Here is a 141,873-nt window from a genome sequence, read left to right on the forward strand (position 1 = left end):
AACGAAAACAATTAATTAAAGACTAATATGTACAAGACAAAATAAGATAATAGTGCAGTGCTGAGTATTGCAAAAGGACGATGAAGTAAACAAGAGGTTATTATCTTTCCAGTATTTACATAATAGAGTGTGTGTATGATCTTTTGAATTAAATAATGTACATATATGTACATTCACAGTTACAGTTTAGTTCCAGGGTTATTTTACAGCAGCAGGTCTGACACTTTGTGACTGTTTAGTGTTCATCAGAGTGACAGCCTGTTCTTATGACGGGTTGTTTGGCCTACAGTGATCTGTAACACCTGCCGGAGGGGAGGAGCTTGAACAGTTTGTGTCCAGGGTGTGAGGGGTCTGCTGTAAGTGACATGTGTGAATAATAACTGAACATTTCAGAGGCAGCCTGTCTATGCGTTCACACTATGCTCAACATATACTGTATGCATGTGCACACAGCCACATTTTTTCCTCAGAATTAGATTTTTTCCTGCCAGCCTCCTGATAAAATCCCTTGTGCAAGACAATAGCCTGTACATGTATGCATGCAACTGGTATCAAATATTGTGTTCACCAGTAGGGTCTTTTTCAGTCTTTTTCTAGAAATTCCAGGAGTCTATGACTGAAAACTGTTAGGAGGATGTAACATCAAGATGGCACTTGGAAGTTGTGATAAGTACTTTTCTCCTTCTTGACACATCCTGATAAACGATCTTGCAGTCAAAAACTACTTCTACGGCTGTTATTTTGATGTAGTTTTCATCTTTATCTAACTCTGTAAGAACTTTCTCATAACTAACTCTGAGGTTGTCTGAAGTGATTTGATTTTATAATCCAGTGTCAGAGGCTCAGCGAGCACACAGGCTGACAGCGACTCAAAGCCAGAGAAGAGTAACCTCCTCGTCTTCTTCCTCCTCCTGCCCGCAATACCTCTTCTAAAAACACTTGGCCATCAGCCAGGATTTCGCTGTAACTCATAAACTCAGTTTATGACCACACTTGACCCTCCTCTTCCTCATCCTCCTCCATGTGATTCCAGGGTAATGACTATACCAGTGCCCCCCAGCAGGGACACACTGTTTGGGTATGCCCTCCATGGAGACCTCCCTACTCTGATAGCAGACTTGTGGAGCCACAAGAGCTGATTTGACTCCCAGGAGGACGAAGGAGGAGCATGAGAGTAGGAATAGAGTTAATGGTGTGTTGGGGGGATGATTTCTTCTATAAATCTTTGCAGGCTTGCTGCATGTTGATTCATTAAGGGAACATCTGAACAAAATATTCAGTTTAGTCAATCACCCAATGAACTCAGTTTGAATGAGAGCAAAGGATGCATCAGAAACACTAAATGTGTTTCTGATGTGTTCAGTCTCATGTGTTGTCTGGGAACTAAGATCGTGAGGATGTTTTTGACAGACTCTGTCTTCACTCTTTCTGGGGTGAAAGAGACAGAGCAGACTAAAAACAACAAAAACACAGCTGTGACTGTGAGATCAGAAGAGGACATCTCATGTTTGATTTGTGAAAACTTCCTCTGTCTACTTTAAATTCGCACACACACACACACACCCTGCGAGGGCGACTAGGCTACAGTCAGATATTTCTTCATAGCATTAACAGCTGAGAAAGAAGATGTAAATGTGCCAAAAGCTGCAATTCATCTGGTGTTCAGTAGGCTGACTTCAGTCCCCATAGAGCCCCATGTTTTTTTTTAATCTCTGCCTCTTTTGAGAGCAGGATAAAAATATCCCACTAAGGATCCTTTTAATTTCCTCTTAAGCATGTTTGGTTTCTTGGACTATTATTCCACAGTTTCTGATCCTTACTGCAGCTAAAGCATGCGGACGTAGACAAACAGAGTTGACCGCTCAGAAGAAAAAAAAAAGTCCTGCAGAAAGACGAGAGCTGATTCACAAGAGTGCAGAAACATGCAGGCTTCAGTTTGGGCTGATTTAACCCCACAGCTTAATAGGATAGTAATTATTTGATGAATGATGATTAAAAAAAAAAAAGTCTTGGAGGAGAACAGAGTGGTCATGTGTCTGAACATGATGAGGAGGAGGTGGAGGAGGAGCAGCCGTGTGATTACAGAGCAGAGTGTGAGCTCAGCAGGATCCTCTTCAGATTATAGTTGAATTACATGAACATAAGAACAGTGTTTATCTGCAGCTCTGTCATTAAAGCGACCTGCAGCTCTGATGGTTTGTTATTATGTTGAACACTAACATACTCTCACGTGTTCGCATGTACGCACACACTGATGCTTCCACGTTTCCTTCACTGATGGTCTCTAAATATAAGTAAATGTAAGCACATTTCTTCTTCACTGACATGATTTGCTTATTCATGATATCTTAACATCTGAGGACTGACTCTGTTAGAGACTCTTGATCATATTTTATGGTGAACTGGAGTCCACGATGTAGTTTAAATGTGCTTTTCTCTGAATTATGGACCAGTTGTTTCACATGTGGACATTTACAAATGGACCAAAATGTGTGATATGTAAGGAAAATGCTCTCTAATTGTTACAGACAGACGACTACACAGACTGATTTTGGCTCTGGCTTTTATTTTGTTTGCATGTATCGATAACAATACAGTCTGAAAACGAGGCACAACTACAGCTGAACACGCAAAATAAAAAAGTAAGAAACATGTTAGTCAAGTTTAGATGTCCATGTTCTTGCATGTTGTTGAAAGTTGTGAGCTGATAAAGTCATCTGACCAGATCGATATGACCAACTGCTCCTCCTCACCAGTTCACCACATCAGGGGTTGATTAAAAGTTTTCACACACACACAAACGAAAGCCACTAACTTTGCAAACAAACTTACTTGTTTTTACTCAACTAAAAAGTGTATTGTGAAAAGGCCCTGAAATTATTTTTTACTTTTGGGGAGTATATGCTTTTCTGAATGGAGGCTATGATGACAGATGACTTTCAGGTACTTTCTTGCAATGCGTGATTTTGGGCTGTATTAGTAAAACTGGTATTCTCATCTCAATACACTGAGACTATAGTTTTGTGGTTCCACTTTCAACAGTGTCAAATTAATAAATTGCAAAAACTCACAAAAATCAGACCGAGCATCGCCCCTGTGTGGTCAGTCTTAGCACATAGTGAGCGAACACAGCCATGACTGAAACAGACTTGAATAGACTTATCTTTGAAGACCTCTCTGTATCACTCTGTCTCTGTCTGTCTTTCAGCTCAGCTCTTGTTTCACAGCTTCAAATCAGAAAAATTGACGTGGCCTTTAATAAGGGAGGTGTGTGTGTGGAGTTGCTGCACTGCCCTGTTTTCTTTAGATAGATCTCGGTGTTCTGGGAAAGAAACCGAGAGAAGAGGATTATCTCTAACCCAGAGGAAGGAAGAATCAGATACACTGGACACACAGAGAGCAGCTGACAGCGGGGCAGGGAGGTGTCATAGGATCTCCTCGTAGTTCAAAATCTAAAACACATTTTCCACATGTGGATCCTGGACCGGACTGTTTTCTTTTCATCTGACTGTGGGGTTTTCACCGTAAGCCCCCACTCCCCAGGAGGACTGTGCTGAGCTGATTATCAGTCAGGGCCCCCCTCAGGGAGAACAACATCTACTTAGTTCATAGCTCCATGACTAATGCTGTCCTCCTCAAACTGCAGCATCATTTGTCCTTATCTCTACATAGTCCTGTGTTAAAGTTTAGCATGGACAGTGAGTCAGTTGTTAGTTTATTAAATAAAAGGTCCCGGAGAAGAGACACTAAGGGGTCTTTTTTTTTTTTTTTTTTTAGCTTTTTTCTGTTTTGAAGTAAGTAAAGGTCTTTATATTTAAGGACATGATTTATGGATTTAATGTTTTAATTTTAAGGTTCTAAGGATGTCCAATGTTCAATGCTTGGATACTTTTTAACACTACTCATTTCAACATGACACAATCTCTGTTAATCACATCTTCAACAGTACTGAAATTACGCATGCTTAAAAAACGAGAGACAGCACCGTCAAAATTGCATAAACACATCTGCACCTTTTTGTTTAAACAGTGCATCTCTGGTTATTGAAAACATGACATGACCGAACATTTGGTGGCTAACTTCTACTTTTGTTAACCCAGCTTCTTTGTTATTGGATGTTATTTTCACCTGTCTCGATGTGTTTCTCTGGTCTTTTGCGATAAGTGCTTAAACTAAACATGATTTTGAAGCTGAAATACAACAAATTATTAGCTGTATTTTTCAAACTCAAAGCAGGAACTACCTTGCCATCACTATTGTATGCCTGCCAAACATATGTAACTATCAATGGCTCGTTAACTTGTCACTAATCATTAGTTAACCAGCCAAATGATGGATTAAAGTATGCTTATGAGGCGCCACACAGCTATCCTTCAAAGTAAAGTATGCTTGTTTTTCTCAAATGCAATTGATAAAGGGATTGATTATGTTGATTTTATTCTGCAACCGTTGCAAAAATATCTTTTACACTGTTTGAGTTATCTATGACACACATTGTACGAATGAATTACATTCAGATGAACTATTTTCATCAAAAAATAATAACAATAATGTCAAATAATTCAAACCTTTTTTTTTTTTCAAGAATTCATTTGACTGGCACCAAATCAAACGACAGAGGAGAAATAGTTAACCTCATCAGAGTCTGACAAGAACTTCATGTTTGAAAGATTTTAGCATGCAGCCTGTGTGAAGTGTAGTGAAGTGTAGTGAAGTGTAGTGAAGTGTGTGTGCAACCTTTACATAGGGTTAGTAAAGCTTATGATATAAGAGAGTCTCAGGCCTGATAAAGGGGAAGTGAAGTGTGGGTGTTTGAAGACCATTCTTTAACCTGCTGCAGAACGCTGAGAGCACAAAACCTCAACCGTGTAATGAGGGCTTTCCTTTCCCCCCTGCAGCTTCAAAATCTCCCCCAAAACACACTCTGTGGAGACAGTGGCGGCGGCAGCTCGCCTACGCTCTGCGTGGGGTCTATGACAGCGGTTGTTAGTGCTGTGACGTGCAGGGTAATCTCTATGCCAAAGGATTTCTCTCTTACACGTTAAAAATGAAACTTGATTTTTAAGAGGTCGCTGTTTGGTATTACATGATTATTTCTTGTCAAAAGAAAAAGAACTGACAAAAAATATCACTGATAGAATAATTACTAAAGACTCATCTCAACTTTTCTGCAGTAATTCACACAAAGATGTAATTTTACACTGATTTTAACCTGCAAACAGTTACTGGGGTTGTGTTCATTTATCACTAAGGCGTTGATTAAACTGTCTATGACTACTTATGTTCTTGCTCTTTCAAGCTAAAGCTGTGTGACTCATTCACAGGTGTAACCTAAACTTTGATGAAAAAGATGGTGTCCAAACATATTTTAAATTATGAATCACCACTTTGCTTCGTGTTCATTTAATAACCAGCTTGTCACTACATAAAGCATCACAATCTAACACTTATTGTAAAAAGTCAGTGGACAAACTAAGTTGTCTCTTCTTTAAGTTTCATTTCTGCATAAATTTGAAACTAAACAACGGTGTGTCTCTGCGTGTCTGAGTGTGTGTGTGAAGTTACTATGTAGACACCTCGGAGGTGCACTCAGTATTCTCATCACAGAGACCATAAAGATCAACTAACCACACCTTGTCTCCACGAAAATATCTCACTGAGTAATGAGCAGAGATGGGACAAACCTTAGTGTGGGAGGTGGAACCACAGGGGGGCTGACGGCAAGCAGGTGGGGGGGGCTAACCGTGAAGACGCTGGGAATCCCTCTGCCTGATCAGAAGAGGTGTGCAGAGTAACACATGAATGCTCGAGTTGATGTTCCAGCTGTTGCAGAGGAGGACAGAAAGTATAAACCCAAAGGTCAGAGGTTTGTGAATATGTTTCGACACCATCAGCAGAAAACTACAGAAAAACTCCAGAGACACAGAGTGAGAGAGAAAGACAGAGAGACGGAGGAGGAAAGTTTAAAAAAAAATTCTGTCAAGTAAAGTGATTCCTGTTTCTTCAGGTTAACCAGAAACTGTTACCACGATCAGGTTGTAAGAAAGACATACAGCTGATATTTAAGGCTGGGAAAGTTTTGAGCAACTGAATATAAACAAATTTACTGATTATTAATCACATTACTGTAAACAATGTGCTGCGCTGAGAAGATTTGGAAATTATAAATGTCTGTGATTCTAGAAACTCTAAACTAAAACATGACAATCCCAGAAAGCTTCAAACAGAAACTGCATGAAAATAGTACGTTTGAATTCTCTGCATGATATATTTCAGAGTGCATGTGCATCCTGCAGAGCTGGAGGTTTTCAGGTCTGCAGTAGGCAGTGTTGCAGTGTTGAAGGTTGTTAGTGGCGTGTCTGTGTTACAGCTTTGTGTTGTCCTCTGACCCTTTGAAATGACGTGAGGGTCTCTGGAGAAGCAAAGAGTGAGAGTGTTAATATGTGTGAGGCGATGAGAGGTAAACTGATAGATATCAGATATCTGAAACCTGCTCTCTGAAAACACATAGACGGTTTAAATGACGGACTCACAGACACCCTGACGTCTCCTGCTGGTTTGGGGACTTCCTCTGTGAAGACTCAAGTTTTCTGGACTTACATTTGGGAGAGAGGGGAGAGATAGATAGGAGCATAGGGTTAGTAAAGGTTATGATATCAAATCAAAACATGTGTTTAAAATTAAGTAATTTTCACAAGTTCAGAATTCGCTGAGGTGACTCCTAGCAGACAGCAAGCAGGTATACTACCTGTCACTCAAAGGGGCCAAGCACAGTGGCCTATAGGGCTTAACAGTGTGGTTCCAGAAGTTAAGATCCCATTAAAATTTCTCCATAGCCGACTTGATTATTATCCTTAACTTCACCACGAGTTACCTGAGCGTGACGTGATGGTATATGCTCCTGTAGGAGACACAATCTCATTTGACATTAACTTTGTTTAAAAAAAACAAGGTTTATTTGTGATATCTGTGCAAAGAATTACACTACATGATCATAGCGTGTTACAAGTGACTAGATTATCTAACATAAAATGTACTAATAACCTCATCATGCCGCAGTGAATGTGGTTTATATTTTCCACAACACACACTACAAGAAAGTACAACACTTGCATTAACAATTTATTACAACTTAGAAAGTTACTCTTAAACTATATCATTTGCATGGACTGTGGGATAGGTAGTTCCTTGACTCCGGATGAAAATTATGTACACAGTCTTGTACCTTTACCTTATGGCTGTTTTGGTGCCGAATTAAAATATACTGTCAGGAGTGTTCGGGGAAGCAGACTCCTTGTTTCAGGCACTTGATATTAGGATTTTAGAGAAAATTAATAGAGGATTTAAAAGGGAAAATTTAGAGCTGTCGTAAAAAACTGGGCAGTCACTGTTGAGCCATATTCAGCCCTTACAGTTGAATGATAAATGTCTTTTAGAGACCTAAACTGTTGTTGTTCAAGGCTGTAAACATGTTTATTTGTACTGTAAAGTTGGACATTTTAACATGCAGCTCACTGGAGAAGCTGTATGTTTTACACTGGGCTCCTTTGAGTTTCCAACTTTGTGAAAATTTGCAGCTTTAAGACACACGAACAAGGATAGTCTGAGGAGAATTAGCATGAGTCAAACAGGCTGTTTAATTTTCCATTAAGGACTGAGGTACACACCCCCTCCATCAGTCTTTCTGTGTGTTGTAAGTCTGTGGAGAAAACTTCTTCTCGTTGAAGATTGGCCAGACGTCTGGTTTCTGATGGAAAATCCTGAAACTTGCCTTGAACCACAGAGACGCTCTTTCTTCTATGTGAGCTCCACCTGACGAGTCCTCAGAGCTCAAACAGACCCGACAGGAGCGAGACTGCAGCACAAACACAGGAGGGAGGCTGACAGGTGTACAGAGAGACAGACCTGAAAGAGGAAAAAGAGGGAGGGAGGAGTGAGACAGGTAGAGAGAGACAGAGAGAGAGAGAGATGCTTTCTGTTGTGGGAAAAGAGCGAGGGAGACCCAGACAGAAACATAAACACTGGCTCTGACTTCAATAACTCTCTTTTCTGCCTCCACCCTCCTCCCCCTCTCTCTCCAAACATAAATAAGTCAAACATGGAGAGCATGAGAGAGTCTGAACATCTAACAGAAGTCTGAAGAGAGTGAGGAAGGGGAAAGTCTTTACTGTGAGTTTTCTTGTTTTGCATTCTATGAAGAGACGTTTGGACAGATTCTCTGCTGTAATTCTGACCCTCAGCACAATATCACCTACGTCATTCCTTCACTCATCTCCTTCCTTTTTATCCTCTGCATTAAAAACATGAAACCCCAAACATTAATACTCTCCATCTACTGTAAAAATCAATACTTATATGTGTTCTACACTGGCCCAGAAGGGCAAGTGAAAAAAATACATCAATGAACAAAAATATTTCATGAAATGAAAAAAAAAAAAAAGATTTTGTGAAACTCAAAATGATTCATTGCCTGTATAAATCTTTTCAGAAACAAGAAAGGGTAGGACAACACTAATTGTTTGTTTTTGTTTGTGACGGGACAAAACCCAGGTCCTTACAAATTTCCTGTTTACATTTTTCTATTTCAAAATGGGATTTCAGCCTTTCAGTTTTCTGAAATATTTTTTGTATTGCATTAAATATGTCTGTGTCTCATTAAACATTTTTATGTTTCAATCAAAGTTTATGACAGTTGACTTTTATGGCTACAATAGATTTCATGCTGATGTTTAAATAGAGAACAGGCTACAAAGTTGGTGTAAACATAACAGGGAAAAAGTTCAAAGTACTGGATACTTCTTACTCTCTTGTTGGCCTCTTGGTAAGAAGCCAACAAGAGCTCAGTTGATTTCATTCTTTTAAGAGAGCTACAACATCATTTTGTCTCAGTTGTTTTATGTTCAGAGGTCGGGTCCTCGTTGCAACAGCTGTTGGGTCGAAAACAGACTCAGGCATCCCACGCTCTCTTATCCCAACTGAATTCTAGCTGAACAAGCCAACTGATTTTTTGGTTGTTGAAGGTCAAGATGTTGGCGATGCTTCTCGCGTTTGGTTCTATGACAGGAAGCAGAAGGTTTAAATGGAGCTGAGTGCAAGTTCAGACAGGAAGACTGGTGTTATTCTTTCATTCATTCACCTCTTCATTCATTCTTAAACCATACCCCCTACTACTACCTCTATCTCTCTCTCTGGTGAGCAGCTGATCATGGGCGTGTATCATCCTGGAATTAACCAACCTGCCACGAACTTTCTCTACCAATCAATGGCTTGCCGTTTAAAAAACTCCCTCTCTTCCACAGTCAGCTCTGTTGTTTCGGGCATACGCCGCAAACCTCCTCCACCCCAGTCACCTCCATCCAGCTCAGCAGAGTCCAGGCCCAGGCTGAAACCCACTCCTCTTCTCAGCCTCCATCCTCTTCACCACCACCAGTGTCTACACTCCATAAGGGGGCATCTTATCCTGCGTCAGCCTCTTTACCCCTCAGAGCTCATGAAGTCGTCATGATGAAGTCTAGCCCCCAAAAGACTTTGCACATTTCATTCTACAATTGTTGCACATTTCATTGTTAATAAATAATTGTTCAATCTTAATTAAGTCTCTCCTGATTGAAACATTGTGATGTTATTTTCAATATTACTAACTCTGAGACAATGGTGTAAACGGTAAACTTCAAAGAAGCGCAGTGAATAATCTGAATTGAGAACGCAGAAAGACAGTCATAAACAGACTCTAAAAATCTGAGGGTTATCTTCTGATGTTTGCAGAAGGATGAGTGTGGCTGATGGAGACCAGACAAAGGTCTGAATATCCCCCCCACACTCTCTCTCTCTCTCTCTCTCTCTGGTCTGGATGGTCTGTTGGATGGTCTGTTGCCTGAGCTCCCTGCTGCTGGCTCACATCCAGGCCTACATCTGCAGTGACACCCCCCCCCACACACACACGCACACACACACACTCAACAGTTCTGCTATGTAAACACACATTGACTGGCCCTCTCTTTCTTCCTGTGAAGCAGATTTTTTAACTTTGTCTGAATCATAAGACGCAAATATGCAAACTGCGCCTTCTTAATATTATTCATGTAAAAGTCCCTACTTACAATCCATTGTCAAACTAAGTCCATTTAAAGCACATGCATTTTAAAAAGTCATTTCGTCCTGCCTGAATTCAGACTTTCTATCAGTCAATTTGAAGTTGTTTCAGCATCCTTTCATCCCTTTTTATTTCAAACATCTGGAGCTTGGTTGTTTATGAGTAAGAGGAATAAACACTGATGTTCCTGATGTTAAACTACGGTGAGATATGAAGGAAAAAATCTGTTTGATTTTGGTTTTATTTGTTTACATCTACAAGAAGACACATTGCAGGTGTATGAATAACACTGGAGTCAGCATGTCTGCTGCCCAAAACGCAGAAAAATTCCTATGTAGCGACTGTCCTGTACCTGTGCAAATGGAAATTAACATCTGATCTAATCTTTTTGGCTTTATTTGCTGCACTTGACATCTGAAAACACCTTAATGTGCTCATGTGAGTAACACAACACCACCTTTAGGACTAAGTTGTCAGATTTAAACATTTTAAGATTTGAGAATGACATCACAACATCTGAAGTCAGCGGCGAGCGTTGCATCAGAGGAAAATGGCCGCTGTCTGACCACAGTGAATGCCAAAGAGTCAAAGAGCTTTTTGTATGACTTTGAAGTTCTTCTTTAATAAGATGACTGATAATGTTGAAGCTAACAGGGTTTATTCATGCAGGTCAGTGTGTGTGCGTGTGCGTGTGTTATCCTGGTGTTGTGTTTCAGGTTCGGCTGTTATTGAAGTAAGGAAAGGAGGGGGAGTTGGCTCTATGTACAAGAGGAAAGAGGTGACAGATGAACAGAAGAAAAGAATGGGGCGGGGAACAAGCCAGCAACTGACACCCAAAGATCATCTTGTGTTCTCTGGCAGCGACCAATGTGGAATGTGAGAAATGCTTCTGATGGAATAGAGCGTTCAAGAGGAGATATTCTGAACCTCTATGAACTAAACAGAGAAAATGTGTGTGTGTGTGTGTGTGGGGGGGGGGGGGGGGGGGGGGGGGGGGGGTGCACAAAAACAGCAACAAGAGGAGGAGGCGGAAGAGAGGAGAGAGAAAGCAAAAAGAGGAGAAGGGAGAGAGGACAGTCTGAGCAACAAGAGGAGGGGGGAGGGAGGCTGGTTACCTGATGAACACGTTTCTACAAGGAGCAATTTGATCCGGAAGGGTTTGGAGGCTCTGCAAGGAGTGAATTCTCCTGATTATTTCCTGCTGCTTTCTCATATCACCTCATGCTGATTTCACGTGGACCTTTAATTCGGGTCTGACAGTAAAGTCTAAGTAACACAAAGAGTCAAATCAAAGAACATAAAATGAAGTTTTAGAGCTACAAGCTCAGACATGCTGCAGTTCAAATAAAATCAAAGAAAAAACAAATGTTGGTTTAAACTGCAGTTAACACATACAGTAGGTTCACTCCTTCATCAGGATCTTGTTTTCATACAAGATCCTGTGTTTTTACTGTTATTAGACTTCTGTTTTTACTATCGCTACTTAAAAAACATTAACAGATCTTAGTTTAGTTGGTTTATTTATCGACTGTTGGACAAGAGACGTGACTTTATAACATCTGTTAACCCCTTGTGTTTTTAATGTAAAAAAACAGTAAAACAAAATCAAATACTGTTCTCTTCAAAGTTTTAATGAATCAAAATGATAGTACTTTGCAAGAGTCCTGCTTGTTTAATGAAATGCTTTTTGTTGTGAACTACAAAGTTTTCAAAGTGCTCATTGTGCAGTAAGGGGTGATTTATGATATAAGATTATGAAAGCCTCTAAAGATCCGTACAGGATGTTTAATTGTTCTAGCTGATTAGACTTGGACAGGTGAAATAAGTTCTAAGCACAGTCAAGTATGATTAAAGGTCATCAAGTTCTCCATCTCAGATGTTACAGGGTAGTGGAGCTGTCAGTCCAACAGACTTGGCCACATATTCCAGAGAAGAGGTTTAATCATGGTCTCAATCATCAACACCTGTGTGGGTGTACAGGCGCCTTAAGACGGAGGCCTTCCTGTGTGATTATCTCCTCATCCAGACTCAGTCACTTAAAGTGACATCGACGTTGCATTTCTGAAATGTGAATCTGTGTATGCTGGAGGGGCACCGATGACCTTGTTGTTAGTTTAAACGCCCCATGTACAGAGGCGACAGTCCTCAAAGCAGACGAAACCCGGGTTCGAATTGGACTCGTGGCTCTTTACCTGCCTGTCATCTCCCTCTCTCTCTCTCTCTCTCCCTGATCTCTGACTCTCTCCACTGTCCTATCCATCTAATAAAATCATTAAAAACTTAAAACATAAGTCTAAAAACAAAAACATACGCATGCTGGCCTGATTGTCTGACCACTCCTTCACAAACTCCACAGCTGTTTCATTACACACTGACTTAGTTCTGTTAACCAGGTAAATACAGTATCATATTCTGTTTATTCACTCGAGGCTCTGACTGAAGGAGCGCTGCTGTATTCTCTATTTTTTTTTGTCTGTTTTCTTGGTATCAAAACATTAACACAGTTACTGAACCAACTTTGCAGTGAACCTAATTCTGTTTGGGAAGCTGCTTTAAAATACTTCTTAAACCTCATACAGTCAGTCATCACAGTCTGATGACTCCAAAAATAACCGTGTACCTCTTCCAATGGTAATAGATAAATCTGAGTAGTCCAGAAAAGTGAATGCAGGAGAAAATCAACCAACTTCTGTTTGATTGTCTTTTGATGTTCCTCTTTAAGTTTTCACAGAGCACATAGATTTGAAGATGACCTGTGAAAAGTTCCAACTTTGAGAGATTGAAGACATCCGTGTTTAAAATGCAGAAAGGGTGAGAAAAGTTTTCTGCGAATTTGAAATTCAAACAGATAATGAGTGATGTGTTTTCAATCAACAGAAATGTGGCTATAGTTGTTTCCTGTTTATGAGGAGCCACTCCCTCTCTGTTACAGAAGACACGATGGGTCAATCACTAAGCATACAATGACACCTATTGACAAAATACTGAACTGCAGGTAAAAAGTCATGCTGAGATGTTCGAAGTTTTATGGAGACATCTGGTGGTGGAGTCAGTCACTGCATTACACTTCCTCTACGATGATTCAAACAGTGAAAAAAGAGTCAGACGACTAAAATGTGAGAAAATGGATTTTATTAGAAGTGAAAGAAGGCACTGCACATGTCGATTCAGACTGTGGTCAGCTAACAGATAAGTGCTTTAGGTGAGTTCTGTGATTGTAAGCTTTACATGGTGTACAAGTCAGTTTTAAACTGGTCTACTCTTAATGTAGGGCTCAGAGTATGATCAGGGCTGCGTGTAGCGCAGGTATTTTTTACCAGAGGGCAGTTCTTTGGTGGTCACTCCGTTCGGGAAGAGAGAGGCAGCCTCAGCGTCAGAGAGAGAGGGAATCACCATTACTTTGTCACCAGCCTGAAACACAGGACAAACACAGAGGGAGGGAGTTAGTTCTGGTTTCACAGCAGAAGCATTGCAGAGTCTGAACACAAAAAGTCAATGTTACATACATTTTATTTTATCAGTTTTATATTAGTGACACAACAGCATACCAAACACTAACAGATTCGTTTGTCAAAATCCAGAGTCCTGACTCTAAATACAGGAAATCCCACTGACTCTCTCACCGTCAAACAAGACTTTAGAGGAGATCAACTGGGAGGATGAAGGGCAGGAGGAATTGGTGATAGTTCAATCTGAACACTCAAGAAGAAAAAAATAAAACTCTGACGAAAGACATGAACGCATGCTGTAAATGTGACATGAGCAGGAGGCGAGTAAAAACTGATTTGCTGGAGTTCTTCTTCTTTTGCAATCAGCTAGCTTAACAATGAGCTATCATTTCGTTCATGTAACAATCTGGAGAGTGACATAAGAGAGACATAACTTGTGTCCAAATGTGAACTCTGATTAACAGGTCAGCTACCCAGGTGTCAGCCTGCCTCTCACCCAATACCAGCTGGAATTGGCTACAGCACAACCCCCCCCCCCCCCCCGAAACAGCTGAAGCCCCTTCAAGATTTTAGTTAAATGTCTTGGATAAATCAGTCAATGAGTAAAAATAGACACACACACACACACACACACACACACACACACACACACACACACACACACACACACACACACACACACACACACACACACACACACACACACACACACACACACACACACACACACACACACACACACACACACACACACACACACACACACACACACACACACACACACACACACACACACACACACACACACACACACACACACACACACACACACACACACACACACACACACACACGTTTTTTTGGACTGAAGCTGATCTGATGAGAACATAAATGACACTAGTATGAACATAAAATAAGTTGAATCATATACAACAAGCGTTTATCTGCTGTCTTTGCTCAAATTTAAACGTGCTTTAGATTTCTTGTCTGACGTCTCTGTGAGATGTTTCTGCAGGTGTCACATTTACCTTCCAGTCGACCGGTGTGGCGACCTTCTTCTGGGCAGTGAGCTGCAGAGAGTCGATGACTCGGAGAAGCTCGTCGAAGTTCCTGCCGGTGGTGGCCGGGTAGAGGATGGACAGCTTCAGCTTCTTATCAGGACCGATGACGAACACCTGCAGGAGGAAACCAGGACAGACTCACTCCAGCAATACGTATAACTGAATACAAGAATATGTTCCTACAAAGGCATAGCTAGGGCTGATTTAATAACATGTTTCTAAGATTTCTACTAAAAGTTAGCACTAGATACTTGTAAAAATTTAAGTTTTTCACAAAGCATCTTAGTCCTCAAGACAGGAGAGAAACTGTTAGGAGGAGCGAGGAGGACTTTCAAGAGTCTTAAGTGTTTGTGAAGCTGAGGAGAAAATGGAGAAATGTTCTCCAAGGGCTAAATTAAAAAAATGTATTATTAAATTGTAGTTGACCCTAATAGACAATATGTATTTATGAAAATACTTCTATCTTGGACTTTCTTTAGTGCAAAGTGAGGCTGCACAAGTCCCCCTTAAAGTGGTTTACTCCACAGGTACCATCTAAACACTGATGTTTAAAAAAGTCACTATTTCTGTCCAGATTCGATGATGGGGCCCAATTATTGTCCTTCTATGTCCATTATCACCTAAGCTGGCCACACACGAGATGATTTTCAAATCTTTAGCGATTTTGAAAATGTGGGAGACCACAGACATAATGACACTTGATTTTTAACATTATAGTCCTACGTGCACTATAATCAGGTGTAATTTTATATTATCTGCATTATCTAAAAGTAGCAGCACAAACAGAGTTGTAATTGCTGATGTACGGATTCATTGGAGGTCAAAATAAATGAAATAACTGAACTCTTCCAAAGATCAGCTGGACTGTTTCTCAAAGTGAAAGTCTTGCTGTTCACCTTCTTCTCAGTTTGATAATGAATTGTGTGTGTGTGCATGTGTTCATATTTCTCACACAGCGGGCGGTGAGCGGCATGCCGTCTTTGTCCCTCTCATCTGGGTCGAGCATACCGAGCGAGACAGACAGCTCTCTCTTGTCATCAGCAATGATGGGGAAGGGCAGGGTGGTGTCAGCGTTGCTGTTAAATGCCAATACATCCTGCGCACACACACACACGCACACACTGTTAATGTTTGTGTGTTTACTCAAAGTTAATCATCTTCTGCGGCTTTTCAATTCACATTTAACGAGTGATCTTGGATCTTTAACCTCACACTCACATCGTCTAACTTTATGTTTCAGTTACTTTAACGAGCTAAATGTTCACTTGCAGTTATGAGTAAACGTTTTACAACATTTGAAGCTGCAGCCTTTTATTTTTTTATTTTTCTGCAAATTGTTCTTAGTATAAAAGTCCTGTTATGGTACTTCAAAATAAAGGCTGACTTTTCTTCCTGAGAAAGAAGCTGAATATTCAAATGTGCTATTTTTGCAAAACAAAAACTTTAATGTTGAATCCATTGATAAAATAGTTTTTAAATATAAAGTACATTATGTCTGCAGGCAGCAGGTTAAACTGTTATATAATGAAGCTGAACAGTCAACCTAATGATTGTTAGATAGTAATGTGTTGGACCAATCAGAGGCCCTTTTGAGAAGGTGGTGTGGTGACATGGAGCTCCGTGAATAGCCAATCACAGTGAGGTATCTCAAGGATCACTCTGAAATGTTTCACCCATTAGTTTTAGAACAAACTGTTCAGGAACACATTCAGAGTCCCAAGTTTCATCACAAAGATCTGAGGGTAGACAAAGTGTTTTTATATAGTCTGGTGCAGCAGCTCTCCAGCATTAAGCTGAGGCGACATCAGATCTGTGCATGCTACATAGAATAACCAGAGGTAGAAATTTTCCTTGAACTTTCCAAATAATAAATAAAAACAGTATAAGAACATTCACAGTTAACAAAGCAGCTCTATTTAAGCCGTAAAAATGGGTTTGTGTCATTGTGCAGATCTCATCGTTCATGTTACATTCCTTGCAGATAGGATGATAGAGTGAAACTGATGATCAAGGTGTATCATTATGCATTATTTATTTGTTATCATGAAAAGAAACAAATGTCCATTGTTTGTTGGTTATTTTTTTGTCCCTCTAGTTTGAAGGAAACATAACGAAGCATGAAAATAAAACTGTATTTCATATCTTCAGAAGAGATAATGAATAATAACAATACCACATTGACCTCAGTCATGAACACCCATATATCTCCACATTATGAACACTGTAAAGATGAGCTATAGTAACCTGCAGACTCAACCCACAGTGACCTTACATACAGTACACTACACCCTCTTACACAATACGGCCAATTAACAAACGCATACGCGTGTGTGTGTGCGTGTGTCCCTGACCTTGCTCCAGTTGCGGTGATCTTCAACACTGTCGATGGATAAGGCAATCATCTTCACCCCTCTTTTCTTAAACTCATCACTGACTCGAGCAGCACAGGCGAGCTCGGTGGTGCAGACAGGGGTGAAGTCCCTCGGATGGGAGAACAGGATCCCCCACCTGCAGGGGGGGGGGGCACATTCATCATTTTTGTGTGATTTTGTTGTCAGCACATTGAACTATGTAAAGAACAAAGTATTTAATAAGAATACTTGTTTAGATTTAGGATGTTTTATTTTAGTGTTCCCTTTATTGTTTTGAGCAGTGTATTTATACAAGGCAAGTAACTGTTTGTGTGCCTGTAAAGCACTTTGGTCAGCTGAAACTGTTTGTAAATGTGCTATATAAACTTGGTTTGACTTGGTTCAATGTTTGCTTGGATGATCTGTCTCCCCTCTTTTTGGTGTTGAAAGGCCGAAACACCCTCTGATTCAAAAGGTACACCACTGATGATATCCTAAGATTTACATCTTTCCCACGTCTGAGATACAGCTCTCATGCCACTCTCAACATCAAGGCAAACCTCATGTATTTTCCATCATGTCCCGTGTTTCATGATTCTGTTTACAAACCCCTGCCTCTCCAATAAAGACACAGAGCCCCCCAAAATATCTTTCCAAAAAAAAACAAAAAAAACATTTTAGTACAGATATGGATGGGATTTACAGCCTAAACTAGACAAGTAGGTGTCTGTTTTTTTTGTGTTGTTTTTTTGCGGAAAGATTTTCTTCATATAATTTCCCCTAATAATTTGTCCGAACAGTTCAGAAAGCTGACTTTAAGATACTTGAGAGGGTCAGTGAGGGAGAGGCGAGAAACAGAACAGAAAGTCTCTAAGGAGGACATTCCAGAGCATGAATGATTGAGAAAACAGATGAGGACCTAACAGACTGGAGAAGCACACAATGACTGTACAGACTGAAACACACACACACTGAGCTGTGCGTCGACTGAACATCACAGGATTACGCTAAGTGTAGCATTCCACCGGCTCAATAGATGGGTTTTACCTTCACTTCTGGTTATTTTTCCATTTCTAAGAAATGTTTTTCTCTTTACAATTTTTCAAATCATCATTTAGTATTGAATCACATGATTATCTTCCTCACATGGTATGGTGTGTGTGTGTGTGTGTGTGTGTGTGTGTGTGTGTGTGTGTGTGTGTGTGTGTGTGTGTGTGTGTGTCTCTGTTGTAACGAACAGTCATCACATGCAGCAGAAGCAGCTGCAGTTTCTGACCTCCTGACCACAAAGAGCAGATTAAACTGGGACTGAACCAGTTTGATCCTGCAGTAAAAACAATCTGAACGCTCAAACTGTGACTGGGTGGAAAGGGTTCAGAAGTTGGAGTAGAGTTTGACTTAGACAAGAAAAACAAAAAATGATGCCAACATATTTTCTGATAAATGAGACGCTGTGCAGCCTGTGGTTGTTACAATGAGCTGTGTAAGTATGTTGTGTGAACTTTAAGTAATTTAAGGTTTATTTAAAAATGTAAGTGAAAAACCATTGACAAGGATCTAAAATATGAAGAGGAGATAACTTTTACACCACAGGGTTTAAAACTATGTGTTTTTTAAATGATAACATCACAAAATGATCTGTTCTGTTTCTACGTCTGTTTCACAAGACAGTGGGGAGGGATGAGTCCATCAAACATTTCAAGAAAACCCTCAACTGTAAAAACACATTGGCAACATTTCAGTTTCCAAAGATGTTGTACAATTTAAACAGTGTGCAGGGGAACTTCCATTGTTGTTGCAATGGTACCAAACAGGTATCAACACATAAGTTTAATTCTGCATCCAAAGAACAGCTTCTAACTTTTTGCAACGCATCAATTCAATGCTCTGTATGAGCACTACCGGTTGGTTAACTTCTAGGTATCTTCACAAAGAGGTGATTCATCAGTATGATTTCCTCAGGTATAAAGGCTTTACATTATTTTGATTTTTTTGATTGTAGAAAGATCTTAAAACGTTATTTTAAAATTCGTCATGATCTGATGAATGGGAAAAGTTTGAATGGAGTTTTTGGAGCAGAACACACTGAGGTGTGTGTGTGTGTGTGTGTGTGTGTGTGTGTGTGTGTGTGTGTGTGTGTGTGTGTGTGTGTGTGTGTGTGTGTGTGTCTTTTGTTTCAGCTGTTACATAAACTGCACCGATCAAGTTCACACAATAAACACATTGTGCGCTGCAGCTCTCTGGACTAAATAAGAGTATGAAGATGGACACCTCTACAAAATGTCTCTACATCATTTTCCAAAATTAAACTTAGTTCAAATTAAACTATTAATAACAGTCCACTGTCTAACCGAGCTGAGGCACATTGTGTAACAGTGTGTGAATCAGCAGCTGTAGCATTTAAAAAACATTTTAAACTGTTAAAAATGCATCTTTGACCAAAAAAAAAAACAATCTCCCTCCCTGCAGCTTTCTGTGATGCCAATACGCCTCTAAAGCAGAGCTCTAAACCCACTATCATTATACTGTATGTTAGGGTGCATGAAGTGTAACGAGGATACGAGTGTTTCTGCGCACTCACGAGCTGCCCAGGAAATCGTGGAAGCGGATCCGGCCGATAGTTGTGTCGGCCTCGAAGTTTGGAAACTCATCTCCAAGCAGAAGTCCCGGCATGTCGGTTCCGTGTGTCGGTCAGAGAGAAGAAGAAGCAGCGTTGTTAACGTGAGGGGACCCGGAACTAGTTTTAATGACGCAACATGTCAACGACCAACCAGAGAAGAGGCCGTCAAGATACGCCTTTTATTATATTGTTTTAAAGATTGAAGTAACCTATATACATTTTATCTTATCAGAAATGTGATAAAATACGGCCTTTTTAAAACGTTTAGATACGTTTTTTTCTTGCAATATTAACCAAAGCAAAAACAATGCAATTATATAGCCTAATGATAAAGAAAAAAGAAAAAAACGTGTGCAATAATCCTCAGGTGCAATAGCAGATGTAAATAAATGTACAGAATCTGCAAGACAGAACAATAAAAAGACCTATTTATATTTAGATTAACAGTGTGTTCCTATATATTTTTTAGGCTAACATTTTGTATTTCTATTTCTTTAAAAGAGTGTACAGTATATCTCTATCTAACTATCTTATAGTCTAAAGTGTATCCATGTTGTGAAAATATATTGACAGTCTAAAGAAAATAATAACGATAGGTGAATCGAACTGTTGGTGTTCAAAATTAATCATATAAATACCAAGTGTATGAAAGCCCTCATTAATACTTTTATATTGTTTTATTGAGATCTAGACCTATTTAGCTCATGGTCTCTGGATAACTATAAACTATTGGGTTTATTATAAGAGATGTTGAGACAGAAGTGCTTAAACGAATGTGCTATCATAAAATTCAGTAAAATAAAATGTATTCACACCATATTCACACATGTCCAATTGGAACTTTCTTAAAAGAGTTAAAAAGCAATGTAGCAAATGAAATAGAATATCAATGTTGAGATTTCATTTTCCAAATACTTATGAAAGCAATTTTCAAAAAGTCCAAACATTGTTTTACTGCTTTCATTTATTATTGATTTATGTAGGTAACTGTCTGGGACAATTAATGTATACATAGATGTTATGACCTTTTAATGTAAAGTAAATGTAAAATATATCGAAGCTTTAGATGTATTTAACTTTTTTTATGAGTTTAGTTTTTTTATTATTCATTTAAAAGTATTTGATTTTTTTTTTATTTTTTTTTATCGCGGCAGTGTGTTGTCTTGGAAACCGGTCCTGTGACCAGAGAAACACAGTCTCCCAAGTGCCTTTGCGCGTAGAACAACAAAGATGGCGGATGTGCTGTGTGTTTTCGGACGTGATGTGAATGATGAGAACAGATGATCTGAAGGAGATACAGCACTGCAGAGAAACTACTTCACCTCCTCCACTTCTCCCCCGGTTGTCCCCCACATTCACCCCCTTACTCCCCCAAACATTATGCCGTCTCCCAAAGCGAAGGGCCCGGCGGGCCGCAGCGGAGGCAGCCCGGTGCTCGGAGGCTCCAACGGCCGCTACGACTTCATGTCCCTGATGAAGCCTCTGAGCCGCTCATCCCCTCCACCGCTCCTGCTCCAGAGACAGGGCTCCGATCCCACCACCGCCCGCCTCCGGGCCTCAGAGAGCCCCACTCGGCGCCGGGGCTCCAGCTCGTCGACGGGCTCCGGTCAGGGGCTGCCAGAGGAGGACGGTATCCGGCTGAACCCATCCTTCCTGCGGGTGGCTCTCAGCTCGCTTCTCGCCATCGACCTGTGGATGTCCAAGCGACTGGGTGTGTGCGCGTGCGAGGACTCGTCGTGGGGAAGCATAAGGCCCCTCATGAAGCTGATCGAGGTGTCGGGACACGGGATCCCGTGGCTGCTCGGGACCGGATACTGTCTGTATAAGAGCGACAGCGCCGCGGGACAGGAAGTCATGCTCAACCTGTTCATGGGTAAAATAAAATAAAAACACCTGCTGCACCTGTGAGGTAGGGGGGTGGGGGCTGACACCTGTCTGTCTTGGTACCACTAAGTATATGTTCTGCGCAGCTCTTCAAACAGAGCTCACAGGTGTCATCCTCTCTCCACCTGCCATCTCCTGATGATCTCCTCTGATCTTCTGTTTTACCTGCACGTTGTCTCCTGTAAAGGTTGTCATGATAATACAGTTTAACCTTGATATGATTCTTGTACAAACCAACAATCTGTTTGTTTCCACAACAACAAAATCAAATAATTAGAGCCAATATTGGATAATTAATTTTTTTAAGTACCTGTTGCAAGCAAACTCCTACTCATTGTCTAAATTGTATATTTGGCAATGCGTGCGTCCCATTAACCAATGCTTGTTTGGGATTTAAAAACAAAAAAATGCACGATGTTTATGTAACATTGATTATTAAAATTACAGAGACAGTAGTGTTTTAAACAATTTCAAAAGTTGTAGTAGAAAATATTGACAACCTTACTTGTCAGTCAGTATTTTTAACTTGAGGTGGAGCCTTCAGTAGAGGTGGGGGTTTAACTTAAAGGGCTGAAGAAGTGCTTGTTGAAGGAGCAACATGTTACTCTATCACATAGCGGTTAAAATTGGTTCCACAGTCCAAATTAAAAAATGGGGTCTCCCCCCGTCCTCTATGATGCCCATGTGGGTTGCCTGTTACCACACTGAAGCTTCAGTGTTTAGCCTGCCCTGCATTGGTCTTGAAACATTTCTGTGTTCTAACTTCCTCTATTTTTCAAAGTTATCTTCAATTTGTATCCTCTTCTACGTTTCGGGCTGTGGAGCTTATCTGCAAAATACTGAGTGTTTTTAGGTCGGTAGAGTTGGTTAAAACTAAACCAAGTTTAAAATGTGATGTTGTCAAGCAGCTGGTTTAGTAGTGAGGTTGCACCCTGTGTACAGAGGCTGTAGATTTCTCCAAGCAGGTGTTCTGAGTTCAAAGATGACCTGTGGATTCTTTCCTGCCTTTCATTTAAATGTTGATATTGTGACAACCCTGGAAAAGACCTACTCCCAAAATTCTGCACAGGAGATGTGTGCATCAGTCTGCATTTGCAGCTCTTATTCTAAGCCTCCTATTAAACTGCCTCTGAGTGGCTGTTTGGAAGACTCGATGCGCCTCTCTGTTTCATGTTGAGTTAAACTGCTTGTGATACTGTTAGACTGAAAAATGTATTTGAAGGAGGCCCTTAGGCTGCTGAAAAACTGTGCTGAATATATCCAACAGTCTGTCTCATCAGTACCGCTCTCCAGAGGCCAGAAACTGTATAGGAGAAACACAGTACCAGGAACAGAAATATAGCCAGAGAAACCCTCAATGTCTTTTCAATTATTAATAAGCGAGATGTAACTGAAGCTGTTGTTAGGAGTTGGGGTATACATTGAATATTAAAACAGTTGTATAAAGACTTGTTTTCCCACCAAACATCTGTCAGTGATCATTATACATTAATATGAATGAGTAAACCTCCCTGAGTGTCTGGTGGTAAAAACAGTCTCTGCTTCTCTCTCTCTGTAGAAAGAAAGTCTGGTTTAACCTGCCCAAGCTGTTTGTAACAATTAACAGTTGATCTTCAGGTAAACCAGTTGTCACACCCAAGAAAAAAAAAAAATCTGACAAACTTATATTTATGTGACATAGAAGCATAGTTATATAGAGTCTCTGTGGGGGTGAGGGGAGTTTGTCTGGAAGTTTGCTGCTGTAGGTCACCTCCACCGTATTGAAAGAGCTTCAGTCAGCTGTGGGCGTGACTTAATGCGAGTGGAGGGAGCACTTTGAGAAAGGCTCAGTATATCAGCACCATCCCTGTGCAATCTTTAACTGAAGTAAGACGGGGGTTCTTTACCTTTTGTTATCTGCAGTTGACATCACACTCCCCTGTAGGATCACACTTGAGTTGTTTGATGGTTTACCTGAAATCAATTCATTCATTATGGTATCAGATCTGTGAATGTGGTGGTAGACTCACTGAATCCCTAAACCTCTTTATTACTTCTACACTGGTTCTAAAGACGACCATGATCTATCTGCTCTGTGTGATGACTGTTCTGTTTCTCATGTCTCCCCTCTTACCTCTCCCTCTCACCTCTCTCTCCCTCCTTCTCTCTCAGGTCTCCTCCTCGACCTAGTCCTGGTGGGTGTGGTTAAAGCTGTGGTGCGTCGCCGTCGTCCAGCTCATAACCGCATGGACATGTTCGCCACCTTCTCCGTGGACAGGTACTCCTTCCCGTCTGGCCACGCCACGCGCGCCGCCATGTGTGGGCGCTTCCTGTTGGCTCACCTGGTGCTGGCAGCCCCCCTCAGGGTCCTGGTCCTGCTGTGGGCCGGCCTGGTGGGTCTGAGTCGGGTGCTGCTGGGTCGGCACAATGTGACGGACGTGATGTTCGGCTTCTGGATGGGATACTGTCAGTACAACCTGGTGGAGATGATGTGGCTGTCTCTTCAGACGCTGCAAGGCATGCTGGGAATGGAAGTTTAAGGTCAGAAGCAGTGAGAGGATACATGATGCCTGGTCAACATCTGTCTTTAGACTGGGACTCAGAGAATATAAATGTATTAAAAAATAGATGGAGCCATCTTCTGACCAAAGGCGGGAGAATTATTCACACTCTAGTTCAGCTGTTTCTCACATGTAGGTTTTAAAACAGGATATTTATATAAGAAAAAATCATTTTAAACCACCTGTCTCCCCTCAAAGAAGCTTTAAGTTTAGAGTTTGGTCATGAGTAAACTTGTTGCTGTAGGGAAGTGAATGTCTGAGATTTACCCAACAAAGTTTCCTCAAAGAGGAAGAAAACTAAAAAGAGAGCTTTATTAGAATCACTGGGAAGAGCCAGGTAATGGTTCATAAAGATGATTATATGTATACATAAATACTGTCTATCAAGCTGGTTATAGCTGAGCATAATAGTAACAGTAATCAGTTTGTGGCCAGGTCTCTTGTAACAGTCAGAACAGCCACCCCTTTACTTAATTCCTCATTCATGTTGCAGCTATTAAATTAGCATTAAGTTAAAGCTTGCTGCTGGATGATACAGTGGAGTTGATCATTTTACTCACAGTGCAGAATTAAACATTTACTATCAGAATGAAAATCATCACTCATCAAGAGGGAAAACTGAAGAGCGATACACATAAAAGGACTCTAGACTTAATGAGAACAACTAAACCTGAGTAATAGTAACCGTAAACTAATCAATAGTTTAAAAAACAATACCCTAAGGCATGCTGGGAATTCTCCGTTCACTATCAACTAACATTACAACCTTATACAATAGGCATGCAATAATGGATAATAAAAAATGAGGCTACATAATGTGATTTACAGATTTAGTGAATTAATCAGTGAATGCAGAAGCAAACAGAAAGAGGACATTCTGTCATTCTAAAGGAAAGGTTTTGGACTTTATTTGGTGTTAGAGGGGAAAATCTGAAAGTGGCTTTGTCCCAGTTTTTAATGTGCCCATGTTTCTGTTCTTTTAAACTCACTGTTAATGTAACTTTAATATGAGCAGCCTGTAGTCATCTGATAACAGCCAGGTGAGTGTGAGCTCCACCTGCAGCTCTGTTCACACCTGATCGGTGGTTCTCAGTCACAAGGATTTCAGGTATTAAAAAATCATTCCAAGCAGAGTCTGAAGTCCTGAATGTCACGTCTACTGTACATAGGAGTGTTTACAGCGAAGAGCAGGGCTCTCTCTATTTCACACTCGAGCTGTGAACTATTCCAAAAAATGTTTTTATGTAATTAATTTTTGATTCGACCTTTAGTAAGGGGAGGTTAGTTATTAGAGATATTATTATTTGTTATTAGTGAGCAGAGAGAGTTAAGCTACAGAACAAGGAGACATGAACATTCATGGAGACTTCACAGTAATACAATAATAAAGTCACTTTATTAAAAAAAATATGAATGAAAAAGTGTGAAGACTTGTGAAGAGTGTTCAAAGTTAAAGGTTTGATCCTGTAATGAACTCAGCTAGTTCCACTGTCATTGTGTGACATGCAGGTTAATCCTTCACCACTCTGTCTGTAGTGACGTGTGTGTGTGTGTTGAGATGCATTCAGGTCCAAACCTTCACACATTAATCTTAAACTCTAAGTTACTCCAGCAGTCAAGATGTTGTTAATGTTTGACATGTTTGACGTCAGCATTGTTAGAATAGTTCTGCAATACTTCAGCACTAGAGGAAGAAGATCAGAGTCAGCTCAAATTCTAAGCAATATTTTAATCTTGTTTGGATTGCAGGTCTGTTAAAAGCGAAAACTCTATGTCTTAGGCAAAAAGCATGGTATTTATCTGTGAGTGTGTTATTACACTGATAGATACTAAGTTGCACTTAAAGGAAGCATTCACAGAGAAGGAATTGATAACAATGAGTGATCACAAAAATGTTTGTGTCACAAAACAACACAAAGGGTCACAGGTCACATTTAAACAGATACGTTGAACATTCCTGTGTAAGACTTCAGCTCACATCTCTCTCTTCATGAAGTACGACGTTTCCATCACAAGCATGTTGACATGTATGGGAGCCTCTGAGGGACACCTGAGCCCCTGAGCTGTTCACTGATTTTGAGCCAGCCAAAAAGAGCAGCAGTAATAAATAATGGGATGAAGCATTATCTATATTTCGGTTACTTACATAATAAATGGATCATAAATCGAATCATTTCTGAGGAATAATTTTTGTTCTTAAACATTATTTTTTTTATTGATTATTTTATGATTTCTTTCCTTATCTCAGAGAATAAATGGGAGTCATTTTCAAATGCAGACTGAATGAGACACTAGCTTTAGGAAGCACTCATCTATATTCTTCTTTACCAACATCTGATGTTGTATAGGCCAAACAAAAAAAACATAATGGAGGAATTAGTTGACAACAATAAATACAAACATTAAATCCAGGGGTACTTTCTCTCAACTACAGCGTATCTGATTGTGTCTTTATGGAGCCGCTGAGTTTTAATTGAAGGCTATTGGGAGAGTTTAAGTGTGGTTATAAAATAGACTAAACTGAATATTGATGATTCTGTGAGCTACTAGGCAAACCACACCATCAGGAAGAAGACCAATTAATTTGATACACTTATTATTAAAGAAATGATCACAGACAAGATTATTATTTACAGTCTGTGGTTCTTTTGAGTAAATCTCTCAGAAACAGTGTCACTTGCCATTTTCCACAGTTTATGTTTGTAAAAAAAAAAACAGCAGCTGAGGCAATAAGATGTACCACTTGTCCACAAGGGTCGCCAAAATCTTTACAAACTCCAAGTTTCTCCCTGCACCTTTAAGCAATAAATTGTCTTGATTGCAAAGCAGCATGAAGTCAGAGTGTTCAGGCTTTTTGGGATTTTCTCACTTAAATGTGTTTTTATTGTCTCATGAGAATCAAATCATGTCAGTGACTGTTAAGAGTAAGAGTTTCCTCATTGGACTAAAGAGAATTTAATCATGTGTTGTTCCTGCAGATAATTTTGTTCAAAGTTTTCTAAAAGCTGGATGATTCTAAACATTTACAATCAAAGTTGCACTACCAGAAAGGCAATACAAGAGACATGAAATGTGGGGCGATAGAGAGGGATGAATTGCGCCAAACAGAGTCAGGATTGGGAGTTCAATTTGCACAGCCAGTACATGGAGGATGGTTGCCTCTGTTCAACAGCTAAACCAACGGCCACATTTCTGTTTAGATAAGAAAAAAGAATCAGATGTGTATGAATATGATTTGATTGTAGATGTGTGAACATGTTTTTGAATCTGTTATATTTCAAACGGACACATTTCTGAGCAATTTCTGTGACTGTGATCAGTTTGTGTATAGGGTCCACATATCCATCACATGGATTCAACATGCTGGAGTTTAGATAGTGTCGCCTGTCAATGGTGTTTGATTGGGCTGTAATCTTTTGTCGACTCAGCAGTAATCCAGTTTTGGTTTGCACACACTTTATTTCTTGTTTTCAATCAAAACATGCTGGATGCTAAACTGTGACCAAATGAATTCTATGATTGATTTTCTTAATGTTTAACATGTTGGAAAGATAAATATGTTCATCACAGTGATCACAGAACACATCTTGCACATTCCACACGCTTTTTATTCAGACATTTTTTATTTGTTTCTTTCAGCACGTTTCATCTGATGTTTAATATGAAGCTGAAATATTTCTCTGCACTCAGAGCTGCCTGCTTATTACTCTGAATAATACTGTGTGGTAATTCATGTTTCTGTAGCTATGCCTGTACAGTGATGTGATTACACTGTGTTTCTGCTGAATGTACTGATCAATAATCCCTGTAAAGATTTTTAAATAAATGGGGAACAAATGTGAAAACATCCCCTGTCCTTCTTCATTTATTCAGACACACACAGACAGATAATCGGTGACTCTTCAGCCTCCTCATTAACTATGAACAAACAAGCTGGACTTTAGTCAAGGTTTAGCTGAGAAAAGGTAACTTGATATTTGCCTTCATTGGTTTAGATTTCAGGTTAAAAAAAAGTAACCTCCGCCTCCATATAAAAGTGCGAGCTCAGCCAGCGTTCATCCCATTTTAGAGACTCAGTAATCAACACAAGGATCAAGGTAAGACAAAGAGCACACTTCTTATTTATAGCATATTTCTGGTATTTTTGTTCCCATTTATATTGTGGCGTATTCATGTGCAGCAGCAGCAGAGGGTCTTGCATTAAACAGCTGGTTAATTCCCGTGTGTAAATGTGTACATCCTGCTATCTTGTAATCGCGCTGCTTCGGTGGCCGTGTATGAATGGATTAGTTCTGGATGATACTGCATAGCAGCCATTGCCATAAGTGTGTGAAAGGGTATGGATGTGTAGGTGTGAAGTCATCATCTTTACAAAGTCACAGGTTTTTGAACATAGGACGTGCATGAGATGTATTAAGTGATGATGTGTTGCACCACACGTAAGTTGTGTCTTATTCCCTTTCACTATAATCTTTAAAGGGCGTTTTTTCAAAATGAGGTTTCCGTACACTGTGGAGGAGAAATATCCAATTCAGTAAAACCTGCATAAACTATTCATTACAGATTTTTTCCTATCTATATTTTGTGTATCATTAGGGGGGAGTTCTGTTAATATACTTTCAATAGCCTGATATTCTCTACATTGTATACCGAAAACATGGTGAAAAAAGATTTAATGACAGCAAATAGTATTTTCTAATGTATGTTTGTCTGTATTGTGTCAACATGATCATTTTTTTCTGGCTCCATCAAATTATCACATTTTGTAATGATGGTACATGAGATGAAGAAAGGCCTAATTTGCATATATAAACATAAATCTCAAAAGATTGCAATACATTTTTTCTTTGGTATGATGTCACTAATCAACTGGCGAAGTTTCATTATGACAGCTATGAATTGAAAATTGTCGCTTATTCTACTCAATTTTACTTAAGAGTGTTGGCACAACTTTGGCTTTTAATGGAAAAAAAATGTTCCACCCCATCTATGGTGGTAGACTTTTAGTATATGATTCAGGAGGACCAATAAAAACTATAAGACTATTTCTTTTGTTTTTTGGGGGGCTAGGTTGACTGGCCTATAATGAATTATGGGGGATTAAAATAATTGTTTTGGATACTTTGTCTGGTAAGAGACAGAAAAGGTTTTGGCCACCTGTCAAAACACAAAGAGCTCATGAATCTGATACCGATGTTAGGATTTTTTAGAAGTGACCCTTGCTCCTTTTCGGCTGTGTTGTTTTAGACCTCTGCCTGCTGTTTTTTCAGAAGTGCTGAAACGTGGTTACAAAAGAGGGGAATTAGGGGGGGAAGGGGACTCCCTAGCGGACCCTTGGTCCTGAAAAAATTCAATACTTTTAGTTTATATGTTTTTCTTTCAAAGTGAGAACTTTAAAGAGAAAACTGGACCAATAAATTAACATGAGGATTAACTTTTAATTAAATCTGGAAAATAAAATACAACCATAAGAACTTAGAGGATGCTTAAAAACTACTTTTGTTAGTGCTTTATATACATAAAATGTGCATATATTAAAGTTTGTATTTATTGTTTGATTTAAACAGAAATCCGGTTTTTGAAGGGGGTAATTTAAAGTCACAGTTATTTACGGTTGACACAATACCAGATTTTCAAACTCCAACATAATTCAAGAAAAAAAATCTGGCAATAGTGCCACACAAAAACAATGTTTCTTTTCCTGTTTATTTAGGAAGACTCTTGTACACTGTCTTAATTGCACAAAAACAATAAACGTTTCGGAATGGAACTAACTAAATGTGAGATTTCCATTTTTCCATCTCATAGTTAATTGACTGAAAGTGAGAATAAAGATGACATATAATGCTGATCCCCATTTTAAACTAGTCAAACAATGCTATGAGTGTCCATACTAAACGTGAGCAAATTTTCAGATCATGATTTTAACCTATGTTGAAGTAATCCCAGGATGAGTCTGCAGAGGGCGCTAAACAACTTCTTCAACTATTTACACAATAGTTACTTTGTGAAACCAAGAATTTCCCAAAACCTTTTCAGGCTTATACTTAAGCCGCTGAAACCTTTAACATAGGTTAACAACAAAATCCTCCCCTGGTTGCCTTCGCAGACCTGCAGTCTGACCCCAGGCTCCCAGAGAAGTGGCCAATCAGAAGAAAGTGGGCATCTTGGGATGGGGGCCTCAAAGAGACAGCACTTGAAACAGCAGTTTCTTTAGCTTCAAATAATGCAAAGCTCCTCTATAGGTTTCACTGACAACCTGAAAAGGGATCATGAGGAGAATATGGAGTCTATAAACTTTTTTTCTTGCTTGTCCTGCAGGTTCCATCATGGTATACAAGGTGGCAGTGATCGGGGCGGGGCCATCAGGTCTCACCGCCATGAAGGCGTGTCTTGATGAAGGCATGGAACCGACCTGCTTTGAGAGTAGCGATGACATGGGAGGACTTTGGAAGTTCAAGGTAAGTCAGCATAAAGAGCAGAAGGAAAAATGTTTGTGTTTGTAGAAAAAGTTGCTGTCAATTTTAGAGTGTTGCCAGGGAATTGAATGTTTGCAAACTGGTTGGATCATTGAATTATAAAAGAACACAGCCCACAAGAAGTGTGGGATAAAATGTAAACCAAACAAAACACAGAAGAATCCATGAAAAGGTCAACACTGTCACACCTTCCTCCTTCTTGGGGGGACTTATTCTCACTTTCCTCCAACCAACTCTATTTCTCCGTTTGAGACGTGGTCATGTCATACATATCTCTCCCATTAATTATCCAATGCCTGAGGTATTCCTGCTTCTCACCAAACTATGTTGTATCTCCTTCTGACACTGATCACCATTATAAACAAACTTTATTGAACCTCAAAACTCATTGAGGTTTCACTCAATGAGTTAGACTTGTCTCTCTCTGACAGACGTTGTGTCTTTGGAGGTTCCAGACTGGTCACGTCAAAGCGAATCCTATAGTGAAACACCTCACCCTGTAATCAAAGAATCGAGGTTACGTTAAGTAATCCAAAGTTTCTCAATCCGTTGGACGTTTTGGATAGTGTCTTAAATGAAAGATAACTTTTTTTGATAACGTTTTTAATGAGATGCCAAAAGAACTTGAGAATCGTCAGTATTTACCAACTAATTGAATCAACCTCTGCTTCTCTCTCGCATGTGGTATCAACAGCTACCAAAGAATCCAACATTTTCAAAAATCCTATGGTTACAGTGATGGTACACTGACCTGCAATCCATGCAAGTCTCTATTTTTCATGACAATGTCCACTGCAGGAGGTATCGGAGCCGAACCGGGCCAGTATTTACCGCTCGCTCACCATCAACATCTCAAAGGAAATGATGTGCTACAGCGACTTCCCCATCCCTGCTGACTTCCCAAACTACATGCACCACTCCAAGATCCTGAAGTACTTCCGGATGTATGCAGAGCACTTCAAACTGCTGCAGCACATTCACTTTCAGGTAACAACATGACCACAAACAAAAACATGATACTTCTGTAGTGCAAAACTTCTGTTGTATGTTTGTAATGTTTCAGAAATCAGTAAAGAGTGTCCGTCAGAGACCAGACTTCAGCCGGACAGGTCAGTGGGAGGTGGTGACCGAGGACAGAGAAGGGCAAGAGCAGAGTCACGTCTTTGATGCAGTCATCTGCTGCTCTGGTCACTACACCTACCCCAACATGCCGCTCAAAGACTTCCCAGGTAATCACGTGTGTGAGAAATTACATAGACTTCCAGGAGCCACCAAATGGTCTGAAAAGAACAGAGGTGCGAGAGAGCTACAGGAGGGCATCCTCTTTCTCAGACAACACCATACAAAATGTAAATGTCATTTCATTATCACAGAGTCACTGTCTCCAGAAGGACAGGATACAGTAAACTTCAAAGAATCATTGTAATGTAAAGATCACCATTTGTCACTGTAAGGTAACCTCCTCGCTGTATTGCATATAAGGACTTGGAATGTGAAGGTTCGAGAGAGAACGCTGCAGACTGCGGCCTCCTCTCCACGCTGCGTGTTATTAAAGAGATCTGATTCAAACGCCGAAGTATGAAGTTCTTCTGAGACTTACCAACTCTCCACCTCACAAGGAGAATTTCCACGACACGTGTCTAACACACACCTTCACAAACAGGAACACCTTGTTCTTACTTATAATAAATACAACTTGGTATAAGGAATCTTCAGTTTTGGCCAGTGACAAGATATTCAATGGAAAGCACCAAATATCAGACAAAAATGTGGTTTAGGTTTGATGTCAATCCATGTCTTCGCATTAGAGTACCAACATTTAAGAAGCCATTTTGGTGTGTTTTAGGAATTGAGTCGTTTGAAGGAAAATATCTCCACAGCTGGGATTATAAGGGACCTGAGGATATGTACGGGAAGAGAGTGGTAGTCATCGGGCTCGGAAACTCAGGAGGTGACATCGCTGTTGAGACCAGCAGGGTGGCCGAACAGGTTGGAAATTTCTTCTGACTCTGTTTTTTCTTCACGTTTAAATACTCTGTGGATCACTGATGTTGGACTTGCAGGTGTACGTGAGCACTCGCACTGGTGCCTGGGTCATCCGTCAGGTTTCTGATGACGGCATTCCTGTGGACATGAAGTACAATACACGTTTTGTCCACATCCTGTTCCAGCTGTTTCCCATGAACTTCTTCAACTGGTTTGGCGAGAAGAAACTTAACGCCATGTATGACCACACCATGTACGCCCTGAAACCCAAACATAGGTAGGTGCTGTCCGACAGGTTACTACCGTTTGTAGTCTGTGTGGACCTCTCCGGTTGATCTGAAAAGAGACGTCTGGGCTCCAGAGGATTGTCTGTGTGCACCTTCAGCTGTCCCTGACCCTTAGCTTTTTGTTCTTCACATTGTTGCTCGTGTTTGCAGAAAATAAATACCTTCACATTTGAAAATGATAGGATCAATAGAATCCCCATCTCTTCTGTCTTTGCAGACTCTTCAGTCAGATCCCAATAATCAACGATGATCTTCCCTTTAAGATCCTGTCAGGCTCTGTTATTGTCAAACCAAACATGAAGGAGATCAGAGGCTCCTCTGTTGTGTTTGATGACGGCAGCATCGTGGAAAAGGTCTGACAAAAAGTTGTCACAAAGGATTCCCTAAACATCCTTCTATTTTTATCTCTGACATCTGTCTTTTGATTCAGGTGGATACGATCGTGTTTGCCACAGGTTACAACTATGGTTTTCCGTTCCTGCCCAGCAGTGTTATTTATAACTCTGGGCACCGAGTGGGTCTGTACAAACATGTGTTTCCTCCCAACATGGAGCACCCCACACTGGCTGTGGTGGGTTTCATCCATGGCCTCGGCGCCATCATGCCTCAGGCTGAAATGCAGGCGCGTTGGGTTGCACGGGTCTTTAAAGGTGAGTCTGCATATCCAATTCATAACGACACAATGTCCAGTCACATCAAACTAATGTCATTCTTTTGTTCTTCAGGAGACAATCGACTGCCTTCAAACCAGGTCATGATAAAGTCTGTGGAGAAAGACACCAAGAACATGGAGAAAAGGTTCAAACGTCAATATTTCTGTACCTTTTATGTCTGAATCACTACAAGGAAGCAGGAGAAAACATTAATATTTTTAAAATGTAATTTTACTTCATATTTGGTCACATGATTTAAATATGACACACTGACATTTAACTTAAATCTACCAATGTGAGAATACCCTCGTGTTGAGGGAAAATGTTCCATCTCGAACGAGATGTAATCTTTACGATCTCTCTGAATACAGTTTAAATTCAGCTGAAATAAGATACTCTTCATGAAGATGCATTCAAGTGGATGATCTGAGCTCGGAATTCAGGATGTCGGTATGCAACAAGGCCTTGGGTTAGCTGCGCGCCAAAACTTTTAAAAACAGAGAAGCGTGCTGTGAAGCTTGATGCAGAGCGGTATCTCCGGACGTCTGGGGTCAACGTACGGAAAGAGAATGAAACAATGGGGGACAACAGGTTTTATCTATGTGTTAGGTACTTCTGGGAGTACCTGCAAGGCATGCTGGGATTACGAGTCTTTTGCCATGGTTCTCCAAAGGTACACAGCCTGAACTTTGTCATTCTGGCTGGACCCTAACACCTATTTCACTGATGAAGGCAGTGGCGAAAGTTTTTCGGTGTGCGTTTTGTAGTCCATTTTCAGAAAAAAAAGAAGTGGTTTCTCCAAGGCAACTCCCCCGTCGCAAAAGACCTAGAACATCCACCTCGACCTATTAGTCATCCTTTTCCCCCTCAGCCTCAATATTTAAATTACGCAACATCCTCCTGAGAGGGGGAACAGGAAGGGGGTTCCTGGAACCACAGCCATGCTCTGCTCCTCCGAGGCGCTTAGTCTGCTGGGACCCAGTGAGGGGAGCCACCTGCCCATTCCTCCCAAACACTCATTGCAGGCCTCCAAGGGCTGTACTGGCAAAAATTAAGAAATTCATGCACAAGGAAGTGTTCTCTCTCGCCAATGTGACATGGTTAACTCCCAGACAAAATACATGATGTCCATCCTCAATGGTCATCTGCAGCCCACAACCCTTACAGTTATGGCCGCGGCTTACCCTCCCAAAATCGTGAACTTCCGCTAGGTTGTCGATGAGTAATTTGAGGACCAGGAAGTGCCAACCGCTAGAGCTGTTGTGTGTATTTGCACACAACACCATAATCTCCCCATGACTGGGACGGCCAGATCATTTCTATGTCTTGGGAAACCCTCATCAGAGCAATACACCAGGAACGTCTGCCGGATGAATCCCTACTTACAGCAGCACTGCCTCTCCCGTGGCCAGGATAGCCGAATAGGCTTCATAACTATGGTGCGTCAGTCCCTTGTCAGAACAATATGGGACGGACTGATGGAATATGTAGTTGAGAGATAGTCTCCATACGATAAAGAACATATTATGGAGACATGCAGAAACCTTTAGTACCTGTTAGTCATTTGGGGCTGCAATAACTTTTAATAATAGTGTCATGTTTTTAAAGACAGTAGAATTTCTGTTTAATAAATACAATGATGAGTGAAGTGATTGAGTTTGGTAAGGAAATGTTTTGGACTTTTACTTTTTTTAGAGCTAATAATATATTGAGATTACATTAGGATACCATATTATGGGAGTACGGGAGACCTAAAAAGACATGTTTCAATACATTTAATCTTAGTAGTGCATTGCAGCTGTTTTCTTGAGATCTTGAGAAATGACAGAAAACCAGCATTGTTTTACAATAACAAGATAAATACGTTTTAAGAAGATAACTGAATTTAAGTCATTATCATGACAAGATTTAGCAAAATCAAATGTATTTGCTTCTGTAGTAAACACTTTGAGTTTTTAAGTTTATTTATTTTCCACATTGCATCATTTATACCTGGTTGATCATTTCTGTTGCAGCTACATACTGTCACGTCGGACCCCATTGCAGGTGGACTTTGTCTCCTACGTGGATGACTTAGCAGGAGAGATCGGGGTGCGTCCCAATCTGCTTTGGTTGTTCTTTACAGACTACCCACTCTTTAAAAGGGTCTTGTGGGGACCAGTCACTGTTTACCAGTACCGCCTGACAGGACCAGGAAAATGGGATGGGGCCCGCAGAGCTATCTTCACTCAGTTTGAACGCATGTACCAGCCTCTGAAGACCAGAAAGGTGTGGCATGAATGACTGTTTCCTCTGTGTAATTTTAGTTTAGCAATACATGTTCAAAGCTAAAAAGTCTTTTATATAAACATAAAGTGTAAAACATTTTCTCTTCTACCAGCTGAAGGAGCCTGAGACCTCCATCACTGGTCGCTTATTGAAGCTGAGTCTGACCGTCATGGCTGGTGGAGCAGCTGTTTACTACGTCCGCACGCATTACCCGAGCACCATCTCCGCCCTGCTGTCCAAGATCCACCCAATAACCATCTGAACACCCTGAGACAAACAAACCAAACAACAACTCTTTAATGTCCTCTTGATGTGATTAACGGAATGATTTATGTGCCCACTTGATTTTAATGACAGAATAAATTATATTAAAACTTTTTGTCTTTTGTTTCTCTTAAAAAGGGATCAGAACAAAATCTGCAACTCTTTCAAAATTGCCCGTGTTGTAAAGCACTGTAACCATGACTAGATGATTAAAAATGTAAAATATAAAAGAAGATCCAAGTCTCAACATGTCCTGCTCTGAGATCAGAAAGTTATTAATATTTGTTTATTAATTTTATATATATATATTTTATTTATATATTTTATGTATTAATTGATGAAATCTGGTAGATATTCACAGAGTTTGTAGATATTTGGCTCTGTGTGTGTGTTCGTCTGTTGAGGTGTGCTGAGCTGCTACAGATGATCCAAAATACAACAGCTCGACTGGTGTTTAACCTATCCAAAACACCACACCAGTTACAGTTTGCATCAAATTTAAAACCCTGCTGTTCTCACACAAAACAGTGACAAGAACAGCTGTTCCTTATCTAAACTCTCTCATCCAGGCCTTCACTCCATCCAGCCCACTATGCTCTGCAGGCGCTTGATCCAACCTTCACATGAGGGCCCTAATTCTTGAACTGAAGTCTTCTCCTCTCTCACCATTGATAATGAAAATAACTACCATGGCTTCTTGCATATATTATATCTTTAATCTGAGTTTGTCTGAGTCTGTGCGCACAGATAGACTGTTAATATAAGATCTTAGGAGTTTTGGGGCGTGTATTCACACCTGTGACGCCGACGCAAGTGGCCGCACATTCAGTAGCTCTTGAATTTCCCTCGGGATCAATAAAGTATCTCTCTGTCTATTTATCTATCTGTATGGACACTTTGATTGACAGTCCTGACCATCAAATGATCAACTGCATAGAAACCTGAATACAGATAATATTAGACAGATACACAGTAAAAAAAGCTAATCCAAAGACTTAATTACAAACTTTGAACGTCTCAGACAGAGAAATAATAAACATTACACATGATGTGCTTCTTTTTTGACAGTATGGCTAACATGTTTATTTTCTTTTTATGTCCTCATGTTTCAAACTCAAAGTTTATCAACACCATGAAGTCCAGTCGAATGCAAACCTATACTAATGGTGAAATACTTTAAGAAATGCATAAAAGAATAACTGAAATAATAAAAAAAAAAGGTGAGAATTTGTATTTGCAGATTATGTTTTGTTGTTATATCTGATGTAAGACTTTATGTTTTCATAAACTTTTTTTAGTCAAGGGAAATGTTTGACTTATTTATGAGGAACATAGAACAACACATCGAGCCAGTTTAAATAAAACACAGCAGACAAATCACAGGGGAAAATATTTCTGACTTTCATACTAATTTAAAAAGATAGGATTCCTTTTTTATATTACAAAGTAGATGTGCAATGATCTGCACAATATAAGTCCAGCCAGTTGTGTGAAGGATAGGAGTAAACCCATTGAAGCTTGTGAGGGCGCCATCTAGGGCCAGAATCTGAAAACTTCTGCAGGATATCTGGGTCAAATATTTCCACAAGAATGGGAACAGTGAGCTCAGGCTAACTAACCCACTTCATAAAGCTTACTGAGGTGACTGCATAAAATAGTAAGTTATTAATCAAAGTTTCCCTGGAACAGATAATCTGAGGTGGAGAACAAGAGGAACATAAAACAAAGAAAAGTTGATCCAGATTCAGAATTTGAGCCTCTGAGACTTTTCCTGGTTATCATTTGTTTTGTGAGCAATGAAGAAAATTGTGGATATATCTGACAAGACATTTTAACAACAGCAAAAGAAAAAATAGATATAAAATCAGCTTTAACAAATAAATAACTAATAAATATAAAAACTAAAAAGACAAGACTGAATCATTGTTAATTCTCTGTCAAAGTCTGAAGTAAAAAAAAAAAAGCAGGAACACGGCAGAAAAGGATTCATTAAAAAAAAAAGACCAAAAGGCAAAAACGAAAGGTTTGTTTCTTACTTCTCTCTGTCACTTTTCTCCCTAAAACAGTTTCCCTTCATGCACAGAAAGTGTTTTCCCTCGACCAGACGGAGTCAAAGTCCATCCTAACTCCTCCTCCTCTCCCCCTGCAGTTCTGATTAGAAACCATTTTTCAGTCCATGTGAACCTCGCGACTTCTAACATACAGTAGTCACTGCAAGACTCAAAAACAGCTGATCAGAGACGGTGAGAACTTTTTTTTACTCTTACTTAATAAAAATGTCACTCAATGCAAAAACATTGGGTTGTTGATTTTATTATCTCCTGATGCTTTCTGAAAGATTAATCTTGCCCCACGCCTTTTGTGAAGTATGTTTTCTGTATCCCTAATGTGGACAAGAAAGCCAGATCAGAAATAAATCTGTAGTTTTGATGTTCACTTGTGTCTCCACTGGGGCAGAAACTCATCTGAAGATACACATACAAAAACGGTAATAATGTTGTGACCCTAGTTATTTTTTCCAGCAAACATAACTTTGGTTTGTCAGTGTTACTGTCCGCTCACTCATGTTGTTGCATGTAGCTTAAAGTCTTATAGACTAAAGACAGTCTCGCAGTGATTTGGCATGCAGGTCATTATTATTTGATTATTGTTTACAGACACATTCCTGATGTTTTTGTCCCTCTCTCCTCAGTGATGGTTGGCCGTGTTGCTGTGATTGGAGCAGGAAGTTCAGGTCTGGTGTGTGTAAAGGTGTGTGTTGATGAAGGACTGCAACCCGTCTGCTTCGAACGCAGCGATGATATTGGTGGCCTATGGAGGTTTAAGGTGAGCAGAGAATGACCAACAAATTCAACTTGTCTCCAGTTTAGGGTTTGATTTACTCCAGTATGAAGTAAAATATAATGCCCAGCAACAATATCGATCATGTTGTGTTCTCAGGAGTCCCCTGAGCCTGAGCGAGCCAGCATCTATCGCTCCCTCGTGGTCAACACGTCCAAAGAGATGATGTGTTTCAGCGATTATCCCATGCCTGCTGACTATCCAAACTACATGCACAACTCTCAGCTACTGCAGTATTACAGACTGTATGCAGAGCACTTCGACTTGCTCAGACACGTCCACTTCAAGGTGATTACTGTGTCTTTACCAGGAGTATAATTTTATAATATTTTTATAAACCAGTCTGAGAGTTGTTAAAGTGTAAACTTTTCAGACCACAGTGAAGAGCGTCTCACAGAGAGCAGATTCCTCCGAGTCAGGACAGTGGGACATAGTGACCGTTAACAGGGACGGAGAGGAGCAGAGACACGTGTTTGATGCAGTTCTGGTGTGTTCAGGTCACTACACACATCCAGCTTTACCTGTGACAGACTTTTCAGGTCAGCCAGAAACATTTGACAGAGCCAGATCTTTGTCTGAAGCTAGTCTAATATTTAAAGGAAATTCTTATTTTCCATCTGATCTGTTGTATGCTCTGGATCCCTGCAGGACATGAGAAGTTTGCAGGTCGTTGTTTTCATAGCTGGGAATTTAAAGATGCAGATGCCTGCAGAGGAAAGAGGGTGTTGGTGGTTGGAATCGGAAACTCTGGAGGAGACATCGCAGTAGAGATCAGCAGATCTGCAGAAAAGGTAAAAAATGTTGTTTGCACTTCGGCAAAATGTTTGAATATTCACAAAAGCCCTAAAACTGCACAAATTGGACATGACTAACTGTAAAATGAATAGTCTTAAAGGGGGCCCCTATAGGGGAACATGGGCAGAAAAGAATAACAAGTTATGTTTCAGGTGCCCACAGTGTGAGCACCTGAAAGTTTCCCATCTCACAAATACTTGTGCCACTAGCAAAAGTTTTTGATGCTCACAAGAAAATATTGCATTTGTACAATAACGTTTATTAAAATTGATAAACAGTATTGTTCATGCACTAGACAGTTTCTAAAAATCTATGACATAGGATAAGGTACAGAGAATGGTGTTATCTCAGAAAGTTTCACATTTGTCATGAGCACTTAAAAGTATCTTGACAGCACAAAAAAATCTCTTAGGTTAGTTTCTCTTTAGCACCTACAGCCTATTAAATTGTTTCATTCCCTGTCACTTCTTGAGCTCTGTAATATATTCCAAGCTGATACAGCTGCAAAGTTTCTATAACAACAGGATGATCACAAGGAATAATACACATTTAAAAATTCCTATGAGAAATATGTTTATTTATCTTGCACGTTTAGTCAGTCTTCTCTCATCTGGCAGACATTCCTGAGCACTCGGCAGGGCGCCTGGGTGATCGGCAGGATGTCGAGTGCTGGTCTTCCTCTTGACATGACCGCCATCACCCGGCTGAATAACACCCTCATGCAACTTCTCCCAAAGACTCTGATTAACTGGGCTGCAGAGAGATCACTGAACCAGAGATACGACCACAGATTGTACGGCTTGCAGCCCCGACACAGGTGACACATCAGGACCCCTCTGCAATGTAAACCAGGAAACCAGGGTTCATTGACACACAGGCAGAGCAGTTACCTTAACTGATGCTAACATTATATTTAAATGACAATGATGTTTAAAACTGTGAGGTGCTTGAAATAATAATATGGCAAGAAGTATAGGAGAGGGTAACAAACATCGTGGAAAATAAATTGGATGTCTATGGGGGACTATGGAGACCATTTAAAGACTGCATGAAATGTATAGATCTGTATGTCTATATTCTGTATAGGCATAACGTATTTTTCATTTTCATTGTGTTAGAGGTACCATTACCTTGGAAATATTCTTATGCTTTTACCGACTTTAAGCGCAAGAGATAATGAATAATGTATAATGTGTTTGTTTCTTTACAATTTATATAAAATAATCTGTACTCTATTATGTTAAACAGCATTACTGACTCTGCTTACATTTTATAAATACATTTTGAAAAAACAAACATGATTTTTAAAATTAAAATATTTAATCACAGGCAATATAAGGTGGAAAACAGAATGTAACAAAGTGAACACAAGTGTTGTTGTGTCTTTCAGACCTTTAGACAGACGGCCTCTGATCAATGATGATCTCCCTGGTCGGATCCTTCAGGGAGCTCTCGTGATGAAACCAAACCTGAGGAAGTTCACAGAGTCGGGAGTGGAGTTTGAAGACGGGTCTGTGGAGGAGAACATTGACTCAGTGGTCTTCTGTACAGGGTATAAAGGAGCATTTCCATTCCTGCCAGCCTGTCTGACTGAGAGGCATCAAGGAGAGTTCACACTCTACAAGTAAGAGTAGAAGTTTGTTCTACAGGATATATAATGTGGGATATATGGATCTTTAAGGTGCTTGAGGGTGGATGTTTGAAAGTACACTTCAGACAGAGGCATCAGTCTCTTGTGGTCAGATAAGTATTTCAACAACAAACCTCACTTTTCACTCATGAAAAGATAATGATTAAAAATAAGGAAGAAAACAAACTTTTTTTTTTAGCCTGTGAATTTTTTTTTTTAATTTTTAATATTGAAAATGGTTGTATAATTTTAAGTTCTTAATGAATTCATTTATATTTTTCTCCACATTTCAGACGAGTGTTTCCTCCTTCTTTGTCCCCACCCACGCTGGCTGTCATGGGTCTTTTCCAGACTAAAGGACCCATCATGCCTGTAGTTGAGATGCAGGCCAGGTGGGCAGTTAAAGTCTTTACAGGTAAACACACACACACACACACACACACACACACACACACACACACACACAGACCTTCTTATGTTTAAGAAGCAGAGTGTCAGCTTGTGTTTTATATTTGAGGTTTGAGTCGTCTACCACCTGAGAGGAAAATGCTGAACATCATCGAGTCTGAGATAAAGAGAAACATTTACAGGTAAAAATTATCTTCACTCTGATGTTTAAAAATGTTTTGTTATTCTAAGGTATTGTGACACATTCTTCTTATGTCTCAGCTATCCATGCCCCCGTCAGGCTGCTCTACAGGTGGATTACATCTCCTACCTGGACTTCATGGCTGAGCAGGTAAGGTTAAGATCAGCGACATCATTTAAATGTGACAGAAATCTTTAAGGATTTGATAGAGATAAAGCTTACTGCAATGAAGAGTACATCATGAGGCTTTATTGGGGTGCATAGTCTAGAACTCAGTGGGTCTGGGGGACTCTACCCAGCAAAGAACAAAAAATCTCTATTTCGATGCAATTCTATGCACTCTGAGCACTTTATGAAATCACATTAATCATTGAAAATGTGAAATGTGTCCCTTAAATTTATTTAACAACCGATACCACCAAACATTATTGACAAAACTTGGAAAATATGGATGAAAGGATGGAGTGATGGATGGATGGAAGGAAAGGATGATAGAAGGTAGCTGAAGTGAATTATAGTTGCTACACAGTGTGGTATAAACAATTATGTGAACTATAGCTGTGCTGCTAAAATGTGAACTTTTAGTAAAGCAATTAGTGTTTTTTGTGAAAGAGCTTGGTTTAACATCGAAGAGAATGAAGTGAATTATTAGGGACCAAAGGTTAGTGCTCCTCCCTTAAGAATGTGTAAGTTAACAACTAGGCATTGTTTGAATCCAAAACATGTGTTGCCCCTTAGGGTACACAGGAAGAGATCAAACTAAGGGAGTCACCCCCACAATGAATTGTATGCCTTGAGGCCATGTGTCCAGAGTAAATACAAGGATTTAAGAGGTGCTGACCTGAGGGTCAAACAGTTGATCTAATTATATAGGAAAAGGATCGGCCAATTCAATTTCTTCATCATTCTACACATCATCATGAAAGGCACAGAATCAACATAGCATGGATGAATAGATGAATGGACTGATGGATGGATAGATGCACTGATGGATTTAATGTTCATCATGTTATGAATCAACTATAAATGATAAATTACCTACAGAATATTGTTTGTGATGAATCCTTGTTTAATCGGTTGTAAAGTTGTAAAGTTGTTACAGGATGTGACAGTATGTATCACATATCTATAACCTCCAATCACAGGTGGGTGTCCGACCAAACCTCCTCGCTCTATTGCTGACGGATCCTGTGCTCTGGATGAAGGTTTTTTGTGGTCCGCTCACTCCATATCAGTACCGTCTGAACGGGACAGGACGCTGGCCCGGAGCCCGTCAGACCATTCTGACTCAGTGGGAACGGGTTACTCAGCCTTTCAGAACCAGAACAGTGCCAGAGTCAGAAAGCGGACAGTCTTTGCTCAGCCCTCCCTGGATACTTGTGTTTGGAGGATCTTTGGTCCTTCTTTTGTCCCTTTATGGCCCTTACAAGATTCTGGACTGGTGTAAGACTCTCTTGACGGACTCGTGGTTCATCGGATAAACACCAGACAGGATGAAGTCTGTGTCCAGTCAGAACCAAAGGATCAAGAGGGCTTCAGACTGCAACAGGATATTTAGACACTGATTACAGATCAATCAATCAATCAATCTTTATTTATATAGCGTCAATTCATAACAGGCGTTATCTCAAGACACTTTACAAAAGCAGGTAAAGGACCTTACTGTTTGTCTGTTAACATTAACAAAAGGGCAGGTAACAAGACCATGCTCATTGTTATGTTTACAAAAAGCAGGTAAAGGACCTTACTTATGGCTATGTTACAAGAGCCCAGCTTAATCCGTCATGGCGTGGCAAGAAAAAACTTCCTTTTAACAGGCAGAAATCTTCAGCAGACCCGGGCTCATGACGGAACAGCCATCTGCTAAACTGTGCTGGGCTTGAAAATGGGATGGGGGAGATGGGGATCAACAGTATAAATCTAAATATAGAAATGGAGACAGCACACAGGTCTTAGGAGTTCAGAGGTCATGTGACATTACTAAATCTTGCATTATTTGTTTTGCATGCACAGGACAAGAGAGATGCTACTTATTTAATACACATGTCAGTGTTTCATAAAAGTGAGAGTGCAGTTTATCTTGTGTGATAATAAGGTAATGAATGACATTGAATACAGAATAAGAGGACTTACACATAGAGACAAACTTGATTTTTAAGTTTTTGTATTAGACACACCAGGGCTAAACTGCACACAATTCAGTCCATAAGGGCTTAAATCAGTGAGCTATAGTGAGCTGTATGAGACATGCATGCAGGGTCACCCAACAGTATGTACACGATATGTAGGTTACTTTTAGTACATCCAATCAGTGATCTACAGGTCCTAATAACAAACATTAAGCTGATTATTAATTGGTCCAACCATTTAAATGCATCAGTGTTTTTATTAGCTAAATAATACTGCAGCATTACCAAACAAAGAGACTGTATGTTAATCTAAACTTGACAAAAACAATGCAGTTTGTCTCCAAGTAAAGATGAACACATGGTCAATTATTGTAGAGTTTGTAAGAGCTGTACTTTGTTCTCTGTTTTTGATCTACTGTGTTCATCATCTTGTTAAAAATTATACAGACACAGCTCAGACTCAGGGACATTTAAACAGTCCTCACTCGTCTCTAAAGAAGGACAACAGGTAAGGACGTTCTTGTAGCTGTTAATAGTTATCTGGATAATCTCTGAAGTAATATATTAATGCAGGAACATGTGATCTGATGAATTGATGGTTTTAATGTTAAACCTCACTTGTCTGACTTATTGGTAACATAATTTTATAATAATAATAATAATAATAATAATCCTCTTCAAGCTAAGAAATGTTTCCTGTTCAGCTGATGACACATAAAAAATGCCTTTTCACCTTTTCATTAATCAAATGTGTTGACTTTATGTCTTTCAACAGTTATGCAACAAATGTTAAGAATTTGCACTTCGGCAAAAATTTCAGATAACTTATTATACAGTCTGCCTGATTTATCCAAACTATAAATAATAGAAATAAGGAATGCACAGAAACTGTTCCTGTTCATTTTTAATGTGGTCTCACAAATCTTTGTACAAGTAATACAAAATCTGTTCATTCACTACCCTTAAGATCATGAGCAGTTCCAAGACCCCCTTTTTTATCCTTATCATCAGTAGCTATTTAAGAGTTGAAATTTACTAATAGAGCGAACACCCACTTGTTTGAATTGCTGTTGGATGAATCTCCATTGGATGTGTTGTTTAGCCAACACAACACAAGTTTTCAACCATTGTCCAATGTAACATGACCTCCAGCTCTTTAACCTTGTAATGTGGTTTAGCTTAAGTGTCAAGGAAGGTGTTAGGAAGCTACATCTTAGCCACAATCATTAACTTAACAAAAACAACAAAAGTTCAAAGAAAAGAATGTAAATTTATCATAATGGGGTCAAACTAATGCACATTGGAAAGGCAGCAGGGCCTCACCTCCCTCCCTGCATTAGCAAACTTCTTTGAGGTATAAGCTATAGTCTGCCCAATTAACCAATTGACTGCAGCTGTGTGTAACCACACTCAAAAGGAGGTTATTGACTTTCTCTTAAGATGAAGAAATACAAATAAACCATCAAATGAACATTAGCTAATTTATACTCAACTCAACAAACTTTTAAACTGATAAATGATTTCCTTCTAATATGTCAAAGACGCAAGAAATAAACTTCTCAAGTAGTATTTCTAGGTTCTCATCAATCATGCCGGTCAAGGTCAATTCAAAGCTTGATCCAAAGGCAACTGGACTTCGTTGACCAAATGGATCAAGCTTCAAACATTTCTCATGAAACCCCCACAATTGGTATGGCCCAGTGATGTCATGGATGACCTCAAAATGTCTTTAAATACCAAGAAAGTCCCGGGTCAGGCCCTTGTAGCTGCTGGACCACACGGTGAATTGAACCAATAGAACAAACAACGGTAAGTAGGGATAAAGAGCAGAGATGGGCGGATGCTTCATGACACTGTGGGTCTTTGTTTCTATTTATAGGGAAAAAGTTTTGAAGCTTTGTTGTTTCATTATGAGGAAGAACAGGGAAATCTTGTAGCAGATTGAAATTAGGAAGAAGAAGATGTGCATTATTATACCAAGAGAGGAAATTCAATTTTACACTGATAAATACTTCCTAAACATAGGCTGAATCATGTGCACAAACAGGATCCTATAGAAAAGCACTAGTCCCTTTTAGTATGTATATTTATTTATTTATAGATGTGCATATGAACTAAAATATGTATTTAGATGCGTGTGCATGTACATTCATATCTGCCAGTAAGCACACAAAGTTATTCATTGTTGCCTCTCATACACTAATGATACTGTATCCATGCAAATGTATCAGATATTGATCAGCTACAGTATCTGAGAGTTTTGTAACGAACTTTGTTTGTTGTTCTGTTTTTTTGGTGTGTAACGAATCGTTTGTCTTAGTTTGTTAGTTAGTTTTTCCTCTGTGCTTTAATTTACTCTTGATGAAGAGACTTCTTCAATAAAAAAGGAAAAAATCAATCTCTGCTTTCGGCGGCTTTTTACCTGGGATAGTGTAGATAGAATCAAGGATCCTGACAAACTCTAGATAGCCCTCATCCTCTAACACTGATAGCAGCTGGCCGTCCTGGGCCCCATTCAATCTGTGCTTTCTGGACACTAAAAGGAAAACAACTAATATGAATTATAAGAGTTTAACCAGTTAAAACAAAAACTTCCTCTCTGAATAGAGCATGAAAGGTCAACTGAATCGGTCAGATGCGCAAGTCAGGAGTCAGGTTTCTCCTTTTCTCTCCTTTCCCCTGATTCGTTGTTGGTTAAGTAATTAGATATAATTAGATATAAGTCACAACTCCTACAGTTAAATCAGAAATATATTGCAAAACAGGCTATTTTTTTGGCTTTAAAGCATTGGAAATCCATTTTTAAAGAAAAACATTTTCTCTATGTGCTACACCTTCTCTGTTGTTTCAACCTCATTGGATGAACAACGAGAAGAACAAGAAAAGCTCATTCTTTGGTGTCTCTATGAGTGCACCATACAGAACAGACAGATCATGAAGACAACTCAATAAAAGACCAGTAAAGAGAAACACAAGAGAGAAGCAATCACCCAGTCTGCTTGATCAGCCAAAATTAACATTATCTTGATTGATTCACTCCACTTTAAAAGTAATCATCTCCTTAAATAAATTAATGAGAAACAAAGAAAGACAATCATCCATTCATTCAAACTGCTTTTACATTTCTGCTTCATCATTTCATTATGCAGCTTTAGCCCTGACATCACATCTTTGCTCTAATTGTTATTTCAGTCCAGCATGATACAGAAGGTTGCAGTGATCGGTGCAGGGGTTTCTGGTCTGACCAGCATTAAGGCCTGTTTGGATGAAGGTCTGGAGCCCACTTGCTTCGAGAGCAGCCATGATATTGGAGGTCTTTGGAGGTTTAAGGTGAGGCTCAATACTTTGTATCATGTACTGATGGGATAAATTAGCATGACAATCATGTAAATGTGACAGTAAATTACATTTAAAAACACATCTCTATTGTTTTTTAATTTCATTTGATTTATTTTGTTCAATGCAGAGGAATGATTTCTTTTCATTTTGGCCTTTTAAAAGGACGAAAAGGTGCGGGAGGAAGAAAAACTTATAAACTAATTGTTAAGGAAAATATTCAGTTAAACCCAAAATCTGTTAAAGCTTAAAGTATTTTGGGATTTTGACCGTGTAGTTTGTTTGTTGGCTCATTCGAGGGAGCTCATCTCAACCTAGTACCAGCTTGTTGTTTGAACACACCTAGGTATCTGCCTTTGTCTCCATCTGTATCTGCTCTGTGAAACAAACATTAGTAGCACTGATAATAGTCAATGACTTAAACATTTGCTGCTGCTGTTATTCACCTTTTTGCACTGTTTCACCTATATTGGTCTCCACTGAATGCTGTAGCTGATCGCAATTGATTTTGAAACATTTCACTCATGGCGTGTGGAAAGTGAAGATCCATCGTTGTGCAATGGAACACCATATCAGGTGCTCACATACTGGAAGGACACATTGTAAGAGACCTTGAGCAGAAGGTCTTCACTTAGGAGAAAAATACATTTATTGACATGTATTTTTAGTCAGGAAATACATGTCCCTACTTTGGATGCTACCATTTGCTAATTGACATGTAAATCTACATGCTGTAAACATTATAATTCTTTAACCATGTTCTTTGAAAGTCCTTGCTTGTAAAATGGGAGCTGTCATTTAGACTACTTCTGACGGACAAAGTAATAATATAAATGTATTTTGTTTGTCCATCAGGAGAAGCCGGAGCCTGGACGAGCAAACATCTACCAGTCGGTGGTCATCAACAGCTCCAAAGAGATGATAGCCTTCAGTGACTTCCCTCCTCCAGCTGAGCTCCCCAACAACATGCACCATTCTGAGCTGTTGCTCTATCTGCGGCTCTACGCTCAGACCTTCAATCTGCTGAAGCACATACATTTCCAGGTTAGTCACCATTTAGTTTGCTTTAAAAGGTAACATTAAGCTCATGCTCGTTGTTTTTGTATGAATCTTAGCATTTTAGATTGTTTTAGAATCACAGGGTGAAGTCAAAGATGGTGGACAGATAGTCATCCAGATCTGCAGTATTGGGGAAAACAGAGGAGGTTGTGACAATATTTCCTGGAAAGGGAAGGGGAGAGGTGTCTGAATTGGGATCTGCCAAGGGGTATGGAAATCTATCCCAGGTTTGTGATGGTGGAAGATGCCAGAGGGGGATGAGGGGTAAGGACAACATTTTATAAATTGAGGGATTTGGGGGGTAGAGCAAGAGGACAGGAGGTACAGTACATACAATAACATGAGGATAGTCTGAGTCAATGGTAGTATGCACAATAGATAATACCACCTGGCCCTCTGGGATGAAGCCGTTTGCTGAACCTTCCCCTGTAACCTGCTTTTGTCCCTAAAGGTAGAAGAGAGAGGGGCGGCAGGTTTAGGTACACATGGGCAATGGTGACAGAGTATATTAGACATTCATTCATTGATGAGGGAGCTTTTGTCCTGTACTCAAAATGTTGTAATAGCCACTTCACTTCAAGACAGATTTGTACAGGCAAAGACTAAAAGTACTGGTGAGGTGAAAATCAAGCACAACTAAAAAACTATTCAGGGGTTGATGACATTTCAAATAGAAGGTGTGACTACAGAGTTGAATAGAGTTATAGAATACTTGTTTATGTTGTAAATGTCCAGATGAATAGAGGTTAATAGTCACTTTTGTTTGTATCAGATGAAGGTGGTCAGTGTGAGGCAAGCAGCAGATTTTGCTGCATCCGGACAGTGGGAGGTGGAGACAGAGACTAGAGAGGGTCAGAGGGAGACTCATGTCTTTGCTGCAGTCATGGTTTGTACTGGACACTTCACCCAGCCTCACCTGCCTCTTAAAGACTTCCCAGGTACAACAATTAACATTTTCATCCATTTTGTCTCTTACATAAATATTATTCCAATAGCACTCCTGTGTCTTATATTTATTGATCTCTACATTTCAGGTATTGAGAGCTTTGAAGGCAGATATTTCCACAGCTGGGATTATCGCAGTGCTGAAGGTCTGCAGGGGAAAAACGTGCTGGTGATTGGGATTGGAAACTCTGGAGGTGATATTGCCGTGGATATCAGTAGAGTTGCTGAAAAGGTAGCATTTTTTTGTGAAAGGACCACTGCCTTTAAATAAGTAACTAAACTGAATTAAAAGCTGAGCAAATGAATGGTAACCCTTATGTGCTGACCTGACCTGCAGGTGTACCTCAGTACCAGGAGTGGAGCGTGGGTTGTTGGTCGGATGGGACCAGGTGGACTTCCAGGCGACCTTGTTGGGATGTCTCGGGTGGATATGATGAAACGCAAGCTCTTTCCCTCATGGATCAACAGGATGGTAGAAAAGAAGCTGAATCAAGCATTTTGCCACAAACTATATGGCCTGAAACCAAAACATGGGTAAAGAGATACTCGTCTATAAGATAAATGTCTTTATTTTATAGTGTGATCCATGATGACTGATCTTTTTAAGTTCAGATTTCGGGGGAAGTGAGAACAGTTCAGCAGGGAAACAGACCAGCTATACTCAGGGCCTGTTTAGTCTGTGCTACTGAGACAACAATACACTCTTATTAATGAGGCACACACAAAGGGTTAAATGCTTCATAAACTGCTCTGCAGAGCAAACAGTGCGTGTTTGCGTTGGTGCTGAATTTGTGTATTTAAATGATCCAATATGCAGTCTTTTGAAGGGAAATGTGGCCCCTGTATTTGTAAATCAGCCACATTGTAAAAAAACATCTACTTCACAAATGCTGGCAGCCATGCACAGTTGAGTTAATAGTAAGTTAAGTAGTTTTAAGAGATGTTACCCTAAAACTTTCCAGTGGAAAACAATCCCACCTCTGAATTACTTCAAAATGAATAATCTAAAAAAAATATGACTTTGACATTACTATAATAACAATAATAATAATAATAATAATACTTTACATTTATATAGCACCTTAAGAGGCTCAAAGTGCTGAACAGAGAAAATAAGATAAGATGAAAACAAGATAAACAAATGATCTAACATAATTTAGGGATAAATCAGTCCATGGCTGTCAGCGGCTCCACATTTATCCACATTTGGGAAGAGGTCTGGCACTGTTACCATGATGATGATGTAAGGTTGCATTTGAATTGTCCCTCCTCCTACTGTATGTCCTACATATTCAGATCAATGAAGGTGGAGATAATAACTGAAATATTACAAAGTGCTGAGCTGCTTTCCCATGTGAAGGTCAAAAGAGTGAGTGCAAGGGACAGCAGTCTAAATGAGCAGTGATGAGGTGGATTAAATCAAACTAATGAGTGACAGAACTTAACCAACAACAAATTTCCTTTAAACAACTTCACTCTCCATTATGTCAGTTTCTTTTCACAGATTCCTGTAGTGAATGACGACCTGCCAGCGCGAATCTTGACTGGTCGCGTTAAGCTGAAACCAAACGTGAAAGAGTTCAGAGGGTCCAATGTGGTCTTTGTGGACGGGGGCATCTTAGACAAGGTGTTTGTTAGAACAATTCTTTTTCAATTATTAGACTGTGCATCATCACGTGTTGACCATTGACATAGGTTGTAAAACATTAATGTTCCATTCACTCATTTGATGTGTACATCCACAGGTGGATGTGGTGGTGTTTGCCACAGGGTACAACTACAGCTTCCCCTTCCTGCCTGCAGCTCTGCAGGCTAAATGTGGTTATAGGCTGCATCTTTACAAACACGTGTTCCCTCCCTCCCTAACCCGACACACACTAGCCATAGTGGGCTTCATACATGGCTTTGGGGCCATCGGCCCTCTTGCTGAGATGCAGGCTCGCTGGGCTACAAGAGTGTTTAAAGGTGCAGAACAACAGAAACAAGTTTGTTGTTATTGTGTATGAAGTTAGTTTTAAAAACATGAATCTGCTTCATACTTTTTAGGACAGCTTGCATTTATGCATGCTGTAATGGCGACTTATTAACTTTGTTACTTCACTTGACTAATTGATAGGCTGTATTATTGTATTATTTTTTCTGCAGTGTGACTCAAGAGTGTCCCGAAATAATCTTTACTTTTTATTTTAAAGCCGCAGAAAAATCAAGTATTAAGGATTTCACAACTCAAAAAAGCCTTTAAATTCTGGAGGGGCCGTCATATGGGGTTGTAAAAATTGAATCTTGTATGGTTGAAGAAAGTCCCTTTCGTAGGGCTCTTTGGTAGACTCTAAAGAAATGAGGAAGATTGATAAATATGTTTTTTTTCCCTTTTAATAAATAGACTTTTTGTAAATGCAGGCTTGATGAGCCTCCCCTCCGAAAAGATCATGGTGAAGGAAATGCATGAAGAAACAGAGACAATGCATCAAAGGTAGGAAATATACTGAAATTTGCAGCCATTTAAAATGTGCACATTTTAATATTTAACTTTTGAGAATACAAAAGACAACCCATCCCGCGAGTATAAAAGTTCCCAGGCCAAATGGGATGGCAAAGACTCACTCCCCACCTGTAGGTCGCAAAACACATATTCCTGCAGAGAACACGGCCTCAGACTCAAACGTTTTGATCCTCATCCTCGCTGCTTCAAATTTGGCTGCACACGGCCACAATGCCTGGTGGACATCCTAGTATGAGAGAATCAAATTGTCCTCGTCCCTCAGGGGAGCCGTTTGCCGTTTGGGGGCTTTGAGGACCTAATATGTCAATATGAGTTGACGATGGTTTGACGATCAAATATTTGTTTTCCTTTTCTATTTTGGCATCACCTTATTGGGGTTTAGTGATTTTAAAAAGTCCAATATTTTTGTTTGTGTTTTGCATTTCCCTCTGTCAGGTTTGTGTGCTCAGAGCGTAACCCCCTCCAGGTGGACTACATCCCTTACCTGGACTCTCTGGCAGAGCAGGTGGGGGTCCGACCAAACATCCTGTGGCTCTTCCTCAAGGACCCCAAACTGGCGCTGCAGGTTCTGCTGGGTCCCTCTACTTCTTATCAGTACCGTCTGAGCGGACCAGGTCAGTGGGCTGGAGCCCGCCAGGCCATCCTCACTCAGTGGGAGCGGGTTTTTCAGCCCTTCAGGACCAGAGCAGTACCAGTACCAGAACCAGAACCCTCTTCATATCAGAACATTATTTTGGCTTTCTCTGGTGTAGCCCTCCTGTGCTGCTTCTTTGTCAATAATTGGCCTCTGTCTTCTTTTGTCTGTCCTCCAGCTTTCTTCAGGTCTCTTCAGTGACCTGCAAGTGTGGTTATAAATGATTATTGATCATGATGGAGACAGCAGTCAATCAGAAAACTGTCACAAATAAAAGTGTGATATCAGGGTCTCTTTGGAATCTTATAAACCAAATGTTAGATTGGGGAGGTTTTAAAAAGTGGATTTAGTCGGATACTTCAGTGTAGATTAATTTTCCTCTTTTAATTGTTTGTCTAACTTGACGTGTTACGTGACAATAGAAAAAAACATCGAAAGAGCGGGACACAACAACATTAAGTTGAAGCAGACCTGTTACATGCTTTTTATTTATTAGAACATAATCATCAGTGTTCTCTGCTATATATTCCAATGTCAATAATGAACAAATAATCATCAAGCAAAGTCTTTTCAAAATATACAACGAGATAGGTGTCTTATATTCAGCTGCCTTGTTTCTTTTTCTTAAATAACAGCCTGTGTCAGAAACTGAGAAATGAATAGCGATGGTGGTTATCAATGATTACTAATACTGAACATTTATGGATGTGAAGTGGAATGGAAAATATGCTCAAGCCTCCGATATATATACCCGTATGCTGCTGAAGACAGGTGTAATATAATATATGGTCATATTTTCTTCGCACATTAAAGATAAGACTCTCAAAAACAAAGACAAAGACAACAGTCCTTCATCCAGCGGACGCAGGTACAGTGTTGTCTTTTGGCCATTTGCTATATGTCATCTCTCACTCTCTTCTTTCAATATGTTCCTTCTCTATCTTTCTGATGTTACTAGCAGATAATTTCAAATGTATTTAAAGCAAATGTAAACGCAGACTAGATGAGGATTAATCTGAGTAGAAAAAGTCCAAATTAACCACAATTTATTAAACACAGCTAAACATGGTATCACAGTGTCAGAGTGTAAACTACAGTATATCAATTTGGTTTAATTAGTGTATCTAACATTATTCATGCTGACACTAGCAGCCTTTGGTCCTCTGTGCAGCTTCAATGGGGTTTTGCATTTCTCCGGTTCAATGATTTTATACAAGTTTAACCATTCACCTTCAACATACAACTTTATATTCTGATCATAGCAAAAATTCAACCATCTCAATGTGTTGTTTGTGAGTAAGGCTAAAAGGAAGTATGTGTAACCAAACTATTGTTCAGAGTCAGCAATGATGAAGTTATGAAAGAATGTGGGCAAAACGTTCAACACCAATATTCAACATGTGGCCCTTCAAGCATTCTAGCTGCTTAACCTTTAAGGCATCTTTAAAAATTACTTACACTGAAGTCCCTTTATATGGTTTTATGCCCTTTTTGTCATAAGAACACTTGATTTTGGCTGCTGTGCCTGGCAAGTGTAAAGTAAAAAGTGCAAATAGCAGACTCACACTCCAACACTCATGCACATACACAATACAGACAAAATGTATTTTCAACCACATTCACACCACTTATCATTTCTATCTATCCTATACACCAAGACCATTATTATGGTTTTCAGCTTTTTTAATGTACATTTTGCAAGTAACGATAACCAGGCCTTCATTGAAAATGTTTGTGATGAAGTCTTTGCTGCCCCTGGTGATTTAGGTGGTTCATCACATCTAAAACCGGTTTTTCCTGTATTCTGAAGGTATATATGCTTAAATATGTTATAGGTTATGATAAGAAAAGAACTATAATATTTCAAGATTACAGTGTATCAAAAATATGTGGTTATAATGGGAGTCAATGGTCAAAGTATGCTGCAGATTTCTTAAACTGTCCAAACCAGGGACTTTGAATTTGAAAACATGACATTATTATTTCACGAAACTACTAAAAAACAAAAGATTACCTATTTCAATAACAGTCAAATAAAAGTTTTACAGACACCTAATGTTGGGTCAATTCTTGTCTATCTATCCTATCTGTCTGTCTGTCCGTCCGTCCGTCTGTCTGTCTGTCCGTCCGTCTGTCTGTCTGTCATTCTCTGCAAATGCGCAAAGGATGCGCATTATGTGGAGAGGTGCGCGTAGAGCAACAAGTCAGCCCAAGGCAGGAGACAAAAAACAAAGACGTCTCCCACGTGTTGCCCCAATTATTGCGAGCAAGCAAAATAAAAGTCAAAGCAAGAGCTGTGTATGTTGTTGAAACTTTGTGGCCTAAACACTGCAGCTGCTAGCCTGCTATTATGAGACAGAAGAGAGGATTATTCTGTCTCGATGTGGACTGGAGATTACATTTTCCAGCGGCCCTGATGATCATTTATTAATTGTCTTGTTAACTGCATACATTCATTTCTGGTGGTCGTAGCCTATGTTGGCTCAAGTTTATGGCCCATCAATCTATGCTATCAGTTGAGGCTTAAGGCAATTAGTGATCTCAAGAAGAGTTTGGTTTAACACCAAAGAGAATGAAGTGGTTTATTAGGGGTTGTTTCCTTAAGACTGAGTAGGATAACATTTGGGTCTAAACAGGAGTAAACAGGTGTTGATCCCGAGGAAGAGATAATAAAAGTCAACCCTGCATGGAATTGTAAATCTTAAGGCCATAAGTTCAGAGTAAGTTTAAGGAGGGTAACAGCTGTTGTCCTAAGTCCAAATAAGGACTTGGATGGTTTTCTGTTTTCTTTGACCAATGCTGTATAAACACTAATGTCTTTCTTTGTTCGAGAGGGTTCACAATTGGCTGGTGACTCTCCCAGGTACCATGGCTAACCTGGACTGATGCTGTTTCTTGTCTTTGTAAATACATTTCTTACATTACAAGCAAGTCAGTGTCAGCAGATATTTCTTCATCATCTACACATCATCGTCAACGACTTGAGAAACTACAGAGGTAAAATTTCTTGGTTAATTAAATTCATAACAGTCATAAGATCTGATAAAATTGGATAAATTAAGATAATCCTTTAATTGACCCATGATGGAGAAAATTTAAGTGATATTAAATCTTCTCCTGGCTCGCTTGCCACTTTACTGTAACATGTGGGCTAAGTTGACTACGTATTTAGATCAGCATTTACAAAAGGCGAAATTAGGTATCGTCTCTAGGGAGCCATGGTGTGTGAACAAAAAATCCAAACACAGGTATGAGTAATTAGCCTACTGTGCTAAAACACAAGGTGGTGTCAGGATGATGTTTTGAGCTGTAAGTGGCAGAAGACAACGATGCTGGCTGTATGTGTTGCCTACCTTCACAGACACAATAAAAGTTGATTTTCAACATACCCACATATATTTTTTATGTTTTAAACAAAACATAACAGGCAAATTGAAATAAAATATTTGTATTTAGAAAAATGAAACAATTTCCTGAAACAAAAACAATACAAGCCTTAAGTGATATCAATGTCTTTCAGGGTTTCCAATAATATTTTGTTTCCTGTTCTACAGACACATAAGTCTAAAAACAGTGAAAACGTCAAACCACATGCTCACCTAAGTGCAGAGCCGCATGAGCCTATCTCACCCATAGACTGTAAGATCTCACCACAAGTACCATATCACCATGTTTATCTGTGAGAAAACATAGCTCGCCTTTCCTCCAGTCAAAGGACATTGACCCTCCCTATAAGCGTTTCTGTCTCCGCCCCGCCGGGGAACAACTCACTGCTTCAACAAACCCAAATCTGCTGCAAACCTCAAAGGGAACGAGTTCTGCACAGACGAACTTAAGAAGAAGAAAATAGTATTTTATTATTTTAAGAGTTTAAAGAATAAAACTCGCCGTTATAGCAGCAGAAAACTCAAACGTTGCACACGTTGTTATTTTTACAGTCTCAGGTCGCACCCCGCACCCGAGCTGCTTGAAGAGGTTTGGCAGAGGAACAGCAAGGTTAGTTGAAAGTTGCGCATTTAGAAAGTTGTCCTCACCAACAGTTAACGCTGTTTCTAACGGAAACTCAGAGAAATGCCACTGGGGATGTTTTTAATCTATTTTATAAAAACTTTCTGGTCGAGTCACTAAAGTAGCAAAGGGATCGTCTTCCTGCCATAAACGGCATGAATAGTTGTGTCTACGTGTTCACAGATTTATTCATGTTTTTTGTTTGCTTGTTTTATAATTGTCTTGTGATGATATCAGTGCGGTTGTTTCCTCTGTGTCAGATCCGAGAGATGGCTCGTCGTGTTGCAGTGATCGGCGGGGGCAGTTCAGGTCTGGCCTGCATCAAGTGCTGTCTGGATGAAGGGCTGCAGCCAGTTTGCTTCGAGAGCAGCGATGACCTGGGGGGTCTGTGGAGGTTTAAGGTTAGTCACAGTCACTGTGTGTGATGTAATGGTAGTGTTTGGTTTAGACATATGCTTTACATAACACTCACATATATCTGCTTATAATGCACACAGTTTTTGATTTTGTACTTTGTCATAGATTTTTGCACAAAACATCATCCTGCAACTTCAACTTGTCTGGGTTTTTCTATTGCTCATGTCACACATCATTTAATACGTGCATGACTTTTTTATAATTTCTTTTTACTGTTTATCATAGTCATAGCATTAAGACTAATTTCTTGCTGGTGTGAATGTTGATTTACCTGATTGTGATGATGTTGGTGCAGGAGAATCCGGAGGTGGATAGAGCCAGCATCTACCACTCTGTGATCATCAACACCTCCAAGGAGATGATGTGTTTCAGTGACTTTCCCATCCCCGCACACTTCCCCAACTACATGCACAACTCCCTCATCATGGACTACTTCCGGATGTACGCCGGTCACTTCCAGCTCACCAAACACATCCGCTTCAATGTGAGCACACTGCACTCACCGCCTGCAACTTCTAACTTTAAGACATATCTGAGGAAAATGATTTCTTCTTCTAAATTTCCTTTTTGCAAAACAGATTAAAAGTTGGTTCTTAAGCTTCAGTGTGTGTCTCTGTGTTGTTCAGACCAAAGTGTTGCAGGTGAAGCAGAGGTCAGATTTCTCTCAGTCTGGTCAGTGGGACGTTGAGACGGAGAACAAGGAGGGTAAAAAGGAGAAACACATTTTTGATGCAGTGATGATCTGTATTGGACATCATTGCCAACCCAACCTGCCCCTCCACGACTTCCCAGGTATGAAAAAAAAAACCCTGCAGGCTCCAGCACACTTTACCTGATTCAACCTTTGTTAATGAGTGTCCGAGCGGGTAATGTGAAGCATGTTATTGAACCATGTGTCAACCGGAAGCTGCACCATAGAAACACAATGATGTCAGAATCATCAACTGTGGCTTTTTATGTTTCTTGATCAAACAGAAAAGGATATGAAGAACTTTTGTCAAACAATCAATTTTTAAAATTGCAATCAATTCTGATTAACCACATCATCACATCACATGTTTAAACAAATCCATACATGTGCATTCTAAAGTAGTTTTTAAATGAATATTAACAATGTCAAGCAATTCTTCTTGATTTGATTTGTGAAGTTTGTTGTAATTTCTGAGAGGATTACACTGTTTCAATTAAATATTATTGAAGTGATATTGCTCTGCACATTTTGGTGATTTGCTGACAATCATCTGCTTAGCTTCACCTGTATGTTCGGCTTTTAGTTGAGGCTCAAACTCAAAGTACTTCACTGATATTTGAATTCTGTTTGGATATTAATGTTAACTTGTCAGCTGAGCTGTCTGGGAGTTTTTTAATTGAACCATTGTTATTTATCTTACCTTTCCACGGTTGTGATTAACATGTAAACACGGACAGCTCCGCTAAAAACTTAATCCAAAACTTACAAGTTTAAATCTGTTCTCTTCAGGCATCGACACCTTTAAAGGGGAATTCTTCCACAGCAGAGACTACAAGACTGCGGAGCAGTGGAGGGACAAAAAGGTGGTGGTGATTGGGATAGGAAACTCTGGAGGAGACATTGCAGTGGAGCTCAGCAAAGTCACCAAACGGGTATGAGATTATAACAGACAGAGAACATGTGAAAGAGTTCAACATGCACAGACTTTCTTGGACTAAGTTGTCAAAGTCTGAAGTTCATATCAGGTATCATGAAGCTGGTCATCACCTACTGTATATTATCAAATCATAAAAGATAAAACACACTGCAACAAATAAGGAAAATTATGGATACTGCAGAAAATCACTGTGTAAATACATTAATTAATGCAGTTTAGACCACGATACACTTCACAGTACTAACCCGTTTATTTACTGTGTTCGACTCTGTTTATTAGGGCTTTCTTACTTCAGCCACAAGAAGCAGCAGGGCACAACTACCTTGTGCCATAAACATTCGCTTTATTGCAACAGTTACATCCTTAAGTTTCAGATTATCTTTAACATTTGATGTGCATTCATTAAGAAATTCAGAAATTAGCCTGGTTATGGGTAACAGAACAAATTTAAAAAATATATTATTAATGTTTGCAATTCGAGAGCAAAGATGGGTTTAAATGCATAAATCTGAGCTTTATTTACAAAATGAAAAATCTGCCCATGTTTTTTGTTAAGTCCTGGCTCGAATTCTTCTCAGAATAATGTCAATATGTTATCCAAAAAAACAACTGATATGTGATTCTATGTTGCAGCTCAGTGACTGATGGCCATGTGTCCTCCTTTCTAGCTTTACCTGAGCACCCGGCGGGGGGCCTGGATCCTAAACAGAGTCGGGGACAACGGTCTGCCCTTGGACTTGCTGTTTAACAGAGCGATTGAGCTCTTGAAGAAAGTTCTGCCCTTTAATTTCTTCTCAGGACTGGTGGAGGGCCGGCTCAACCGAAGATTCGACCATGCTCTGTACAACTTGAAGCCGCAGCACAGGTACTGAGTTTGTCAGTGTTTTTACTGTTCTGTTTATCTCAATAAATAAATGAGTCCAGCTGCAGTAGAGTGAAGACTGAATAAACAGTGAATCAGAGCATATTTTTTCTGACTCGATCTGTTCAAATCACTTGTTCTTTGACTTTGTGTTTTTTATTAACATTGTTATAAATAACTAAACTCTGTGTGTGTGTGTCAGGCTGTTCAGCCAACATCCCACACTGAACGATGAACTTCCTAACCGCATCCTGTCAGGAACCGTTCAGGTGAAATCGAACGTGTGCAGGTTTCAGGGCTCCAGTGTGGAATTTGATGATGGGAGTGTGGTGGAGGACGTGGACTTGGTGGTACGTGGGATTGTTCAAACAAACACACACACACACACACTAGTACTGTAATGAAAATATTGAAACTTAACTCAGTTGGGACACTGGTTCATTGTTTATTACTGGATTCACTCAGGGGGGTCGGCCAGAACACCACGTCAGGCCAATCTTCCAGAATATAAAAAAAAAGAGAGATTTTTTAAAAAGTTGATTTGTTTGACTGACTGACTGTTCACTTCTTCTTCAGAGGTGCACAAATACAGGTGTGTCATTAGCCATGCTGTAGAACAAAGAATTAGGTCTTGATGTGGTTTTCTATAATGAACACACATCTTACCGCCATACTGTAGTGACAGCAAATACTATACAGTAATGTAATAGGTCCTAATATGCAAATGTAGATAAATAAAGGTAAACTACTAAACTAAACTACTCACTCTTTAACCTAAATTGTTACACACAGAAAGATTATCAAAGGCTAACAGTTACACATTCTTTCTCCTATTAATATTAAGATGCTTTTATTGTGAAGCCAGAAGTAAAACTACCCTTCTGGCACAGAGAGTGACACAACTTATGTTAACTTTACATAAACGAAATTAACACTAGTATTAAGCATGGGCACGTATAAACACTAGGTAAGCATAAAAATGTGATGAACTCGACATGACCTTTATTCAACTACCATGTAGCTTCAACTAAGCTAAAGGTCAGTTAGCAAGCATGTCGGTGCCGTAACGTCAGCTAATTAGCATAACTAAAATATGACTAAAGTCTAAACTCTAAATTCCAGCTCCGCAGGAGTTATTAACTTTACCTCAGCATCAAAGATCAGACAATATTACATCTTAAACTTCAGGTATGTACTCACTTTTTCAATTCATACACAACGAACTATTGGAGTTATTACTCTGCAGACTAATGGCTCCTCTGTCATTGACTGATGCGCACTGCTCATTACTACATGATGTAATTCGCTATATGACCAGCAGGTGACACCTCTCCCCTAGTGAGCTTAATAACACCACATTAAACAGAACAGAAATCAAACAGTATTTAACATAAAGCAAACCCTGACATGTAACTTTGGGGCCTTTTCTACATGTCCAGACTATGTGTGACTGACTGTCCTGTCCTGCAGGTGTTTGCCACAGGTTACAGGTTCTCCTTCCCGTTCCTGACCTCTCAGGTGCTCTCAGTGTCTGACAACAAAGCATCTCTCTACAAGTACGTGTTTCCTCCTGAGCTGCAGCGCAACACGCTCGCCATCATCGGCCTGGTGCAGCCACTGGGAGCCATCATGCCCATCTCTGAGATGCAGGCCAGGTGGGCCACTCGAGTCTTTAAAGGTAACACTTGTTTTTAATATGAAGTGTTCAGTGTCTGAGGGATAAAACCTCAATGTCTCAGTGTCTCAGTCTCTCTCTCTCTCTCTCTCTCTCTCTCTCTCGCTCTCTCTCTGTCTCTCTCTCTCTCTCTCTCTGTCTCTGTCTCTCTCTCTCTCTCTCTCTCTCTCTATCTCTATCTCTCTCTCTCTCTGTCTCTCTCTCTCTCTCAGGATGCGCAAAGCTCCCCTCAGTGGTAGACATGATGAAAGACATCCAGTGCAAGAAGGAGACCATGGCTCGAAGGTACCAACAATGATTCTGGGGCTGGGCGGTATGTGGTCAATACATGGTGACGCGTGCGCTGCCACTGCGCTACAGGCGACCCCCTGAAAAAGATTCCTTTAAGGGCTTATTAAGACACTTGTCAAATCATGGTTCTCCTCTTGATGCAGACATGTGTTGTTTGTCAGGTATGTGAGCAGTCAGAGACACACCATCCAGGTGGATTACATCAACTACATGGATGAGATCGCAGAGCAGATCGGGGTCCGACCCAGCGTATTGAGGCTGCTGATGACCGACCCCAGGTTGGGACACAACGTGTTGCTGGGTCCCTGCACGCCATACCAGTATCGTCTCCGAGGCCCCGGAAAGTGGGCGGGGGCCCGCCAGGCAATCCTCACCCAGTGGGAGAGAGTGGTTCAGCCCATGCAGACCCGGCCTTGCCCAGCAGCCGAACCCAGCAGGTCGTTTCTTGGGCCTGTGATGGTGTCGGCCGCCGTTGCTGGCGTGGCTATCTACATCAACAGGAACAAGCTTCCAACTTTCCTCCAAGATCCCACTGAGCTGCTGGAGAAGATCAAAGTCTACTTGCCTGCTCTGTGAACACATCATACTGGTTCATACCATTCTTACTGGTTTATAAACACTATATTGTCAAAAGTAATGGATCACCCATCCAAATGATTGAAATCAGGTGTTCTAATCACTTCCATGGACACAGGTGTATAAAGGCATGCAGACTGTTTCTATACAAACATTTGTGAAAGAATGGGTCGCTCTCAGGAGGTCAGTGAATTTCCTCGCTCTTAAATATTCAAATATTCAATTCAGTCAACTGTCAGGGGTATTATAACAAAGTGGAAGCAATTGGTAATTAGAGCAACTCGGCCACGAAGTAGTAGGCCACGTAAAATGACGATTCGAGGTCAGCATATGCTGAGGTGCATAGTGCGCAGAGGTCGCCAGTCGCTATAGAACTCTATGTGGCCTTCAGATTTGCTCAAGAACAGTGTGTAGAGTGCTTCATGGAATGGGTTTCCATGGCCGAGCAGCTGCATCCAAGCCACAAATTACAAAGTGCAATGCAAAGTGTTGAACACAGTGGTGTAAAGAATGCCGCCACTGGACTCTAGAGCAGTGGAGACGCGTTCTCTGAAGTGATGAATCACGCTTCACCATCCGGCGATCTGATGGAAGAGTCGGTTTGGCGGTTGCCAGGAGAACGTTAATTGTCTGACAGCATTGTGCCAAGTGTAAAGTTTGGTGGAGTGGGGATTGTGGTGTGGTTGTTTTTCAGGAGCTGGGCTTGGCTCCTTAGTTCCAGTGAAAGGAACTCTGAATGCTTCAGGATGCCAAGAGATTTTGGACAATTCCATGCGCCCAACTTTGTGGAAACAGTTTGGGGATGGCCCCTTCCTGTTCCAACATGACACCAGTGCACAAAGCAAGATCCATAAAGACATGGATGAGCGAGTTTGGTGTGGATGAACTTAACTGGCCTGCACAGAGTCCTGACCTCAAACCAATAAAACCTCGTTGGGATGAATCAGGTCTTTTTGTCCAACATCAGTGTTTGACCTCACAAACGTTCTTTAAGAAGAAACCCTTCAAAGGGTGGACTGACATCATATTGGACCCTTTGGATTAAGAATGGGAAGTCACTCAAATTAATATGTATCAAGGCAGGTGAGCAAATACTTTTGGCAATATAGTGTAAGTCAGACTGGTTATTACCATTCATTCTGGTTCATACCATTCAAACTGGTTTATACCATCCAAACTGAGCTAATCTGGTATAATCACTTCTATCAGACATTACGGGAACTACGATTTTTATTTTATTTTTTTGTAGCTCTTATGACTATAATTTCCTTTTTTTCTCTTTTTTGTAGTTGAATTATTTAGTAAGTAGAAACTTTGTCTTTAATATCTTTTTTTTCCTTAACTTTGATATCTGTGAAGTCCAACACCTGAATATTTTTTTCTTTCGCGCTTCATACCAATGTGATTAACTCTGTCTTTGGTTGTAATACTCAAAACGAGATTAAAAAGTTCATAAAATGTTAATTTGTAAGAAATATTTAAGGGGAAAAACTTTATTTCAATATATGTTGTTTTTATACTGATTGTGTTAAAAAATTATGCTGACGTATGTATTTTTGTTGAATGGCACATTTACCTTTAATTATGTTTTATCATTGTTTCTTATTCTTTGTATTGCATGATTGCAGAGGTCTTTTCGCTCTCTTTAACTTTCCTTTAAGTGTTTTGTACAGAATAAAAAAAGACTGAATGCCGAATATATTACACAGATTTATGAAGGAAAAATACTTGTCTGCCGCATTGAATGCACAGATTATTGAATGGTTTGCATTGAGTAACAACAGAAACATCTGTGAGCACACTTGTCAAGTATTTTTTCTGACCTTTTGCATGCTAATTAAACTTAATTTTTTTTTTGGTTCATAAAAGAACACATTGTAGTCTTGTATTTAATTCACATGTATCTTGCATCATCTGTTTGTTTTCGACAGAAACCAACGGCATCTCTATAGTTGGGGAGCCAAAGTCTGAAAAGCTCAATAAAATGGGTTGAACCTGACAGGGTGTGTTACACTTTTTATTTGTGTTAACTTTGACCGCAACAACTAATAATTGGGTTTGCTCTGCTGGAAATAACGTGGAAAAAAATGACCATTGTAGTGTATGCAGCCTATATTTTTAATCTGAAAAATCTGAAAAAAATTAATGAATAGAACAAATCTCTTACTGGGTGACGTTATTGTTGAAAGCAGCGGCTTGACTGAGTGCCATCATATAAAAATAGGAGACAGAATATATTAGGAATAACTATAAAAAAAAACATTAATAGAATACAAATATATTGTGTTAAATATATATATATATATATATATATATATATATATATATATATATATATATATCTGTTGTTTGTGGCCACCTAATCCCACATACACATCAATAGGGCCTCTGCTGAACTAGTTTCCTGTTAAACTAAAAAAATGTAAAATGGTATTGATAAAAGCTTTTCTTAAATAACTAATAACTATCTATCATCAGACATCCTGTCCAAATCTGGTGACATTCTGATCTTGATTTTCAGGGATACATGTGATAAGGCAGGTGCTGTCCCTTTTGGAGAAGCTCTGAATTTAAATTTTTTGAGTTTAATTTCTTTTTGTTAAGCAGAAACTATCCAAAAAAAGTTATTTTGCAGTAATTTTTTTTTTTTTTTTTTTTTTTTTGAATGAGTATACTGTTTGGTGAAAAGAATAGCATATATAGCTTGGGTGAATAATTGATTGCCAGTGAAGTAAAGATGAAAATATTGGGAATAAGTAAGAAAACACCTACTTTTGTTGCACTAAATTGATGCAAAATCATGTAGAATTGAGTTTTAAGAGGTATTTTTCCACTGGATCTTGTCAGCACGTGTTCTGTGTATCTGGAATGCATTGATTGACAGCCTACCCAAGCCACTGAGGAATTGAGGGGAAAAGTATTTCTTCAGATTGGGTTGGTTGTTTGGGCAGGCCATCCATACCAACAGTCCCAATGAACCTAAGAGAGCTCAGGAGCTCCCAGTAAAAGGAGAGGTAAAGTAGAGTTAAAGTTAGTTAGTTAGTTAGTTAGTTAGTTAGTTAGTTAGTTAGTTAGAGATAGTGACATGCAGTAATAAGATATAAGAGCAGGGAGAGAGAGAAAGAGAGAGAGAGAGAGAGATAAGAGTTCAAAGTGCCAGTTCCTCCGGTAGGCCTATAGCAGCATAACTATGAGCTGGTTTATACCTGATCCAGCCCTAACTATAAGATTTATCAAAAAGAAAAGTTTTAAGTCTATTCTTAAAAGTACCTAATGTGTCTGCCTCCCGGACCCTGACTGATAGACGATTCCAGAGGAGTGGTGCCTGATAATTAAAGGCTCTACCTCCCATAGTACTTTTAGAGACTATAGGCACCACGAGCAGGCCTGCATTCTGGGAGCGTAAGTTTCTCGATGGGTAGTATGCAGCACATTTCACTCATTGAGACAGGATGGTGCCTGACCATTTAGAGCTTTGTAAGTGAGAAGAAGGATTTTAAATTCTATTCTAGACAGGAGTAATGTGGTCCCTTTTCCTAGTTCTACTCAATACTTGAGCTACAGCATTTTGGACTAGCTGAAGGGTTTTTAGAGATTTACCATAGCACCCTGCTAAAAGAAAATTACAGTAATTCAACCTGGAGGTAACAAATGCATGAACTACTTTTTCTGCATCGTTTTGTGACAGGATCTGCCTGATCTTAAAGATATTACGAAGGTGAAAATGGCTGTCCTTGAAATGTGTTTAATGTCAGAGTTGAAGGACATATCCTGATCAAAGAGAACTCCTAAGTTTTTAACAGTGGTATTAGAGGCCATGCTGATACCACTAAGGGCCGTTATATTGTCAGAAAAAGTCTCTCTGAGGCTCTTAGGTCCAATCACAATAACTTCAGTCTTGTCTGAGTTGAGCAGCAAAACGTTTGTGGTCATCCAAGTCCTGCTATCCTTGAGGCAGGCTTCCAATTTACATAACTGATTGGTGTCTTCTGCTAACTAAGGGAAAGACAGCTTGGTTGGGATGGGATCTAAAAGACGGGTTGATGGTTTAGACGCATAAATAATCGAGTTTAGTTCTGAAAGGTTAATTGGAGAGAAACAGTCGAGGCTAGTATCAGAATTTGGAACTGTTTCTTCTGGATCCGAATTATAGGAAGAACCTGCACTGGGTAAAGTTAGTAGGCTACTAATTTTGTCTCTAATGTTTAGAATTTTATCGTGAAAAAAAGCTCATTACTGATGAGGGCTAAAGGAATACATAAAAACTGGATGTGAAAGACTGAGTGTGAGATTTTTAAAAGAAGTATTATTCAGCTTTGGTCGAGTTAATGACAAGACCAGAATTAAAAATAGCTGCCACTCCACCACCTCGGCCAGTGTCTCAAGGTATATGGGTATCAAAATGACTGGGAGGGGTGGAGTCATTCAAACTAACATATTTCATTCTGAGACAACCAGGTTTTTGTTAGACAAAGTAAATCAATATGATTTTCTGATATCAGATCATTTTCTAAAACAGATATAGATTCCAGGGATCTAATGTTTTATAGGCTGCAGTTAATTGTTCATTTTGATTAAATTTGTATGATTTACGCCTTTTTTATTGAGGTTTGGATTGCTTATAATGACAGGTCTGGGCCCGAAAACAGACACAGTATCGATAGTATAAATAGGGTTACAGCTATAAGAAGAGTTACAGTTAGATTTACAGTCACAAGGACAGCTATAGTGGTAAACAGGTAAACAGATCTAAAGGAAGCACAGAGAAGTGTATAAGACTGCAGCTCTGCCTCCTGGTCTGAACTCTGATGAGTTGTCAGGGTTTAGGACTACTAAACTCTGCTATGTTTCTAGATAATAGAGCTGCCCAGCTAAAGTAGGATGGATGCCATCTCTAGCTAGCAGACCAGGCTTTCCCCAAAAACACTGCCAGTTATCTTTGAAGCCCACATTGTTTGCTGGACACCACTTCAATAACCAGAGGTTGAATGAAGACATGCAACTATACACGTCATCACTGGTCAAATTTGGGAGAGAACCAGAGAAAACTACGGAGTCTGAAATCGTCTATGCAAAATTATACACCAACTCCACATGCTTTTGCTGTGGCTGCTCCCACTTTATGAAACAGTCTACCTGTAAATATAAGAAATACTACAACCATTTAGAACTTCAAATCACTTCTTAAAACCGACCTCTTTGCTCTGGCTTTCAATACAAGCTGAGCTTGACATTTTAATCTTGACATTTTTACATTTTTATTCATGCTTATTCATGCATATAGTTTTTTGTTTCCCTTTTCAGCAGAGCATCAGAGTTGGACTCGTAAAATAATGTAATAATAAATAAAGTCGACTATGGATTCTTTTTCTGTCACAGTCCAGGTTGTCTGAAAACAACTGGCTGCAGTCAGGATGTTTATAGACGCAGCTGAGTGAAGCTCATACCGTTTAATACATCACTGTTTGTGGCACCTGTTATCGTGTGTCGGCATAAAGGTCAGATTAGTGACTGTGCTCACTGACTCTATTCATACGGCTGCACTTTGATCTTACGCAGAAGGTTAGTGATCTACAGACTGTGGAGTCATCAGGAGTTAGATTTGTTTCACTGATCACGGGTTGACAAACAGGGAAGGAAGTCCCAATTGCAGGTAAAAACAAAAACAAAGATATCAATATTCAAAATGAAATCCAAAATGAAAAACGCAGGAGCAGGGAACACAGGGAAACATCCAACTGGTACTAAAAACACACAGAATGAACTGACACAGAAGGGAAGAAACACAGACTAAATAGACATGGTAATCAAACAGGTGACACTGGTTACACAGGTGAGGACAATCAGGGCAATCAGACAGGAAGGAAACACACAAGGAGCAAACAACACAAGGTGTGCATTCGGATTGTCCCTCCTATACTTTAACAATCCACTTTACCTTGACCCCGTGAAAACGACACAGGGTTAAGGAAAGGTGTGAATTCATAAAGGACTTAGGGAAAGGCGATCGCGTCGTTTTGACAATCCGACCGCACTTTCACTAGGTGATGTAATAATAATGTGACGGTGGCGGAGGTTAATGACGCAAGTCTGCTGTGGTGGAACTACAGTTTTCAGAAAATGGACTACAAAAAGCTCATCTTAAAATGTTTCCCCTGTTCCTTCTTACCATTGAAATAATCCTAAAACGGGGTGTGAATAAAAATAAAAGGTAGGCTTTATTAGATACCAGGAAACTTCACTTTGGTGGTTTTATAACATCAACATCACGTTCCGAGTTTACCTCTGGATTTAACATTGATCAAAGTTGTTTAAGGTAAATTAATGCAGTGCTAACTTCTATGATCTGTGTCCCTTTTCCTTTCTTTTTTTATAAACAAGGCTTTATAGGCATACTTTCTCATTAAATCATCATCCAATAACAGCAAATCCTCTCCACAAACATGATACAAGACTTAAAGCCATGTTCACCTTCTTCACACACAATAAAAATGAATAAAAAATAAATAAATACAAATACTGTAACTAATTATAAGTCAAATCAATATGCAGATTGTCTCCACATTTGTCCTCTGACAGATCGTTAGTTTTCATGAACGCTCGGATATGGGTCGGACACATAATTTAAAATGATATATTGCTCAAAGACTAGCCAAAGAATCTAATCTGTCAGAGTGTATTTATCTTATGTCCAGTCAAAAATATTTCTAATTTCACCCTTTAAAAGCCACATTAACTTAAAAAAAAATCCAGATAACAGTCTTATTTTGAGAAACTACCAATTAAAAATAAGACCTAAAATATTTTAGTTCCATTTTTAGTGTTGGTGAAATGTCAGCAATTGCAGACTTAATTATACTTTAGATGGCGTCAATTCCCTAATACTTTAATTGAGTTGAAAAAGAGTTTGAGTCAAAGACGAGTGTGTCTCAAAGTGTCATCAGCAGACTTGCAGCAAGACACAGAACTACTAGCAGTGTTGTTCATGACAGACCCAGGAGTGGAGCCCCACGAGTGATGGGCTGCAATGATGACCAGTACCTAAGGATCTATACACTCAGACACCGTTATGTTCCTGCCACACAGTTGCAGGCCTGTTTACGAGAAGTGAGGGGTACTAGGGTTTCCAAACAACCCATTCGCAATCGACTCCACCACTTTGGCTTGATGCCAGGTGACTGTTGCAGTTGATCCACTGACACCGCCGAATCTTGATAGTTGAAGACATCTGTTAAAATGCAGGTTTTAATTTCAGTCCCTCCAGTCCTTATAGAGCTGAGGACATAATAGATTCTCCCAGATGTACTTCACATGAAGTTTCATAAAAAGTCATTTTAAAAGCAGAAACTACTTTACTTTTTAAGACAGCTTGCATTCATACATGCTGTAATGGTGACTTTGTTAGATCACTTGAATCATTGATAGACTCTATTATTTTTTCTGAAGTGTGACTCAAGAGTGTCCCAAAACGATCCTTACTTTTTATTTTAAAGCTGCTGGAAAATCAAGTATTTAGGATTTCACAACTCAAAAAAGCCTGGAGGGGCAGTCATACAGTATGTGGATGTAAAAAACACATTTTGGTTGAATGGTCCCTTTTGTAGGGCCCTTTGGTAGACTCTAAAGATATGAGGAAGATCAGCGATAAATGTGTTTGTTTTTTCTTTTAATACAAAAACTTTACATAAATGCTGAATTGATAAGCCTCACTCAGAAAAGATCATGATGAAGGAAATGCATGAAGAAACAGAGACAATGCATCAGAGGTAGGAAATGCACTGAAACCTTCAGCTATTTAAAGTTTGCATGATTGAATATTTAACTTTTGAGAATACAAAAGACAACCCATCCCACTCGTATAAAATTTCCCAGGCCAAATGGGATGTATATTCCCTCCTGCAAGCTCTGGGTCTACCCCAAGGTCTCCAAGTTGGACGTGCCTGATAAACCTACACAGGGAGGAATCCTAATCAGATGCCGAACCACCCCAACTGGTTCCTTTTGATGTGAAGGACTTGTGCCGCCCTCAGGAGGAAACTTATTCATTCTGTCTTTACCCAAAGATCAAGGATTGAGACACAGAACTTCCTGGAAAGAAAAGGGTGGAGGAATTTGTTTATCTGTCAATAGTGGCTGGGGTTCGGATGTCACAGTGATCCAAAAGCACTGTTTTCCCAAGCTGTAATCTTTTTTTCATTCATTTCAAGGTAATCTCAGTCATGAGCTTCCTAAGTACAGACAGTTTATTAAATGTCTGAATAGAGAGGGAAATGTTTTGGATCACTGTTCCACCACAGTCAGCAATGCTGATCACGCCGTACCTCGTGCTGCACTGGGCCACTCTGAACACGTCATGGTCCATTTGATCCCTTTGTGGCAGTAACAATTTAAGTTTTAGTTTTTATTTATTTCAGTCCAACAACACCACCCGTCAGAATTTCACCTCCAGGAAATTAAGAAAAGGGGAAAACCCTTTGACTTAAACCAGAACAAGGTCACACAGGTTCGAAATCACTTAAGAGAAACGTGGTTCAAAAAAGGTTATATTTTATTTAACAGCATTTGTTTAAAACAACAATTTTGTTTTAAATTTGAGTTTGCTAACTGTTATCGCACAATCTCTATTTGGTCACTATTACGGGTACTGGAGCAGGGCTGAAGGCTTACCAGAGGTGAGGAGGACCAGCAGAACTGGAGGGGAGGGATCCTAAGTTACATCGCACACATGAAAACAAAAACACCATCTGTATTGACACCCAAGTGCTCTACTGTACAGGGATGTGAAGGGACTGCCACCAGGAAGTCAGCCAGCCAGCCACCTGCTCTGCCCAACAGCTCCTGTCCATAAGAGAAGAAAAAATAGCCAAATTAGTTACCAGGCCAGTAAGGTAGCTCACTTACTGTATAAATGTGCCTCTCATCACCCCTCATACACAAACACCCATTTGCACACAGCCTCATCCAAACTAAAGAAAATAAATAACACAGAAATGAATCAGACAAATAAACATAAACCCTAAATAAGCATGAAAACTGTGCAATATGGTAACAATAAGCATTCAGGTGTCTGAGGTGACACCTCACAAATGCCACACACAACCGCTGCACGAGCCAGTCACAGCAATGAGGTAGGTCCGTAGTTTAGGCTGGTGGAGGCCAAAATAAATCAGATCCGGGCAAGATGTCATGTCTCTCATCTGGGCAGCCCCTCCTTCTCCTATTGTGGGTTGTCTATCTTTCCCTGTCTGTCTGTTTTCCCTGTCTGACAGAAACGCAGCAAAACGACCCCACTCCGGATTCGAAGGACAGACCGTCTACTCTGCAGGTGTTGCCTGAGTGAAAACGATGTAGTTCTCACGCCCGGCCAGTAGTGGGCAGTGGAACTTTACAACGCGACACCCACCAGTACAACCACTTCCTCCACAACATCCTCCTCAGGCCACCGGAAAAGAATGCACGCACTCGTTCTTCATTTCACAGAGCATACACACGAAAATGCCAACTGGAACTCTAGCTTCCCGTGGTTTCGTTTGGACGGACGAAGAAGTACAATTGCTCCTCTGTGTAACCCTCAATTACAAGACCACGAAATGCCAGGAAAAAGTTGACTGGGAGTCATGTCCGTCAAAGTACAAAGACATCCACGAAGACTTCGTAAAACAGTATCCCCTTGGCGGAAAGGAAGACTTCCCCCACAGCGGCGGGGAGGTGACATCTAAGGCCCAAATCACCTCCAAATTGAAGGCGGTTCGGACCAAGTACAGGAAAGCGGTGGACACGGGAAAGCGAAGTGGCCAAGGGCGAGTGGTGTCCATTTACTTTGAACTGTGCCAGCATATTTGGGGAGGGTCACCGGCCACCGAGACCATTGCAGCCGGGCTGGAGACGGCCGACGATGAAGATGAAGCTGCCCCTGCCGCCATTAGCCGCAGTTCAACACCTTTGTCCGAGACCCCAGATAATTCAGATGATACAGGCATCGACAACGGGTCGTCTTTGGAGGGGGTGAACACAAGGCGAAACACGCGCAAAGTAAGTATTTACACCTCGTTGGCTGTGTGTGTGTGTTAGTGTTGTTGCACATTGCTGTTATAATCAAATTGCAATATTAAAACTGTGTGTGCTAAGACTGGACGATTTATCGTTTTCTGCTCGAAATCACGATTTCAAAACACGCGATCACGTGATCGCCAAAGCCCCGGTTTTTGGCAGTGCTTCTCCCGACTGACCCAGGAGCTGTTCTCAACTAATTTACACACACCGTCTATTCTGCCCCTGCGTGTGCGCGTGACTTCTTTAGCCTGATACACAGCTCGACAGATAGCTAACCGTTTTTCTTTAATAAAGGAAGCACTGTAAAACTAAACAGACATCAAAACATTATTTCTCTCATATTCATCTCATAATATGCTAAACACTTGAAAAGTCCGCTAGCTTGGTGCTAACGTCTATGAGAATGTGAATAGGAATGCTAGCGGTTAGCATCGCGAATGTATCGATTGTTTCATGTTGTAACCTTATTAAACAAAGAGAGAGAGATACAATACAAGATCTGAACATAAAATGACGCTCACAGGCAAATGTTTCGGTCGTATGGCTAGAAGAAAATATAGAGACATTGTTGGCTTCTCTTGTTGCGTAACTTAGTGTCAAACTGACACTAAAACCAAGAACATCTCACCGTCTGTGTTTCTTCTTAATAAATACATTTGAAATTAATTCTTAACTTTAGTTTTCATTCTATTAATTTAGAGTTCTGGCATTTAAAGTTTTAACTGGTATGATGTAATTTCCTGTCACGTTTGTAAATGTACTTGATGTACATTTACACATTTACATACAACAAAATTGTAAGTAAGTCAACTTTTCAGTCCTACTTTTGCTAATGCTCAGTTGTGTGTGTGTTTCAACTGTGTATGAAATCGATAACGTTACGTGGTATTGTGGATGTTGAGCCTCACATGAATGAGTGAAGTGAGGAGTTTGAACATCTGTGTTTTGTCCCATGAACAGGCAAAGCTTGATGGTCAGAGGAGAGAGAAGCTCAAACGAAAGCTGCACTCCGATCCGGCTGTGGAAGAGGACCTTCGAATTAAACGAAGAATGTTGGAGTTGGCCGAGGAAGCAGAGAAGAACAATAGACAGCAACTGGACAAGCTCACAAGTGAGATGAAGAACATACATAGCTCCATTTCTGAGGGGTTGTCCATGTTGAGAGAGCTTATGTCACGGCACAATTCCCCATGTCATCATGGGTTCAGTCCACAACTCCACCCCATACCTGACCCTATGCAACATCCCCCCTCTGCTGTTTTACCTCATGGACATAGCACACCTACATTCCAGAGTGCCCATCCTGGACAAGCAGTCATTTCACCGCATGCTGCTTCAGAATGACTCCATGGAGGAGCAGGACTTCACAAACTAGCGTTGTTTATTTTCCTTGTCTGCAAGTGCTTATCATGCACCATAGACTATTTAGCATTTATTACACTATTTACAATGTTTATTTTTGCAAGAGTTTTAAATACAATGCTGCCTTAACTACAAGTAGGCAAGTGTGTTGTGTGTGTTAAGAGAATTAAAGATTTGTTTTAAAATCAAGCATCTTTTATTTGCCATTATTCAGTCATAATACAAAAGCACAATAGTTTTCAAATGTAATCATTAAAACACAGCTTACACAACTGAGCCTGCACAGTTTTCACATGTAAGCATTAAAGCACAAAGGATTTCTGCTCTACGGGTCTAAATATTTTGTAACAACCCTTCTGACTCTCTTTCCATCACTGTCATTATAGTCTGTGACATAGTTAGCCTGCAAAGGTGGCTGACATTGTTGGTCAGCCTGCACAGTCTCCAACACGAGGCTATCGGGCACAGGTTCTTCTCTAGCTTCACAGTAATTGTGCAAAACAAAACATGCATAAATGACATGGGGTAAATCAAGCAGGTTGATGTCCATAGGTCGCCTCAGACAAGAAAACCTCGCCTTCAATCTTCCAAACGAATGTTCGATAACCTTTCGTGCACGACACAGACTTAAACCAAAGTGTTGTTCTTGAACAGTGGAACCACCATTTGAATACTCCTTCATCAGGTATGGGAGAAGAGGGTATGCTGGGTCTCCAAGAAGAAAAATAGGTATAGCATCCTCGTCCTCTGCGATTTGCTTAGGCAGTGAGGGGATCTTACCAGTCTTTAGGAAAGTGTTGATTTTGGAATTCTCAAAAATTCGTGCGTCGTGCACGCTGCCAGGCCACTTGATGACTACATCCATGAACCTGTATTTGTAGTCACACACAGCTTGGATGTTGAGGGAGTGTTTGCCCTTTCGGTTTAGGTAGTCCATGGAATTTCGTGATGGTTGTTTGATTTGCACATGTGTGCCATCGACGGCCCCCAAACATTGGGGCATACCGTGTGCTTGGAGGAATCCGGACACAAGTGTTTCTGCCTCGGGTGCGGTGTAAGGCAACCGAATGTACCGTTTGCCGAGATTTGCGGTGATGGCTTTGCATGTCCGCCGCACAATCACCGACACAGTCCCTCGAGACAATCCAAATGCATTCGCGGTCTTCCGCAGTCTGCCTTCATCTCTAAGGTAGTACAGTGTACACGCCACCTTTCTCAGGACTCCCACCGGTACTCTCATATTCGTTGTTTTTCCTTGTAGGTACGGACGAAGTTCCTCCGAAAGAGCCACCACAGAATCTCTCGACATGCGAAAGTTGTCTTTCCATGCCTGATCATCAACAGTGCCATGCTCGAAATTGTCCCACCAGCGAGTAGTTCTTCCAGGTCTTACCCAAACGCTGCGTATGGTCGCCCTGCGCTTGGGTAAAGGTTGAACTATTTGCCGCAAGTATTCGATGCTCTTTCGGCGGCGACACACACGATGTATCATATCCAGGTTTTGTTTTAAGAGACTACACAACGCGAATAGTTGCTGAAGCACACCTAGCACAAGTGGATCCGCCGCCATTGTTGTTTGTTTGTGCTCGGCTTCTTCTTCTTCGACTTTTTATGGCGGTTGGCAAACAACGAATTGGTGCATTTCCGCCACCTGCAGGTGAAATGCTGCTTGTTCTCGGCTACTGCGTCATATATATATATATATATATCTTTTTCAAACCGTCCACTCCATAGATATACTGTATATAGAACACTATTTTACTGTGTTTTATTTTTAAAGGGACTGTTGCAAAAACTAAAGAATATTAAATTATGTTGCAGACAACTTCTCACTGTTATTTATAATTGTTCTACTGTTGACGTCTTAGATAGATAGATAGATAGATAGATAGATAGATAGATAGATAGATAGATAGATAGATAGATAGATAGATACTTTATTGATCCCGAGGGAAATTCAAGGTAAAACTTAATTTCGGCTACAACAAAAAAATAAACGTTTTGCAGTCTCCTTGTCTGCTTTCATTTAAGACAACATTTTCTTTGATATTGCAATAAATTAACTAAACATTAAATTATAAATTACAATAAAGAATGTGGTCTCCATCTGATCGTTTTGCTAGAAGTCTACGCAAATATAAATTTAGAGACAAATAATATACATAAAGATTTTTAGATACATTCATAATAAGCCGTTGCCCCAGGATGCCGCTGAGAAACCATGGTAACACACACTTCCTGTTTCCACCTGAGAGAGTGAAGTTTGTCCCAAAGCCTGCTGCTGTATTTCTACCCTCCACCTGGATGGAGGGGACTTCATTCAGCTGCGAGTGTGACTTCTGACGGAGTGCACTCCGTCACGGAGAGGGAGTGTGTAGGGGTTGGTTTGAAAAAGGCCCTATGGGTGTGGTGAGGTTATCCTAACCATTAGGTTCGCTCCGTTTTGTTCACACGAGCACGGCCACAGACTCTCATCTGCACAGCAGCCAGAAAACATCACAGTAATGTGAAGACTGAAACTGTTTCTTTATGCATTACATTAATGCATACTGGACTTTAAATACATTTTTCCATGCACCCACATATTGTGTTTTTATTGTTCTTTATGTGGTAGAGTCCAACCCATAGACTGTCCAACCATGCTGCTCTGAAACGCAGCCTCTCACCCGCCCTCCCCCCTTTGCTCATTAATCAGGTCAGCATATTTAATGCACCTGAGTGCCTGAGATGGCCTGGCATTTGTTTGGAAGGGTTCCTGGTGAGTAGGGTGGCTTGGTTTTACTTTACCAGTGTTTTTATTAATGGTTTCTTTCTTCTTTTTTTAGGTGCTTTAACTCGTGTTGTTTTGCCCCTGTTTTGCCTAATTTTGCCTAATTTTGCCTCAGTTTGGTTATTAGTTTGCTTTAGTTTTGCCACCACCTGAAGTTGTTCTTTTCCTACTCTGTTTGGTTTAATTTGTTGTGCTTTTCTTTCAGCCACTGAGCCACTATGTTTAGAGGCTAGTCACCCATCGTGAGGTTCCTCCACTTCGCATGAGAGTTAAGAGCACTGGGTCACTAATACAAGGCACTGATGTTTTTGGTTTGTGTGGTTTGCTGTGCTGCACAACAGTGAGTATGTGGTAGCACCCCCGCACCTTCCTTAGCGTAGTCTGTCTCTTAACTAAGTGGCTTCAGCTCAGTTTTGGTTTATTCCTTTTTTTTGATTTAGTTTTTTAATATATCTAGTAAATTTGATTTTGACTATTTTAGTTTGTATTAAAATAAACAATTTTAATTCACTTAGTATTTGGTCCTTGTTTAGTTTTCCTATAATATTTACTATAATACAGTTTTACTATAATAAATTTTTTTATATTTTGGTAAAACAACTCTGCCTCTTCAGTTTTTTCGAACTTATGTGTCTTTAATTTTCCTGTTTTGGTTCCAATATTTGTGTATCTCCTGGGGTGCAAGTCCCCAGGTGGCGTTGTCGGTAGTTTATTTTATTTTTTTCACAGAAAATCCCAAAATCCCCACGCCTGCCCTGTCACATTTATATTTGACAGTTACTTCATATACTTTGTTTTATTTAAGTGCTTGTTATTTTGGACACCCACATTTCTCCCATTGGGTATCAATAAAGATTATCATTTTAGCCTTATTTTGCATGTTAACTGTTTTTTGCACCAATACACCAAGACAAATCCCTCGTAAATGTAGTTGGCAATAAATTTAAAAAAAACCCGATTCTGATAACCACAAAGCTGAATGTTGGAAGAAAGCTTGACTGGTGAATTGGAAGCTTCAGGTCTTAGCACCCTCTTCACCACTTTTTTATTTTTTTTCTGGTACAACACCCACATTACTGCCAATGCTGAACCAATTTGTTTGTGAATCTCACAGTCCATCTTATCCTCACTTGCGAACAAGACCCAGAGATACTTGAACGCCTTCACTTGGAGCAAAAACTTACACCCCACCCAATGGACACAACCCACCAATCTCCTGCAGAGAACATGCATGGCCTCAGACTCGATGTGCAAACCCTCATCCTAGCTGCTTCAAATTTCTTCCAAAACTTCCAAACCTGAGACAATCAAGCTGGAAAACCTTGCGGTTTTGGGGCCACAAAGTCTCGTCTCTGCTTGTTGCAGATTGTGGTTTTGCTGTCTCTCTCTGGCTGAGGCCTCCACCAGGCATGGGGGCTCCCTGAGATCCCGTTAATGAAAACCACAATCGGAATCAGTGATCAATGAGCAATCCCCTCACTGTGCCTAGGATTAGCATGCTCCTTTTTTTATGATCAAATTTATAAACTCATGGGTTTCACGGGCGTATCGCAGCCATGTGAACGAAACGGAGCGAACTCTCTGGCTGCGATGACCTCACCACACCTCCCCCCCATAGCTTTGGACATGCGCAGTAGTCGAGACAAAAACATTTAAACAACAATGGCGGCGGATTCACTTGTGCCATGTGCTTCAGCAGCTGTTGTATAGTCTCTTAAAACAGAACCTTGATATGATGCATCGTGTAGTCGCCGCCGAAAGAGCATCGAATACTTGCGGCAAAAAGCCAAACGTTGTTTGCTTTTCCTCCAATGAAAGGACTTTGACCCTTCATTATTTTGATAGGCTGCCTTATATAACCCTCTATCTTTGCCCCCGTGGACCAGCTCACTACTCCAACAAACCCAAATCTGCTGCAAACCTCAAAGGTAAGGACTAGTTCTATACGGATGAATTTAAGAAGAAAATAACCTTTATTTTAAAAAAAAGTTTAAAGGGCTAAACTTGCTGTTATTGCAGCAGAAAACTGTCGAACTTTAGTTACCACCCTGCATGCAGAACAGTTTGAAGAGGTTTTGTAGCGAAACAGCATGATTAATGGGGAGGTTTTTAGTCTGTCTCATAAAAACTTTCTGATCGAGTCGCTATAGTAAAGGGATCGTCTTCCTGTCTTAAGCAGCTGAAAGGTCGTGTCTACGTGTTCACAGATTTACGACGCCGTCGATATGAGTCTTCATGCCGACAAATACGACAACTTTGAAGGACAGCGGAGAAGAGAGAAGGCGAATTAACTGTTGGCGGGTCTGAAGAAACAGCAGTCTGTTTACTCATAGGCGAGACATCAGTGACACTGCAATGAAGGCACCTTATTGCTAATGAAATTGCTGTGGCTTCAAAACCATTTAGTGAGGGTGAATTTGTGAAAACCTGCATGATGAAGACAGCGGAGATTGTTTGCCCTGAAAAACGCCAGGCTTTTGCAAATATTAGTCTGACAAGAAACACAGTTGCTGACAGGATTTCCGATCTTTCGGCGGATTTGGACAGCCAGTTGAAGCGCAAAGTGAAGTCATTTATTGCATTTTCAGTTGCAACTGGTGAAAACATGCACATTACAGATGTTGCACAACTGGCCATATTCATCCGCAGAGTTGACGACACATTGTCACCGAGGAGTTTGTGGAGTTGGTGCCAATGACGGATACAACGACAGCAGCTAATATTTTCACCGCACTCGTCGGCGCGCTGGACGGGGTCGGAGTGGACTAGTCCCGCGCTGTCAGCCTGGCTACAGATGGTGCGTGCAGGGTGTTAAGACAAAGTTCAGAGAGAAAGTTCAATCTGCAAATGGAGGACGTGAGTTTTGGACTTTTCACTGTATTCTGTACCAGGAGGCTTTGTGTTGCAAGTCATTAAAGATGGATCGCGTCTTAAAGGTGATTATCCAGACTTCATTTAATCAGATCCAGAAGCCTGAATCACCGTCAGTTTGACAGCCTTCTCAGAGAGAACTAACACAATTATGGCCTGCCATACAACACAGAGGTAGGATAGTTCAGCCGAGGGACTGTGCTGAGGCGTTTCTTTGATTTAAGGGAGGAAATTGAATAGTTCATGGCAGAAAATGGCAAATCAGTGTTAGAATTTCAGTCCGCAGAATGGATGCAGGGTCATGCATTTATGATGGATGTTACAGAGCCCCTGAATAACTTGAACAAACAGCTGCAAAGGCGCAGCAAAGATACCTGTTAACAGTTAAAGAGCCTCAGAAACAAAGTGCTGACCTTAAAGTTTGTGTTGTTTGAGGTGGAGGTATAGAGCAGATTGAGTCATTAGAGTGCCCAGCAAAGTAAAGGAGCAATGATTAGCATTGAGTATCCAAAACAATAAGGTGAAACCAGCATTAATTGTCCAAAACAATAAGGTGAAACCATAGACTGTGAAACCAGGAGTGATTAAGGCGATTATCATTAAAGTACCCAACTGTTGGAGCAGATTAGCATTAAGTGTCAAAGACAATAGAGTGAAACCAGACCTGATTAGGTTGATCATGTCAACCATTAAAGGTGGAGCATAACAATACAATAGGGTGAAACCAGACATGATTAGGGTGATTATCATTAAAATGACCAGTGCTAAGTAAGGTGACTATCAATATGCGTTAAAGTGTCCGACTGGAGGCTGACTCTGAGGTCAGCAGTGCAGATGAGAAGTGAGAAGAAAAGTAACAAGTCCAGGGTTCACCGTGTGCTTCTCCCATGCTGTGACAGTGAAGTGTTGTACAGTCTTATGGCCAGGGGGACAAAAGAGTTCTTAAGTCTGTCCGTGGAACACGACTGTGACAGCAGTCTGTCACTGAACATGCTCTCTGCCACTGTCACCAGTGAGTCCAGCTCTGTGCCCACCACAGAGCAGTAATGGGACTGTTACGGGAGTTTGAGCAACGTTTTCAGATTTTTGGTAAACTGTAGAACAACTTCAAAGTTTTTTGCTCGCCATTCACCGTGAATGCCTCCGATCTGGCCGTTAACATGCAACTTGAAATAATAGACTTGCAGTGTGACTGATTTGACGGGAAAATTTGCCGCAGCTGACTTGGACACATTTTCTGAATTTCTGAATCTCTCGCCATGTTGCCCCAACAGTGTTGTGCATGTTTGGAACCAAGTATCTTTGTGAGCAAGTTTTCTCTGTAATGAGAATCAATAAAACTTGCGCTCAAAGCTCACAAGCACTTGAATCACATCCTGAAATTGGCTGCCACTCAGGATGTGACGCCTGACATTGGTGGTGAAAGCTAAAAGATGCCAGGTTTCAGGAGTAAAATAAACAATGGACAACCCCACCTATAATGCTGCATAAGGCACCCTGATAATTCTGTGAAGATGATTGTCTTCTGAATTTAAAGAAAGTCAACACAACAGTGTGTGATTTACGGTGATACTGTCAGTCACTTCAGCTCATAAGTTTGGTTTGTTGAAAGTGTTCATTCATTGCAGAGCTTTTATTTTTCCATCATTAAATACAAGGCAGGGAGTAACTCAACCCTCTTGAATAGTGACCTCAGTTTGTATGGTTTGTTCGTTGAGTTATCAAAGGATTAAAATGTGGAAATGACAAATGAGTTATTTGATACCTAGAATAGTTATTTTATTACTTTATTTATTTTGTACTTTGATAGGCTGTGACTTAAAGCTTAATGGATTTTCAGACACACTGAGACGAGGTCTATAGTTCCAATCACTGAGGCATTGTGTTCTTTAAATTGCTTTTTTTCTCTCAGAATTTTCAACTAACTAAAGTGCTTCTTGAAGTGTCAAGAAGATTATTTGTGAACATTTTCTGAATGTTCGTGTACTACTTTGGACCAAATTGAAACAAAGAAGACAATCTGAAGTTGTTGTTTTTAAGTTATTATACCATGTCAGTTACAGTATTATACCGGTCCGGCCCACTTGGGAATAGATTTTCCTCCATGTAGCCCCTGAGCTAAAATGAGTTTGACACCCCTGCTGTAATGTCAACAGGAAGTCCACTAGGATATTTTGAAAGTCAAAAAAAACCTCTGTTTACAGGATACCTATTTGAAGGAACTTGACCAAAATCATTCATGCGTTTGATGCAAACTCAGTGTTCTAGACATATTATGTTGTGCTGTGCTTATGTTATTTCGTCAAAGTGCCTGCCTTGTGGTCAAATTTTTGAACAATAAAATGCCCACGTCTGCCTTATGCAGAATTCAAAAATCACCAAATTTGTCATGCACAATACGGGTCTGCCCTGAACACATCCATGTTAGAAAATTCTGTATTACAGCACCTTCTGTTGACAACAGGAAGTTACTGCCTCTGAATTAACACTAACTAAAACGTTCATTGTATCTTCCTCAAAAGGGGTGTCGACCGTCCTAACACCGTGGCCATACCACTGTTTCAAACTTAAACGTTTACGTCCAAAACTTTTGTTCGCCGCAAACAGGAAGTTGTTTTTGAGGTGCTTAATGTTGTTGTAGACTCACCAAACGTCACAAACATGATCCCAGTACAACTTGTCATGTGGGTATAATAAGTGGGCGTGGCTACATGGCTCAGTGGAGCCCCCTTGAAATTTTCAAAAAGGCCTCCCTCGCGGATATTTTTTTGTCCTACATGCATGACAATTTTTACGCACATTAGCCATGTAGACACCTACATAAAATCACAGCTTACCTATTTGAATGAACTTCGATGAAAGTGTTTATCCGATTGACACAAACTGTTTTCCACACATGTTGAAGATATCAGCTTGCTCTCGTTAAAGGGCGTGACAGTGATGTGTGATCAAATTTTAACGTGCGTTTTGGCAAATTGCCAAAAAATGAAATGCTCATAACTCGAATATGCAGTCTTCAATCATCAACAAAAATTCATGCATGATGTATAGCAAGTCCTGACCATTTCCCTGATTGAAATGTTTTCATCAGTCAGCACCACCTGTTGACAACAGAAGGCTGATACTTCTCAGTTACCCCAAGCCATTGCTTTATAGTTGCTCAATGAAAATTGTTGTGGACCATGCACCTTGGCCATAATAAAATTTCAAGCTCAAACGCCTATGTCCAACACTTTCCTTCTACAGACGCCGTCGTTCGCCATAATACAGGAAGTAGTTCATTCACAGCCTTAACATAGCCGTTCACTCCTGAAATGTCATACATATCATCCTGGTGGTAAAGTTTGATATTGTTTAAATTAGTGGGCGTAGTGAAATGGCTCAGTGGCGCCCCCTTGAAATTTTCAAAAAAGTCCTCCCCATAGATCTTTTTGTGTTCTACATGCACATGTTTTTATGCACATTAAGCTTGTCAGGACCTATATAAAATCTTCTTACACTCATAGTCAAAATATTACAGGAAGTCCGCCATATTTATTTTTTATGGCAAGAAAAATGGTTCAAATTCGCATTTCACAGGTTACCTATTTCAACGAAGTAGTCCGAAGGCGTTCATTTGATCATCGTAAACTCGGTGTCATTGTGTTCTGGACATGTTGAAGACCTCCTGTTACTTTGTTAAAGGGCTTGGCAACGGCAAAATGCCTCCCCATAGAGGGTATTTGTTATATGTTAACCATGTCACGACCAGCAAAAAACCTCTTGCCCCAATCGTCAAAACCCAAGAGGAAGTTTGCCATCCTTTTTGAATTTATAAATAATGACACAATTTAGCATTTTCAGACTTCCTATTTGAACATACTTCCTCATGACCCTGTTCCTGCGATCATTACCAAGTTATTGTCAGTGTGTTATTGTCACAATCACAATCACAAATCACAATTTAAGGCCTGCTGCTTTGCCAAGTCTCGCTATCACATTCCCGCAGTCGCTACATGCACGGGGTGCTTCAGGCCTTTCATCACTGCTTGCACTTTGAATTCATGTTTTTTGTTTGCTTGTTTTATAATTGTCTTGTGATATCAGTGCGGTTGTTTCCTCTGTGTCAGATCCGAGAGATGGCTCGTCGTGTTGCAGTGATCGGCGGGGGCAGTTCAGGTCTGGCCTGCATCAAGTGCTGTCTGGATGAAGGGCTGCAGCCAGTTTGCTTCGAGAGCAGCGATGACCTGGGGGGTCTGTGGAGGTTTAAGGTTAGTCACAGTCACTGTGTGTGATGTAGTGTGTGGTTTAGACATACAGTGCCTTGCGAAAGTATTCGGCCCCCTTGAACTTTTCAACCTTTTGCCACATTTCAAACATAAAGATATAAAACTGTATTTTTTTGTGACGAATCAACAACAAGTGGGACACAATCATGAAGTGAAACAAAATTTATTGGATATTTCAAACATTTTTAACAAATAAAAAACTGAAAAATTGGGCGTGCAAAATTATTCAGCCCCCTTAACTTAATACTTTGTAGCGCCACCTTTTGCTGCGATTACTGCTGTAAGTTGCTTGGGGTATGTCTATCAGTTTTGCACATTGAGAGACTGGAATATTTGCCCATTCCTCCTTGCAAAACAGCTCGAGCTCAGTGATGTTGGATAGACAGCGTTTGTGAACAGCAGTTTTCAGTTGTTTCCACAGATTCTCGATGGGATTCAGGTCTGGACTTTGACTTGGCCATTCTAACACCTGGATATGTTTATTTGTGAACCACTCCATTGTAGATTTTGCTTTATGTTTTGGATCATTGTCTTGTTGGAAGACAAATCTCCATCCCAGTCTCAGGTCTTTTGCAGACTCCATCAGGTTTTCTTCCAGAATGGTCCTGTATTTGGCTCCATCCATCTTCCCATCAATTTTAACCAGCTTCCCTGACCCTGCTGAAGAAAAGCAGGCCCAAACCATGATGCTGCCACCAACATGTTTGACAGTGGGGATGGTGTGTTCATGGTGATGAGCTGTGTTTACACCAAACATAACATTTTGCATTGTTGCCAAAAAGTTCAATTTTGGTTTCGTCTGACCAGAGCACCTTCTTCCACATGTTTGGTGTGTGTCCCAGGTGGCTTGTGGCAAACTTTAAACGACACTTTTTATGGATATCTTTAAGAAATGGCTTTCTTCTTGCCACTCTTCCATAAAGGCCAGAGTTGTGCAGTATATGACTGATTGTTGTCCTGTGGACAGAGTCTCCCACCGCAGCTGTACATTTCTGCTGTTCATCCAGAGTGATCATGGGCCTCTTGGCAGCATCTCTGATCAGTTTTCTCCTTGTATGAGCTGAAAGTTTAGAGGGACGGCCGGGTCTTTGTAGATTTGCAGTGGTGTGATACTCCTTCCATTTCAATATTATCGCTTGCACAGTGCTCCTTGGGATGTTTAAAGCTTGGGAAATCTTTTTGTATCCAAATCCAGCTTTAAACGTCTCCACAACAGTATCTCGGACCTGCCTGGTGTGTTCCTTGTTCTTCATGATGCTCTCTGCGCTTTAAACTGACCTCTGAGACTATCACAGAGCAGGTGCATTTATACGGAGACTTGATTACACACAGTTGGATTCTATTTATCATCATTAGTCATTTAGGTCAACATTGGATCATTCAGAGATCCTCACTGAACTTTTGGAGAGAGTTTGCTGCACTGAAAGTAACGGGGCTGAATAATTTTGCACGCCCAATTTTTCAGTTCTTTATTTGTTAATACAGTTTGAAATATCCAATCAATTTTGGTCCACTTCATGATTGTGTCCAACTTGTTGTTGATTCTTCACAAAAAATTACAGTTTTATATCTTTATGTTTGATGCCTGAAATGTGGCAAAAGGTCGAAAAGTTCAAGGGGGCCGAATACTTTCGCAAGGCACAGTATATGCATGTGCTTTACATAACACTCACTTATACTTGCTTATAATGTTTTTGATTTTGTACTTTGTCATAGATTTTTGCACAAAACATCCTCCTGCAACTTCAACTTGTCTGGGTTTTTCTATTGCTCATGTCACACATCATTTAATACGTGCATGACTTTTTCTTTTCTTTTTACTGTTAATCATAGTCATAGCATCAAGACTAATTTCTTGCTGGTGTGAATGTTGATTTACCTGATTGTGATGATGTTGGTGCAGGAGAATCCAGAGGTGGATAGAGCCAGCATCTACCACTCTGTGATCATCAACACCTCCAAGGAGATGATGTGTTTCAGTGACTTTCCCATCCCCGCACACTTCCCCAACTTCATGCACAACTCCCTCATCATGGACTACTTCCGGATGTACGCCGATCACTTCCAGCTCACCAAACACATCCGCTTCAATGTGAGCACACTGCACTCACCGCCTGCAACTTCTAACTTTAAGACATATCTGAGGAAAATGATTTCTTCTTCTAAATTTCCTTTTTGCAAAACAGATTAAAAGTTGGTTCTTAAGCTTCAGTGTGTGTCTCTGTGTTGTTCAGACCAAAGTGTTGCAGGTGAAGCAGAGGTCAGATTTCTCTCAGTCTGGTCAGTGGGACGTTGAGACGGAGAACAAGGAGGGTAAAAAGGAGAAACACATTTTTGATGCAGTGATGATCTGTATTGGACATCATTGCCAACCCAACCTGCCCCTCCACGACTTCCCAGGTAAGAAAAAAAAACCCTGCAGGCTCCAGCACACTTTACCTGATTCAACCTTTGTTAATGAGTGTCCGAGCGGGTAATGTGAAGCATGTTATTGAACCATGTGTCAACCGGAAGCTGCACCATAGAAACACAATGATGTCAGAATCATCAACTGTGGCTTTTTATGTTTCTTGATCAAACAGAAAAGGATATGAAGAACTTTTGTCAGACAATCAATTTTTAAAATTGCAATCAATTCTGATTAACCACATCATCACATCACATGTTTAAACAAATCCATACATGTGCATTCTAAAGTAGTTTTTAAATGAATATTAACAATGTCAAGCAATTCTTCTTGATTTGATTTGTGAAGTTTGTTGTAATTTCTGAGAGGATTACACTGTTTCAATTAAATACTATTGAAGTGATATTGCTCTGCACATTTTGGTGATTTGCTGACAATCATCTGATTAGCTTCACCTGTAAGTTCGGCTTTTAGTTGAGGCTCAAACTTAAAGTACTTCACTGATATTTGAATTCTGTTTGGATATTAATGTTAACTTGTCAGCTGAGCTGTCTGGGAGTTTTTTAATTGAACAATTGTTATCAGTATTTTCCATCACTGTGGGAGCAGGAAGCCCTAAAAGCTTCACTACATGCTGAATGGGACAGAACATTATGCAATTCATGGGATTAAAAGAAAATGATATACTTAAAACATTTCCAGCGTTGTGATTAACATGTAAACACTGACAGCCCCGCTAAAAACTTAATCCAAAACTTACAAGTTTAAATCTGTTCTCTTCAGGCATCGACACCTTTAAAGGGGAATTCTTCCACAGCAGAGACTACAAGACTGCGGAGCAGTGGAGGGACAAAAAGGTGGTGGTGATTGGGATAGGAAACTCTGGAGGAGACATTGCAGTGGAGCTCAGCAAAGTCACCAAACGGGTATGAGATTATAACAGACAGAGACCTACCTTGTGCCATAAACAGGACTTTTAGGAGCTTTTGAATGTTGAAGAATTTTTTGCAATTGCTTGCACCAAGCAGTCCGGCTCGGTTCGGCGCATATTTTGTGGCGTTTCCATAGACTAATCCTGGGAAAGATTCCCAAATAACCGATCCGTACCGTCCCACTTTTTGGGTCCCTTCCATTGGGGTGCCGAGAATGTGGAGCCGACATGAAAAGGTGGAGCTAAACACTGCAGTCCGTTGATTGGTTGAAAGAATCGTCACTTCCCATGTTACGTCGGCAAACAAAACTCTGCCGTCTTTAAACCATTGACTGTAATACAGAGCTGATTGTTTACGTCTGTATTTCTCCTCGCGGCACACAGCCTTCTCTGAAACAAAGCTTGATTGAGTTCTTGTAATAAAGAGTCACACATGAACTGCTGGATGTCTTCCAGCTTTGGTTTTGTTTGTATAGCATTTTTCTCCTTTGTTGAATTTATTAGTTAGCGGTTAGCTGCTATCATATGACGCTATTTACATAGCGGCTATCGTCATCCGGCTTACACGCCGCCTCCCAAATAGGGCATGGGTGGCTGTGGAAACGCAAACGGGATCAGGCTTAATCGAACCAAACTGTACCGATCTGTACCGGACTGCTGTGTGGAAACGGGGCTTAAGAGAGCAAAGACGGGTTTAAATACATAAATCTGAGCTTTATTTACAAAATGAAAAATCTGCCCATGTTTTTTGTTAAGTCCTGGCTCGAATTCTTCTCAGAATAATGTCAATATGTTATCCAAAAAAACAACTGATATGTGATTCTATGTTGCAGCTCAGTGACTGATGGCCATGTGTCCTCCTTTCTAGCTTTACCTGAGCACCCGGCGGGGGGCCTGGATCCTAAACAGACTCTGGGACAATGGTGTGCCCTGGGACTTGGTGTTTAACAGAGTGGTTGATTTCTTTAGGAAGCTTCTGCCCTTTAATTTCTTCTCAGGACTGGTGGAGGGCCGGCTCAACCGAAGATTCGACCATGCTCTGTACAACTTGAAGCCGCAGCACAGGTACTGAGTTTGTCAGTGTTTTTACTGTTCTGTTTATCTCAATAAATAAATGAGTCCAGCTGCAGTAGAGTGAAGACTGAATAAACAGTGAATCAGAGCATATTTTTTCTGACTCGATCTGTTCAAATCACTTGTTCTTTGACTTTGTGTTTTTTTATTAATATTGTTATAAATAACTAAACTGTGTGTGTGTGTGTCAGGCTGTTCAGCCAACATCCCACACTGAACGATGAACTTCCTAACCGCATCCTGTCAGGAACCGTTCAGGTGAAATCGAACGTGTGCAGGTTTCAGGGCTCCAGTGTGGAATTTGATGATGGGAGTGTGGTGGAGGACGTGGACTTGGTGGTATGTGGGATTGTTCAAACAAACAAACACACACACACACACACACACACACACACACACACACACACACACACACACACACACACACACACACACACACACACACACACACACACACACACACTAGTACTGTACTGAAGATATTGAAACTTAACTCAGTTGGGACACTGGTTCATTGTTTATTACTGGATTCACTCAGGGGGGTCGGCCAGAACACCACGTCAGGCCAATCTTCCAGAATATAAAAAAAAAGAGTGTTTGTTTTGTTTTGTTTGACTGACTGACTGTTCACTTCTTCTTCAGAGGTGCACAAATACAGGTGTGTCATTAGCCATGCTGTAGAACAAAGAATTAGGTCTTGATGTGGTTTTCTATAATGAACACACATCTTACCACCATACTGTAGTAACAAGAAACATGATGTAATTCGCTATATGACCAGCAGGCGACACCTCTCCCCTAGTGAGCTTAATAACACCACATTAAACAGAACAGAAATCAAACAGTATTTAACATAAAGCAAACCCTGACATGTAACTTTGGGGCCTTTTCTACATGTTCAGACTATGTGTGACTGACTGTCCTGTCCTGCAGGTGTTTGCCACAGGTTACAGGTTCTCCTTCCCGTTCCTGACCTCTCAGGTGCTCTCAGTGTCTGACAACAAAGCATCTCTCTACAAGTACGTGTTTCCTCCTGAGCTGCAGCGCAACACGCTCGCCATCATCGGCCTGGTGCAGCCACTGGGAGCCATCATGCCCGTCTCTGAGATGCAGGCCAGGTGGGCCACTCGAGTCTTTAAAGGTAACACTTGTTTTTAATATGAAGTGTTCAGTGTCTGAGGGATAAAACCTCAATGTCTCAGTGTCTCTCTCTCTCTCTCTCTCTCTCTGTCTCTCTGTCTCTCTCTCTGTCTCTCTCTCTCTCTCAGGATGCGCAAAGCTCCCCTCAGTGGTAGACATGATGAAAGACATCCAGTGCAAGACGGAGACCATGGCTCGAAGGTACCAACAATGATTCTGGGGCTGGGCGGTATGTGGTCTGTATAGGCGTTCTAATCATATTTACGCAGAAGTAATAAACTACAGTTTTGTTTGTATTGATCCGAATTAGGGGTGTATTCACAGATAACACTTGTGAACCAATCTAAACTGTAAGAAGTGAGCACCTGGAGCCCTGGATTGATTTGAATGTAATCAGGGCCAGTTTATGCCCCAAGCTTGTAACGATTCATTAAACTCACGATACAATACTATTCACGATACTACCAGAAAGTTTACTTTAGGGGCTGCAAAGCCACTTGTCAGTGTGTTCTGGTCTTTTAATGTTTTGTTTCATGAGGAGGATCTTTAAACCAGCTATTGAAAAATATTGATCAGGATAATTGATTAATGTCGCTTTAAAAGCTACACATTTAATCTCGCTCCTAGTCGGTGTGACTCTGCAAAATACAGTTGTCATGGTAATGTTTTAGAAAAGTGGCTACAATGGCAATCCTTTGTGCAGAATATTTTGGTTAGTTTGGCCATTACTCTCTACTAGTTAAGATGAACCTTACACCTCCATAGTAACATAACAATGACACAACTTCAGTTACAAACTAACTGGTTACACAAAGAGATCTTAAGTTACAACTATCTACTGACACAGTACACATTGATTATCTCTAATTGATCTATCTTAAAAAAGCTTCAGAGGATCTCCTAGCTCTGTGATGACTGCTGAATTAAAAAAAAAAAAAAAAGAAGTCAAATCATGGTTCTCCTCTTGATGCAGACATGTGTTGTTTGTCAGGTATGTGAGCAGTCAGAGACACACCATCCAGGTGGATTACATCAACTACATGGATGAGATCGCAGAGCAGATCGGGGTCCGACCCAGCATCCCGATGCTGCTGCTAACCGACCCCAGGATGGGACTCAACGTGTTGCTGGGTCCCTGCACGCCATACCAGTATCGTCTCCGAGGCCCCGGAAAGTGGGCGGGGGCCCGCCAGGCAATCCTCACCCAGTGGGAGAGAGTGGTTCAGCCCATGCAGACCCGGCCTTGCCCAGCAGCCGAACCCAGCAGGTCGTTTCTTGGGCCTGTGATGGTGTCGGCCGCCGTTGCTGGCGTGGCTATCTACATCAACAGGAACAAGCTTCCAACTTTCCTCCAAGATCCCACTGAGCTGCTGGAGAAGATCAAAGTCTACTTGCCTGCTCTGTGAACACATCATACTGGTTCATACCATTCTTACTGGTTTATGTAAGTCAGACTGGTTTATACCATCTAAACTGGTATTATTACTTCTATTAGGCATTAGGGGAACTACAATTTATTTTTTGTTTGTAGCTCTAATAACTATAATTTCCTTTTTTTTTTTTTTTTTTTTTCGTAGTTGAATCATTTATTAAGTAGAAACATTGTATTTAATCTCTTTTCTTTTTAAAGTGTGATCTCTGCGAATCCCAACACCTGAATTAATTCTTCTTTAGTGCTTCATACAAATGTGATTAACTCTGTCTTTGGTTGTAATACTCAAACTGAGATTAAAAAGTTCATAAAATGTTAATTTGTAATGAATATTTAAGGGGGAAAAAATTAAGTTAAATACACACCCAGTCAAAGAAGCCACTTTCCACAGCAGAAATGGGTCTGATTAGCCAGTCGAGATCAGTAAACACTGTACAGGGGCTGAATCGTTTGATACCTCATCTATTTTAACTAGGATAAGAGTTATTCACAGTAAGGCACGTAGCTGATCTGATTGATTGTAGGGGGCGACATAAAAGTTTAAGAGGCTTAAAATGCTCCTCAGCTCCAGCTCTCCTGTCGTTGTCAAAAGTTAGGTTGAGACAACGATTCCAGCATGGCGACAAACCATAGGTGGGACTGCAAAGTCCCCTGCAGTAAAAACAGCAATATCTATAGTTGAGTTATGTTTTCATGTTCACTGTGAAAGACACATTTCCTTACAGGCTCCATTCAGTCTTAATCTTAATATATATATAGCACATTGGACAAGCCAGCTTCATTTTGGAATAAGGTGCTGTGGACTGATGAAACTGAAATAGAGTTATTTGGGCAAAACAAGGGGTGTTATTCATGGCAGAAAAAAAACAGCATTCAAGAAAAACACTTCCTACGTACAGTAGAATTTAGTGGAGGTTAAGTCATGCATGTTGTGGGTCTGTGTGGCCAGTGCAGGGACTGGGAATCTAGTCAAAGTTAAGGGTCACATAGATTCCACTCAATATCAGCAGATTCTAGAGAACAATGTCCAGGAATCAGTGACAAAGTTGAAGTTGTGCGGGTGCTGTATCTTTCAACAAGAGAACGACCATAAACACTGCTAGAAATCTACTCAGGCATTCATGCAGAGGAACAAATACAACGTTCTGGAAAGGCCATCTCAGTCCCCAGACCTGAATATGATTGAAAATGTGTGGTGTGATTTAAAGCGGGCTCTCCATGCTCGGAAACCATCAAACCTGACTGAACTGGAGATGTTTTGTAAAGAAGAATAGTCCAAAATACCTTTTGCGAGAATCCAGACTCAAATTGGAAGCTATCAGAAGCGTTTAGAGGCTGTTATTTCTGCAAAAGAAGGATGCACAAAATATCGAGTTAATTTGTCTTTAGGAGTGCCTACATTTTTTTAGATAATTCTTGCCCACTTTCTGTAAATCCTATAAACTTTATTTCACTTGTCAAATATAACTGTTCATCTCCTATATGATATATTTAACTGAAATTTCATATCCAAACAACCAATGATTTTTAGGGAAGGTCAGACTGTTTAATATGTCACTGTTTTATCACCTTTTATTGTGTGTCGGCATAAAGGTCAGATTAGTGACTGTGCTCACTGATTCTATTCATACAGCTGCACTTGTATCTGATGCAGAAGGTTAGTGATCTACAGACTGTGGAGTCAATAGGATGTTAGATTTGATTTGATCTGATTAGATTAGATTAGATTTGATGCGCTCTCACACTGGGTAGCCTGACTATGTTTTCCATGTCTGTCAATCATACATGAATTTGAAGTTTAAATTGTAAGAGAGAACTGTGAAATGTGATAAAACTTTAGTTTTAATTGGAGATCTCCAAATATATTAACGTGTCTGCATAATGCTGACAGGTTTAAGTTTACCTATGTTCCATTTTATTGAGAGTTATTGACATGTTATTTAAAATTAACAATATTAATATAGAAATTATATGTGCTGTTTGCAAAAGTGGAAAAGATAAGACACAATCATTTAACTCATGTTGTCACATAAAACTGATGTTTGGTTGCACTTAGTTATTGGTTTATGTAACAATCTGTCTTTAGATAAATTTGTTCAGTAGAAGAATTAGTCCAGCGTGAGAACTTCCTGTTTGGACTCATCTGCAGCGCCAGAGATAGACGCCTCACCTCAGCTCTGATCACAGTCTGCACAACCTGAAGCCGAAGCACAGAAACAGCACCTCCTGATGGAAGGTACCTGCTTTGCATGCAGCTGGGACAAACTTGTTCACCATGACAACATCTTCCAAAACTTTCATTAGTTTTCTGTTAAAAGTTTAATATGAGTGAGCTACAATAAAGAATCATCTATTGATTATTGCCCAAAAACTGCAAATACTCACATTAAAGTAGCTGCAGATAGATGGATGGATGGATCCATTCCAATACTGAATATATTGCAGTGTTTGTAATATTCTGAACACTTACACAAATTGGATAGAAATCTGTATCCTCTGAAAGTAAATCTACAGAAACCCCAAGAGGACACTATACATTTAAAATTTAAATCATTTTTTTCCATGACAAGTTTGTTTCTGTATGATGCATATAAAAGTAAGAGTATAAATATAAACGAGGCACAAAACAAAAAAACAGCATGAAGCCAAATAAGTAATTATAAAAGGACTTTTTTCTATCTATTTTTGATTTTTTTTAAATTACAGAAAATGGAGGACAAGTCATATATAAGAAAATAGTTTTGTGACCAAGATGCCAACAATCAGGTCAGAGTTTACGCCTGAAATTAGTTGGAAACAGACTTTAAATGTCAATCGACAAAGCCTGAGTGACGTCATCCCTCAGTTACTGCATGGGGAAGAGAGACAACATGTCACTAAACAGTATTGTGTGTGTGTGTGTGTAGGTGTTTGTGTGTCAGGCTGTTCAGCCAACATCCCACAGTGAACAAACCTAACCGCATCCTGTCAGGTACCTTCCAGGTGAAATCAAACATGCACAGGTTTCAGGGCTCCAGTGTGGAATTTGATGATGGGAGTGTGGTTGAGGACGTGGACTTGGTGGTAGATATGATTGTTCTCACACACACACACACACACATTACTACTACAGACTGTGTGTGACTGACTGTCCTGTCCTGCAGGTGTTTGCCACAGGTTACAGGTTCTCCTTCCCGTTCCTGACCTCTCAGGTGCTCTCAGTGTCTGACAACAAAGCATCTCTCTACAAGTATGTGTTTCCTCCTGAGCTGCAGCGCAACACGCTCTTCATCGGCCTGGTTTATTCTTTTCCCTCTGAAAAGTTGGCTTTGGCGAGCGCTTCATTTCTTATGTAAGGTACACGTATTCTGGATGCAAACTCAACATAGGAAAAAGTGTTTTTTAACCCATCAACCAGCTGATTTACCATTTCCTCTTTCACCAACAACATTTAACTATTAAGAAATCAAAAATGTCTCTGTACTAACAGCAAAAGTTTAAAAAGCTTTTCAAAAGTGAAACAGCTTGCATATCACCATAGTAGGCAGCATACAAAGTAACAAGATGAACATTGTCCCACGCTACCATTCTTTCATGGCATTGACAGTATGTTTTCCTCTTTTATATGGGGAAATACATCTCCAAGACTTCAAAAATCCTTATTACAGAGGAATAGGTCAGAGAGAGGTTTGGGGTTACCAAATGTGCAATTATATTAGGGCAGCCAACATGCAGAAAATTCTACACTCGGCCTTCCAGCCTGAAATTCAGTGGTGCCAACTAAAATCAAACTTATGTTACTCTTCCTCCTTTAAGGCTTTGGTGTGCCATGCCAATAGACTTAAACCCACACAGTGCACTTTAAAAATTTGCCAACAAATCAAATAACCCATAATATCCCAATATGTAATAATGAACTATTCAAATCGGCAAAGATTGATGCCAGATTCTCACTATGGGCCTCAATGACCTTTGACCTACACCAATCCATCCTTTTCAGGTACTTTCAAATTAGGCATTTCTGCAAATCAAACACACCTTCTTTTCCAGATATTCCACCCTCTTCAGGAATTGCCACTTGCAACAATGACTATGCAAAATATTTCATTTTTATATGACCTTTAACTCCAGAGGCACCTACAACTTTGCCTTTGTCTATTTATCAGTGAACTACAGACACAAACAGACAAATACAATCATCACCAGAGAACGGTTGGCTAAATAGAAACCCTCCACTTTAAAAAGAGAGCAAGTAAAACTATTCCTGTAAAGGAGAGAGAAACAGTCAACCTCATATTATTCATGCATGACTCAAGATTTAGATGTCGAGATTCACTTCAGAATAAAGGGTAGTAAAAATAAAGATGGGAAGAATTATGTCATTTTAATCAAAGGATTATTGGAATTTATTTATCCATAAATGTAAAAGTTTGAATCCTAAGTTAAATTAGGCAAACACCCTCACATTTCAATGACTTAAATGTGTTTGTGGATCTGTCATTTATGAGATTTATACCATAATGAGGATAACAAAAAGCTGACTTAGTGATTTGGCACATTATGTTTTAAAATACTGTTATTAATATGAATCATCTTCATCATCATGTTGTAGTTATCATTATCAGGCTTTTATGTTTACTTGCCTCCCAGACATCAGCACCTTTACCTGCCCAATGACATCACCATCACACCCTCCCTGATAGGACTGAAAAGGTCAAATAAAGTATGGATCAAAGCTATTTCAAAGCAAAAAGAAGTCCAAAAAAATAGTACTACTAGCACAGTTTGAGGCACAAAATGTTAACTTTGGTATTTCTCTTTTTCTTGTTGTTTATAATTAAGCTTTTCTGCAATCTATGGATTCACAGGAGTCATACAAATATAAAAACAGTCAGCCACATTTTATTAAGATATATTTTTAGTTGCTGTTTGGGTTAATCCGCTTGATACCCAGCAGTTTAAAATATAACTGTAGTTAAAGTTAGCTCTAGCTTTACACGCTGAAGTGACGACTTCATGAGGTTAAATCAATCAAACGTGGATGTTCTGTGCACTGCACTGTTTGTCCTCATCTTGGTGCAAGTGATGGCAATAAAGAGCACATGACAAGATCCACTGCACACAAGGAGGCTGAATGACTTCTTTTTATTTGAATACAAACTCAAACAAACTATCAGATTTGACTTAATGTATAAGAAAGAAATCTGATGAATGGTACTGGAAAGGAATATATCTGAATTGAAATATGATTCATTATTACAACATTAATACATATAAAAACTATAGTTGTTTATGTGAGTGTGAGTTCTTCTAGAATTAAAACTGACAAAGAATAGCAACAATTAGAATAAAAACTAAATCCAGTGCTCGTAGTTATTTTTCTAAACTGGTTTCTGGTCTTGAAATGTGGAATAAAATAACAGCCCAGCTAATGGACAACATGGCTACAGTGTTACAGCATCCACTTACGGTCTGAAAAAAGCTGAGATGTGATTAATTCTGCTTTTCGGGATTTTGTCTCTAGGAAACAGACATTGGGATGTATGTCGTCTATGTAACAGATCTAAGTAAGTAACGGCACTGTAAATCTAACAGAGTTGTTATCCTGCTTCAATCAAACTGGGTTTTTTATTTTGGTTGATATGTTGGTATCTTTGTGTGCTCTGCATATTGGCTGTTACAATGGCACTGCTGCCACTGACTCACAAAAGCTGTTGTGAGTCATGATGGAATAGCAATGAAACACAGATTTAATATGGGGGGAATGTATCTCAACAAAGAGCGAAGATGTGTGTGTAGCTGAGAACTTAAACCTTATAAGCAGCAGATGAAGAACATAAAGACAAATAAACAACACTATTAGAGTTAAACAAACTACGGCCCACTATTTTATCTCTATTTTTATTTTTACTATTGTTTTTTTTGTTAAGATATTCTGCTCTGTTATTACACATTTATCTTTTTTTCTGTCTCTCTTTCTTATACTCACTCTTCTTTTCTGTTGTTGGATGAGCTAACATAAATGCTGTATATATCATGTCTGTGTAGAAAATGTACTTATATACTTACTTTTTGGTGTACACTCAAATATGTCTTCTGTACAAACCATATGGAAATGTATTTATGTGTGTACTGGCATGTGATATGTTTTTTTTCTTTTCTTAAAACTATCAATTTTTTTTTTTTTTTTTTTTAAAGCTAGTGATGTTGCCAATTCTCTCTTACCTGGTGCTTTGCATTGTGGGAAATAGTAAGTAAGGAAGGCTGGTGTAATGCATACTATACAAATTCTTTCCCAATCAGTGCCACATCTGGATATTATCGGTCTACTGCAATTACTACTGCTTACTGCATTTCGGCAGAATCAGTACGTACTAGTATAGGCTTGTCTCTTTCTTCCATCTGGTGCACTTCCTCTAAATCGGCTCTGTTTGTGCTCTGTTACCTGTATTAAACCACAAGGTCACAGAGTACCTGAGGAGCCTGATGATTTAAACACTTATGGATGAGTTTCTTTAACCTTATTGGCTTTCTGTATCATCATCAGAGGTTGGATTGTTGCTGGTCCTGCCTATGACCAGACGGTTGCACAATAAATTGCATGTGTAAAAGTCATAGAGTGCATTAAAGTGTCTGCAGCATTTAATGTCTCTGTAATTAAAAGTCACAGATGTGAAGTGTGAGATGCAAAACAACATGGTGAGGCAAAAGGAATGATAAAGTCGGTGTTGAGAGATGAAATCAAAACACAGAGAAGTCTGTCTGCTTGTTTTCAGAACTTTTTCTGGTTGTTTTCTGGGCCCGCCCCTCTTCCTTTCAACACCATCACATCAGCCATGATTTTTGGTTGGCTACCAACATGTTGTCTGTTCTGTTTGTCGGTCAAGTCCCAGCATTACTTTCTGGCTCTGTGATGGCATAATTTCTAACACAATGAGCATCATAACAGATAAAAAGATAATATTGTCTGAACTTGTCATTATGTAATCACCTGAGCCAAACAAGCTGCCCTGAATATAAAATCTGAGATATCCAACTTTTACAGGCCATAACTTGAAAGTCTCTGCTGCTGATGGGACCGAAATGTTTTGAAGGTTCTGAGAAGGCTACCACAAAGCATTTTAGACATATTGTCAGTCAAAGGGCAGGGATGGTTTAAGCCACCAAAGGGTTAATTGTTTGGTAATCTGTACTTTCAAGTTGCATTTCTTTATTATTGACACATACCTTGTGATGCAGATGTAAGTCGTGTGTCACAAAAGACAACATCATAAGAGAAGCACCCTGCTTTTTGTTTAGCTGTTTCTTGGTTCAGGTGAGACAGCCTTTGTCATGTCTGTCCTGAGACAAGTGGTTTTAAACAAGTGGTTCTTCCATAAAACATTATAAGTCCTTAGTCTGTAACGTGATATTTAAAAAAAAATGTTAATGTAAAAAAAACGTATTCTCGGTTAAGATTGAATGTCTGTCTTACTTGTTACTTTACAATAAAAAATAAAACACCGAACTCATGTTTCACTTTGATTATCTCCATCTTATTGACATTGTTATCAAAAATATCACCAGGACAAAAAGAATGGACTGATTCCTTTCTGGAAAAAAAACCGGGGGAATAACAGAGTTATCTATTCCCAAAGTGTGTCTTGAAACGGGGAAAGGGAGTTTCAAAGGGACTAAATCTTAGACTCTGTAAGGTTCGCTTCTGGCTGAAAAGTACCCACATAAAGTTCCTACAGTGATAAAGGTGCAGCCTGCTGGAAGGACAAAAAAACAACAGGTGGAACACACGTAAATGTGAAACACAAAATACACTTTGAAACCACAGAGTGTCTTCCATCCTTGTTTTATTGCAGAGTCAGGATTCAATCGGGGGTGAGCGATCAGGACTTGAAGAAGGATTTTATTTTGCCCCAGAATGATGTTTTTTTCTTCACAGGTTTTTCTTCTTCCTACAAAAAGGGAAACACATAGACACCTTAATCTGACTGGAAATGTATCCTGTTTAATAACATAAATGTGACATTTGAATGCAACTATTTTTTTATTTGTAAGACAAAACAAGTATCTTATGGAGAGATTTGAACCTTTGGGCCTTGTCTTTTCATGTATTCCACATACACATATGCACCTATGGCTGCCACGACCACGACTGCGACAATCACAACTCCGACAATCACTAATGCAGGAGTGGAAATGGTTAAAACTTTCAAGGCGAAACCTCCAACGGACAAACCTTCACTAAAAAGAAGAGAAACAGTCAGCATCTGTATCATTAGAGCATAAAGACAATATGTGAATTCTAACAGTTGAGTTAAACTGAGTCTTATAGATAACAGCTGAGTTATGACACCAAGATGGCGTATCAAATATTAGATCAAAGCATGTGCCTCGTGACATTATCACTGAGTTTGAACATTGTTAACATGAGCATACTTTTTTAATCCATTTAAATCAGTCTCTGATCAGTCTTGCTGTGATTCTAAAGAGGTATCGGTTTTGTAAAAACCGCTGGTGATTTATTGATCCGGGAGAGCCGAATCTGTGAATATCTTTCTAACTTTACCGAAGTATCATCAGTCTGTGTTATTCTGATCAGGCTCTCACAGTCTGCGTACAAATAACACGACAGGACACTTTCGGGATATGTTGCAAGTCGTATCATATGCACGCAAAATTGCAATTTGGCGTATGCATGGCACGTAATTTTAAAGTTTAATGTCGTGTTATTTGGACGCAGATTGACGAGATCGGGTAGGCTAGTAGAGTCTAGGCTAATAAAACACAGGCCTATAGTTAACATGATCATGTTTCGGCGAACTGCTCATAAATGTTTGAATCCTACAAACCCTTCTTGAATTCTAAACCAAAGGAGCTCATTGAAATCTGAAGATTAAATTACTTACACAACAATGGTCATCCTCTTTGTCTCTCTGAGCTGCAGGTAAGTGAAAATGAAAACAAGAAATCTGAAGTTAAGTTTCCCTTTCAAACCCTTATAGCGAAAGGGATGTATCAGATTTCAGAACATCACACCCAACAAGGAAGCAGTGTTTTATACCAGAATCGAAAGGTTGTGTGGGGACACTCTTTGGGTTATTGGTTTCATGCAGGCTATGTTGAAGAGACAGAAACCTAGAGAAAACAAGAGTCTTATGTAAGGACAAACAGCATTATTTATCATACATAATCACATACTGCGTTCACACTTAACAGGGACATGGATGTTCAAAGTCTTAAAGATAGTTTAATAATAATAATAATACTGTAATGGCAATTTTCCAATTTTGTATGTCCTTTTATTTGATTGCCATTAACAGGCAGGCAGGGATGAAGTTTTAACGCAGAGGCAAATCATGAGAGTCCAGTTGTAATTATTGTTGACTTGACGGTTTATTGTAGTGAATTGATGATGATAAAATGAGAACAAAACATACCATTTTCCATTGGTTTTTCTTAGTGCTGGTGGTAACATGAGTGCTGGTCTGACATGAGTGCTGGTCTGGTGAGAACTGTTTGTGCTCCCCTTACCTGTTCCCTCCCCTTCCTGTCACCTATGCTCCTATATAGACACCCCCGTGCCTTCAGTGTCCCTATAGTGGAAAATAATATACAAGAAATATCTAAACTAAATAACATGCCAATAACAATAAACACAAAATGGCTCCTACAAATACTTTACATTTTTAAAGCGCTTTTAAAGGCTCAAAGCACTGAACAGTTTATTAAATAAACTCATGATCTTTGTCTCCCTCTAATGGCAGCATCTCTCTACTTACCACAGCGCCTGAGCACATCTCAGTACCAAGAAGACTGTGGAAGATACATTTCCGTCTGTGATTGATTATGGTGAGATTAAAGTAGAACACAAGCAGATCTATAGTGGGAAAGATCAGTAAAGGCAAATGTACAGCTGACAGGCAATACACAGTTTTATAGTCCAGAGTTTACACCGCCTCTCGCCCAATGACAGCTGGGATTGACACCAGTATATAAATATATACTAAATTCAGACAGCAACCCTGATATTTTTGTTTATAAATTAATTCTGTAAAATCAAGATAAATCAATTCAAGATAATCAGTCATGCCGGTTACCAGTTGTGATCCTTTCAGTTGCAATCTGATGGGAAATCAGTCTTTTCTTACAGCCTAGCGCTGTGGGCACGAGACATAATATCACTAAACACATTTAAGAGCATCTAAGAAAGTGGTGACAGAGGCATTTGGTTGTTTGACATGAAAGGCATCTTGTGATTTTGATATTGTTTTTAAAATGTGACATTTAAACCAAGACAGACAGACAGACAGACAGACAGACAGACAGACAGACAGACAGATAGACAGATAGACAGATAGATAGATAGATAGATAGATAGATAGATAGATAGATAGATAGATAGATAGATAGATGGATGGATGGATGGATGGATGGATGGATGGATGGATGATAGATAGATAGATTTCAAACAAACCGCTGCTTGTAAGCCTCCGGGACACCCCGGAAGAACAATCGTTCACGCGTGACTCCTTCACACTCGGGTTGCCAGGTTCAGTCACACCATTAATATTGTTTGGGGGAAATTAAATATCACACACATTGTTTTTGTAATATTTTGAACACATTAGTTAGAACATTGTATCGTCTGATAGCAAATCTACGGAATCCCAAAGAGGACACATAGCTACATATGCATTTGATTTAACTCAGTTTTTCCGTGACAATAAATTAGTTTCTGTATTTTTCTTAAGATCTCTGATTATTTATTGCGTTATCACGGAGTAAAAACGCTACGTTATTTTCTTCCACTTCAGAGGATTCCAGTCGGTCACACATGGACAGTAAATGGCACAAAAAAATCTAAATTCAGCAGTTGTGAATGACTTATGATGATAATAATAAGTCAAATACAATTTAACATTCATGTGAAATTGTATGACACTGTTTACATTAATATATAGACAGACAGCTGCCTTACTGTTGCTATGATAAAAACGTAAATTATACTTGGATACATCATCAGTAAACATATTCTATTCCACATGTCTGTTTCTCCTGTTCATCTTTATTTTTTATTATTATTTTTTTTTTCATATACTTTATTAATCCCGCGAGGGGAAATTCGTTTTTTTCACTCTGCGTTAATGGAGAGGTCTCAGAGTGAGGGGGCTGCCCACAGAGGGCGCCCCAGAGCGGTTGTTGGGGTTCGGTGCCTTGCTCAGGGGCACCTCGGCAGTGCTCAGGAAGTGGACTGGCACCTCTCCAGCTACCAGACCAATTTCCGGACTTGGTCCGTGCCGGGACTTGAACCGGCGACCCTCCGGTTCCCAACCCAAGTCCCTACAGACTGAGCTACTGCCGCCCCTGACGCCCCTTTACGACATCAGGGGAGTTTGTTTTCACAGGGGAGGGAAGCAGAGAGAACTCCCATGATTCCCCACTAGTTTCAAGGTCATCTTTTGTTTTTGTAGTATTAATTACAAGCCCCATGGAGCTGGAATCTACATATTGTACCTTCAACTATGGTAAAATATTTTAAAATAAAAAATAATTTGCAAGAAATAATAGACTCAACACAAACAACGTTTGAGGGTGTTGGTGGCCCTGTGGCTGGTTCACTGCTCCAAGAAAGAATAAAAAGGTAAAATAAAAAGACAAGATTTATAGACTGATCAATGGGAATACATATCATATTCAGCCTTTTTAATAAATTGTTTAAAAAAGATTTTGTAAACACCTTGATCAGCATTTTTGAATTATTTTTCTTAAGGCTGCAATAGCGGATGGTGTTTATATATTTTCTCTGAAAAAAGTATTTTTCTTTGTATTTGTGACAAATGTCTCCAATAATTCGTATTGTTTAGTAGTTATAGTATTATACTTTATCTATAGACTTGTGTTTTTATTTTTCTGTGTCTGTGCTGAATGAGTGAGTCAGGGATGTTGATGCAGAGTGGTGTGACTGAGCACCTGCACACTGACAGAGGGGGATATCACAGGATAAATCTGGCAACCACAATCTGCCATCTTTGATTGTGAGACAGGCCGCGGCGCGAGCGGGGCCTCACTCCACTTGGAAAACGGTCTGGCACGAGATAACGGGGTGAGGAGAGATACGGAACCACGTAACGACCGTACACCGGATTCCGCTTAAACGGCCAAACAGATAGGGCACGAGCGGCGGCGAAAAACCGAAGCGAAGAAGACGTAAAGAGCCGCGTGCATGTGGATAGCGGTTTGTTGGCAGCTCGCGCACAGAGCAGCTAGCGTCGTTAGCCAAGGCTAGCTTTTGTAATCCGCCGGCCAGACACTCGCACCGAACCGGGATACTACCGGATTTCAAGTCGGACCGCACAGCAACAGAAAGTACAGAAGAAGAGTCGGCGGCGGCAGGTGAGTCTGTACGTCATGCCAGGTGTAACTTTGAAGCTTTGACAGGTGTGTTAGTGATCATTCGGAGCTAGCTGTTAGCACGCTGATGTGATGGCGACCAGAGAAACGAAACTATGCTAAAGGATGAGAGCTAACGTCCCAGCAGCAGCACGTTTCAAAGTGAACTGTTAATTAAAGTACACGTGAATACATGGCGTTGGTCTGTGTAACTTTAGCCTAAATAAAAGGTTGACTAAAGCCCGGTGTGGTGAAGCTCCGGGCGGACCGGGCCTCGCTCCGTGCCGGTATGAACCACCCAGCCCACCAGAGTCCTCGTCCTGAAGGATGGCCTGCACACAGAATCAGCACCACTCAGACATCTCAACTTATCTCACCACAATGAGACCTAACGTGCTGGAGACGTGATTTATTCTCGAGTTCACTTCAGCACATCACCTCTCTCAGACAGGATCATTCTCCATTGTGTCCATAACTCATTTTACCTCATGAGTGTGCAGATTTTAGGGTGTGAACGACTCCAAATGGTTAAAAACCCTGAATATATTTATATAGTTAAGGGAACGAGCTTGATTTTTAATGAATATTTTGTTATGTTTTCAGTGTGTGCTTTAGGGTTTACAGCTCAACATGTCCAGTCACTGTCTGCACATCAACAGCTGTGACTGGGACATTTACACATCTGTGTCCCAGCAGAGCTTGCTTACAGTCAATTTTACACATTTGTTTAATGTACTTCCTGTATATGACACTTTTAGAAATAAGTTTAAGCTACATTTCTTGAGGTGTGTATGTTTATTATATGGTTGTTAAAATGATTAACTAAATATTTTAATGAATTTTGTGTGATTGGCGATATGAACCAAACATTAAATCTGGGTAGTTTTTAGCTGACTTGGAATGCAGTGTGTGTGTGTGTGTGTGTGTGTGTGTGTTTTGTAAAGGATTAATAAAAACAAAGTAAATTATCAGTCGACTCTAAATAGTCCATTCCTCAAATGGGCACTTAAAAAAGTTCCTTACCTGCATAAGGAATTATACACAGCTCTGTGTTTTGTTTTGGAGGTGGCATTTGGGTTTTGCTCGGAGAGGGACAGACAGGAAGAGCAGGAGGAAGAGGGACAGACAGGAGGAGCAGTGTGAAGAGAAGGAACAAAGATACAAGAGAGCAGGATAAAGAGGAGGAGCAGCAGGGTGAGGAGGGACAGGTTGAAGAAGACTGACAAACAAGAGAGGAGAAGCTGGTTGAAGAACTGGGGCAGACGAAGAAGAGGACCTGGGTAAAGGAGAGACAGACAGATAAATATCAACTAAATGCTTGGATCCTATATCTCACATAAAAATATGCATCCACATGTCTTACCCAGTCCTAATTGACCAGTTCTTATTCATAAATATTGATCAGTCAGTTGTCTCCCAGATCACAATGGTAGTGGTTCTTATAGGGTCCAAATATTGATTATGGGCGTACTCGCACGAGGCAATCTGTCCCATGCCTAAGCATGCTTCACCCCTAAAGGCCACTTAGTTTGACTAGTGTGAGGGCTCCCATCTGTGCCTTGGCCAGCCTTCATTATTGAGGGACCTCGGTGAGTTATGGCTGTATCTGACCACCATGACTCAAATAAGCCACAAAGTCAGTAAAGAAGCCGATGCGTGTTCTGTGTTGTTCTCAAATGTGTGGACGTACACTCGACCGTGCATCCTCTTTTGTTTGTTTTCGAGTCTGCCTGTCTGTTAAACTAAGCAAGCATCATAACTACATGAAGCCATTCGTTTGTTGTAGGGTGGGAATTTTGGGTGTGTCACATGTGTTTTTAATTCTTGGGGTCACAATTCAATTTAAAGCTCTTCTGGATTCATTGATCCATGATTCAAAGTCTGTTTCTGAATGAGTACATACTTCAGGATCTACAGCAGTCATCTCTCAGACTGGCTGAATTTCGTGTTGCTCTGTTTGGCTTCTACTGAGTTAAAGAGCTAAAAAAGGTTTAAGAGTAGAATCAATTTGAAATCTGAAAGAAGAATCTTGATTTTATTTTTTTCCCCCTCTCTAATGTGTTGTATTACTCTATGTACAAGAGGTAAACGTGCTCCCGTCCTGGAACAGCGTGAGTTCAGGCCAGAGGGGGAATAAATACCAACACATCTGCAGTACTGTTAGGACTTCTATGGCAATGAACATCTGAAACACAGACAGCCTGTAGCTGCAGTGTCTTCAAATACCACAGGTTACACAAATGTCTTTAAGAACTTTTACATTTAATGACTGAGCCTTTAGTGCTCAAGTTTCCTACTTACAACGTTACTCAGTCGAAAAACCGTCTGTGATACTTGGTTGGAGAACGTTTTGTTTAGTAGCCATTAGGTGTGCACTTTGCTTTAGTTATCAGTGTAATGTGTTTATATTGGAGGAAAAACAAACCTTGATCATGTAGCTACATGACATTTCATGTCACTTTGATAAACTATGAAGTTTTTTCCCCCCTTTTAATACTTGTGTTCAATCTAAATTGTAAACCGCCACTTAATGTTAATAGTATGCCAAATAATTGACTAATCAAAAAAATAATCAATAGATTATTCGACATCAATAATAATAGTTAGCTGCAGCCCTAAAGGTGAAGAGTCAGTCATGTGTGTGGAGCTTTATTCTTTTGTGGTGCAGATTAAAGACACTGAATTATTTACTTTAAAAAGCACAATAAAAGACCATGGGGGGAAATGGACAAAAATACATTTTAAAGCTTTAAAAATAGACATTAAAATGTCTCCACTGCTTGAACCTTATTTTTTATAATAATTTGTAGTCCTAAAGCAGACCAGTCGATGTTTAGGTGACATTTCTGAGGACAGTAAAAGTACTAACCCTCAAAACCAGTGAGTGGCTCTACTCGATAATATTCTCATGGCACCATCATAAGCTCCTTGAAGTGTCTGTGAGCTGCTTTCTTGTAGTTTGATCACCAGTGTGCAGCAAAGAACTGTGGACAGTAATCTCTGAACAAAAGACGTTTTATTAATACTTTCATACAAACTTTTGAAGGCATCCGTTTGTAACGCTGACATGATAAACTTACAGGCCGTCAGTGTAAATCCCTGCTCCATGCCATACATGGAGCCCAACACAACACAATGCAAAGAGCTGGTTGGAGAGAGCCACGGTTGCACAAAAAAATATTTTATTTGTGGTCATGCTTGTCAGCTGGCTGATGGAGAGTTGAGGAAAAAAGTTTTAAGGGCGTTCTAAGAAAAAAAAAAAACATCCCTCCTTCTGGTTTGAGTAATTTTGGATTCAGAAGAACTGAAGTGTTAAAGAAGCTCACAAAAACACAACACCAGAAGGACACAGGATGACAAGTTGCCGATTATGTTTTTTAACATGTTTGAGCAAGTCAGGTTGTATTTATGGTCTCTTTGCGTCGAATTCTGACAGTGGTAGAGGACACTGGCCGCCCATCCCGAAGCCCACAGCCTCTACATATGAAGTATGACCTCACCACTAGGCCATCGTTGCAACTATTTGTGCAAATAAGGCAGCGTTTTCTCTCTCACTGGTAGCAACTTCAGCTAAAGGTTTGACTGAAGATCTTTTTTTGTGTGTGTGTCCTTTTAGTTAGTTGTGAATCTGAACAAACACGACGAATCTACTCACTGCAGTGATGCAGTTTTCAGTAGAGTTTTAAATGAAATGTTTCTGCTGTATTATGAATCATTTAGCTCTTTACATCCCGTCAAGTATCCGTGCTGCACAGGACAGACTTGAACAAGAATTCAAACGATGATTAATGCGACACGTTCACTTGAACATTTTCTCAGATTGCGTCTGCTGATCTGTGCTCAGTCGTTTCTGCCAGATCCATGAGCAGCACTTTTTCAGATACAGCTTCATCGAGATACTGGGTTTCTGTCAGTACAGTTATGAAGCCTGTGCTCTTTGTACAAAGTTACCACAGCAGGGGACTCGTACGGATGCTTGTTCAAGTCATTGGTGTAAGAGCCCTGATAAACCAGGAGGATGTTCTGACACGACGGGCTGTCTGTGACATTAATATTTGGGCTTTTCAGCTAGTTGAGCTTGCAGAATCAAATTATAGCCCGTATGTAACCGAAATGTACTTTAAGATCCAACCTGTTCATCAGACTTTACTTTACTAAAGCAGCATGTGCTCACGTCCTCCTGTCTCGGTTTATGTCATCGTCAAAACGCTGATGACTGACTTCAACACTTTGTATTTAAAGGCAACACAAAATAGCCGGCTTATAAAATGTTTGACTAAACTATTCATTAAAAATGTTTCTGAGAACTGATAAAGCATCTCAAACATAATATCAGGCTACGTTTTCAAAAACATAGCTTCAATACTTTTCAGTACCAAGTTTTTAAAACATAAAAACCGTTATTTTAATGGCTGACCAAAAACATTTCCATTGTGTTTGGTAATTTAGACAGTGTGCAGCAGTTTGTTTGTTTTTATTTTAATAATTAAAAACAAGAAATCACTCAATAGTGTGTCCCTATAGCTAGACCTGGGTGATAAAACAAGAATTATTATCACATTTATATGTTTTCATCATATACATATTAAAAATGTTCGTTAGTTAAACCTCTAATTACACCATCCAACCACTGGGAAACCAGGGGCACTACCGCACTTTAAACACTAGATGCCACCCGACACTAAAGAGACGAAGAGAAAGACGACAAACAGCCAATCATGTTGCAGGGATAGGTGGGCTTACAGACGTTTGGAGCAGGATGGAAAGAGAGCTGAAATTAGCACTCGTGACACTAAAGAAAACACAGCCTCCCGTCTCAAAGCAGGAGAAAACAACGTCGAGAAGAAAGGCCGCTCAACTTCTGGAGTTTAGAGACATGTTGGCTGTTTTACAGTCCGAAGAAAAACAGTGAAGTGCAGCAACACCACAAACCTTTTCCCCCATGTTTGGCTCGTTAGAAAACATTGAAGGAACTAAATGTCCAAACATCCCAGATGAGTGTTGACGTGTTCTAAATATAATCAAATATATAAATGGTGTGGACCTCAGTAAGTGTGACTCCCCTGCAGTAAAGTGTTACTGTGTTTTCCAGCTCTGAGCTTATGTTGGTGACATGCTCCTGTTTCATGTCCAGACAATAAAGAATAATTAAACCATGTGGTTTCTTCAACTTTCCCTCAGGAGCAAAAATCAGCTGTTAAGTTATCGTGATAAATATCGATGTACATTTTTTTTATTATCACATTTTTTGTCAAATCACCCAGGCCTACACATAACTTCTGTTCTTGTTTCTGTGGTATCAATATTGTCTGTTTTATACTTGAATTGTATTGAAACATAACAATCTGGTATCATCAACCCACTTATCATGGTCCCTGACATGCAGGCAAAGTAGAGAAATAGAAGGGTGAAAACAGTCATGTTTAGTCTTTCCTTTTCAAGTGCTTTTATTTTGAAAAGTGTCCAAACAGTAAGCAGTTTGGGGTCAAAACTCTCAAAATGTCTTCAAACTCTGCTTAGTCAGAGCAGGTCTTTACACAGTTTCATAACACATACACACGACCAGTCCCTGATTGTATGTTATATTTGAACTTGCCCAAACAAGGATGAAATGATGCACACAGCAGCCAGCCTTCATCACTGCTGTTTGTCTGTTTGGGCTGAAATGACTTATTCAAGTGTGCTGAAAACTGTCTCCTCTTAAGGTATGACAATCCCTTGTTCTTAGTTTTTTTTCCAGGGTACTATTTTCAGACGGCTGGAGACTTTTTCTGCTGACATTTAGACCGACAGAAGTGATGCATCAAAGCGTCACAGTTTCTCTTCTTTTAGTCATCAACAAGCAACAGTAGAAATAGAAAATATTGAGTCTAGCCGGCCGTGTCCCCCATGCATTGTTACTCATTAAAAGCTTCTGTCTCAACCCTCAGCACTTAGTGGAAAGAGACAAGAAATCCCCCAATACAGAGGTCTAGACCAATGTGAAATACAACACTTCATCTTTTCCCCAACAGACGGGAGCGAGGTGAAATGATTGTGCTAGATTTACAGCTTCAGACTGAGCTGTACCTGCAGGGCAGGGAGTCATTATTCCATACAGATAACCTCAATAATAAATAAAAGTTAGGAGCTCTTTTCTTCAACGGGTAAACACGGGGCATTGATGTTCATATTACTCAACGTCACTGTCAGGTTTACTGTCGTCTCTGTTCTTGAATTGCCTAATGAACGAGTACTCACAGATTATTATTCGCATGATTATTTATTTATCATAAAGAAAACGTGAGGTTTTTTTAATGCCTGTAAAATGACAAACATCCAGTAAATGCCAGTTACTGTGCGTGAGTAACGAATTGCAACACAAATAATGAAGTAAGTGGCGAGTGCTCGTACCCATCCCAGGTCAGGTGTTTACATTTCAAATGATTGGTCATTGTTCCTGTGCCGTTGGAGTAAACAGACTCACTGCCACAGAGTTTGCATTTGACTTTAGTCTCTTTGCTCAAAGCGAAGCCATGCAGAGCTTGATGGATGCTTCACTGCCAGCGCTCTGCGCTTTGAGCAGTGGCATGCATTAACATGTTTATAAAACAAATGTAAGTCAACATTTTGTGGCTTAGAAATGTTTCAGGACAACGCTGCAGATAGAGCCATGACTTCCACTCAACACACTTGCACACTGCTCCTTTAATAATCACCTGTGTTTGACACCGCAGCCTGAACACGTTCTCTCTCTGTCCATGGAGCAGCTCACTCAAACTCCCCTCCTGCCTGCAGCTTCTCTGTCCCGCAACATGTTTGACGACTCCTCTGTTTGCTGGTGGACGTGCAGTGGGTTGATTTTTGTCTTGAATCACTGTCCACTCTCTCTCCATTCTTTTACCTCAGTACTCGGCTAATCAGACTCTTTTTCACACCTGGTTTACCTTCAGCAAACCATCGTCCAAAAAAGCTTTTGTATCTGATAATGGTCCGCTGAATTAGAAAGTAGGGACCATTTAGTAATAAACAATATGGTGGGTTTTAAGTCCTGTGTTTCACTCATGACTTGGGTTCTTTTCTGGCTTGCTGCAGATGTTAATGGTGTATTACTATGAGCGAGCACTGATCGTCTTTAGAGGAGCAGACATTCTGCTTGATTTAAAATAAGTGTCTCTGCTTACAGCACGCTGTTTGTTAATGACAGTTTAATTTTTCGACTGGTCCATTGACTGACATGCTGAACATTGACTTTATTAGGGATATAGAAACGACTGTAATTTTTTGACATGGTCAGATTCAGAATAGCTTCATGTCTTTGAACACCAGCTGAGATAAGAAAACAGAAGAAGCCGTCTTGGTAAAGCCATAGAGGCCAACACAGGTAACGTTGTGCCTTTCTGTTCTTGTCTGTCTGCAGGAGGCTGGTTCTGGGGGCGAGACCTAAGGACCAGACTCAATGAGTTTCCAGCGAAATGTCCGAGAAGTCAGGGCAGAGCACCAAGGCAAAGGATGGCAAAACAAAGTATGCAACCCTTAGCCTCTTCAACACCTACAAGGGCAAGTCTCTGGAAACCCAGAAAACTGCAGGTGAGCCCCCGCTGTCATCTCCCATTAGCCCTGCGCACTGATGAATGTAGTGAGCTCTGGGATCGTTGTGTATTCTGTCAGGTTGATGCTGGTCTTACTCTGACATTTTTAAACCACTAACCTGCTCATTACTGCGTCTCAGTGGCTGCTAGACATGGGCTCCAAAGTTTGGGCAAAGTTGCTGTCAGCAGGCGCATGCCCCCCCCGGCCAACCTGCCCAGCCTGAAAGCCGAGAACAAGGGAAACGACCCCAACGTCAACATCGTCCCCAAAGACGGTAGTGGCTGGGCATCTCGATCCGAAGCCGGGGACGAGAGGTACATTAAACAACAAACTGTGTCTCCTGTCTAATGCATGCTAAGCAGAATAACACAAAACATTTTAGATTCTAGTAACAGGAGTCTGTCAGCCTCGTTAGGATTTGAATGTTGTAAACTGACCAGATTTGGGATCCACAGGCAACAGGAGACTCCCCCACCCCAGATAAAACCGGTGGTGGTCCAGACTCAGGAGCCGACAGTTGGGGTGAGCCGCTCCTGGGCCAACAGCAAGCAGACACAGCTGGACGGTAAAAACACTCTTACTCCAAATAAAAATACCAAGATGTGATAACCAAATGTTTTTTTGCTGGTTTTAATTACTGAATTTATTTAAAGGAGAAGACCCCTGCTGTTAATTTGTGGTAAAAAAAAAAAGTGGTATGAAGAAGTTTGTGATCATTCATAGACTGCTTTCAAATGTATTTTTTTTATTATTTTTTTTTATTTTATTTTTTATTGTTCTGGACAGGAGCTCCTCGTGTGAGCAGCCATTTTCACCAGGAGTTTCCCAGCCTGCAGGCAGCTGGCGAGGCGGAGAAAAGCGACGGTCAGGACGAGGAGCCGTATGGACCAGGACCCAGCCTCCGACCTCAAAGTAAGGACACCTTCTGAAACACAAACATCTTGCTCACTGACTCCTTTCGTCTACCCGATGATGTCTTAAATATATTTCTGTTTCCTTAAGATGTTGGCAGTTGGCGTGAGGGGGGAGGCAGGAATTTAAACACTGCGCCCAGCCCCCCCGAGATGGACAGCAGGGTTGCAGAGGAGGGCAGTACTGGTGTGGGGACCTCGACACCACCAGGGGAGGCTGATGATTCAGGGCGAGCTGTACCAGCTGACAGTCAGAAGGAGAAGAGGGAGGGCAGGGAGAGGCCGCCCCCGTCCTCAGGACCTCCTCAGCCCAAACTGAACGGGGGGCAGCAGCCTCCTGTGGGGGTGCCCACTCACTTTGACCCAGCTTTCAGAAGCATGATGCCACCCTACGTAAGTCACAGCTGCACATATCACAGAGTGTCCGTTTTTTGACTCTTCTTCAGCCTGTTGACAAGGATTTTTTTTTTTTTGCTTCAGATGTTTCATGCGTATCCTCAGATGACTTTTAGCCAGGGCCAAGGAAACATCCGCTACCCTGCACCACAAGATGGAGCCAAGTAAGTTCCAATTCTTAAGGCCTGTCACATGATTCGGCTGTTACCGCTGAGCTTAAAGTGACACACTTTGAATTCTTCAAAGCAAATGTCTGTTTTTCACTCCGAAGAAGTCACTTGCTGGTGTTTTTATTTATGACATCACGTTTTGGAGCGTTTGCAAATTTCTCATATGGTTAAACTGTATAACAGAAGAAAAGAGTTATAAATAATTACACATTCATTGATCTAGGATTTTAGATGTTTATTTAAAATGTCATATTGACTATTTTTATTTGAACATGTATCCATCAATATAAAACCTGAATATTAAATCAAACTTTACTTCCATCTTTTTAATTGTTTTTTAATGTTTTAATATCTGAAGTGAATTAATAGCCTTGCTTTTATATGAAAAACCGTTTCTGATATTGTCCGGTGTTGGAGTAACTTCTGATGCTTCACATGCTTAAATATCATCTTAAACAGTGTTGAGCAAAAAAGGATCTCCTACCTCTCCTTGTCTTCATACAAAGTTTCACTGTATTATTATACAATAACAATAAAGAGTCTATCTACATCAGGGTCATTGAAATAAATAAGAATCTGAGACATACCAGCTGGTATAAATGAGAGAATAATTTACATGTCCTGAAGCACACAACAACATAAAGGGAGTCTTCTGTGTTTCTCTTTGCACACAAACTTGGCAATGACACAGAAAACGTCTCCAACATCCAGGGATTTGTGCATGCGTTAGCTCACATAGTAAATGTTCTCATCCGTGTCTACCTGTCCTGTGTTCAGGGGTCCTCGCTCAGTTCGGCCCCAGCAGGCTCCGCCTCAGTCGTGGCTCCAGGACCCGGACAGACCGTCAATCATCAGCGCCACAGAACTGAAAGAGCTCGACAACTTGGACACTGACACTGATGAGGGCTGGGCAGGTGAGTGTCTGTACATGATTTTGTGGACATTGATGTTTAACCAATCAGCTGCCTTCACAGTTATGCTCCTGTCTTCTCTGTAAACAGGAGCTCAGATGGAAGTGGACTACACCGAGAAACTGAACTTCAGTGACGATGAGGAGAACCAAGCTAACAAAGAAAAAAGAGAAAACTGGTGAGAACTTAAATGTTTACTGTCATTGTCCTGCATTCATCTCTGCCTCACTGAATTTCAGTACCACAAGTGTATGCAAGCCCGTCTGAGTATCGTTCTATGAGTATTGTTTCTGCGTGATGCGGACGTGATTTGGCTTCTCCCTGAGTAAGTTGAACAATTGAGTGAATTGTTTTTTCAGGGAGTGGATGAGTAAAGTGGATCGTATGAGATCTCGTCCACCAGACGGTCAGGAGGTCTGGAAGGAGGGCTCTGAAGACCTCGGGGGTGGTAAATCCTCCTGGGTAGACAGTGTAGATCCCAGAGCGCCATCACCAGGAAGTATGGGCCAGTACAAGTCAGCTGCTCAACAGGTGAATTATTTCTAAAATGTTGCATCATGTTTTCACTTTTTAATTTTATGATTTGGTAGTGAAAGGTGTGCTAATTCATCTTTTCTCCAGACCGGCCCTCGTCCTGTTGGCGGAGCTCCTCGTGTCAGTAAACCACAAGCTGCTGCAGCGCCCCCTGCTGCTGATGAGGACCCAGAGGCCTGGCGACAGAAACGGAAGAAGCCTGTGGAGGTCTCTGAAGCTGTGGAGCGAGCGAGGAGGAGGAGAGAGGAGGAGGAGCGGCGAATGGAAGAGCAGCGGCTCGCCGCTTGTGCCGAAAAACTTAAACGTCTCAATGAAAAACACAGGCCGTCGGCTGAGGGCAAACCTGCCCTTGCCCAGATCGCCTCCGATGACGGAGGAGCCGCTAGTGAGGAAACCGCCTCACCTGCTCCTGATCTAGCATCCAGCCCTGGACCTTCAATCCCAGCCTCACAGGCACAGATCATCATGCCGGCTCCTCTGCCTGAGGGGGCCGAGCAAGAGAGGGAGAGGGTGGAGCGAGACAGAGAAGAGCCCAGTGTTGAGGAGGAGGTCCACCTGCCTCCTCAGCCCAGCCCCCCCATCCACAGACCTGTGACCACTGCTCCCGAGCCTCAGAGTGAGGGCGAGGGCTCTCTGGCTGAGGTGGACCCCCTGCTGGAGGAGAACCTGGCTGAGCAGACTACAGTGCCTATCGGAGATTATTTCAACATTGAGGACAGCAGAGGTTAGCTGGATCAGAGTATCAGACTGATGTGTTCTCAATGACTGATATGGTTTGATTAATAACACTCCTGTTGGTTTGTTCCTTTGCAGTTGAGGAGCCCCACCTCTCTCTGCCTCACATAGACCCCCCCAGTAGCGAGGATGTCGCCGTAGCTCCTCCACAGCTAGAAGGAGAAGCTGCAGTAGCCATGCGTCCTTCTCTCACTTCAGGATATTCCAAACAGTTTCAAAAGTCTCTGCCTCCTCGTTTCCTCAGACAGCAGGTAAGACTCCTCCTCCTCGTCATCTGCTTGTTGAGATACAGCAGCTGAAATGTTGCTGGTTAATTCGTAAAGCTAGCTTGTTTCCAAACTTATAACAAAAAGATCAAACCATTTAAAAAAAAAAAAAAAAAAAATTTAACATGGCCACGACTGCTGATGCATCAACTGTTCAGCTTGATTGATTATGAATCTTAAATGATATTTTATTTCTTCTAGGAGCAGATGAAGCAGCAGCAGTGGCAGCAGCAGCAGGGTGGGGGCTCCATGTCCCCATCAGGGGGGGGAGCAGTTCCAGCCTCCCAGCAACAGCAGCAGCAGCACCGCTCTGTGTACCAGCCCATGGGCCCCCACCACCAGCATCTGGCCTCCATGGGGTTCGACCCCCGCTGGCTCATGATGCAGTCCTACATGGACCCCCGCATGATGTCGGGACGCCCCCCCATTGACATGCCGACCAACATCCATCCAGGTAGGGGTTCAGGAAGGACAGAAATAGTGAAGTGTCTTTTTGATTGAATGAACTCACTCTCCAGCTGTTTGTAAAGATAGATAGATAGATGGATAGATAGATACTTTATTGATCCAGAGGGAAATTCAAGACGCTCTCTTGATTCCTGCAGGGAGGATGCCTCCCAAGCAGATTGTACGCAGAGAACCCGGTGAAAGCTCCAGTTCGGACTCCTTCGATCATCTGACCCGACCAATTCGAGACCACGGCCTGTCCCCAGACTCTCGTATGTTGTGGGGATCAGATCCCTACCCTCAGTCTGAGCAGCTACCGTCTGTGACTCCCCCCAAAGGACGGGACGATAACAAGGAGCCCAGGTAAAAAACTAAACTAAATCAATTCATGACAAGAAATAAAAAGCTTTTTATTATTCTCATCACATTTATTTTTTTGTTTACAGGATGGATTCTGGTCTGGATCTGGACAGGGGGCTCCCTCCAATGTATTCCCAGGACCACAGTACGTTGGACACTCATAAAAATAACTTCTTCCAGGACCCTACAGAGTCGCTGTCAGCCTTTACTCAGGGCCCAGAGAGCGGGGCAGGACCTCTGGACAGGGTACCTGTCAGCTCGGCCTTTGACCCTGAGGAGCCCGGCCTCCCCAGTGGGGAGGAGGTGGAGGCTCTGGGACAGGCGATGCTCCAGAGGAGCGTCTCTCAGGGCTCCGGCCACTCAATTAAGCTGGATGAGCCCCGGTTTGAAGGCCTCCCCCTCGGAACGAAAACACTCGAGCTTCAGGACACTGAGCGGGCTGATGATAAGCCACAGACTGAACTCTACCCCCAGGCTACAGTGAGCAGCAGCAGGGCTACACCTCCTGCTGATGGATTACACAAACAAGAGAAGCTGCCTCTGCCAGTAGCCAACAAGCAGAAAGCTGAGCTGCGCTGGGGGGGGCGATCGGCAGCAGGGCGCAGAGAAGGACCTGGAGCAGAGAGGCCTGTCCGCAGGTCGGGGCCCATAAAGAAACCTGTCCTCAGGGACATGAAGGAAGAGAGGGAGCAAAGAGAGGAGAGGGAAAAACGTCATGAAAGAGGCGAGAGAGGAGACCGACCCAAGAAGGATCAGTCCTCCAAAGCTCCCTCTGCAGCTGCTGTTCTGTCAGAGGGCTCCAGACCTCAGGGGGAGGGCAAGAGAGAGGCTCCAGAAGCCGAGGAAACACCGAGTGGACATCAGAGAACACGGGACTCGCAGCCTTCATCTGGAGTTCCCACCTCTTCCTCTCAGGAGGAAAAAACAGACAAACTACCCAGCAATGAGAAACATCAAGAGCCCAAACTGCCCTCGAGGAAAGAGTCCAATCTCCCTCCTCGAGGTTACAGACGAGACGAGAGAGAGCGGGACCGAGACAGAGAGAGGGACAGGGACAGGGAGAAGGAAATGGACAAGGACAGAGACAGAGAGTGGCCGGGGGACTCGAGTTTCAAGGGACGAGGTCGAGGGGAGTATTACTCCAGAGGGCGGAGTTACAGGGGGACTTACAGCGGTCGAGGCCGGGGGAGTCGTGGTCGAAGCCGGCCGGATTACCCCTACAGGGAGCCCCGCTCTCGCTCTGATCTAGCGTCTGCGGGGGGGGCTGCAGCTTTCAGGAACAGGGAGGAGAGCGAGACGCGCAGTGAGAGTTCAGACTTTGAGGTTATTCCTAAACGCAGGCGGAGGCGGGGCTCAGACACGGACTCTGAGAGCGAAGGTGGGAGGGAGTCTGCCAGTGATACAGGACCCTCAGACCGAGAGCCCAGCACCAAACCCAGCACCAAACCCAGCCGTCCTCTGAGGAGAGAGCTCCCTGGGGAGCCCCGCTCCGGGCCCCACAAACCAGGTTTTGGACCTCCTCATATAGGGGAGAAGTGTGGAATGAGAGGGGAAGACGATAGCCGGCCTAAACCAGGGTTCCTCCCTAAAGGAGAACCCTCTCGACGAGGAAGAGGGGGTCTATACAGCAGACGAGGAGGCGCGAGGGAGCGCGGCGGCCCCCGCTCTGCCCCTCTCCGACGACCCCCAAGAGAGTCCTCCTCCCAGTGGCCCTCGAAACCCATGGAGACGTTCAGACCTGAGGACGCAGAGTCCACACCCAGATATGACAATCACCCCGACAGACGCCCCCCCAAACCAGATGCAAAGAAATTTGGGGAGGGGGCTCCGCAGAGTAGTAGAGAGAGGCCTCGTCGATCCAGACCAGCGAGGCCCCCAAGGCAAGACAAACCCCCTCGATTCAGACGATTGAAAGAGCGGGAGGCTGCAGTGTTAGCGAGCGGGGAGACTGCGCCAAGTCCCCCTGTCCCTCTGCTCCCAGTGCCTTCTGCTTCCCTCCAAAGCTCCGCCCCCACCCAGGTGTCTCTCTCCCCCACCCTGTCCAGAGCCCCAGGGACCCCTGTTACTGTGCCTGTAGAGGGGACAGCCTCTGTGCCTGCCCCCGACCTTCCCTCTCCTACAGAAGCCCTCCTGCCCGACTCCAGCAGCCCCCCAATCACTGCTGTCGGTACCAAGTCCCCAGACCTGTCCAACCAGAACTCTTCAGACCAGGCCAACGAGGAGTGGGAGACGGCCTCCGAGAGCAGCGACTTCAACGAGAGGAGAGAGCGGGAGGAAAGGAAGGGAGCGCAGGAGGCCAATAAGGAAGCAGCAACTGCCTCCGCCCCACCACCTGCACCCCCGCAGGGCTCTCTGACCCCAAACAAAAGCCCTCCTGATGGAGGGGGGATTCTTAAACGTGAAGGAGCTCCTGCAGTGAAGAGGAGTTTCTCCAGCCAGAGGCCGTCGGAGAGGCCCAACAGGAGAGGAAACAGTGGATCCAAACCAGGCCGGAGCTACGCTGGGGGCAAGGGGGAGAGGAGGGGAGGGGCCAAACCCGGCCGCAAAGGGTAAGTGTGAACAATTCTGGCTTTGTCTCTTGTTTTCAGGCTTTAATTGACTACTTACATCAACACTCTCACAATGAACAGTGTGCCACAGAATAACTGCTCTCTTGCAGCTGTATTCAGTCAGTATAAACCTGTTGTGTGATAGACTCACTGCATCACTCAGTCCACTTATTTTAACTTAAGACAAGTGTCACCAGGAGATCCTTACTTTAGATAGGACTTCTACACTTTACTTAAAAGCTGCTTTCTCACTTGGACCGAACTCCTGAAATGTTGGAGGGTGAGAATGCAAACAGCTGCGTTTTTCAGAGTTTCTCCTTGAAGCCCCTTAATAGAATTTCTGCATGAAGTCTGAGTGAGCTAATGTGAAGATGTATCAGTATGTTCATCTCTGCTCTTCAGTTGAGATTGTGATTTTTGCATATACAACTATAATTGCGTTGATGGAGCTCGAAATCCTTACGGCGTCTTATAGCGTACTCTGTTGCTGCGTTGGCCTCTTCTGCATATGTTTGAGAACACGTGGGAAAACAGCATTACATACCTACATTTATTGATGTCAAACTTGAGTTGTGCACGGGGCCCCTTTTTGTAGCAGGTTTTTATTTTAAGCCCTGGTAGAATTCACAGTGCTGTGTTTAGGGCAGAGCTGTTTGAAGGATCGTGCACATTTTTGATGAGTTGAGTTTTTGGGCCGACGCAGCTCTTTTTTCTGCTTTCTGTTTATGACACATGTAATCAATAAATGTAATCAATTCACATCTGTCGGTCTCTAATGTGTCTTTGAATCAAACAGCCCTCCAGCCCAGCAGAACTCAGAGGCGACACAATCAGCAACTGGAGGAGCGTCTCAGAGATCTGCTAAAGATCAGCCTGCTCGCCGCAAAGACGACGCCAAACAAGCCGCCAAGAAGCCCAAAGAGAACGCTCTCTCCCAGTTTGATCTCAACAACTATGCCAGTGAGTACTACACCTTCACTCCGTCTCACACTGATGACCCAGGCACCTGGAGACGAAATTCTTTTTCACCCGTGTCTACAGGTGTTGTGATTATTGACGACCACCCAGAGGTGACCACCACGGAGGACCTGCAGTCCAGCACCAACGACGACGGCTTCACGGAGGTCGTCTCGCGAAAGCAGCAGAAACGTCTTCAGGACGAAGAGAAGAGGAAAAAAGAGGAGCAGACCCCTCAGGTGAGCGGAGGGGAAGTTTGTCCCTCGTAGTAAAGAATCACTTACCCTCTCTGACCACAATCACACGACAAGCCCTCATGTGTCATTCAAATGAATTGCTCAGATCCTTTTTATTGGGGGGGGGTGTTGACGTTACTTTTTTATTTTGACGTGGCCTCTTTCAGACTTGTGTGAACTGGTCACAGTCCACGACTAAGCGGCAAGCTGAAAAAATTCAAGTCATCCGATACAGCTCGGTGGTCCCTGTTTCCTTTCCTTCCTGTGGTCAGTTTACTTTGAATGCAGCATTATGACCACATGTTGGAGAACATATGGTACAAAGAGGAGACTCCAGTCTTGTATATGTCCCAGAGAGTTTTGGGCAGGGGAGCTAACACAACTTTCAAAAGCTTCAGAAAGCATCACTTGGTTTATACTGGGATACTGCTTGTTTTAAAGGACACAGGCATCTTTTTAGATAAAATGTGTGTCCGATTCTACAACAGTAATCGCTCCCAAATGTTTTTAAACATTTGATGCAGAGTTAACATGTCCTCTGATCCCCGTGTTTCTCTTCTAGAACTGGAGTAAGAAAGGTTCAGGTGAGAAGAGCAGAGGAGGAGGAGGAAAGCTGCCCCCAAGATTTGCCAAAAAACAGTCGTCACAACAACAACAACAACAACAGCAGCAGCAGCAACAGGCCGCCCAGCCCCAGCCTGCCGTCACCTCCACCCCCCAGGCCCCACAGCAGCCGCCCATCTCTGTTCCCCAGCATCCTCACCTGGCCTCCTCCAAGCCGGCCGCGGCCCCCCAGGCTCTGGAAGCGGCCGTTGCTCCTCTGCCCTCCATCCCCCCTCCTACTGTAGACTTCACATCTAAGAACCTGCCTCCCGCCCCCACGACCACCCACAGCACTCTGGGCACAGAGCTGTGGGAGAACAAGGTGACGGGTGCCACTACGCTTCCTGACGTCAAAAAACGTGAGTGGACAGATTGTTTAAAAAAAATATATATCATTTTCCCGGTGAATCCTGCTGACATGAAGCAGGCTTAGATATAGTTTAATAATAATGACTTCCAATATATTGACCAGTGGTGTGTACCAGAAGGGTGAAGCTCTTGTTTTGTGTGTTGTATGTTCCAGTCGGTCCTATCAGCCCTCCTCAGCCTCCGTCAGTGAGCGCCTGGAACAAACCTCTTACCTCATTCACCGGCACCGTCTCCTCTGAGGTACGTTCAAATCCACCGTCTCAATTTATAAGCTGAAAAACTAACACATGCTGTTATGAAACGATCTGTCATCATTTAAACTGTTGACCCTGAGGTTGTCACAACATCAGACTCTTAAAGTCAGATATGAAACTCAAAAGATCATTGTTGTGATAACACGGCAACAACAACAAACACCCAGATAATTTCTTGTTTTAAATAAATACAAATGGCAGGCAAACTCGTGCACACTGGTAATGTATTTGTGCAAAGAACTGTTTGTTTTGTCCCTGTCTTTATATTGTCTTCTTAATAAAAGTATATCCTGCTGTTGTTTTAGGGTGTGAAGCCTGGCTCAGAGTGCGGCGCTGTGGATCTGGCCATAGACAGTATTCAGTTCGGAGCTCCGTCATCTGCAGGCAGCACCGACAGCGATGGCGTTCCTGCTCTGCTAGAGAGCAGCTCTGAGAACAAGCTGCCTGCTCCCAAAGAACAGAGACAGAAACAACCTCGAGCTGGACCAATCAAAACTCAGAAGGTAGAGACGGTGCGGAGGAAACTGAACAACACTCACTCACCTTTTTAAAGCTCAACTCTAAATGTTTAAAATCTTCCTCCTCAGCTTCCTGAAATAGAACCAGTAGAAACCAAGGAGTACAAGCCCGGTCCAATCGGGAAGGAGCGCTCTCTGAAGAACCGTAAGGCCAAAGGAGGAGAAGGGGAAGGGATGGAGGGAGGAGTCCTCCCAGGAGGCGGAGTCAGCAGAGCCACAGACTCCAGTCCTCCCAGCAGTGACACCACAGTACCAGAGCTGGGCGGAGACATCGAGGGCATGATCACGGTGCCCTCAGCAGAGTACAACATTAACACCAAGGTACGTCACCATTAAACCTCACATCCATGTTTTTACTCACTTTTTTTCTTTGACTTTGTTTTCTTTAGGCATGCAAAAATTCTCAATAAAATATTGAGCCGTTCTGTACGTCATCAACGCTTCAATACTGACTTGTAAATTGCGTTTTTTCCGGTTTGGCGTTTAACTATTTTCCGCACATTGTATTTCTGTCCTGCCTGAGTGTGCCTGTGAGTCAGCACGCAGGGATGAGGAAACCCTTCTAATTGAGTTAATGCCCAATCACCACACACCAAAGTTTGGTGACTGGTTAGCAGTGAGGAGCAGCTACGGCTTGAGGACGCACCGCCATCTTTAAAAACATTTCTCTTTCATTGTCGAGTCTCATAAAGACAACACGGTGAAAAACATCTCTGGCTGTTTTTAATCTTTCACAGGAACCTAGAACCCACTTATTAGTTATTAAACGAAACAAAATAATGTCATATTAGTTTGTCATATTAGGGTTATTAGTTTGAAGTTACTGTAGGGCTAGAATAGTGCAGAAACACTACAACTGTCCGGTCTATATAAATATTCAAATGAATGCATTCATCATTGTGTGAACGTTTATCTGATGAACACTGAAAGAGATTTGAAAAATACGACGCAAAAAAGGGCCGAAAGACACAAAGTTACAAGGAGAAGGCACAAATCGGTGCATTGAAAAATTAAAATAAGGAAAATGTTTGGTGCTGAACATTTTCTTGGGGAGACCCCTAAGATAACGTTTTTATTGAAAAGTGGAAGAAGAAAAAAAGACTCGTCTGAAAGAAAAATCGTGATTCACATTTTAGCAAGAATCATGCAGCTCTAGTTAGCATACTGAAGTTCACAAGTTAACCTGCATTCTGTAAGAGGCGGCTTTTATTATCATAAACGAGAACAGCACTGACTTTGTACAGAGGGTCAAAAAGTACTGTTCAAACTGTAAATCATTTTACTCATTAACTTGATGACTTTTTTTTGGTTACATTCTGAATTTCTGATTCCTCTCAGGAATTGGTCACAGACTACACGGCGCCCTCGTCCTCGCTGGCTGACAGCGTTTCCACAGGAGGAAACAAAATAGAGGAGAGTTTGGTGGCAAATGTGAGTACACATTCTTTGAGCTTATTTCTCTCTTATACAGAGGTTAAAGTCTGCACAGTGCACACAGTTTTTATCATTCCAAACTTGCTTTGATTTTTTTTCTCGTCTTCAGGTGGCTCTTCCACACACGCTGCCCCTCCCTCGCAGAGAGACGCTGCAGCAGAGCTCCAGTCTCAGCACCGTCTCGCCTGCGACGGTCGACCTAACCCTAAAGGTACTCGGGTCTACTTTCTCTCACTGACCTCTCTGGAGGTTTAATGTAACATTTTCTAACCTCCTCGTGTCTCTCACCTTCTGCTCCTCAGATGGAATCGGCTCGGAAAGCGTGGGAGAACTCGCCCAGTCTGGAGAAGAACTCTCCGGTCACCTCCTCCGCTTCCCCCATCACCTCCTGCGCATCGTCGTACTCCACGTTCTCCTCTGCCTCCATGCCTCAGATACCTGTTGCCTCTGTCACCCCAAGCACCTCCCTGTCAGGTAACATTAACCTGAATTAGCTGTGTTAATTGTGGAAACTGAAAAGCGGCAATATGCAACCCTGACACGTAGTGACGAGTAAGCTGTCTCCCCCCCAGGCTGCCATGTCGCAGACACTCGAGCTTCAGTGTTTAACCAGATGTGCATCACTCATGAGACCTTTCTGCGTTCTAACCTCTCCAATTTTTCAAAAGCATATTAAAATGCAAAGGCTTCTTGAATCGGGTACAATCAGTGATACATGAAGCAGTTTGCTTGTCTGCTTCCATCGCTGCCACATCTGTTGGTTTGCCTCAACAGCTGGTCTCATCTAACAAACCGAGGGCTGTCCAAAGCCAGCACTTTATCGCAGCATGATTCCTTAACGTCTGATCGTATAATAACGTTCTTCTTATGATTTACTTCTGTAGCTGTCTTACAGATTGCTTCTTCAAACAAACAGAATAGACTCATGATATCCAGGCGTGTGTTATATTCTGCTGTCTCATGGTGTTCAGCAGGTTCTGGTACGTACACGACGTCGTCCCTCAGCACGAAGACCACTACTGCCTCTGACCCCCCTAACATCTGTAAGGTGAAGCCTCAGCAGCTGCAGGGTGGAGGTCTGTCTTCCTCCAGCAGCAGCTTCTCTCAGCTTGGCTGTGTGCCCCCCCTGCTGCCCCAGCAGCAGACCCCCCAGGTGTACGTCTCTCAGTCTGCAGCAGGTGAGACAAAGGCAGCAACTTACAGTTCAGTCAAGTGTCAAAATAGTGTTTTTCTGACGGAGCCTTGTAGGTAACAAAGAAAAGTTGCATTTCTGGATTTTATTCATTATTTTTCTCACATTTACTCTTGAGCAGCTGTTTCTTTAAATCGACAATTTTTTAAATTTTATTTTAGAAGAGGCTTTAACGGTAAAGCATTTTATTTCCTGTTTTATCCAGTTCCTAAAAAAATGTTCTACATACTGAGCACAGTCACAGAGAGCAAACCTTCAATAACATCACATTCACTTTAATCAAGCAACAAAATAATCCCTGGTTGCAACAGATCCGAAACATGACTAAGTCTTAGTGAGTAAAACAAAGTGTCAAATCAAGTTTCCATCTATCCTTAATGGATCATGTATGAAATGCTGCTCATGCTAAGATGACATTCTTTTGTGCAGGTTCTGCAGCTCAGATTCCGGCCTTCTACATGGACACTAGTCACCTGTTCAGCACCCCCCACCCCCGCCTCGCCCCCTCTCTGGCACAGCAGCAGGGCTTCCAGCCCGGCCTCTCACAGGTGAGCTCAGCTGTTACTCACACGAGCATGTTTCATACCTCTGCTTCATATCTATACTGTAAGGTTTGTGTAGCCAGAAACTGTTGATCTTAATGGCTTTAAAATCACACTGCCCCCTCGTATTTGTAGATGGGTGTTTGCAGCGCTCTGCACACGACCTGAGGGCCACAACTGCATCTGAATGAACGCACTGCAGGAGTTAGATTTTAATATTTCCTGTGTTTGTCCACCTGTGCAGCCGACAGCGGTGCAGCAGATTCCCATCCCTATTTACGCCCCCCTGCAGGGTCAGCCTCAGCACCAACACACACACCAGGCTCAGCTGGGACTCAGCACGGGTCCTCCAGTCTCTCAGCCCCAGGACCTGTTCAGCTCCTCCCTGCAGCCGTACAGGTAACACACACCTTTTTCCTACTGTATTCTATTCTCTGCAGTGAGAGTTTCCACTCGTTCTTTTCTAACCCTAACCCCCCCCCCCCCCCCCCTTCTCCTTCAGGTCCCAGCAGGCCTTCATGCAGAGCAGCCTGTCTCAGCCCTCCATGATGCTATCAGGTCCGTCGCTGCACAGTTACCCCGGCGTGCAGGCAGCCGAGCTCGGCAAGCCTCAGTCAAACCTGGCCTATCAGCAGCCCTCCTCCACCCAGCACATCCCCATCCTGTTTGAACCGCAGCTCAACCAGCCGTCAGGCATGGGGGGCTCCCAGCTCATCGACACACACCTGTTGCAGGTAACCAGGCCGCTCGCAACATCATTAAACTCGTATCATATATTTGTGAACATTGTTAATACTTTTTATTTCACATGTATGTAATTAATGTCTGTTTCAGGCCCGACAGAGCATGAACCAGCACTCGAATCTATACTCTGGACAGGTGCAGCAACATGGTCAGAGTAGTTACTATAGCAACACTCAATCGCCAAGCTCTGCCATGCAACAGGTACACTTCAAACAAAACTCTTACACGCACACAAACTTTATGAAGAGTTGATGTTTTTAGCCATCAAACTAAAATATACTTTGAGATTTCATTTCATAAACTGAAATTGAGAAACAAATCACTGATACATTTGGTCATTGATCAGCAGAAAAGTTCAGTCTGTTTGCTAAGCGTGTGTTTACCTTTCACAAGGTGACCGTCCCTCTGCCCAACTCTCAGCTCTCTCTGCCAAACTTCGGCTCAGGCGGAGGTCAGCCCCTGCTGGCTCTGCCCCCCACTCCTCCACAGGCTCAGCCCCCCAACATCAACCGGCAGCCCCCCGTCTCCCAGCCGTACAGAAGCATCATGGGCCATAACCACAGCATGATGCAGCCCCCTACCAACAAGGTACTGCATTGTGCAGGTGTGTTTCTCAGACAGGCTGATTGTTTTATCAGTTAAATAAACTTTTCAAACGTTTTACTTCAGCTGGACATGGACCTGAAACTGTTTGGGAGTGGGATGGATGTGAAGCCTGGAACTCCTCCCATCAGCGCCAGGAGCACCACCCCCACCTCCAGCCCCTACAGGTACAACCACAGGGTCACTATTTCAAACATAAACACACTCAGAGGTTACCGAGCATAGCTTGTCAAAATGTTTAATGAACAATTAAAATGTCTCGTGGGATTTTTAAAAAAGGGCTTTCAATCACAAAGTGAGCTGTTTGGAGAAAAGACAAATGATGCTTCTTTGAAACATCTCGTTTCCTTGAACAGATTCTTGTATTATCAAAAAGTTGTTTTGAAAGCCTCTCAGTTTTTAGGCAAAAAGGTTACTCCTGGTTTGGATCCTCTATGAACACTGATCCTCCACAGCTGCTCCTGTAACGATCCCATAAGTTAAACATCCCTTTGAAAATCTGCTGACTCACTGGACTGTTTTGAAAGACTACTCAGAATGTGTCTTTATGAAATATCCAGTAATAAGCCTCTGTCTGATAGTCATTTACTTTGGTTTGTTACTGTTTGCTTGTAACCGTTCTTTCCTCTCTCTCTCTCTTGTGCCTGTAGGGCGAGCTCCACGTCTCCCAGTAGTCAGTCCAGTAAGATGAACAGTATAATGTACCAGAAGCAGTTTCAGCCCAGCTCTGCAGGCATGAGGATGACGCAGCACTTCCCGGGCCAGTTTAACCCACAGGTATCATGCTGATCACACAAACCTGTAACAGACGGCGTTTACATGAAGCTCTGATTGGTTGTTAGCATGGAGGCTAACTGTGACTCGTTTGTTTCAGATTCTGTCTCAGCCCAACATCGTGTCTCCGCTCGTTCGACCCCCTCACGCTAACTCTTTTGCCGGAGGTGTGCAGCGATCGCCCATGGGCCCTCCCATGTCAGCTAATGTGGGCGGCGGTCTCATGCCACACCCCCGACCCCAGCACCCACAGCACCCCCAGCACCAACAGCATCCGCAGCACCTGCAGCACCAACAACACCCGCAGCACCTGCAGCACAGCCAGCACGCCCCACGAGGACCTCCCGGTCCCCCCGTTGTACCCCGAGGCACACAGGCGGCTCTGAAGGCCGAACAGGACCTGAAGGTCTGATTTTATATTTGAAACTTCTCTTTTATCAATGATGAGCGGTTCACAGACTTTACAAGTTCTCTTAAAATCAATATTTCATACAGGGGCTTTGGTCCAGAGGTTTAAGAGATTAAACTCTCATGTCACTCTCGGTCTCTTTCATTTAATCCAGAATTCGCATTAATGTAATTGGAAATAAGATGTTGCTGCGCTGTACTTTAGAGCTCACAACAAACACTGCAGGTCGGCACTAAATGGAAATTACGAGCAGGAGTCTGATATAGAGAGAACCTTTGTGATGCAAACGCAGCTTTTACTTAAGACTGTCCAGATGTTGGGTTGTCCTGATATAAAGGGTTACGAGGCATTAGAAGATGCTCCAAGAAACAACAAGACAAAGAGTAGATACGCCAACATTTGTACACACCCACTCATCTCTGTCGCTTGTGAAGGGTTCATGACTGTTTCCTCTCTGCAGGCGAAGCAGCGGGCCGAGGTGCTGCAGTCCACTCACAAGTTCTTCTCAGAGCAGCAGCAGCAGCAGCTCAAAGTCCCCCAGGTCAGCAAAGTGTCCCGGCTTGATCAGGGTGGGAAGCCCCCCCTCGACATCCCAGCCCCAAATCACCCGGCGGGAGGAGATCGCCCGGATTCTGACAAACCCCCCGTCTCTGCAGCCAAACCCATACGGACCGGCCCCATAAAACCACAGGCCATCAAACCAGAAGAGGGCAAGTAGGGAGCAGCCCCCCACCCCCCCTCTTCAGACGACCCTGTGCACGGATGGAAGAGAGGAGAGAGAGTCGGGCCCCGTCACTCTGCACCCACCTCATATCAGCCCCTGGGATGGGGGGGCAGAGTGGGGGAGGAGGGTGATTAGAGAGTGGACACTGTCCTCTTCTTACCCCCCCTCCCCCTTGTCTCCTTGCAGGGGGGGTCTTTCCCCTCCCCCCTCCATCCTCCTGCAGGTGGGGGGCCTTTTAGTTGGATTCTTCCATCATTTAAAGAGGCTTTTGATATAAATCTACGGAGGGTAGATCAGAGAGCTGGAGGAGATAATAGAAAGAGATTTGCTGCTGAGTTTGCCATTTTTCTAGCTCTTGATTTTTGTTTTATTTCTCAGATAGGATCTCATGTTAGAGGAAGAAGAACCAATCAGTTTGTTTTTGTAGTCAGAACAATCCTGTTAAGGAGACGTCACTTTATGTTCTCCATCATAACTAATCCAGAGGTTTGTGCGTCTCCTCACTCACTCAAGGGTTTGATGCACATTGTCCTCACAGAGACATGGAATCACAAACTGTCCTCACTTTTTTTTTTAAATTTGATTTCTGTTGTATCAGAATGGAAATGTGAAAATTGCAGCAGTTAATTGACTTTGATTGATTTTTGATTAGTCTGCCTGTGAGCCTTTGCTCCTGCCTTCTGCACTCATCTCCTGCCTGAGAAGTACTGATGTGTGTGTCTGTGTGTGTGTGTGTGTGTGTGGGGTGGGATGTGTGTTTGTAGCTCCTGTATATTTAGCCAAAGGTTAAAGCAGGGCAGGGATGATGTCACAGCCCTGGAGGATGCTGTTGCCATGGCAGCATAGTGTTGAATAAAGGGGATAAAGGATTACATTGATGATGTATGATCACTGCACACAGCTGTCACATGCCCTGTCACTGCTTACACACCACCCTCGCTGTTTGTCTCACACACACGCACACACACACACACGCACTCACACACTTCACTATAAAGCACCCTGACCTGCTGCTATTGTCTGATCAGTGCCCTTAGCTAGCCATTAGCAGGATAGGGCTAAATAGAGGAGCTGAGTGTTGAAACAGTAGAAATCTTTGAGCATGTCTGTCCACTCTCACAAGAGGGCGACTGAGGACATGATGACACAGGGAAGGTGAGAGGTGAAAAGAGGAGGAGCCTGATGTTTGAAGCGCTGGGGCAGGAGGACACGTGATGTTTGGTTGCGTTTACTGGCGAAAGCGATCAGTGCCGTTTCCTGTCTCTGCCTCACCTCCACTGGCTCACCGCCCGCCCACAACGCTTTCATCTTGGGATTGTGGTGACGGGGGTCATTCAGATATGTACAGTAGTATGAACCCCGAGGTGGTGGGGTGGGTGGGGTCCTCCTCATCTGTAACCTGTGGGAGAGCCCCCTGCTGTGGAGGATGTATGAGGGAGGGAGGGGAATGATTTTTTTCTTTTTGTTTTTTGTTGAACTTGTACAGGGGTTTCATCGCTGTATTAAAATATGTACGGTCTTATTTACATTCTCTCGGTTTGGTTACAGAAACTAATAAAAATAATATACTGTTACAATGCTTCACTGGTTTTACTCATGTTAGACTTTTTAGGCAAAATAATAAAAATGTCAAATCTTTTCCTACCACAAGGTGGCAGTGCAACACTGAACTGTTTTTATTTATCCCATACGTAAGGACTCGATTTTAAAAAAAGTTAGGTCCATGAGTTGTATTAATGGGTTCATAAATAGGTCAAAATGCTCACAAATCTGTTTAATAATTTAAATGTGTTGCCAGGTCTGGGTGTGTGTGTGTGTGTGTGTGTGTGTATATATATATATATATATATATATATATATATATATATATAGTGAGAGAGAGAAAAAACAATGACCCACGATCAATATAAACATGAAACTTTAAGAATCCTTTGACTTCAGAAATCTCGATTAGGCTACAAAGGAACGATCGGACATAATTAGATTACGACTCACTGTTTGAAGACCTAACATTGTTCACCAAGCTGCCCCAAGTCTTCAACTTCTTTTTTTAAGTTGTATTAAGAATATTTTTGATTTATTTGATTTGATTCATATTGGCCAATTACACACATAAACGGTCTGCTGACCCGTGACGGATTACGGTCGTTCAGAAAGAACAACATCCCACCTGCAGGGGGCGTAAAGAGCAGACTTTTGCTTCATGATGAGCAGGACGTGAAGGTTACACTCCGTGATAACTCACTGCGCATTATTCCTTACTTAAAAAATCACAACTTATGATGAACTAATCATTTATACACACAAGAAGTGGCATTAGCTTCTTTACTTGCCGGCAAGTGTTTCATCAAACTTAATGTGGAAGTCTTGATCTCACCTGTAAGTAAGTAAGTAAGTAAAATTTATTTATATAGCACTTTTCGCAGGCAGGGGCCACAAAGTGCTTCACAAACAGGGTTAAAACATCACAAGCAATATACAGACATTACAAAGATCATAGCAGCCCTAAAAGAGACTAATTAAAAGCCTGGACAAATAAAAACGTTTTCAGTTGACTCTTGAAAGTGACAACTGAATCAATTGAGCGCAAGGATGATGGAAGTTCATTCCAGAGCCTCGGAGCAACGACCTGGAACGACCGGTCACCTCTAGTGTGATAATGAGCTCGAGGGACCTTCATCAGGTTCTGATCCCTCAGCGCTCGCATAGGATCGTAAGGCTGGATCAGCTCACTAAGGTAAGAGGGAGCCTGACCATGTAGGGTTCTGAAGGCCAGAACCAGGATTTTAAACCTGAACCTAAAGGACACTGGCAGCCAGTGAAGGTCTTTCAGAACAGGGGATATGTGGGTCCTCCAAGAATTCTTGCTGCAGAATTTTGAACTAATTGCTGTAATGTAAAGAATCAGCTGAACGCGTCACGTGGACTCTGCAGTCATTGATTTAAACTCCGAACCTAAAAAAAAGAAAAACACAGAAAACACCAACTCAAGTCTTACCTCATTTAAGGACTTTAAACATTGGAGGTTGTCTGAGTGTAATTGTATTGAAATCGCGGTGACTGCTCATAGTTCATTACGACGTAATGTGTAGTTGTAAATAAATGTAATGTGTAAAGTATTGAAACTCTGCACATATTTTATTAAAAAATAACACAAAAACAGCATATAGGCCCACTGTATGTTGCAATTTCTCATTTTCAATTTGATGCCTTCAACAAGTTTAAAAGGTTTGGACAGAGACACGTTTACCACTCTTGGACGACTGTGACTGGTAGAGTTGTCATCTCTCTACCGAAACGTCCAGGGTTCGATCCCCAACCCTCCGTTTTCTTCTTCACAGATACAAGTAGGGGGGCCCCAAAGGTTGAGAACCCCTGCTGTACATAATCATTTCTGATTTTAATGATGTCCACTACACAATAATCATGTTGGGGTTTTTAAAACAGGCTGCTTGTGAGCCTGAACACAATGATGACCATTTAGTTTCCTATCTGCCTTGTTCCCTTCGTCCTACAGAGTTTTCATTAGATTGCCTCAGGATCTACTTTTCTAAAGGTTAAAGAAAAAAATATTTCTTTTAGCCCAGTACTCCAGTATTTGTCTGAAAGATATAAAACAAAACAAAAAGCATACAAAATGTTGGGTTTTGTTTTTTTTTACTTTATTTAATCACAGTTTTGAACATTACATTTTAATCTTGACTACAGTGTAAGAACATGCAAAACTCGGTACATGCTGAGTAAGAGTATTTGATTAAACAGGAAATGCTTGCTGGTGAAACATAGCATGTGTCTCGTACCTCAGGAGTTTGTGTCCTAAACTGTATTCATGTTTATTCCACCTATCTTATCACATCAGATCACGCTCCAATTTTCAGACACCAAATATATATATATATATTTATATATAGCTTTAACAACAGAACAAAATCATACATCTGAATAAAGGCGGTACAAAAATATTTCCTCTGAAAATGATCTCTGTGGACCTCGCCACTGAAGAAAGAAAAGCAGACCTGCAGGGGTTGCTCTTCCTTAAACGTCTTTATTTCACTCTGGAGTTTGGGGGTTCAGTCCTCGCTCTTTTACATGTTGAAATTAATGGTGTTAGATTTTTTTTTTACTTCTTCCACACATGTTCTAAAGCTCTGAGTCTCTGAAGCAGGAACAAGTGAGAACATGTCGCTTCCCATCAGTCCCTCATGGCGGTGTTAGTTCGCCTGCAGACGGCTGAGCCTGATGTCATAGGACACCATGTGGAAGTTGTCCCAGGCGAAGAGTTTCCTCTGAGCCCGGTTGTAGTCGATCATGCTGTTGTAGTGGTACTTGTTCTTGAAGGGGATGGACACAGGCTTCCCCTGGCTGGTTTCGGTGTCATACATGTAGTTGATCATGGTGTTGGATGCTGTGTAGCTTGCCACTGTGTACAGCTTTCCACAGATGATGAAGGAGTTGGCCACAGAGTTCTTCCTTATTTGGGTCTCCCAACTCCTCTTCACCTCCAGATTGTTGGGGTCCAGCTGTGAGATCACAATGGCTCCTTTGGCTTTGTTGGTGGAGTAGACAGCCCACAGCCCCTGTTCGTCAACAGACAGGTCAATGTCTGTATAGCCACCCCAGGAGTAAGGGAACTGGCCGTGGAAACCGGCATGGGGGAGGTCACGTCGTGCCGCTGTGCTCTCAGAGGCCAGGTCGTAACGGATGATAGTGCGACTACGACGTCTCTGATAGTAGAGAGAGCCTCGGTACACAGTGGATCCGGTGCTCTCCACCTGCTCTGGCAACAGCAGCACCTGTCGTCGAAAAACATCAGACAACAGCAGTTAGTCCAACGGTTTGCAAAAAAAGACTTTCAGCGAGCTTGCTAGGTGGACAGTTTACAGTCTGACGAGCAAGTTGAGATGAGAGGGTGGAGTTGGAGGCCCAGATGGATTCGGGCCACGGGTTGGGCCAGGACCACTCAGATAATCTAATCTCTATCTAAGGCTAAGTGGTTTGCATTAATGTGCATAAAAGGGGCGGGGTTGAGTTGATTGACAGATGTGTGTTGTAGTTTTTTGTTGTTTAATCCCTGCCTCAGCCTCACCTCTTCTAGATTGATCTAAAGTTAGGTAGAGACCAACCACCACCAGTAGGCTTCATTACTTTGCTTTTCCAAAAAGCAATACCGCAGAGACTTCATCCACATTTTATACAGTCTGTGTTGGATTTCTTATTAGGTTCCTTCCCTTTAGCTCTGGACATAGACTTGTTTTTTACAAAACGGACCTCTGCTGAAACTCTTGTGAACGAAACTACTCTAAAAGACACTTAGAGTAGTGTGACCAAACCAAAACACTTAAGATTCAAAAATGAATTAAAAATCCGGTCCCAAGAATACCAGGCATGTGACACCCACCTTGGATGGGAAGCCTTTAGTGAGTTGCACCATGTCGTCATATCCAAACAGCTTCCTGATATCAGAGCCGACCGTGTCAATGCGCCAGATCATGTTGGGTCCATAAGGGGAGACGGCCTCAGGATCCTGCATCCAAACTCCATATTTACCTTCAATGTTGTCGGCCTTCCTGTGAGTGACGGGCTCACCAACTGAAATCAAATTCCCACAACCTGCAAGAGAGACGAAAAGGAAACATGAGAGAGAGGAGGAGAAAAAAAAGATCAATGTGACAGTCAGAATATGACGCTCGACACACAAAGACAAGATGTCTCTATCTGAAGCTGGGAAAGAGAAAGCCTCAGTCACTCGCTTTTACCAAGGGCATGAAGACTTATTACACTATTTGATACGGAGAAAAGGAAGGCAGGAGTCACCCAACTGATTCTGGTAATTGTTCTGAAAACACAGACTTAAAGTTACTGATACAAGAAACCAAAGAACTGAAGTCACGGACAGATGATGAGAAAAGACATAAGTCACCCACTGACTCTGAGGACAGAAATGTTTTAGTCTCTTTCTGATGCTGGAAAATGAGGACTTCAATCACCATCTTACACAGAACACACTTAAGTTAATTGAAATCAATAACGTGTAGACTTAAATTATCAATTGCATCTGGGACTTAATGTTTTACGGTGCTTTTGAACATTTACTTGGGTAGCCTGAGTGTCTTTTGACCCACAAAACCCACCCAGCTCTTTCTTTGTGAGCTGCAAAAGTTTACCAAATGCTCAGTTGTAAATGTTCTCAAATTGTGACATCACAAGTTCACAAGTTGGATTGTGGTTAAAAAAAAAAAAAAAAAGCTGTGATGTTTACAGGAAAACACTCTGTTTTTGGGTAAAAAATGATTCAAAGACTGGAGGACATAAGTTATTAACATTAAAGATTTAAATCACCTTCTCACACTGAGAACAAAAACTTTTAAGAATGAAGCAGTGAATTGTTACTGGTGGCTCAGACACTAAAATCATTTCTTGAACCAAAATACTTAAGTGACAAAATATACTGAAAAACATGAGGAAAAAATAAGACGTATGAAGTCATACTGGGAAGCTATATGATTCTTGTAACATGAAGTGACACTGGTTAATATTTAAGGTTATCCCGACTGTTTAAGTGTCTTCCTTTAATTTATAAAATGTCATTAAGTGACTTCAGGAGAGGAGTCACGCAGTTGAAGGGGATCCACTTATTTGTGGTCGGGGAAGTTGAGGGTAATCTGAGAGGTGATCAGGGTGTTTTGAGGTCATCTCTGTTCTTTGTGGAGGCACAGCAGGTCGGCGTTCTGCCTGAGTCACCTCTCTCAGAGCAAAAACTGGAGTACACCTCATCCTGCTGCTCGGCCTGCTGGGAAAGCGATAAGGCCGCATGTATATTTACCACTTCCGAAAATAAAACCTCACAGTGGTTTAAGAGTTAGACAGGAGTATGTCTTGTAAACACACCTGATACACGTAGCTCCCTGCGGCATGGCCTCATCACAGATTAAATGACCGCACGAGGAGACTGCACATGTTTTTTTATGATCTCTGAAACAATCAAACCTTCCGCTCCTTCTGACAGGTTATTAGGGAACGTTTAACAGTGTGTCACATCCTTGTTACAGTATCCTCCTCTTAGCGTTTACGAGACAAACCTGTCGGTCAGATGAGCCCTCCCACATACCTTTGAATTGGCATGACTGTGGTATTCTCACCCCAAATGCTGCAGTATTAATAGCTGTATTTGCTTTGAGACTGTCAACAGGGGGTGAGTGTCATGTTTGCCAGGTCAGATGGATGTGTGTGTGTGTGTGTGTGTCTGTGTATGTGGGGGGGGGGGATAAATGTATCATCTGCACTGTTGCTTCTTTAAGGGTCTGATTTATAGAAAAAACAAAAATCCTTAATCATAGAAACATTTGCTAAATTAATCTTTGGGACTTTTGTATCTGTTTCTGAGTCATGAAGCCAAACGATTGGAAATGCTGTTCAACCTAACTTTAGATCAATTTAGAATCAGACAAAGAGGTGAAGCTGAGGCTGGCTTAAGCCTACTGACACAGCTTCCTGTCAATCAAGTCAGCCAGCCCTAATTATGCAAACTTACTCTTTATATTGTTATTATGATGGGTTATTAAAAAAGACAGTTTTCATGAATATACAAAGCATTTTATCCAAATCATCATCCAAATGAGTATTTTTAACCAGGATGTAAACATGTTTATTTCTGCTATAAATATGGACATTTTATTATGGGGCCTAATGGGGATTCTTGGCTTTTGCAGCCAGCCTCAAAATGACACTCAAAGAACTGCAGTTTGTTGCACTCTGCATTGGCAACATGTTTTAACATTAGAGTTTGTATTTTTAAAAAGTGACATTTTTCTGATGGTTATTTGTGATGGGTAGTTGATATTAAACGTTCCTAACCCCTCAGCTGACCGTCTGAAAGGAGAGTTAAACATCTCAAAGACAGACCTGTTAAGACCTCAGAGTCAACAGGAGCAGGAACCTCCGTCACCTCTGCCTTCAGCTCCTGGAAACCTTGAGATCCAAGCTGCCACGTTGAGTCTGCGACAGACAGACAGACAGACAGACAGACAGACAGACAGACAGACAGACAGACAGACAGACAGACAGACAGACAGACAGACAGACAGACAGACAGACAGACAGACAGACAGACAATGTTTGGAGAGATGAGTTCAGGTGGAGAGGAGACTGAGAGGTGAAGATTAACCAAACAAAGTTGCTCACCTCTGAGACTGCTGCTGTCCCCCTGTCTGTTGGGCCTGGACACCAGGTGAGAAATGGAACTGGAACCTACACACACACACACACACACACACACACACACACACACACACATTAATTGAGGTTGGGTTTAAATAATGTCCTGCTGACAGCAGGACACAAACATCGATGAATAAATTCCCAGCAACTCGGAGACACACAGTCACTGACTTTAACTCACACAGTGACTGTAACATGCTGACACACACTTTAACTGTATACACACTTACTGCAACACACAATGTAACACACACTGCAACACACATACTGACTTACATACACATGCTTCTATAACTTTAACAAACAAATGTAATCTACATACTGTGGCTCTGACAAACAAAACAACGTTTTCTTTTCAACAAACCTTTTCACCTCACAGTGAGTAGGAATTTTGTGTTTGTGTAACACAACACTGACCCCTTGTTTGTGCATGTGTGAGCACGTGCCTGTTGTTCTGATTTTAGGCGTGAAATGAGCTCTAATGATCCATAACGCATTAAACACCAACATCTGGAAGCTGATGTTGATGAAGATGAGGGAAAAGGCTGATGAGGAACTACAGCAGAGACGTGGGAAACTTCTGTGTTACAAACAGTCTGAGTTTGAAGAAATTAAGGAAAACACTACGGTCATTAAAGGTCAGGGAAGAAAGAGCTTCAGGAAGAGTTGTGTCTCAGTGATGGACTCACTACTAGAAACACCTGATTTATGAAATAGATGCAATTTATTAAAACTTTGGAACCTTTCAATAGTGCCAGTAATTAAAATAATCTTTGAAAATGTGTGTGGGGGGGGGGGGGGGGGAGAAAGCCTGGAGACGCCAGTTTTAAACTGTTGTGTGTGTTTGGTGCGCATGTGTGTGATCCCTCTTCCATCTGCACCCCCCCTCGGGGCCCCTGTGTGTGTGTGTGTGTGTGTGTGTGTGTGTGTGTGTGTTCAGGTGTAAACATGGGGAGCTGAACAGATAACCTAAGGCATGCAGGAGAGACTCAGAGTACATAAACTGTCCTAATGCAGAAGAAGGATTTATTGCTGCTGGTAGTCTTTCCAACATATACTGGTAGGATGGGGGTTAACAGAGAAAATGAGGTGCGGGTGGGGAGCTTAACCCCCAGGATCCAGGATAACCCCCTGGCCCTCCAACCTCTTAGATTTAGTGTTATTGGCCCCCAAAGCACCCCCCCCCCCCCCCCCCCCCCCCCCCCCCCCCCCCCCAGCTCGCACCCCCCAAAGCCCCCACAGCACTGACCCACCAGGCGCCATTAAAAGCTATGAGAGAAGACCTTGGCACAAACCACTTCCACAGCACGCATCATATTTCAGCCCCCCACCCCCATAAGACGGGCCGTTCGTGCTCTGCTGGACACTCAGAGGGAAACACCGACATTAAAAGACTTGACCCCCGTACCACACACCACACACACACACACACACACACACACACACACACACACACACACACACACACACACACACACACACACACACACACACACACACACACACACACACACACACATACACACACTCCAAATCCAGAACCCACACACACAGGAAGGAAGCAGAAACATGAGCTGGCATCTTTGCAGCCAAAACATTAAGAACAACACGCACGTAAACAGGTAGGTGTGTCATTTCACAGTGCACAGATTATCACCCCTTGGTCTCTAGGGGATATGTGCAGCAAACTCGCTTACATACACACACACACACAGACACATACAAACACACACACGCACGCACACACACACACACACACACACACACACACACACTGCTTTATATGTGCAGCAGGTGTCATCATGTCTGCTCGATTGAAGCTGTTCTCTTTCTTCACAGACCAATGTCTGCAGGTAATCAGATTATCGAGTCATGGATCTTCATGCATGTTAGAAAAATCGGAATATTTAATAAACATGTTTATGCAACAATCTCTGGATTTATCTTGGGTTTTTTTTTAAAAAAAGCAAATGAACATTTTCAAAAGTCAAAACTCTGCCTTAAAAATGTATATGTATGTATAAATAACTGAAATAGTTTTTCTATTATAAAAAATATTTAGCAATGACTTTTATTTGACTGATGAACTTTTGGAGCTCGATGTGGATCTCTTACCCACAGCAGGTCTCAGGAGGCCTCCGCCTTGCACAGGAGGGCTTGGTGGCACTATGGGGGTGTGCAGGGGGCAGGGTCTGGTCCTCAGCCTCTCGGTCTCCTTCCTCATCTCCTCCATCCTCCTCTGCAGACCCTGCACCTCCTGCTCCAGACGCTCCTTCTCCCCCTGCAGCAGGTTCCTCTCCCCCACTGCCTTGCTCAGAGCATCCCGCAGCTCAGGCTGACCCCTAGATCCGGCCCCCTGGGGATTCCCAACATCCCCCCCGCTCAGTCGGGACACCAGCACCTCCAGCAGGCTGAGTCTGGCCTTCAGACCCTCCAGCTCCGGGCCCCCGGCCTGTGGGCAGCTGGCCTCCGTGGGGCTCTGCACGGTGAAGGTGTACTGACAGCGTCCTGCTCGGTCGTTTCCTCTCCACAGGGCGGCTCGGTCCTGAGCGTGCCCCTCTAAGAGGAGAGCACCCAGGGATAGAAGGAGCAGGGGGAACATGCTGCACACTGATCACAGATTCAAATCTTAGGAATCCCTTTCTCTTTTATTCTTCTTGAATTGTTCACTTTGTCCAAATGTGCCAGAATTACTTCTTCTCTTCTTCTTCTTCTTCTCTTGTCCCAGCCTCCTCAGTGAACTGGTCTGTAACACTGTGCTCTCCCAACAGCTCACAGATATTTATACAATCTGGAGGGGGAAACAAGGAGAGGTGGGAGGGAGGAAGGGGAGTCAGGGGTGGGGGATCAGAGAGACTAGGGAGGCACAAAGATGAGAGAGTAACAGGATGCTGCTTATTCTGGGGACAAGAAAAAAACGTTTTCACACCAGTTTCAGATTCTCTATCTTCTATAGAAACTTCTATAGAATTTAATGATCCAACATGGCTGCTCTGTGCATGATTTGTTTTTTCAGATTTTTCAAGAACATATTTTCAGGTCTCACCAGTGTAAACGTCCCCCGATATGTATTTGTGTTTGTGTGTGTGCCTGAGTCTGAGCAATGTAGTCAGATCTGGGTCCTCCTGGATCCAATTTCCTGCTGAGGAGCCGGTGTCCTCTTTCGTTTTGGTGGGGGGGCTTGAAGGTGACGCAGACAGACGAGGAGGGTCCTCATTTAGGAGGGGGTCGAGCCTACGAGTCAATTGATGAACAGCCACCTGAAGCTGACCCTGACATGGAGCTGAACTGTCTCTTTCTAACACAACTCAAGAGAGTCCTCGGAGGTCGTTCCTCTCAGACGTCTCTCTCTCTGCGTCTGTGGGTTTCTTCTTTCATCTCTCACTCAGACTCGGAGACAGGCTGGATGGGTGCCTGTGAGGTTCACATGTGATAGTGAAAATTATTTTCTGTTTATTTTCACAAGCAGGATAGGAGATGTGAAAGTGAGACTATTGTGCCTGTGCAGGTGTGCAGACGCTCACACCTTCCGATCTCTCAGCTCCAGCTCCTCCTCTGTGTTTGGCTTCTAGTCGAGATCTTCTCTTTTTGCATGGCTCCGTCCTCGTTCTGTGTCACTCAGACAACTTCCAACCCTGCTGACCTGTCACCCTGAGATTACCCAGAGGTCATCCTGCACCTTGAAACACCACCTGACTCACATGTTTCTCCTAAGGGAGATCAGAGGGTGCAGAGGTGAAGTGTGCAGACTGTCACAAACACATACTATCACCTGCAGGTCAAATCTTCCTCACCTGCTTCTGTCAGACATCTGAATCCTTTTATAAGAAAATTAATCATAAACTGACACTGGGAGGGTCACAATCACAGATTTGTCCATGGGGCCCAGAATTTTCTGAAGACGGAATAGGAATAGGCTTTAATGAAATAGGTTGGGTTTTTTTTTTTTTTTTTACATGCATTCCTGAAAATTTCAGACAGGCAATCTCAAGTTTTTTTGATCTTACATGAACCACACAACAGGGGAGTATCACTGTCGGACTAGAAGCTAGAAGCTGGGCTCTGGGAAGGCAGGACAAGGATGTTAAATAATGACATGGAAATGGTGGAAGAAGCAACAAAGAGCAAATATAGGGTGACTGTTTTTGCCTCTATGCTTCTGGTAGTTTGACATATTCGCAGTATCAACTAAAGAGCAGAGAAGAACAGCCCTCCTGACATTCTCCAAACATGTTGAGAGTGCAGCAGTTAAATGACTGATTCTCCTGATAACATACTTCTCACACCATCTCAATCAACTTCACACAGAACAACACCATTTTGAAACAGATTGATGGTATCAGTGGGACTTATAAATATGATCGATGTTGCGGGCCTGTGATTGGTTGGACAGTTTGATGCGCAAGGTGCAGTATGTTTTTGATTTCATGCAAATCCTCTCACAGGAAACATCTCCACACAGAAGACGAAGGAGAGAGCATGAGAGGTGAGGCGGAAATAAATCATTGCAAAAGGAAAAGCTGCGAGTCGAAGCATGTGTGAACAAAGACGGAGAGCACTAGGGGAGGAGGAAGCGGCAAGGAAAGATTGAGGAGTTAGAGGCGGTCAAAACATGAAAAATATTTTGTATTCAAACGTCGACAGGTTTCATATGCTGATTTATTCTCTTCTTCCTATCGCTTTCAACTCTGAGGACACTTTATGGTGTTTGTGTGTAAGAGAGACAGACTAACACTGGCTGGCATGTAGTCCGCCCTCATCTCTTTTGTGAGTTTAGTTCCCTTTTATTGGACTCATATAACCGCTGCTATGCCTGGAATCTAAAGTCATCCAGCATCAGCCCCTAACAGACGACCAAAAAATCCTGAGCTGCCAGTGTGTGTGTTTTTGTGAGTGTGCGTGTTTGCAGGATAAAAATATCCTCACTCACACACCTTCAGACACACTCAGAGGAGGACATGATTACTATTTTTCCTTCGCATAAGAAGCAGAGATTGAATTCTCCTGAGACCCAGTGAGCAGAGAAAGTGTGAGCAATGTGTCTGCAGACATGCAAGAGCCAAGAGGAGTCTTAATATTTTATAGCCACTTGACCAACCAGAACTTTACGACCTCTGATTTCACTGCAACTAAGCAGCACTACAAAGGCGAGAGTGTGAGGTGAAATAAAGCCATCTGTCCCATTAGCAGCAACAACAGAGTGTGAGCTGTGACCATCTGTCAAAGATCAATGAAGTCAAATACTCTGAGGGCGACTTTTATTTGCCCTCTGTTTGGGGCGTTTAGAGAGGTTTCATTCATAGTTTTTTTTAGTTTAAAGTGAAACTTATTTAGAAGCGTTTTATGCATTTTTGTTGAGATTCTTTCTGCATCCTCACAACATTAGTAACTACAACAATGATGCAACTGTTCAAGACATGGACGTTGCATCTGGTATTAAAAGTGAAGTCAAGTGAAGTGGTGGCCTGAAAGTTAAACTGCAAAAACCTATTACGTGAAATGCAAAAACATTTCTGAGGCGGTTTGTGTCCAAAAAAAAGTTTGTTTTTTTTGTTGTTTTTTTTGTGGTTGACCTTTAGGGCTGTTGTACATAAGTGCCTGGATCCTTCTTTCCCTCTAATTTCCAGCAGAGTCTGATGTATAGAACTTTTCATAAAATGTTCCTACTTGTCAGACTATTAGTCCCTCAGTTAATATGTTCCTAATACATTTATGGTCTCATGTGTTCTTCAATACAGCATTATGATCATATAGTTAGTACAAATTAACTATATGATATATAATTTTAATTATATTTAAAATATAATTATATTTCGAGAGAAGGGGAGGAGGGAGGGCAGGGTTACCTATGATTGTCAAGTTCTACAAATGTTATTTTATCTTAAACGTTTAGCTAAGATTAAGATATATGGGATCATAGCTAAATATTTGGAATCTAAACTAAATATTTCGAATCACGAAATTTATTTTTTAACATTAAGATATAACATTTAGATATATTTAACAATTATGCCAATAAAAATATCTTAAATTTATATTCACAAAACAAAATATGACAAAGTTCACAAATATTGCTCTAAGTGTGATTGAAAAGTGAGGTTTTCAAGGTAAATGTAGAGAAATGTTTCTGAATTTTTTTTGTGCATGCATTTTTAGAATCAGCCCATGAAAATCTAGTTTTTAGTTTTGTTAAAAATTAGGAAGGAGATAACCTGTAGATCACTGACTATTTTAGAGTTCAGTCTTAAATGGCTGAAACTAAAGATGAGTTTCATTTCACAAAGGAGAAAAAAAAACCCAGAAGATATTCTGATTTAAAGAAACACAGAACAGAGGTCCTTGACTTTTTGTTCTCTGACCAATTCAGTTAAACCAGTTCATCGATTAGCAGACAACAAGTTCAGGTGATTGTTTGACAAATTCAGCTGCATTAACACTGCAGCTTAAATGTGACTCAGATCTGATTTTATGGCCATGTGAAGAGCACAAGTCACACTGAATTTGGGCTGTTTGAATACTCTGTGTGGATAAACAACACAGTCTGATTACAGGTCTAATTTAAAAAGCTATGTGAACAGCCAAACAAAACAAACAGATCTGAGCAAAAACAACAACACAGAATTGATAAGACTTATGACAAAACTAGTAGCAGGTCTGAACCTGTATTTGTGTTTTTAAGGACCTGTAGGTCTGTCAGAACAATAACTCTGCTCCGACTCCACTCAGTCCAGCTTTAGTGCCATCTTGAGACTCCGCACGGCCAGTGGAACCACAGAGCAATAAAAGAGGCGAGTAATGAGAGCAGGAGAAAGAAAGCTGTGGTTAAGAGACCTGTGATGGCATGACCATTAGTTTCCCTCCTCACCTCCATTCGTTCTTTCCATCAACCTCTTCAACATTTTCCATCTGATTGACCTCG

At 41.4% G+C, this 141,873-nt stretch overlaps 9 protein-coding genes and 2 long non-coding RNA genes across 13 annotated transcripts; 7 read left to right on the forward strand and 4 right to left on the reverse strand.

Moving 5' to 3' along the window:
* Positions 1-13,210: 13,210 nt before the first annotated feature.
* prdx6 (peroxiredoxin 6) lies at positions 13,211-19,693 on the reverse strand. Its single transcript, XM_079349961.1, has 5 exons — positions 19,536-19,693; positions 16,955-17,111; positions 15,556-15,699; positions 14,571-14,717; positions 13,211-13,504 (listed from the first exon to the last, which is right to left on the reverse strand). The coding sequence occupies exons 1-5, from the start codon at positions 19,625-19,627 to the stop codon at positions 13,379-13,381; spliced, it is 666 nt and encodes a 221-aa protein (XP_079206087.1). The 5' UTR covers positions 19,628-19,693; the 3' UTR covers positions 13,211-13,378.
* A 780-nt stretch (positions 19,694-20,473) lies between these two features.
* Positions 20,474-24,075, forward strand: plpp6 (phospholipid phosphatase 6). Its single transcript, XM_079351404.1, has 2 exons — positions 20,474-21,447; positions 23,610-24,075. The coding sequence occupies exons 1-2, from the start codon at positions 20,955-20,957 to the stop codon at positions 23,975-23,977; spliced, it is 861 nt and encodes a 286-aa protein (XP_079207530.1). The 5' UTR covers positions 20,474-20,954; the 3' UTR covers positions 23,978-24,075.
* Positions 24,076-30,327: 6,252 nt separating this feature from the next.
* On the forward strand, positions 30,328-36,125 carry LOC306828763 (flavin-containing monooxygenase 5-like; the record flags this gene model as incomplete). Its single annotated transcript, XM_079351393.1, has 10 exons — positions 30,328-30,459; positions 31,276-31,464; positions 31,541-31,706; positions 32,324-32,466; positions 32,541-32,740; positions 32,968-33,103; positions 33,181-33,400; positions 33,476-33,548; positions 35,419-35,671; positions 35,784-36,125. The coding sequence occupies 10 exons, from the start codon at positions 30,328-30,330 to the stop codon at positions 35,931-35,933; spliced, it is 1,662 nt and encodes a 553-aa protein (XP_079207519.1). The 3' UTR covers positions 35,934-36,125.
* Positions 36,126-37,673: 1,548 nt separating this feature from the next.
* On the forward strand, positions 37,674-43,329 carry LOC306828762 (flavin-containing monooxygenase 5-like). The gene is made up of 11 exons (XM_079351392.1): positions 37,674-38,178; positions 38,628-38,761; positions 38,876-39,064; positions 39,150-39,315; positions 39,425-39,567; positions 40,189-40,388; positions 40,962-41,195; positions 41,495-41,616; positions 41,719-41,791; positions 41,871-41,940; positions 42,936-43,329. Exons 2-11 carry the CDS (start codon positions 38,630-38,632, stop codon positions 43,269-43,271), a joined length of 1,665 nt encoding a protein of 554 aa, XP_079207518.1. The 5' UTR covers positions 37,674-38,178; positions 38,628-38,629; the 3' UTR covers positions 43,272-43,329.
* LOC306828776 lies at positions 40,320-43,024 on the reverse strand. Its single transcript, XR_013779780.1, has 3 exons — positions 42,833-43,024; positions 40,964-41,083; positions 40,320-40,407 (listed from the first exon to the last, which is right to left on the reverse strand). It is a non-coding gene; the product is annotated as an uncharacterized lncRNA (long non-coding RNA).
* A 2,158-nt stretch (positions 43,330-45,487) lies between the features above and the next one.
* Positions 45,488-63,852, forward strand: LOC306828526 (uncharacterized protein). The gene is made up of 20 exons (XM_079351043.1): positions 45,488-45,728; positions 47,112-47,249; positions 48,111-48,299; positions 49,087-49,252; positions 49,349-49,491; positions 49,597-49,793; positions 50,751-50,886; positions 51,005-51,224; positions 51,660-51,732; positions 52,198-52,593; positions 56,293-56,392; positions 56,665-56,805; positions 57,117-57,305; positions 57,448-57,613; positions 58,302-58,444; positions 59,118-59,314; positions 59,514-59,661; positions 60,782-60,989; positions 61,199-61,271; positions 61,439-63,852. The coding sequence occupies exons 2-20, from the start codon at positions 47,118-47,120 to the stop codon at positions 61,851-61,853; spliced, it is 3,432 nt and encodes a 1,143-aa protein (XP_079207169.1). The 5' UTR covers positions 45,488-45,728; positions 47,112-47,117; the 3' UTR covers positions 61,854-63,852.
* Positions 63,853-71,348: 7,496 nt separating this feature from the next.
* On the forward strand, positions 71,349-73,403 carry LOC306828769 (uncharacterized protein; the record flags this gene model as incomplete). The annotated part of the gene is made up of 2 exons (XM_079351403.1): positions 71,349-71,885; positions 72,867-73,403. The coding sequence occupies 2 exons, from the start codon at positions 71,349-71,351 to the stop codon at positions 73,248-73,250; spliced, it is 921 nt and encodes a 306-aa protein (XP_079207529.1). The 3' UTR covers positions 73,251-73,403.
* A 4,416-nt stretch (positions 73,404-77,819) lies between these two features.
* LOC306827918 (flavin-containing monooxygenase 5-like) lies at positions 77,820-90,480 on the forward strand. Its single transcript, XM_079350034.1, has 10 exons — positions 77,820-77,966; positions 83,019-83,159; positions 85,081-85,269; positions 85,412-85,577; positions 86,368-86,510; positions 87,384-87,580; positions 87,781-87,928; positions 88,523-88,730; positions 88,858-88,930; positions 89,721-90,480. The coding sequence occupies exons 2-10, from the start codon at positions 83,028-83,030 to the stop codon at positions 90,133-90,135; spliced, it is 1,671 nt and encodes a 556-aa protein (XP_079206160.1). The 5' UTR covers positions 77,820-77,966; positions 83,019-83,027; the 3' UTR covers positions 90,136-90,480.
* A 7,308-nt stretch (positions 90,481-97,788) lies between these two features.
* Positions 97,789-99,146, reverse strand: LOC306828220. The gene is made up of 3 exons (XR_013779713.1): positions 99,044-99,146; positions 98,225-98,378; positions 97,789-98,089 (listed from the first exon to the last, which is right to left on the reverse strand). It is a non-coding gene; the product is annotated as an uncharacterized lncRNA (long non-coding RNA).
* A 2,984-nt stretch (positions 99,147-102,130) lies between these two features.
* On the forward strand, positions 102,131-128,314 carry prrc2c (proline-rich coiled-coil 2C). Of its 3 annotated transcripts, none has more exons than XM_079350870.1 (34): positions 102,131-102,530; positions 109,927-110,096; positions 110,239-110,413; positions 110,555-110,664; positions 110,886-111,011; positions 111,102-111,403; positions 111,491-111,570; positions 112,354-112,490; positions 112,578-112,665; positions 112,847-113,018; positions 113,109-113,745; positions 113,835-114,007; positions 114,224-114,476; positions 114,628-114,832; positions 114,916-117,378; positions 118,175-118,338; positions 118,420-118,574; positions 119,134-119,533; positions 119,698-119,783; positions 120,103-120,300; positions 120,385-120,636; positions 121,654-121,746; positions 121,859-121,960; positions 122,052-122,223; positions 122,721-122,927; positions 123,371-123,489; positions 123,728-123,882; positions 123,986-124,217; positions 124,318-124,428; positions 124,621-124,815; positions 124,897-124,997; positions 125,481-125,607; positions 125,705-126,010; positions 126,474-128,314. In XM_079350870.1, the coding sequence occupies exons 2-34, from the start codon at positions 109,982-109,984 to the stop codon at positions 126,729-126,731; spliced, it is 8,469 nt and encodes a 2,822-aa protein (XP_079206996.1). In that variant the 5' UTR covers positions 102,131-102,530; positions 109,927-109,981; the 3' UTR covers positions 126,732-128,314. The 3 variants fall into 3 exon arrangements, with proteins under 3 accessions (XP_079206996.1, XP_079206998.1, XP_079206997.1); XM_079350872.1 differs by having other exon boundaries at positions 123,776-123,882; XM_079350871.1 differs by having other exon boundaries at positions 122,724-122,927.
* Positions 128,315-130,382: 2,068 nt separating this feature from the next.
* myoc (myocilin) lies at positions 130,383-137,697 on the reverse strand. Its single transcript, XM_079351514.1, has 5 exons — positions 137,070-137,697; positions 134,919-134,984; positions 134,640-134,732; positions 132,136-132,347; positions 130,383-131,530 (listed from the first exon to the last, which is right to left on the reverse strand). The coding sequence occupies exons 1-5, from the start codon at positions 137,554-137,556 to the stop codon at positions 130,949-130,951; spliced, it is 1,440 nt and encodes a 479-aa protein (XP_079207640.1). The 5' UTR covers positions 137,557-137,697; the 3' UTR covers positions 130,383-130,948.
* Positions 137,698-141,873: the final 4,176 nt, after the last annotated feature.

Source organism: Symphodus melops (genome assembly GCF_947650265.1).
Source record: "Symphodus melops genome assembly, chromosome: 8".
NCBI classification, from domain to species: Eukaryota; Metazoa; Chordata; class Actinopteri; order Labriformes; family Labridae; genus Symphodus; species Symphodus melops.

Excerpts from the sequence above, each read along its gene's own strand:
- plpp6 (XM_079351404.1), top strand. The coding sequence starts at position 20,955 with ATGCCGTCTCCCAAAGCGAAGGGCCCGGCGGGCCGCAGCGGAGGCAGC. Across the intron at positions 21,448-23,609 it reads CATGCTCAACCTGTTCATGG|GTCTCCTCCTCGACCTAGTC; the intron begins GTAAAATAAAAT and ends CTTCTCTCTCAG.
- LOC306827918 (XM_079350034.1), top strand. The coding sequence starts at position 83,028 with ATGGCTCGTCGTGTTGCAGTGATCGGCGGGGGCAGTTCAGGTCTGGCC. Across the intron at positions 87,581-87,780 it reads AACTTGAAGCCGCAGCACAG|GCTGTTCAGCCAACATCCCA; the intron begins GTACTGAGTTTG and ends TGTGTGTGTCAG. Across the intron at positions 88,931-89,720 it reads ACGGAGACCATGGCTCGAAG|GTATGTGAGCAGTCAGAGAC; the intron begins GTACCAACAATG and ends GTTGTTTGTCAG.
- myoc (XM_079351514.1), bottom strand. The coding sequence starts at position 137,556 with ATGTTCCCCCTGCTCCTTCTATCCCTGGGTGCTCTCCTCTTAGAGGGG. Across the intron at positions 134,985-137,069 it reads CCTCCTGAGACCTGCTGTGG|GTTCCAGTTCCATTTCTCAC; the intron begins GTAAGAGATCCA and ends GTGTGTGTGTAG. Across the intron at positions 134,733-134,918 it reads GGACAGCAGCAGTCTCAGAG|ACTCAACGTGGCAGCTTGGA; the intron begins GTGAGCAACTTT and ends TGTCTGTCGCAG.
- prrc2c (XM_079350870.1), top strand. The coding sequence starts at position 109,982 with ATGTCCGAGAAGTCAGGGCAGAGCACCAAGGCAAAGGATGGCAAAACA. Across the intron at positions 110,665-110,885 it reads CAAGCAGACACAGCTGGACG|GAGCTCCTCGTGTGAGCAGC; the intron begins GTAAAAACACTC and ends TGTTCTGGACAG. Across the intron at positions 124,816-124,896 it reads TGCAGCCCCCTACCAACAAG|CTGGACATGGACCTGAAACT; the intron begins GTACTGCATTGT and ends GTTTTACTTCAG.
- LOC306828762 (XM_079351392.1), top strand. The coding sequence starts at position 38,630 with ATGGTTGGCCGTGTTGCTGTGATTGGAGCAGGAAGTTCAGGTCTGGTG. Across the intron at positions 39,065-39,149 it reads TCAGACACGTCCACTTCAAG|ACCACAGTGAAGAGCGTCTC; the intron begins GTGATTACTGTG and ends TAAACTTTTCAG. Across the intron at positions 40,389-40,961 it reads GGCTTGCAGCCCCGACACAG|ACCTTTAGACAGACGGCCTC; the intron begins GTGACACATCAG and ends TGTGTCTTTCAG.
- LOC306828526 (XM_079351043.1), top strand. The coding sequence starts at position 47,118 with ATGATACAGAAGGTTGCAGTGATCGGTGCAGGGGTTTCTGGTCTGACC. Across the intron at positions 52,594-56,292 it reads GCTTTCTTCAGGTCTCTTCA|CAGCAGAAAACTCAAACGTT; the intron begins GTGACCTGCAAG and ends TCGCCGTTATAG. Across the intron at positions 59,315-59,513 it reads AACTTGAAGCCGCAGCACAG|GCTGTTCAGCCAACATCCCA; the intron begins GTACTGAGTTTG and ends TGTGTGTGTCAG.
- prdx6 (XM_079349961.1), bottom strand. The coding sequence starts at position 19,627 with ATGCCGGGACTTCTGCTTGGAGATGAGTTTCCAAACTTCGAGGCCGAC. Across the intron at positions 15,700-16,954 it reads ATCACCGCAACTGGAGCAAG|GATGTATTGGCATTTAACAG; the intron begins GTCAGGGACACA and ends GTGTGTGCGCAG. Across the intron at positions 14,718-15,555 it reads TGCCGCTCACCGCCCGCTGT|GTGTTCGTCATCGGTCCTGA; the intron begins GTGAGAAATATG and ends TTCCTCCTGCAG.